The following is a 111,257-nucleotide window of genomic DNA, read 5'->3' on the forward strand; positions in this document are numbered from 1 at the left end:
ATACTTTGATTTCACAATTTTCATTTCAGTGCTTTCGTGTGTGTGTGTGTGTGTCTGTCTGTCAGAGAGATGAATAATTTTCAGCAAGCATTCAATGTGTGTGTGTGTGTGTGTGTGTGTGTGTGTGTGTGTACTTTCCTCTGAGCTGAAGCGAGAACGACAGGCAGTCAAGAGGAAAAGCTCCAACTGAGACGGAGAGAAAAGCAGAGGAAGTGCAATGACTTGAACCGCAAGAAGCTCCACTGGGCCAAACTCTACTAATAATGGACCAATATTAACACAACTTATATGTGGTGAGCAAACACAAACCTCCAGGGTAACGCTGCACAGCGGGGAAAATTCAACATCATCTTAAGCTACAGAAAATCAACCATAAGCAATGTATATTAGCTTTAAGCTTTAGCGTTGGAAGGGAATGCAGGAGCTTTTCTGTCTTATGTTCATATACAGTATCACCTCCCACTAATTGTTTTCTTCTCTCTTAAGTTATGTTCTGAGCCAATGCAGAGTGGAATTTAAATATAGCACACATGCATATAAAGTTAATGGAACAAACCGACACATATTTACTGCAGTGCAGTCTGTCTGACTGTTTCCAAAATCATTCACCTCTCACTTTGTAGTGCACTATATAGTGGACTGACTATAGAACTATTATGCCCTATATAGGGAACTGAAGGTATCCCACAATGCATCATGAAAAGTAGTGTACAACCAGGAGGCAACCTTAGGGCTGGGCGATATATTGATATAAAAGATATATCGATATTTTTAAATATGTGATATGGAATTAGCCCATATCGCATATATCTGTATTTATGTTCATTTAAATAAACGGTTTCAATAAAACTACTTGAGACATGTCATATTTGGCTTTGACTGCTCTCTTTGAGAGCTCTCTTTGCTCTCACTGTGCGATAAAAATATCGGGATATATATCGTATATCGATATTCAGCCTAAATATATCAGGATATGACTTTTGGTCCATTTCGCCCAGCCCTATGCAACCTATTGACCTCAACAGTGAAGTCAATGTAGAAGTGCCTTAAACCTGTTTTTTTGTTTGTTTTTTTTTAAGATAATTTTTTTGGGCATTTTTGCTTTTTTTATTGAAAGTGATAGATAGAAAGGAGGAGACAGTGGGGAGGACATGCGGCAAAGGGACCTCAGGCCGGATTCGAACCCGGGTCCGCCGCAGCAAGGACTCAGCCTTAATGGTACGCGCTCTACCAGTGTGAGCCACCGGGATGCCCCAAACCTGTTTTATTTTTAATGGCCAGCAGGGGGTGACACCACTGGTTGAAAAATTTGTTTGTATGGAAGTCAATTGAAAAATGACCCTACTTCTCATTTGATTTATTGCCTCAGAAACATTCTCAAGATGAATTTATAGTCTTGGTCGCTAGTTTCAAGTCTTCTACGCAACATTATGTTCTATGGGGTCTACAGTGGTAGCCCAACATTAGCTAGCTAAGCAGTGTTAACTTAGCTGATGTTGCTTGTTGTTTCACTATGTTAGGCTACTAAACATCTCCAAGACATCGTTTCATAAATAATGTTTCACATGAAGTAAAAGTAAAAGCAGGGAATTGTACACTTCTTGTTTACTACTATTGGGAGAGTGAGTCTAAGGCAATGTTAGCAGGACTGTAAGTCATGCTAATGTAAGCATGCTAGCATGCTCACAATGATAATGCTAACATGCTGATGGTAAGCAGTGTTTTTCACATTTATCATCTATAGCTTAGTATGCCACCATGCTAACATTTGCTAATTAGCATGTGACACAAAGTAGCTTACAGCTGAGGCTGATGGGAATTGTAGTTACACTGCAGCTGAATTCACGTTGATTGTCAAATAAAAATACCATTAACCACTAATTGATTTTTGTGTTTCAGCCAATACTTTATCAATACCCACTGCATCTTTGACGCTGGCGCTGAGCAGCTGTGAAGATTCAGAACTGTTTGGAAACTGCTGTCACAGAAAAACACTGATACAGCAAAAATGCTGAGTGGTCTCTTTAGAGTTTTTTTAAGGCTGTTTTTATCTGAACTTTTACTGAACCCTGAGCTGCAACTGCTCAATCATTTAAGTGTGGAGTCTGGAGTGTAAACCAAAGGAGACTGAACATACTCTTATATGGGGAAGTAACATCTGTAGACAATGTGTTTTAGTACTTTACCCCTAATAATGTATCCCATGTGCTGGTGGAGGCAACATGTGCCCCCTGTGTTTGCAACATCTGTCTTCTGTCTGCTAAACATCTGTTGTGCAGGATATACGTATATAGAGGCAATATGCCGGTCAAAGTGGTAAAGAGTGTCTGGTGTCTGCTTTAAATTCACATGGATCCTGGGGCTGGGAGTGTTGAAGTGGGTTTACATTTGTAGGAAATGTAGTCCTAATTCTAAAATAGTAAAACTAATAAGACAGCTCTGTTTTATTTTTTCAGACACAAACACACAACTAAAGAGGATTCATGTTACGATCATTCAGGATTTATTCGAGGAGAAAGACAAACGAAACACAATCAGTCGCTCTGGCCTGTGTCGTCATGGTAACTCTGATATGTGCACATGATTGTCGAAGGCATCTGATATACAAGCCCCATTAACAGAAAGTCATCATCATCATCACCACCACAGCACAATAAGTGCGGCAGGCGGCGCCCGCTCTGAGAAATGAGGGTGTCGTCAGTGAGACGACGGTGCACAGGATGGAGTTTGGTGGTCACATGCAGAGATTAAATACAATACAGCCAGCTAACTCAGCAGGCTCTGGACGAGGACACCCACAGGGAGACACCGGGTCACAAAAAGCAGCTTGTATGAAGTTTTAGTCCTACAAACAGTTCTCAGAGGCAGAGCCGCTCTCAATAGTCGAGTTAGATCTTTAGGGAAAACACTGTGAACAATAACTAGACTGAAGCTGCTAGCGTGGCAGCTTTGCACTAGATTTACTAATACTAGCAAACCCAGCCAGTCCATGAGAGACAGAGCCAATATTGAGGCTCCTAAAGTAGTTGGCAACAGTTTATACTGAAAAACGTATCAGTAAACTCATTCTAGTTCAAAGATGTTCATAGATCAGATGTAGAATTTAGCCAACATAGCAAATATATTCTGTGTAAAATTAGGTTTGACATCCACCGTTAACTGCGTAGCCTTAGTAAAGGACAAGGTCAATAGCTACTTGCACTTCCAACTAGCCTTTAAGGGCCATTGCTAACTAGGTAAGCTAATGTAAAACATTTTAAGGTCATGAATGGCTGAAAAACCAACATTTCTTTCCACTTGGTGCAATAAAAATGTACCAGATGGGGCGGGGCTTAGAATTTGGTACATTAACAGTTGTGGTCCAATAACAGTTGAGCAAGCCTTGGTACAGGCTGAACCTAGGTTAACTTTCCCCTTTCCTCTTATTCTTTAATGCTCAGCTCTTGTAGACCAACTTATTGTTTACCAACAATGATTGTTAAATTTATTTGTGCAAGTGCCAGTGACGTAGCCGCTACATCGACTCTAAATTGGTCTATATGTTGAAAAAGACATTTATAGAGGACTTAAAGGGGAACTTGAAACTCCATATCCTAACTGTGTGTCAATTGTCAAGAACACATTACATAGTATAAAGTCACATCTTACGGTGGCTAATGTTAGCTATATGCTAGCTAACTAGCTAGCTAACTTATAGTTACATCAAGGCAGGGTCACACATGCGTGCAATTAGCATCTATTTGCCTCTGGTTCACTTCCATTCTAGGCAATTGAAGCATCCCGTTGAGTTCAACTTTGGTACACGTGTACCCTGAGCAGAATGTCAGATTATCTTTAACCTATGATCACCTAGCTTCCTTCTTATTTTTTGTGGCAACGTAAAAGACATGAACTATGGTTAGCCAGAAAAGATCAAGGCTAACGTTCCTTTGTTTATATTATCTCAGTGAGGCTATGGTTACCACGAAGTAACTTTTGTTATTTATTTTGATATACATGTCTAGCATTCCAACGGGAAAAGTACCATAGTCCTTGCTAGCTTATTGAAGCTAAACGGAACCGGTGTCGCCAAGTTTCCTTGTGCAACAGTTACTAATGCAGACTTTGGAACGATTATTATTAATAAATTACTTTCAGAGCATGTCATTCACGTATGCAGGAAATCAGGTGGAAGTCATTCTCATGAGCAGCATTACAGCAACTAACACTGGAACAAGATCTTGATAAATGTTAGTTAGCTAGGTTTCACGAATTGATGAGATCATTTCTGCTTGTTGAAACTGTTTGTGGAAGCGAAACTCTACAACTTTTTGTGGACTCAGAAATCTCAACCTGTGTACGTCTTTACATAATACAGAGATACTAACATCATACAAGGGCATATAAGATTATGCAAACACTCATGGTGGAGTTGAATTCTTGAAGCACTTTTTTCAACATGCTTGTATTTTCATCTTTTGTGACGGCGTCTTCGTTAAAAAAAGGGGAGCGTGAGCTCAAAGGGGGAAGGGTGGACGAGGCCGTAGCCGCCCCTCGTCCTTAACAGTGTGTTTCTGAGTCGGTCACAGCTTTGGATTTCTTCCTTTAGAATGGCAAAAACGTAAGCCTGAGTTCAGTAAACGATGCTTTCTCTTTTTAGTTGGACTGACACTGATGTGATGGTGGAACACTGATGGCAATAAACTGCACCGTGTAGCTCTGCAGGTGGCAGTCACACGGTGCTCAACAGTATATATGACAGCAGTGGGGAGTAAAGGGGGTTTTAGCTTTTTCTTCTTTTTTTTTTTTTACATTAAACATTCCATAGAGAATACAATCAACTTCCCTCGACACACTCACTCGCTCACACATTCACTCTCACATGCCTGAACAGCAAAACATTTGTAAATATTATCTTGAAAATGATCATTCATATTCATAATCTATTTACAGAAACATCTTTAACATGGAAAGATTCATTCAGAAAACTTTTTTTTTTTTTTCAATAGCAGACATAAAACTACAGAGCAGCATGAACCTGAACCCTCTGCCTGCCTCACAATACATTCGTAAACCCAAACGTCCACACTGAAGTGGACGACATCACATTTAATGAAACGTATTCTTACAGTGTTGGCTGACGATTAATTAAAACCTGGTCATTTAACAATAATGATGGCTAATAGTTAACTGTTTGAAATTGTCTAAGATCTGGCAGGGATTCAGTGTTTTTTCCACAAAACTACGACTTATCTTTTTAACTATAGGTGTTGATGTTTCCTGATCCAACCTCCAAGAAAAGCATTAACAACCTTTAAAATGTTTAAAAAATGCATAGCAATCAATCATGGTTACAGTGAATAATCAGAATAAGGTGATCATTGGAAAAAAGCCCTTACATGGTTGAAAGTTCCCCTCAGTAACACATTGGTAATTCAGTGGTTTGGATAGTAGAGAATAATGCAACACAAGACCCCATTGTAAAAACCTCATAATTAATATATTTCTGAACTGTGTAGTCGAGCAGTAGACACTGTACGTTTTAAAATCAGTAAGAAACACTAAAAAAGGGTAGCTTTCTCTTTGACTTCACATTAAAATGAAAAAAATAAGGATAACTGCCCCTTTCTAACACAACTAACCCTACCAACTTGATTGAACTAAAACTATACTATGACTGGATTAGTTGCAAGGACAACATGCATAAAGTAGCTGCAAAAATTAGTCTAAAAGCATCAACCATGTTAGTGCTGTTACCACATCTGCTAGTTTGCACAATTTATGCCTAAATTCTTGATCAAATATGTAGTAAATCCGGTGCATGTTTGGAGCTCATACTGTAGACAGGAATGGGGTTGACAATTCCTGTGTGATTGAAGGTTTCTGCCCCTTAACGTGGATGAATGTTTGTCTTGCTTTTACATTCTCACAACCCCAGAGTTTAAACAACTTACAACCAGACGACTAATACAAAGGTGTAGATTTACACGTCTCATACCATAGACTGGATAAAAGAGGTGGATGGAGCCAACTGGTATCAAAGCCAGTGCAAAAGTGTCTTAGACATGCATTATTTCTCATGACCAGCAGGGGGCGACTTCACAGGTTGCAAAAGGAAGTCTGATTGTATAAAAGTCTATGAGAAAATGACCCTACTTCTCATTTGATTTCCTTGAGTTTATGGTCTTGCTTGCTAATTTCAAGTCTTCGATACAGCATGATGTTCACTGTGTAAATCATGGTTCCACTTAAAGTAAAATATACAACAAAGCAGGGTTTGCTTTAGGTGTGGCAGCCTAAATATGATGGAGACAGCTGTTTTTTTGTTTGTTTAAAGCCTGTTCTTCCTGTTATTTAGGAAATATGGACACATGTGACTAACCAAATGGTCACTTCTGGCTCCAAAAAAACGAGATGATGTCACCCAAGACTTTAGGCTTGAAAACTGTAGTCCATAAACCAATTGGTGTTGTCATGGTGGCTTCATCCATTTCTTTTATACAGTCTCCGTTTCATACTGATGTGCTCATTCAGGGACAGTGAGTGGGCACTGTATTTTTGCTTGGTAATAGAGCAAACATTTAAGTTTTCAAGTAAAACTTTCAACCAATAGCTCATAGTTGTTTTTGTTACATTAGGTTTTGTTTCATGTCATCTATAATTGTTGCTCATTTTAAAGATTTATGTCATTAGCAGGAGCGTGTGGGATTGGGGCTGAGAGCTACAGATTCAGGTTATAAAGTATTGAGAGGGCCTAACACATTGTTGGTTAGTGAACGGTGGAAAGAAGCAGAGCATCCAAACTCACTGGAATTGTCCTTGTAGAGCTTAATAAAGAAGGAGAACATAGTGAGACATATTTACACTGGATGGCATTCATAAATGTCTTGTTATAGTTGTTTTAGTCAACTGCAGTGCCACATAGGTGGAACTTAATACACCCAATGACACAGTGAGCCTAAAGGGAATTCCAGAGAACTTGGGTGAGTGTTGATTTACTGTCAAATTTACTGTAATTTGACTTTCATCCAGCTGTGGTCTCCCACCCTCCTGACATGCCATATGAATACATTTCCACAGCTAGCTCTGTGTAGTCATAAAAAAGCTAAGTGGTTACCGATTAGGAAGGGATCAGCTGTGGATAAATTTCTCTCCAGATTAGTTCAGCCCTTAGTTTTAGTCCACTTATGTCTCAAAACAGCTTCATATCTGACTAGTTCTGTTCTAACTAACTCATCAAGAAGAATGGACCTAATTGTCTTCATACCTAGCACTAGTCTTTGGCTAAAATTCACAATAAAGGGATCAGTAGAATTGCATCTAATAAAGACATGACAGTCTGATATGTGTGAGTGAGCACCCAACATTTAACAGTTCTGTTCTGAGTGATGTCTGAAAGGCAGATACAACCAGTGACACAGAGTCAGGAGAAGGTTCCATCAAGAACACATTAGAATTAAGTCAGTCTGTCATATATAACTCAATTAATTTAAAAAGGAACTCCAAGCTGTGGTTCAGTCATTACCTCCGCTAAGGAGGTCATGCTTTTGGCAGCGTTTGTCTGTTTGTCAGAAGGATTACAAACTACTGGCCTGATTTTCATGAAACTTGGTGGAAAGGTGCAACATGAGCCAAGGAGGAAAATTTTAAGGAGCAGATCCAAATCACGGGGAGGATGCATGAATTCTTTTTCACTTTCGTAAACAAGTGCTCTTCTAGCTCGATCTGTTTATAAGGAAAAACCTTAAAAGGCCTTGAAATTGACCAAAAAATTAGCTGTTGTCACGCTAATAGGGTTTCTGATTTTGGTCACAATAACTGTCTGCTGTTGGGTAATAAGGGCAGGGAACAGCTACTTGAAGAGTTGTAGCGGAAATCTTGTGATATCAAAAGATCACACAAGATTCATGCAAATCCGTCTTGTCAGGTTTCATGTAGGGCTGGGCGATATATCGGAAAAAAAAAAATATTACTATATATTGATATAGTTCAAATTTGCACTGTGATCATTGATCCAGGCAAGCTGCTTTATATATAAATGCTGCCCTTACTAGGGTTTGCCATATTTAGCTCTTTTGTAATCTTTGTTATTCTTTTCTCGTATGAATATATTTATTTCAGAAAAAGATTGGCCTATTTTATTTCATTGGCTATTTTAATTTAAGATATTTTTTATTTAAATGTGCACTTTATGAGCTTTGATTGACAGTACTCCTGTTGTTATACAGTATTTGTGTTCACTTAAATAAACGGTTTCAATAAAACTACTTGTGACATGTCATATTTGACTTTGACTAACATTTGCTCTCACATTGCGATTAAAATATCAGGATATCTATCGTATATCGATATTCAGCCTAAATATATCAGGATATAACTTTGGGTCCATATCGCCCAGCCCTAGTTTCAAGTAATGCATTTAAGTCTTAACAGCCAGTTGTCCTACCAGTCAAATTGTTTTCAGGGTTGGGGATTGCATGTACAAAACTGAATAGCCAAAAAAAGCAGAACAAGTTCTGCATTCTGCGAGCCCAAACACCTTGGAGTCCTTGGTTGAATACTCTTAGCACAAGTCTGAGTCTTCTGTATTCAAGTCACGAGTCACTACAACACTGTAAAAAGGACACAGCTAACATCTTAAGCGTTGGATCGTTGAGTGTGATGCCACAATATCTGGACCAAAAACACTGACGGAACAACCTAAAGCAAGAAATGGGTATTCACCAGCTCACAGTGCAGCTGCAGTTTTCCCTGAGCACTTCTGAACTGGGTGCAGGTTGATGATGCAAAAATATCAAATCATGGCTTCTTTAGAAGGGGAAGGAAGAGAAGCAGGCGACAGGTTCCAAATACTCTCGAGGACCAACATGGGAAGCAGTTAAATATCTCACAGATGGTTTGTAACATTTCTTGTATTCTCTAACCACCTTTGAACTGCACTGCGCTGCTTGTTAGTTTGGGAAATCAAATGGCAAACTATGATTTAGTCGCTAACATTCTCAACTGGAGGCAGTTTCCAGTAAATATCTCCATCCTATCCTATTCTAAACCTGCTGCATGTTTCATAGTAACCTGTATGTGTGTCCCTTAAAGGGTGATTGTTACAAAAGTCTTATAAAGTAAGAAAATAATAAACAGATCAGAATCGTTCAGACAATAAACAAGTTGTACAATGCTCTGACATTTTTTTTCTATTTATAAAGGTTTACAATCTCTACTCTGATAAACATAAGTGGATGGCGGCTAATCTGTGTCTGAGAACATATCTGGCCCTCTGTGCAAAATACATAAAGCGCTTACTCATGTTTCCACATCTCAACAGTCGTATGGTACTTTTAAAGCACTTCTTAAAGCACAAACAAAGACAAACAAGCCCGTAAGGACATATAAAATGTCTTAAAGGTGCTATATGTAGTGTTTTAACATGAATAAATCATTGTCACATCAGTTTGCTACATTAGTAAAATTAATGTAAACTAAGGGGGGGAAATCTGCTGGAGGTGTCTTGTTTATTTACAGTAATTATACCAATGTAGCACATTCAATTTGACAACGATGTTGCTTTAAAACTTACACATACCACCTTTAATATTAACAGTAATAATCAAAAACAAAACAATCCAGTTGTCAACAGTCGAACCTAATTTGGAAAAAAAGCTAAATAAAGCGGCGCAGGAAAGACCAGATTCAAGAGGGAAGTTGATGTTGACTGACATTGAATAATATGACACCACCGGCCCCACCATGAACCACCAATTACTGCTCAAGCTCGCAGCAGTCGACACCCATTTATCATTACACAGCAGCCAATCACAGCCAGCCGTACCAACATCCTCAGTGAGAGTCCGTGGCTGAGCTGTTGCTGTGGCAGGAGGAATCCTACACTGCGTCCTGGTGGTGGGTGTACAGTATGGTGCTGTGTGGCTTGAATCGGTGGGGTGGAGGTTAAGTCCTCTGCTCTCCCGGGAGCAGGGCGGGGAACTTGCTGGGGGGGCGCATCCAAGTGGAAATGCAGTGAGGAGAGGGAGGAACGAAGAAGAGGGGGGATCCTCTTCCTCTCCTGTCGTCCTCTTTCCGTCTCTGCGTCCTCACAGCGCTGTGGCCTCCCAGCTGGTTCCCCGCGGGACCTGGCGTCACTTGGTCTCCGTGAGCACCGGGGCGGGGACCACTGAGGGATGTGGCCGGTTCAGCTCTGCCCCTGCGGCGGGAGAAGAGGCTGCAGACGCCAGGCTGCAGGGTGTGACGGGTGCAGTGACACCTGAGAGAAAAGAGTCAGCAGATTGATCTTATATGTTTTATAACACTGTCACTAGTTGTGTTTCTATCAACAAATTTCTGTATGTGCATTTAGAAGATTTGTATGAGAAAAAGTTGATGGAAACACCAAAATTCCATAAAACTTTCGAAAATGTGTATGAAAGTTTTTATGGGGTGTTTTTAACGAACAGGTTTTGACGTAGCGAACATTTAACCCACATTACTAATCAGCTGTTTCCGCTATGCCAGGAAACCCAAAAGAACAATTATAAGCTGCCCAGTTGAATCTAATTCCTGAAGACTTCGCTCCATTTTCTCTCACGGGAGGCCAAAGTTATAAGTTAGTTATTGTCAACCTCTCTCTACTTCTTCTACTGTTTACTGACGGATTAGTCGACAGCAATACATTACACTGCAATCTTCTGACCAAAGGTCGTTTTTGGATCAACACAAAAAACATAATCCCCTTTTCATAGTGCCGTTTCAGGCCTGGACATTTATGGCTCTATAACGTCTCGCCTCCACTCTGAACACGCCTGAAGCGGGATGCTGGAATCAAATGATCCCACCAATTTTCCGCCTCAAGAGGTAGTCACAGAGGAGGAAAATTGGTGGGGCTGTTGGAAGCGGGACCACTATGAACGGGACATCAGGGGGAAGCGGGATATTTGACGTCACGCATGACGTCTAACACACCTCCCACTTGGTCCGACATTCATCCAATCACTGTTCACTGAGGCCACCGTCGCTAACTGTGCACAGCGCCCTCCACTTATTGTAAACAAACCGGCATCATAGCTGTGCACAGAGTGTTTGGTGCTTGTTGTAAACCAACGGAGGTCGCTAAGTGAACACTTCCTGCAGCAGCAGCACATACACACTGTACTGCTGCAGAGCTAACTGTTAGCCTATTAGCACTGTGCTACTGCGCAGCACTGCTGCGGCTTTGACTAACGTCTCCTCCCGCTATCTGCCCACCTCGTTCCGCGATGCCGGAATGAACTAATGAACTATGAAAGGGCAGGAATATCACGCCTTCGCAGGATCACTATGAACGCCCTAAGGCAAAAAGCCGGCACAGATCTTTCCGGCAATATAGCGGGACATTTGTGTGGAGGGCCTATGAAAGGGGCTATAGATAATTTGGATTTTCTTTACTGCTACATTTCAAAACTTTGCTTCAAAATTGGCTTTGACTTTAACACGGCTACTGACCCTTGCTAATCTACACCCATTCATTAGTGGGTGTCATTAGTATGACTGTGCCTTCCATTCTCACAAGGCACCTGTGCAATACACAATCACAGTGGCATTTGCTACTCCAAATTGTCGTCCAAGTGATAACTTGGACAGGCAAGAGGTTAGTTGAGTTGAGTAGAGTGGAGCTGTGCTGTACCATGCAGTGGAAAAGTGACATTTGATAATGAGTTTGGCTGGTGTTGCTGGAAAGTAAATCTCCCTAAATCCAATAGAGCAGCACAGAGCTGCTAAAGTTAGCCAACCCCGATTCCAAAAAGGCTGTGACGTCGTCTCAAACGTAAATAAAACAGAATGCGATAACTTGCTAATCCTTTGTGACATATATTCAATTGAAAACCGTACATAGACAATATATTTATTGTTGGAATTGGCACACTTTCTTGTTTTTCTAAATCAGGGGTGGAGAAGCATTCAGCAGCAACACGACAAACTAGTTTTGTTTGGCAGCACAAAAAGTGAAAAAGAAGGAAATCAGTGGTGCTGTCAGCAAAGTAGCGGACTATTAAACTCCCGGCGAGGTTTGAGTAATTACATCGTGATATATAAAGCCTAATAATCTATATCATATCCGACTATTGCTATTATTATGATGGAGATATATTATTCACCTCTTTACATTTACTAATAATCATGTCCTAGTCAGAGGAGCGTGTGACAGTGCTGATTGGAAATGTTTCTATTCGGGCACCTCCGCTGGTAAAAGAGACGCTGACGCTCCGGTGTCCGAGCTGGATAACAGTAAACAGCAGAAGACAACAACATTTAATATCCTCGGCTGGTATTCTGTTTAAAGAATTTCACGATCGCAGGGTGTATTTATTATTGGATTATGTTTTAATGATAAATTATGTAGTCTAAACAAGTGGTGCTTTGTCACTATTAAAAATCAAAACACCACAGAGTTTTATCAGCTCCAGGCATCGATACAATAGTCTAAGATCAATTCTCAGACTCAGACGTGTGGACTTCACGCTGACTCAAATTTGCGTACACGAGCTGATAGCAGACCTCACGTCTGATCAGATCTGATCGTACCGTCCGCTCACGTCCAAATTGATAAATGCCGAGGCTTGCGTAGAAATCATCTTACGCCCACTTTACGCTCACTTTCTGACGTACGCTCGTTTGATAAATGAGGGCCATTGTTTAATCTTTTTTCTACATTTCTGCTTCGTGTGGTTTCGAAATGAATAAAAAAGACACGACTCTCCAAATTCTCTATAAACATACAGAGTATCACTCTTCCCCTCTACAGGACTGCTGTGCCTAGCTGCTGTTGCTAAACTAGGATTGGACAATCACTGTTCAGTTGAGGAGTTTAGCGAATTATCATCATTAACTTTTTGTAATATGCATATGTTGTCTTGGCTTACTAGTACAACTGATACTATTGACTCATACTCACATTCCTTGCGGGGAGCTGCTATGTTGTTGTCTATGGAAGAGGTTTTGCTGGCGGCTGTGTTGGCGCTCTGGCTCTGCGCCGCCTGGCCGCTGTTTTGGCTCTGAGCTGGCTGGTTCTGGCCCGCCTGGCCCTGGCTCTGGCTGGCCTGGCTCTGGGCCGGCCTCTGCGTCTGGCTCTGCCTCGTCGGTGGGTTGGAGGCGTCCATGCTGCTCCCCATGCTGCTGCCAAGCTGCAGCCGCCTCATGTGCCGAACCACAGCGGTGGCATTAAACGCTTGCTGGAGAGAGGTAAGAAATGGGAAGATGAAAAATAAATGTAAAAACAGAGACCTCTCACTTTGCCTCAATCGCTGCGTATCATAAAAGATATTGGGGTTATAATGTTTATCAGCATCTTATTTATTCTATATCAGGGATGGGCAACTGGAGGCCCGGGGGCCGCATATGACCCGCACCCTCACTTGAAGTGGCCCTCAGACTTGAAAATGTCCCTACATTCATTTGAGCATGAAATCTTAAAAGTGCAGTTTAAAAATGCACAAAATTACTTCTTGCAATTAATGTTGGTCTGCTGAAGAAGAAATCACAGTAAGTGGTTATTTTTTATTTGCTTCAAACCTTTTATATTCCTATAACTGCAAATTATTTGGTTCTTAAGATAAAACAAACTTAGATTTAGAAGTGTTAGATCATTTATCTTGTTTTAAGAGTTAACTTCTTATTTTAAGCGTTCAACATGCTTATTTCTAGATTTAATAATCTTCATTTAAAAAATCTTGTCAAGTGAAATTATCTGTCCGTGCAACAAGATCATTTCCCTCAGATTTAGTGTTTTTATTTTGTTTTAGACACTTTTTTGCAGTGTACATGCATTTGAGCATGTAATATGTTAAGTTACTTCACTGTAAATATATTTAAAATTGCAGTTTCATCATATCTGGTTAAGTGCACGGTCCTATATGTGGCCCTGTGGTAGTGTCCATGAAAAACTTTGGCCCCCTCCAGCATTTAAGTTGCCCATCCCTGTTCTATATTATGTGCCTCTTAGATAGGATGTGGCTCAACAGCAGCAGGTTGATACAATGTGCAAACCAAAAGAGTATCAGTTGAGAGGCAGGACGCAGCAGATCTGTTCTGTGATGGTTTTATTCATTGAGGTTTTTATTTCAATCTATTGGTTCAGCATGAGGTCGTCATTGTTTTCAGACTTTTTTTATTATGTCATTGAAAAGATTAAAAAAAGTGATTTTTCATTTTAAAGAGGCTTTGAAGCTGCAGACCAGAACCTGCTTTCGAATAACTGGCACTAGTGCAAAAAGCACCCTGATGTGGTCTTCTGTTGCAGCTTATCTTCCATCAAAAACATCTGAGGATCAAAAATTACACATTCTGGATGTACTATTAACACCAAGAGCTGGAAATGATATTCTCTGTGAGGAGGAAAGTTCTTATTCTCTCTTCTTCTAAGAGCTACAGGGGGAAAAAAGTGGATGATGGAGGTTAACTCTGGACCACATGTCGGGCCAGGTTTTGGCTCCAGAGTGATTTATCTTCTGAAAACACAGACAATCGTCTGAGGAGTCATACTGGAGTAATATGCTGCAATAGAGCCAAACCCGCAAAGAATAAACTGAAGTAAACAGAATTTACCCTCCATTTGCTCTTGGCAAAGTTCTTTTTGATCTGTCGGCTGACTGACTCATGGATGTTCTTGCAGAGTGCAGTATCCCCAGCGATCCTGATACACACACACACACACATGCACAAATTCTCTGTTAACACTTCTGATGGGACATCGATATCTGTATTGATTTTATGACCTTTTGTTAGCCTGTGTATGACATTGTGTGTGTGTGCGTGTGTGTGTGTGTGTTTCTCACCAGGGGTGTCTGAGTGCCTGATCACAGGTGAAACGCTTGGCTGGATCCTTTTCCATGAGACTGCCGATGAAATCCTTGGCTGGGAGAAAAACAAACATTGAAAGGGCCATAAAATGTCAATAACTTTAGACACACAAACACCATTCTAACATTTTTGTTAAATCTGCTGAAAAAAAGGTATTTGTGACACAAATAACACTGCTAATCTTTGATATTTCAGTCAGTCTGAATTGCTTGTGCAAATGTTTTTTCTTGACATCAGCTGAAAATCTGTAATCTGTAAACATATTGTCCCCCCAAAGCACAGGACTAAAAATCTACAAGGTGATTACAGGGCTGTGGTGCAGATGTGCTGCGTTGTGCTAAATTCAATAATTTTATCATGCTAACATGCTCACAAAGACTATGCTAATGTTCGGCCTCTAGTGTTTTGTCCATGTAGCCCTCTAGCATCAGTTTTGAGCATGCAGGAGTGTCTTGAAGGGGAAAGCCATGTGACGTAGTATAAAGAGTAGTGATCTTCGATACCACCGATTTACTTTCCGATCCGATACTGAGTAAAATTCAGGCTGGTATTGGCAATACCGATCCAATACCAATACTTTGTGCAAACACCTAATGTGCCTGGTAAATCTAAAAAGAGTGTATTTCAAATGGCTTAAGAATGAATACAAGACATCAGAGTCACTTATTTAGCTATTTATTTTAAACTCAGAAGTATATGGACTCATTCACAATATAGCTTCTCTTCTGCTCCGCCATTGAATTACACACACACACACACACTGAGAGAGAGAAGAGTGAGCAGCAGCGTGCCACTGCCCTTACGTATTAGGCACTTACCCAGGCGGAAGAAAAAGTAGTTCCTACCAGCAGTGTGTCATTTAGACAAGATCGGAATAGTTTAGTTACTTTCCACCGTATTCCTCTTAATGATATACATTACCACAAATGACTGAAGTATCAAAAGTATCGATATTTTCATTTGAGAATCAATTTTAGAGCATACAGATCTGGTATCGGAAGTATCGATATTTCAGTATCGATCCGCACATCACTAATAAAGAGTGAAAAAGTCTGCGTAACTCTATGTTATATAACAAACATACATATTAAAACCCAAACCACCTAACCCTAATAAAGTTGTTTTGTTGCCTAAACCTGAGTGTCAAACTTCAACACAGCAGAGAATATTTGACTACCATCTCATGGCATCTGTTTCCAACGTTGCAAAAGTCTATCGAACAACCCGGTATGTTGAAAAATGAGGCTAAAGAGCCAAAGTGTCTGTATATGATAAGTTAGGAATGCATTGCTTTAGCAGAAAAAAAATATTATCACCATCTTATCTAAGCTCAAAATGAGCTTAGTAAAAATAATAACAATTCCTCCTGAATTGAATGTACAAAATTTAATAAAAGTTATCGACACATTTCACTCAAAACCACATATATCAACCCTCATAATAGTGCCAGAGGAAAAGTCAGAAAGTCACTTGAAGATTCCTCCTCTGGAAAACATAACTGTCTGCGGAAAATTTCATGTCAGTCCATCAATAGTTGTTGAGATATTCTGCTATCTGGACCAAAGTGGTGACGTCATTGTCATTCTCTAACAGGGCTAAACACAAAACTTGATATTAGTTTGACAACAGTGAGTTTGGGTTTCAAATGGTAACAATGATTGAAAAGTGTACCACAAAGCTGCAATTTCAGTTAGGATGAAAAATTAAACACCCCAAATTGGTTCTGAGCACCATCTGCTATATTTGCTTCAAAAGGAAACCTGACACTGCTGGAAGCCAGGCTTTACCTGACAGCACATAAAAGCTATTTTATCCCCCCACACACACTGTCTTAGAGTCTTAAACGGGTTTCAAACAAACACAAAGCTGGTTTTACTGCCAGGTTCTGCACATAGCTGTGGTGGTGACTGATGACCCCACACACACTCACACATTCCCACATACATTCATTCCAGGCAGATGATGTCAGAGGCTGTGATGGAGAGCTGTGTGGCCCATATGTGCCATGTGTGGTGGGAGAAGAGGAGGCAGGGAACAAGGTAGAGGAAGCAGAAGGAAGATGAAGGCTCACCTGAGTCCGATATGTCGTCCCAGTACGGGGCGTCAAACTCGTAGTCTGCTTTCAGGATCTGTTCAAACAGCTTGGAGTCGTTTTCATCGTAGAACGGAGGGTAACCACACAGCCTGCAGACAAGATGTTTATCCAGTTAACCATTCATTCTCTGATTCACTCACTCTTATTTAGTCTATCCCACATTCAGTCATTGAGTGGCTTTTAACTCACTTTATCATTTCACACTGTACACATATACAGTCATGGAAAAGATTATTAGACCATTGTTTGCTTCAATCTCTTGTTAATTTTAATGGCTGGTACAACTAAAGGTACATTTAATTGGACAAATATGATGATAACAACAGAAAGAGCTCATTAGAGTTTAATTTAAGAGCCATTTTTCATGGTTTTGGTTATTATCAAGAAAACCATAGAAAATGGCTAGACATCAGCTCTTAAATTAAACTCTTATGAGCTATTTTTGTTGTTATCATTATATTTGTCCAAACAAATGTACCTTTAGTTGTACCAGGCATTAAATGAAAGCAAGGAGAAAACAAAGGTGGGCTTATATTTTTTTCCATGACTGAAAGTTATCCACTGATTGAATGAATCTATTAACACAGTTAGAAAATTATTAATTCATTTACTTATTTAATATATCACTTATTTTGATATATCAATATATCATGTAGGGCTCAAATGATGAGTCGGAAAAAAACAAGCAATTTGAAGATGTAAGCTGTGTTGCTGATCATAATGAAGAAGAAATGCATAGAGGCAATAACAGAAACAAATACATTAGGGGAAATAAATGTGTGTGTGTGTGTGTGTGGGGGGGGGGATGATGGAAAAAAGAACAAGAAAATAAATACATTTTAAATTATGACAAATAAAGTAAATAAAAACAGATTATTAGAAAGTAGATGAATAGGGGGATTTTAAAAAAAGGAAATAAATAATAAAGCAAATAAAAATGTAATATTTTATCAATCATTAATGCCTACATTTTACTTTGAATATCATTTTTGGTATGTTTAATGTCTTATTAATCAATTTATCCTGTTAGTTTTGTAATTTTCCAGGTTCTGACCTCCAAAGGTGGGAAATTGTGATTTTAAAAAAACCCTTAAATATTACTATGTACTAGGGCTGGGCGATATACCGATATAAAAAAATATATCAATATATTTTTAAATGTGATATGATACACATATATCGATATAGTTAAATTTTTTTCTTTCTTTATATGTAAATGCTGCCCTTACTGAGGTTTTTCATATTTCGTTCTTTTTTAATGTTTGTTATTCTTTTCTCAATATATTTATTTCAGAAAAAAATTGTCCTATTTTTATTTCATAGTTTTTTTTACTGAAGACATTTTTTTATTTAAATGTTCACTTTATGGAGCTTTGATTTTTTTTAAAAAAAAAGGTACTCCTGTTGTTATACATTATTTATGTTCACTTAAATAAACGGTTTCAATAAAACTACTTGTGACATGTCATATTTGACTTTGACTGAACATTTGCTCTCACTTTGCCATAAAATATCAGGATATATATCATATATCAATATTTAGCCTAAATATATCGGGATATGACTTTTGGTTCATATTGCCCAGCCCTAATATGTACATTTATTTACTTATTCTAATGACTGGAGAGCTTGTTGAATAAGGTGTTTACAAAATATCATGAACACCAATATCCCTGGGTAATATTATATCATTTTATTCTGGTAGAATCTTAATATAACAAAACTATCATGGTGGTTATTTTATAAAATCTTGCTGTCTTGGTTGATGATTCCAGCCATATCTTTTGTCTCTCCATCTCTGAAAACAGTTAACTCTACTGTGTATCATATATCTGCCATAATGGGATTCTTATTATTCTAACATCAGTTATATCCACAATGCCTAGCCCTGTTCTGGATGCAACAGGTTTCTAACAATAGTCTACACATGTTAATAGTGTCTGGCTGTATTTGTAGCAGTGGTTAATGTGGCATCCCCTATATTCATAGTCTCAGCAGTAGTTGGCTGTATCACCTTAATCAAGTTAACATGAAATCACAAATTAACTGAAGCTCCAGTCTGATTCTCCATAATGAGCCAACTCAACCAACGGTGGAGCTCCTTCTCAACCAAAAACATCATCTGCACCTCATTACTAAAGTTCTGGATGCACCAAGAGATTTTGATAAAAACTCATTAAAATGCCGTTCTCCATCAATACACACCCCCATACACACACACACACACACACACACACACACACACACACAAACGGAATAAAAGAAAAACACACCGGGAAGAAAGGAAGAAAGACTCTGCCTGCCGTGAGGAAAGTAAGGCTTTCCGTTTGTTTTTCTGGTTTCTCATTTGGTTACGGACTCACCTGTCACTCAGCGAACCCTCCACTCCATCGCACACACACACATACACAGGTTCAAACACACACATCAGGAAGAAACTAAGTCTCTGCCTGGTGTGAAGAGATGCTTTGCTTTTTGTTTTTCTGCTTTCACGTGTGGCTGGAGACTCAGCCGCTGCTCACCATCACACACACACACACACACACACACATACACACACACACACACACACACACACACACACACACACACACACACACACACACACACACACACACACAGGATCCCAGGTGATTATCATGGCTGATTACCTGATCTGATCTTTCCACCTGAGCAGCAGCTAAGAGCTAACAAGGTCTGAATCCCAACGCTGATTGTGCTAATTGCCAGTAGGGAGCCGCTTTTTCTCTCTGTCCTTCACACACACACACACACACACGCGCATGCTTTCTCCACTGAGACTGCACCTGCACAAAAACCTAATTTTACTTGCTTTTATATAAAAAAAAGATTTAAAATGTTTTTTTATAGATGTATATAGACAATAGATATATTGTGTCATGAATGTATATAATAAAACAGGAAGTGGAGGGACAGAGGGTGTGAGACCTTCACTATCACTTTACACATCACAGACGCGTTAGACACACGATAGTCTGTGCGTGCCTTCCTCTCTGTCACCTCGCACGCTCTGCATCCCATTAACCTGCTGCTGATCTTTGACCTCTGACCTCTGGCCCGTGCTTTGACCTCACGCTCAGGATAATAATGTCTCTGTCAGGTGAAGCACACACACATACACACACACACACACAAACACACAGACATGACAATACTGATGGAGAAACACACACACATTCAAATAATCAAACTTTAGCTACGGGCATCAACAGACCCACATTAGTGGTCATGCACGCACACACACACACACACACACACGCACACGCACACGCACGCACACACACACACACACACACACACACACACACACACACACACACACACACACACACACACACTAAAAGCTAAGCACACAGATATTGCCTCTTTTATTTTTCACGTACACTAAAATGCACTCACACACTCACACAAACAAGTGAAAGTGTGTGTGTGGTGGGAAGAGGTGGGGGTGACGCGGCAGAAGAAAAACAAAAAACAGAGAAAAAGAAGTCTAGCCTGCAGCTCCATGTCCATACAAGGCCATTCTGCAGAGCTCCATCTGGCCCTGATGACGGCACACACAACATCATCAACACACACACACACACACACACACACACACACACACACACACACACTGGCAAGGAAAAATCAACAAATACACACACACACACACACACACACACACACACACACACACACACACACACGGGACCAGTGCAAGTGTTTCAAGTTTAGCTCCAGAGCAGAGTGGAGCTATATGACCTTTGAGGGCTCTGCACATATTAGCACACACTAGCATTGCTTAGTGTTATTGCAGATGCTAGTGTATGAAAAACCGATGCTAACAAGCTTAATGAAAATAATGTGACCATGGTTTTGAATATATAATACATCAAAGCTTAGCCAGTGGTTTTATGTGTGTACAAGCTGAGTGGGAGGTGAGTCAGTCTGTGTCATATGTGAGACCGACTCTTATTGCCAATAGATATTCTGTTACAAATTCCTACGTGAAAAAGAAGACAGATGTCTAAGCAAAACTGTTTTCAATTGATTTGATGGAGGTTCTAGTACTTACAACTCAAATATTATTTACAGATTTGACTTAGGATTGTATCTGTCTTTGACTAAATTCATGTTTGTACTTTTCTGATTCACACGGCTGGAAGTCTGAAGTACAAAACTGGAGTTTAAATCATCATTCACGCATTTGTGGATATTAATATGGGGGAACTTACACTAGAACAGAAAAGATTATCAGTAATGAAAAAAGTCTGTTCAATAGAATTAAGGCTAAATGAATGGATATTATTAATTTCTAATGGCCTACAGCAGCAAAATTGGTAAAAAACAAAACAAAACAAAACAAAACAACAACAACAACAACAACAACAAAAAACCCTCAAGAGTAATTTCTTATGGAATCATAAAAAGCAATATTTATAGGATAATAAATGTGGAAATATAATGAAAAATAAAAAAGAATAAATTAATTAATTAATACATGTGGAAATATAAAGAATCATAAATAAAATAAGAAAAATAAAGAAAAATACTTTATTATATATTTTTTAATTTCTTTATAGATTTATTTGTTTAGTTATTTCTCTATATATCAATTAATATTTCAGTATATTGTTTTTGTTTTTTATGTTTTGTTTTATATAATGCCATGTCATAGTTTTCTTTATAAATTTGTTTTCACTTATTCTGCTCCTATTGGCTTTCCCCCATTGATTCATTAGATCATGCCTTTTTATCCAAATTCCAAAGACATTAGTCATAACTTCTTTTTTCTCTTTTTGCTTTCAAGTCTTGGGAGTTTGCTTTCACAACTGTGATCTTTACAGGCCCTGAACAAGCACACAGGTGGTTCCACTTGTTCTGGCTAATTACACCTCTACTCAGGCTGAATTAGACCTTTAACAGAAAAGACATTGGATGTATCACAGTCAGTAAAATTACTTTAGTCTCGCAGCAAAATAAAGTCCAGACAGCACTCTGTGATGTGTTCAGCCAACATGATTATCTGACATAAGGTGTTAATGTGATTCCTGGTGAGAAACTCATGTAAACTGTGAATCTGACACCAACTGGAAGTGTGCTGATCAGTCAGGCTGCTTGGATGAAAACACTTGCTGTACAGTGTGACACAACAACAAAAAAGACTGATAGTGTCAGAGCTGCCAGGTTAGTATTACATTAGCTGTGTTTCCTTTAGGGGGAAGAGTGGCCACTGGGAAAGTCTCAGGCCACGCCCTCTCAAAAGTCCACTCACTCTGCGTGTCTCCATTACAAGTTAGCCCCCAGAGAGATTTATGAGACTCTGGAGGTGACGTATGGTTTTCGATCGTAGCGTAATCGCTTAGCGACACATACGCGATGGATTAAACACGGGAGTCTCAACTGTGCCCTCGCTAACTGTGCACAACGTCAGCAGCTGATCATAAACAAAGCAGCATGGCTAATTATGCACAGCGTCTTCGCTGATCATAAACATAGTGATTGTGAATTAACCGGCATCTCTAACTGTACAGAGTGTCCGGTGCTTGTTGTAAACAAACAGAGATCGCTAAGTGAACACCTCCTGCAGCAGCAGCACATACACACTGTACTGCTACAGAGCTAACTGTTAGCTGGCTCTGTGACTGCAGCTGGGAGAGACTGCTGCAGGACGACTGTGCCACTTCGACTTGTTCTTACTCTTCTTAACGAGCCCATGGCTGGTTAAGAAGAGTAAGAACGGGTCTCCAAAAGATACCAAAAACACCAGAAAAAGTCGCTGGATTTGGATTTTGGATTTGCTTTTTTGAAAAATAGTTGCTAAGGGGGTCTGAAAAGTAGCTAAGTTGGCAACACTGCTTCGCTGGCTTTTACAAATGGCGCGTGTTGTTGTGGCGTCGAGTACTACGTCACATCCTGCTTTGTGTTCTATCGAAATGTAAAGAGGCTTTTTTCAGGGGAGAAAAACAGTCCTGCTCTTCTACGAGTCTCCAAAAGTCTCCAATAACACCAGAAAAAGTCGCTGGATTTGTCACCAGTCGCTTTTTGAAAAATAGTCACAAAGGGGGTCTAAAAAGTCGCTAAATATAGCAACAAAGTCGCTTCGTTGGCAACACTGCTTCGCTGGCTTTTACAAATGGCGTGTGTTGTTGTCACGTCGAGTACTACGTCACATCCTGCTTAGTGTTCTATCCAATCAGTAACCAGGCTTTTCTCAGGGGAGAAAAATGGCCCTGCTCTTCTACAGGGACGAAAAAAGTCCGGACAAAAGACCGCTCAGGACGGCTCATATTCAAGTTAGGGGCGTTTTGGAGAGTGAGACCCGCCTCATTCTGGGTATTGGGCTGTAGTGGAAACAGCCTTATTGTCCCATAAGAACAAATACTATCAGTATGCACCGTCAACTTTCCTGCTTAACGGTAGAGAATAGTCTGGCTCTCAATACGACTACATTTTTCAGAAGCATTGTCTTTTCTTCTCAACCTGTTTTCTTATATAACCAAATTGTCAGATGTGATCAGGTTCATTCTTATTTGACGAGGTCAGCCGATGGTGGCCAGATGATGTTGCCATGTCCAAAATCAAATGCGTTAAAGAGGACAGTTATTTATCGTGCCATCAATCACCGGAATAATTGTCCACTGAATATACGTAAGCTGAATAGCAAAATATCTTTCAAGTACCTTTTAAGAATGCACTATTTGAATTTGTGAGTAGGGAATAGACTGTATGAATGTAATAATGAATGTAATAATGAATGTAATAACTTATTTGAATAATTTCTGATAATGGTTTAATGATGTCTGCAATGTTTCATTGTTTTTTTTTACATTATCATTAAGTGATTTGGGGTTTTTTTGGACCCCAGGAAGACCAGCTCGTCTCACTTTGGTGACAGCTAATGGGGATCCTTTTAACCATAGACATATATACATAGACTCCGCATTGAGTGCTGAAGCGTACGTCAACGTCGCCGCCATCTTGGATGTGGCAAAGTGCAGAAGCGGAGACAGCGAGAAGATGCCTCATTCATGTGCTGCATGGAAATGTACCAACAGATTTACAGTAAAAACCCGATCGCATGGCCTTACCTTTCACAGGTAAGAATCAAAAAATACTTTTGATTGTATCTGGCTATTATAACGTCATTTTACGAACAGAATTTGCTGATTTTGGCTAATACTATGAAGTCCCGCGCATAATACTAATAAGATTTATTCATCCCCGAAGGGAAATTCGGTTGTCACAGCAGTCCGGTATTCAAGTACAATAAAATACAATAGAATAAAATAAAATACTGAGGTAGCATAAATAAAAAACAACAATAGAAAAAACACTGGATAGAACAAGGACACTTAAGAAGTTAAAAAAGCAGATCAGTTGGTAGGTTGGCAAGATGATGGTAATTATAATTATACTGATATGATGGCAGCAATGCTATAGTGACTAGACGGTATATAATTATAATAATAGTACAGTATATAATATAAAATATATGTAATAATAAATAGTAAAAATATAAAATAAAATAATTATAAATAAAATAGTATGATATATAATATATAAATATATAATAATAGTAATAGTAATAATAATAAATAAGGCCGGTATAATAATAATAGTAGTATATTACAGTATATAGTAATAATAATAATAATAATAATAGTAATGTCAGCAACAGTACATATAATAATAATAATAATAAATAAAAATAATAATAATAATAGTAACTTAATAGTAACTTGCACACACACACACACACACACACACACACACACACACACACAGACTGCAATTGTATAGCTGTATAGATATGTATTCTCATCAATGCCCCCTGTGTAGATATACTGTATGTTCATCAATGTGAATATAAAAACGATTAATCAAATCAGTTAAATGTAAACGTTAGTGCTCTTTATTCAGAAAACCCTCATGTCACATCTACATTTCAGGATCTGGTTATTATAGACACAGATTAAATGTTAGATTTCAATATGTAATGTTGCTCCGCTGTTCGATCTGCCCTCTGTCTGCTCTGCCCTCTCTCTCTCTGTGTGTGCGCGGCGCTGACTCGCCCACTAGGCAGCCTCTTGGTAATTACGTCTCGCAAAGTTGTGTGCAAAGCGCCGGTCAATTTACGTGCACGTGTACTGGTCCTATGAAAAACAGTGAACACCGGACATTCTCGTGAATTTATAAAAAAGCCCCGGACAGGACGTAAAAAGTGGATATGTCCGGGCAAAAGAGGACGCTTGGTCACCCTAAATATAAGGAGTAAACATTTATAATCATCACTTTAAAAGTTACATACTTTGTTTTTGGTGCCTATTTGTTTCCCAGATATATTAGTGTGTGTGTGAATGGGTGAATAAGAGGCATTAACTTAAAGCACTTTGTAGAAAGGCGCTTTATGAAGTTCAGTCCGTTTACTTTCATTAGTTTACAGGCAGATCTGCCACATCCAATATGGCGGCCGCGCTGACGTATTGCAGCAACGGACCAACCGGCTCAATGCGGAGTCTATGTATATATGTCTATGCTTTTAACAATAAACAATAAAATAAACCTGTTGGTACTTACAGGATGTAGGCGATCACTCCAATGGACCAGCAGTCCACGGCCTTACTGTACGGCTTCTGGGCCAGAACCTCTGGAGCTGAAAGCAGGAGAAAACAACTGGTGAGCCTCGGTTACTTGTTTTTTCTTGCCTTTAATGCAACTCCATTTTTAGTAGCCTGGTGTTTGTTTAACTAAGCTTGAATCTGGACAGGGTTTTTAGTAGCATTTTTCCCTCTTGTCAGCTTGAGGTCCAGTTAAACCCCTATGAGTGTTTTACATGAAAATGTAGCTGTTTTATGAGCCTGAATAAAGAGAAAATGAGCAGACTCTCCATGTCTGTCCAAATTAAAATCACATGTCAGTGTATTTAATGGTGGGAAATTTACTGCGGGAGGTACACTTTCCCATGGCTGCAAACAGTTGAACCTGACATAAAAATAAGATGTGAAGCAAAAACCCAAACAAAGCAATAATGTTATGATTTGTGTATTTCAGCATAAAGCCTACAGCTGTTTGGTAATATCAGACATATTTCTGCTGTTATATCTCTGCTCGGGGTGTTTATAAGGCAGAGTGCCCTGGCCTGACCTTCCCCTGCAGCTCATTACCCAGCCCTGGACACAGCAAATTACTGATGACAGTGAGCTCACCATAACATCACCTCACACATACACACACACAAGGCTGGATTTGAAATAGATTTGGCACACGTACACACAAACGCACACACACAGACACAAAGCTAGATATGAGGAAAAACAACAGTCATATCTGGGGCAAAACACATGCTGAATCAGAGCTTTGTTTATCGGTCTACTCTTACTCATTGTGAAGGTGTGTGTGTTGTTTTGCTGGATCCAGAATTAGGACATTTTTACACACTGAGGTCACTGTGGCTGGTGCTCACTACTTCAAAAGGTGAGGTTAGGGTCAAATATGCTGAGATTTTTTTCTCTATGTAATGCAGTTTGTGTTGAATTCTCATTATTTTTGTATTTCTACACTGCATGCATGCTGGAACCTCATCATCTTCTGTTATCTCCAAACAAAGTGCTAAAGATTTTGTGGTATTTGTCTCCCTTTTTTGTGAAAGAAAACAAATCTAACTAAAATGAATGCCAATTAATTGCTTTTTAAATTTTAGATTGCTTTTTGGAATTTTGCCGAGATGAAGATAAACAGAGAGGTTTATTTTGGCAGGTTTTGTTTTGACTCATTCCACCACAGATTCAAAGTAAAAGCTGATGAAAATATGGCTTTTATGAGATACGTCGTATTCAGTGGTGGAATGTAACTAAGTACATTTACTCAAGTACTGCACTTTATATTTCTGCTTCACTTCAGTTTGAGGGAAATATTGTACTTTTTACTTTATATACTCTATTTACTATATTTTGCTGCCAACTTTAGTTACTTTTCATGTCAAGATTTAACATAAAAACATGAAAAATTTAGAGCGATCAAACCTCATAACAGTATATTAAGTAGTTTAAATGAGGCCTACCTTGACAACAGTAGAATGCTGACGACATAAATGCATCAATAATAATAATAATACAATAATATCTTCTAAATGTATAAAACAATCTGAGGGGGTCCATTCTGCATAATGAGTACTTTTACTTTTGATACTTTAAGTACATTTTGATACTGATACTTTCGTGCTTTTACTGAAGTAAGATTTGAATGCTTTTTCTTAAAGAAAATGCAGTAATTTTTCCACCACTGGTCGTATTTTACTTGAAAGTTGCCTTTCTAACATCTGTCCGAGGACAATGGATACAAAATTAGCTGTTTAGGCTAACACTGCTCCATTTACTGGTCAATTTACAAGTTTTTTTCCCTGTTGATCAACTGTTTCTGTAAAAATAAATGACTAGAAGGGCACTCAGACAGAGCAGACCCCCACCAAGGCCATGCCCTATCGTACAATGTTAAGAAAAGTTAAAATTAAGTTGCGTATCTGCCCCGTCATTAGGCCTGTCACCATAATTACTATATCGACTTATCGTTATATATATGTAAAAATGGACAAGATCGTTTTTTTCTGGACTCAATATATTGTCGTTTACATTCGTGACCTTTTGTGCTTTTTGTGTTGTTTACAGTAAAGCTGTAAATGTTTGACAGGCGGTGAGAATTTCTGAAAAAAACCCCAATGTATTTCCCAAGCAGCCATTCCAGCTGTTTATATGTAATTTTAATAATAAAATAATATAATACATAATGATTATCTCATTGCAATGTTTTGTTAACAGAGCCTGAAAGTCTATGTTATTTGTTTTGGTTGTAGTTCATTTTTGTTTTATTTATCTAGGATATTTTAATATTTATTTTCCACATTTCAATTCCAATGTTTAATATTCTTGAGATTAAAAAAGTCATTATTGTGAAAAAAAGGATGTATTTATCATGCTCTAATTTCATTATAAAACTAAAACATCGGTACAACGTCCCTATCGTTTATCGTGATAGTTTCTGGGAAAATATAATGTCCTAAAAAATTAATAAAAGTTATAGTGACAGGCCTACCAGTGATACAGATCAGCTCCAAAATGTAACGGGTTCCTTCTTACCCCATGCTACACCCTTCTACCAAATGTCATGAAATCAAGCCAGTAGTTTACTGGAATCCTGCTGAGAGACAAACAAACAAACCTAACCGAAAACAGAATCTCCTTGGTGGAAGTAATTATGCCATCAAATATAGTAAATTAAAGGAGAAGTCGTTTATAATAGTTGAGGTATGATAAGAACTACGCTGTACCTCAAATGCCTTTGCAGACAGTGAATCATTCATACAAGAGTAGCTCCACAGCCTTTGTGAGCATCCCAAATGTGATCTCTGTTGGAGAGCTCCATGGGTCCTGGGAGGAAACTTCGTCAATGGAAGTTCTCGAAGTATATGCACATGCACACACACACGCTCATTGTCCAGATCTGGTTTTAATTTGGTGCATTCCAGGGTTATTTATACCCCAGATATATTTAGACACACATTGTCTGGAGTGGAAATGCCCTGTGGCCAAGAAACGTCTGCAGGAGGGCGAGGAGGCGCGGTGTCGGGGGTGAAGCTTAAAGTGAGCTGGACGGGATAGATGGATGAGAGAATGACGCAACAATTTGACCATTTAAAGTCAAAACCTGGCTGGTGGGATTTGCGTATGTGTGTGTAGAACCTGATATTGTAATAAATTCCTGATAATGTAATAACCCGAACATGTAATAAAAATCTGCACTTGAGTCCATTGAAAATGTAATAAAACCTGATAATGTAATAACTTCCCGATAATGTAATAAAGTGCATCCTAATAATGTAATACACTTTTTACCAATAATGTAATTAAGTATAACACCAAGCACTTTTAGATTTCAAGAAGCTGTTGAATGCATTCGTGTGTCATGGATACCTCGTTTGTGAAAAACGGATGAACGGGTCAAAAGTTAATAAACATTCAACTTTGACCTGTTGGTGGCGCTAGAGCTCTTAAGCTTGTGTTGCCTGTGTTGTGTTGCCCACACAGTAGCACCACTGAAACTCAAGTAATGGGTGGTCTGCTGTTAAATTATTACAATATTGGGGAATTATTACATTATCAGGACTTGCGAAATGAAGGCTAACCTGATAATGTAATAACCTCCCATTAATGTTATACTACATTATTGGTAAAAAAAAGTTTATTACATTACTGGGAAATGCACTTTATTACATTATTGGGAAGTTATTACATTATCAGGTTTTATTACATTTTCAGTGGACTCAAGTGCAGATTTTTATTACATGTTCGGGGTTATTACATTATCGGGAATTTATTACATGATCAGGTTCTACATGTGTGTGTGTGTGTGTGTGTGTGTGTGTGTGTCCACATTATGATTTCCAGTTTTTAAAGTCAAATTCCCTAGGTATTAAAATAAAAACTGAGTTTTTGAGCAGCTGATTTAACTAAAACTACAGAAAATATTGAACTGTTACACAACATCAACTGCAGCAGGGTTTTGTGAAGCTGGCCTGATGGGGGAGCTACAAAATCAATTTCAAAAGTTCAACGTTAACATTAAATTCTGCATCTGTCTGTCTGTATTTCTGTGAAAGATTTGTTTATGTGAGAGTTTGTTCTCTGTTTGTCAGAACGACCGGCCTGTGTTCCAACATGGAAATGTGTGTGCTGTCAACACAGAACATCTGTCTCTTATAGCTACACACACACGCATGCACACACACACACACGCACACACACACACACACACACACACACACACACACACTAGTTCTGTTGGGCTCAATGTTAACTCTACAGGTGGGGGGGTCTGTCAGGGAGTGATAAGCACGATTGGTGAGTGTGTGTTTGTGAGGCGCACACAGATCAAGTATTTGAAACACACACACACACACACACACACACACACACACACACACGGTGTACCAGATCACAGCGAACCAACAAAGATGGTGCAGGAAGCATAAATGCTGTCAGATGGAAGCAACATGCGCTCTTTGAATTTTTCATGTGTTTGGTTGGATCAACGCCTGCAGAAATCTAAAGAGACAGCTCAGTTCATATTTAAACTAACATGTAGTGACATCATGAGTAATAAACCTGTAGTACCTGAGAACAACCTCCATCACCAAACCGTGACACTGATATTAACACAAAGTCAAATGCCCGTTCAACATTTGTGCCGTTATTAAGAAACTCCCTCAAGGTGTTCCTGAGATATTGTGTTTATGAGAATGGGGCAACATGAAAACATAATGTTTCCAGCCTCAGCTGTTGCAGATGTAGAGGTATAAAATGGATTGGAGTGTGTGCAGCAGGGATGGAATACTCGAGGCCTTGACTCGTACTCGTGTTGTACTCGAAGGCCAATATGTGTGACTCGACTTGGACTCGGACATATTTATAAATGACTTTGTCAACAATGCATATAAAGGATTTTGGAAGAACTAAATAAACTCCCTGAAATAGTGACAGTGTGTCATTATGTTTTATTTCTATATCAACTCTTTGAAGCTGCCACAGAGGAGAACTTGAGGCAATCTTTGAACTCGACTCAGACTTGTGACTCTGACTCAAACTCAGGTAATGACGACTTGACTTGGATTGTTCTCCATGACTCTGGCTTTGGACTGATCGACTCTACTCGGGCTCTTCTTTAGTGACTCGGACACGAACACTAGGGACTCGAGACTGACTCTGACTCGAGAATGGGTGATTTGACTACAACACTGACTTATGTTGATATTCTTTGTTAATGTAATGTTAAAATGTATAGTGTTAAAGTTTTTTCTCTTTTGATTTGACCATATGTATAGTGTTCATATGTTTTTCTCTTCTCTCGCCATTTCTGTCTGATTTGTTGTTTGGGAGCTGCTGAGACGAACACAATTTCCCTGCAGAGATTAATAAAGTATTTCTATTCTATTCTATTCTATTCTATTCTATTCTATTCTATTCTATAAATTCATACTTGCCTGCTTGAAATTAGTCACCTGCTTTTGTCTGCCTCTGTCTAAAATCAAGGACTAATTTTTTCAAAAATTACAGAGTTTCAAGTGTCTAATCTGCCACTTATCACATATGTGGCATGCAAGAATGAAAAGCTCACAAACAACACTTACTAAAGAGAGCGAGGCTAAGCAAACAGATTTTCATTTTTTCTCCAACACTAAAGTGTTCTGACTTTTTAAGTGGGGGACAGAAAAAGAAGAATGATTACATGGTGCTGGAGGCCAGGGAAGACTGACTGACTGACTTACCCACATATCCCGGCGTGCCGCAGGCAGTGGACATGACATCACCACTGCCCTCCATCTTGGAGAGACCGAAGTCGCTGATCATGATCTTTGACTCGTCTTGGGGATTAAAATACAGCAGATTCTCTGGCTGGAGGAAGGAGATGGAGGGAAGGAAAGAGAGAGAATCAAGTGTTTATATCTTATGGTCATTGTGTCTCATAAAAGATAAAAGTCTGAGCAGCTAACATAAATACAACTTTCAAAGACAGTGACAGACGGCACACTCTTTTACGGAGGTTGCTCCAACCAATCACCTCTCTTCTAACAGCCGGCATGTGCAGTGTTGACCCACAATGCACTGCATGTGTCAAGCTACCGCCCTTATTGCTGCAGTAAATCATTGGCTGTCATGTGAGCACAAATCTCTTGTGTGGTTTTTTGTGTGTGTGTGTGTGTGTGTGTGTGTGTGTATGTACCTTCAAGTCTCGGTGCACGATGCCCATCTTGTGCAGGTAGTTCACAGCATCCAGGACTTGGCGGATCAGCGTGCTCGCATCCTTCTCCGTGTAGAAACCTTTTTCCACGATTCGGTCGAACAGCTCGCCGCCAGACACTCTGCAGAAAAGAAGGAAGAGTGTGTGTGTCAGTGTGTGTGTTTGTTCAACACATTAGCATCATGCACACACTGTGCCAGGCATACAGCCACACATGGCAGTAACCGGTAAAAGTCTGGGGGGTTCTGCTGGGTCAAGGTTTCTGGTAATTTATGAGCTGTGGAGGTTTCCAGCCAAGAGTGTGTGGAAGCACACACACACACACACACACACACACACACACTGCAGCATTTACCATAATTTGTAACATGTTGATGATTTTTTTCAGTGTGATAAAAGTTGGAAAATACATCCTTATGTTCATGGAAAGAGTTTCCTTTTCTTCCATCCTACGTACTGATTCCCATCTGGATTTGATACATCTCATGACTTCTCTCATCGGTTCGTATACAGTTTAAAAAATTCCAGAATATTCCCCAATTATTCTAGCCTGGCTAATGCCAGACTAGTCAAGTCAAGTCAAGTCAAGTCAAATTTATTTATATAGCGCATTTACAGACGGCTGAGCCGCACCAAAGTGCTTCACATAAAAGTGCAAAAAGTGCAATAAAATACAGGATTGACAAAGGTAAAAAAGAGACTAAAACTAAACAAAACAAAACAAAACAAAACAAAACAGCAACCAAACAACTTTAATTGTAGGCAAGAGAAAAGAGGTGGGTTTTTAAGTGAGACTTAAAGACATTTAGGGACTGCGCTGCACGGATGTGGAGGGGGAGGCAGTTCCAGAGTCTGGGGGCTGCTACTGAGAAGGCCCTGTCGCCCCTTGTCTTTAGTCTGGACCTGGGCACCTCCAACAGCAGCTGGTCAGCTGACCGTAGAGCTCTGGAGGGGGTGTGGTGGTGCAGAAGGTCAGACAGGTATGTAGGGGCCAGACCATGGAGGGATTTGTAGACAGTTAGAAGTAGTTTATAGTTAATGCGGTGACGGATGGGGAGCCAGTGGAGTGATGCGAGGACCGGGGTGATGTGATCATGTTTTTTAGTGCAGGTGAGGAGTCTGGCGGCTGAGTTTTGGACCAACTGCAGGCGGCGAAGCTGCAATTGATCCATGCCGGTGTAGAGGGCGTTACAGTAGTCCAGTTGTGATGTGATGAAGGCATGGATAGTTTTCTCCAGGTCACTCTGAGGCAGGTAGGCTTTTGTCTTGGCTAGAGTTCTCAGGTGGAAAAAGCTTCTCCTTACCACTGCACTAACCTGCTGTTCAAACTTAAAAGCACTGTCAAAAATCACACCAAGATTTTTGACAGAAGGCCGGATGTTGGAGGCTAGAGGGCCTAGGGCATCAGTGGAGAAGGCCGGAGAGGTTTTTCCAAAAATAATGACCTCCGTCTTGCTCTCATTCAGGTTGAGGAAGTTTTCACCCATCCATGATCTGATGTCAGCCAGACAATCAAGCAGTGGCTGGAGTGCAGCCTGCCCATCAACCTTAAGAGGCAGATATAGCTGGACGTCGTCGGCAAAGCAGTGGAAGGAGATGTTGTGTTTGACCAGGATGTCCCCTAGGGGTAAAATATATAACAGGAAGAGGATGGGACCTAGTATAGAGCCCTGAGGGACCCCACAGGTGAGGGGGGCAACAGAGGAGAAGAAATCCCCAAGCAGGACAGAGAAGCTCCTGTCAGCCAGGTAGGACTGGAAGAACTTCAGGGCTGTGCCTTTGATGCCAACTTGGTGCTCAAGCCGAGACAGCAGGATCCTGTGATCCACCGTGTCAAAGGCTGCTGTGAGATCGAGGAGCACTAGGATCACAGGACTCCCTGAGTCAACGACTAAGAGCAGGTCGTTTAGCACTCTCAGCAGTGCAGTTTCTGTGCTGTGGGCTGTTCTGAAGCCAGACTGGAATTTTTCATAGATTTTGTTATTGGTGAGAAAGGCTTTCAGTTGGATGTAGACTTCTCGCTCGAGGAGTTTAGACAGGAAGGGTAGTTTGGAAATTGGTCTGAAGTTTGAGAGAATGGAGGGGTCGAGGTTGGGTTTTTTTAGTAGTGGCTGCACCACGGCGAACTTGAAGGCAGCCGGGACACAACCAGTGGAGAGGATGGAATTAAACAACAGTAGAAGGAAGGGGGCAACTGTGTTGAAGACTGTAGCATCCTTAAGTAGACGGGGGGGTAGACAGTCAGAGGGGCAGTTAGAAGGCTGCAGGTGTCTGACTGCATCGGAGAGGGAGGATAGGGTAGTGGGCTCAAACTGCTCGAAGACAGCCGGCTGGGGAAGGGGGGGAGGCGGGGGGAGGGGGCTGGCAGAGGTATCAGAGGGCCTGAGTGCTGCGACCTTGTCGATGAAGAATTTTTGAAAGTTTTCACAGAGGGCAGGTGAGGGCACAACAGGGGATTCATTACGGGGATTTATGAGAGAATTTAGAGTCTTGAAGAGAAACTGAGGTTTGTGACTGTTTCTGGAGACCAGGGTGGAAATGTACTGTGATTTGGCAGTTTTAACGGCTCGTTGGTAGTCCACTAGGCGACTTCGGAGGATTTGGAGGGACACGTGGAGGCGGTCCTTCTGCCACTTGCGCTCAGCCTGCCTACAGGAGCGTCTGAGGACACGCGTTGCATCATTGAGCCATGGTGTTAACTGGGCTTTAGCTTGTTTGGGTTTGAGAGGGGCAACAGAGTCCAGAATGTCAGTGCAAGCTGATGAGAATGCAGAATGAAGCTGATCAGCACTACACTCAGAGATAATGTCCAGTTGTGGCCCATACAGGGGTGAATCATTGAAAGCGGCTGAAAAATGCCCAGCAGTGGATGAGTTAATTGTGCGTGAGGTCCGTTTGGTGACACTAGGGTTACTACCTGGGTGTGGGACTGATACAGTGAACAGAATTGGGGAATGGTCAGAGAAAGACATGGCACAGATTTCAGTCACCGAGGCAGAAACACCATAAGACAGCACAAGATCAAGTGTGTGACCCTTTTCGTGTGTTGGACCGGTGACAGCTTGCTTAAGACTAAATGAATCTAGAAGGTTCAGAAAGTCCCGGGTCAGAGGTTGAGACTCGCAGCAAACATGGACATTAAAGTCACCACAAATTATTAAGTGGTCATACTTCACCAATAGCCCAGACAAAAAATCAGCAAAGTCATTGATGAAGTCTTTGTTGAATTTAGGAGGGCGATACACCACTGCACACAATATGGGAGAAGACATAATTAATTCAAAGAGCTGTAGTTCAAAGCTAGCAAAACCAGCGTGTGGAATCTGCCGACAGTGAAAAAACGACTTGTAAACAGAAGCAATGCCTCCGCCTCTCCCTGTCGCACGGGGAGAATTCAGGAAGTTACAGTCCGGTGGGAGAAGTTCAGAGAACGGCGTGTTATCACCGGTAGAGAGCCAGGTCTCACACAGAAATAGAAAGTCTAACTCCCGAGAGATAAAGAAGTCGTTCAGCATGAACGTTTTGCTCGCTAGTGACCGCACGTTAATCAACGCCAACCGGAGGGTTAGCTCGTCGCTAGCCGCTGGTCCGGTGCGCCTCAACAGGCGAAGGCTAGAGTGGTCAACACCACGACTGCACCTACCGGGGGATCGCCGGCCGGCCGAGCCAGGAGTGGAGATTTGAGTACGTCGCGGTCCGGTCGGCGCTGTCGGGACGGCTGGAGGGGCTGGAGACAACGATGGCCGAGGCAGTGGAGCAGCATCGCGGTCGAGGACGGCTTCAGCAGGAGTAGCAGGCGAGACACAGGCAACAGGACGGAGGCATCGCGCCAGACGCCGGGCGGCAGCTCGGTGTGAGGGCAGCTGGATCTTGATCTTCACCAGCAGACCTCCCCTCCTTCCTCGTCTCCTGGAACGCTTTTTGCGAGAAGGGACCGCAGAATGGCGGCGCAGGTAAGCTGGGATACCTGACAGCTCAGGAGGGGGAGAACTGGTCCAGTCTCCTTGATCGGTTCTGGTTGCCCGAGCCACAGGAAATTTTAGGTCGCGGATGTTAAGCAGGGCTTGGCGATCGTAGCACAGAATGGCAGAAACATCCAGATAGACACTTAGAAACAGGGCTATAACAAACAATAGACAGAGCGCCCGTGGAAGACGAATCGCCGAACAGACTGGCGCCATCTTGCCTTCACACACTGTGACTATATCACAAATGAGATTAGTCTGGCAACCAGCTATTCATTTTTCCGTAGAGGAGGCGTGGTTTACGATCGTCCAGAGCCGTTTATTGGGCGCTATGAATGTCTATCAAAAGCATCTGTACGTAGCTCTTAGCCAATCGTATCAGTTATACCAGATGACGTATGTAGAGCGACAGAAATTGATGTTTACATAGCCGGACTAGCCCATCTCTACTTTGAGACTAAAAACTACAATTGCTTCCGTCTGTCAAGTAGTACGCGCCATCGTCTTGTCGTCCCTCCCCGTTCTGTGATTGGATCCCTAAAACAGGGCTAAGAAACAACCATCGTTTCCAGACTGGCTGCAGGTTCGAAATGAAATCGAGCGCGCAAGGCAGTATGGGTATACCCAGGCTACAATTACTCCTTGGTCAATATGAAATCTGTTTTTCCAGTTAGAACAGCAGCAGAGAAAGCATTTAAAGGGATAGTTCTGATCTTTTAAACAAATCGTGAACAATTACTGTTTTAGTCAAATGAGTTTGGTGGATCTGAAGAAAGCGATATGCACTGCTGTGGACGAGGGCCACACCAAAACATATTTTAGCTACCTCAAAAAAGACCACCTAAAAACATCAAAATAAGATTATTTAGTAAAATATTTTCTCTGCTTTACCATGCCATCAGACAGCCTCCTCTGACAGGGAACTGAAGCCACCACACTCCTTTGAAAAATACAGGAATTTTACCTTGCGGAATTTGGATGTTGTTGGTACACAGCTAACTTGATCGTTTGCTTTGTTTGTGTGACTTTTGTGGATCTGATCCAACCTAAAGTTTACTTAAATTCAGGAAAAAGACATTATTAAAAAATATGTGTTGTCAGTCAATAACATGAATTAACTAATAAATCACACATTGTAGGGCTGGGCGATATATCGATATAAAAGATATATCGATATATCGATATACTTTTAAAAGTGATGTGGAATTAGACCATATCGGATATATTGATATAGTTCAATTTTTTTCTTTCTTTATATATAAATGCTGCCCTTACTAGGGTTTGTCATATTTAGTTATTTTGTAATGTTTAGTTATTTTGTAATGTTCGTTATTCTTTTCTTATATAAATATATTCGGAAAAAGATTGGGCTATTTTATTTCATAGGCTATTATTATTTAAGATATTTATTTAAATGTGCACTTTATGGAGCTTTGATTTGAGAAAAAAAAGGTACTCCTGTTCTACAGTATCTATGTTCATTTAAATAAACGGTTTCAATAAAACTACTTGTGACAAGTCATATTTGGCTTTGACTTTGACTGAACATTTGCGATAAAGATATCAGGATATATATCGTATATTGATATTAATTCTAAATATATCGAGATATGACTTTTGGTTCATATCGCCCAGCCCTAACACATTGCATTTGTTGTGATTCATCATGATTTATCGCTTTTCTTTTTCTTTTTAAGATAGTAGCTTGGATAATAATAGATATTTGCTTGTAAAGGGGAGACTTGTGGGTGCCCAGATTTCTTGAGGTGAGATGGACCTTGTTGAAAATGGCCTCGCCAGTTTTATCAAGTGAGAATTTTGCCTAACTTTGGAGTATTATTTAGAGATACCACTCTGGTACCAAGGATTCCTGAGGTCTTTCAGTTTTATATGATACACGTATCTTCACTGTATCTTTAAAAATACAGTAATGCAGCTCTCATTTCTTCCTGTCCTGATCAAAAACATGCTGATTGGATTTGAAAATGAATGAAATCCAATTATCACCATAGCCGCACAATTTTGAGAAAAAATCTTAAATCAAAGCTGTTTTGCAGTGTCTTTGACAGAAAAAAATATGAACCACACTGATAAAAAACCCATCAGAACTTATTACTTTTAGTCAATTTCAACTTTAAATCTGTTCTGTAAGGGAGTCAGAGCTCTTGCCAAGTTGGTAAAATATTCTGACATAGTTGCAGTGCAGCTCTGAGCAAGCAGACAGAATGAAACCCATGAACGCTGGGAGAAAAAAAATAGACACATTTGACCCAAGAAGTTAATCTATAATTTCTCCCCTCAGGCAGATTCTTTCAATATTTACTTTTATGTTTTATGACTCCAGATGATGACATGAAATAACTTGTTCAGGTGCACATACAGTATGTACAGCTGGGAACTGCCTCATCACCTGCTGTACAGACACATAGCTCCCCCTGCTGGAGGATAACATCTACCTTCACCTCACAATTTCACCTACTTGAAATGTTAAGATGTTTTTTTTACTGGATCTATTTGCAACACAAGTTGGGGCAAAAAGTGCCAACATAAAAAAGTAGCAGTAGCAGTAATTGTGATATACTAGGAGTCATAATAATAGTAGTAGTAATAAAAGTGATAGTACCCAATCAACCTTGTAGTTTTCTCTATATACTGCATTTTTATAGGCTGCTTTGTGCTTTGAGAGCTTACAGAGGGACACACACACACACACACACAAGCACACATGCACACAACCACGAATATACACTAGTGGCCACAAATGTGCACATACAACCCCACTGACACACAAGAATGCACAAAGGCAAACACATGCACGCACGCACACAGTTGCACGGCGCATCTGCGGGGCGTCGTCACGGCGACAGATCAGATTAGAGCCTGTGGAAGTTAAAGTCTAATGAAGTTTTCTGAAAAAAAGAGATCAGAATTAATTGCTAATCCTCTCTCTCTTCAAAGAGGGCAGCGACTTGTTCGGTTTCAGAGGCAGTCATGTCTGGGAATGACAAGAAAGGGCTAAACACACAGACTGAAACCCACACACACACACACACACACACTGAAACACACACACACACATGGTAAAAGGGAGATCAGCCACCAGGCTGCCTGGTTGCGTAATCGTTTGCGTAAGGAGACCATGGCAATCAGACAAGAGCACCCACACAAGAACACACGGACACATACGGACACACACATACACACACAAGCGCGAATTACAGATGCGAGGGCAGGACCACATACACACACAGACACAGAAATATTAAAGAGCAAGAGCGCACACACAAATGCGCAAAGATGAGCGTGTGAAACCCAAAGAAACACATACACATTTACACACACACACACGCACACACACAAACACACACATCAAAGGAAAACACATTCAGCACACACACACTTCACACATACACACAGTCACATAAGGCTGACAGATCCCCAAATCACCTCCGATAAGATTTTTTTCTCTTTTTTAAAGTCACAATAAAAAATCTCAGCCAGTAGTAAGAAGGTCAAAGGTCACAGCACCCTGACAATATATTCATGTCCCAGTCCGTGCCCAAAATCACTTCCTATTTATTATAGTGCACTTTAGAGCTGGGCGATATATCAATATAAAAGATATATCGATATATTTTTAAATGTGATATGGAATTAAACCATATCGCATATATCGATATAGTTGATTTTTTTTTTCTTTCTTTATAAATAAATGCTGACTTTACTAGGATTTGTCATATTTAGTTATATTGTAATGTACATTATTCTTTTGTCATATAAATATATTTATTCCAGAAAAATATTGGCCTATTTTATTTCATAGGCTATTTTTATTTAAGATTTTTTATTTATTTAAATGTGCACTTTATGGAGCTTTAATTTGAAAAAAGGGTACTTCTGTTGTTATACAATATTTATGTTCACTTAAATAAACAGTTTCAATAAAACTATATTGTGTCATATTTGGCTTTGACTTTGACTGAACATTTGCTCTCACTTTGCGATAAAAATATTGGGATATCTATCATATATCAATATTCAGCCTAAATATATTGGGATATGACTTTTGGTCCATATCGCCCAGCCCTACTATATATACAGTATATATATATATATATATATATATATATATATATATATATATATATATATATATATATATATATATAGTCTTACATCTTATTTGAGTTTAAAATTTTAACTCCATAGTGCCCCCACAATTTTTTCACAAAAAAAACAAGAAAGTAGAGTCTATGGCATGCAAATTCAGATTCTGATAACAATCTCATAAAACAGTGTGGGAAATGATGATGATTATAAGTTAGACCTGCAACGATTAATCCAATAATCAGCTGATAGACAGAAAAATAATTGCCATTGTGATAGCTGATTAGAACAAATGGCAGAAAATTGTGTTTTCAGCCTCTCAGATAGTGAGATTCCCTGCTTTTCTCTGTTTAACATTGTATAAAACTGAATATTAAGGGGTTATAAACTGATTATAAACAAGACATTTAAAGACATCACCTGAGACTCTGTAGAACTGGGATGGACATTTCACACTATTTTCAGCCATCTTATATAATAAAAACAATAATTTAGCTGCAGCCCTATTTTAATTGTCCAAAATCTCAATTTATTGCTCAGTATAGAGTAAACTACTGAGCGTATATTATAAAGGGAGTAGTGAATGAGTCTATATTCAATCAAAGATGAATGTGCAGTCAGGCTCCTGCTGTATGGTGTAGCTCTGGATTCTGCATTTAGAAAAAACTTCCACGAAAACAACAAAATCATGTTTTTAGGCCACGTTTATACATAGCAGGAGAAATGAATATCCCCCCCCTTCGTTTTCAAAAAAGTTGTCATTTACATCAACCATAAATATGCCGTCAAGTGCCATTATAACTATGCTAAACCTAAACCGGCAGTGTAGGGAGAAGGATAAAGCCATGCAAGCCAATCAGAATCCTCAGAATCAACAACAACGATAACATGAGCGACTTCCTGTTCCTTTCAAAACAACTAGATAGAATGAGCGTGAGAACCTAAAACCCTGTTTCTCCCAGTTGACACAACAACACATAACTGGAGTTTTCCAAATTCTCCACTTTGCCCGGAGTTTTTAGAAATAATCGTTTTCTGTGATAAACACTGGGTTTTTGTGTAAATGAGAGGCCAAATCGTATGGAAAAAATCTGCGTTTTCCCTTCGTGTAAACGGGGCCTTAGAGACATTTTTTTCAGCATCTTTCCTTGACCTTTAAAGGCCTTCACACCCACTGTCCATCCACACAGGTGTTTCCACTCATTTAAGCTGATTGAAGCTCTCCTGAGCCCTGTGTAGGCGTGGACAGACTGTGCCTTCAGTGGGTGGGCTCCAAATCTAATCAGCACAGCGCCGACTTTTCCTGGCTGGGTGTGGTTTGTGCTTATGGCAACCTGTGCAGACATCAACAGCGATGTGCAGAACATAAATAGAACTCAATGTGTTAAAAAAAAAATAGACTAAAGAACACATTTTTGGCATTGACATCTCCCTCGCTCTCCTGTGAGTGTGCTGCACCTGTCAGGGCAGGAAAGCTGTCTTTCTTATTGGTTCATGAAGTTTCCTGACCCAACATAATCGTCCATTTTCACAACATATATTTTGACTTGTCATAGCACAGGTCTTTGGAACAATAAGTCAGTTAGTTGAGTCAGGAAGTTGTTCTTCTGACTTCAATGTGACATGAGCTTTATGTGGAAAAAACATTAACATTGCTGATTGTTGATAGCTCTTTCTGATCTTTGCCTGACCACAAAGAGCAAAAGAAACAATCAAAAATCCGATCTGCAATCAAATCCGATAATTTTATCACAAAGTGAGAGCTGTTGTTTGTATGTTTAGTCAAAGTCAAAGCCAAATATGACATGTCACAAGTAGTTTTATTGAAAGCGTTTAAGTGAACACAAATAATGTATGACAACAGGAGAACCTTTATTTAAAATCAATCATAAAGTGCACATTTAAATAAAAAACATATCTTAAATAAAGAATGCCTATGAATTAAAATAGGCCAATCTTTTTCTGAAATAAATTTACATGAGAAAAGAATAACGAACATTACAAAATAACTAAATATGACAAACCCTAGTAAGGACAACATTTATATTTAAAGAAAAAAATATTTTTAAACTATATCAATATATGCGCTATGGTCTAATTCCATATCACATTTAAAAATATATCTATATAATTTTTATATCGATATATCGCCCAGCCCTACTGTAATGCCACAAACTGTTGTACAATAAGAGGTTATTAAAAGTCGGTAAATTAACAATGACTCCATTCTATTCAGGTGTCCCACTACGTCCTGGCAGTGTGACAGTGAGCCGGCATGAACAATACCAGGAGCCTGAAACTGGAGCAGCTAAATGAAATCAGCCATCATTAGTTTAATTATTTACACCTGTGATTTTCCTACCGCAACATGTCAAAATGTCTTATGTGAGAAAAAGGCGACACACTGTACCCTCTTCAACCTGACAGGAGCCCAATTAGCCAGAATCAGTGGAAACACCTGTGTGCACCATGTACACCATGAGATAAGAGTTTAAACTGGAAGTCATCTGTTTCTGAGGGTTGAGTCATCTCCAACTATTGACAGATTCATTGTAGGTATTAACAGGATAAATGCTGTAACCTTCCTCTCACCCTCCCTACATCTATCTCTCCTCCGTCAGCTCATCTGTTTACAGGCAGCCAGTCGTATCGCTCTCTCGAGGCACTGGTTGTGCATCATGTCTGACAGCAAGTCTTATTTTTGAAGTGTGTGTGTGTGTGTGTGTGTGTGTGTGTGTGTGTGTGTGAGACATGCTGTTCACGGTGGCAGAGATAAAGAGCCATTGGAGTCTTGGGACCTGACTAACTAATCACAGTGGCCCCCACTGTTTCAAAGGCTGCTCTTGAACCTCGAGTTTGCTTTCTTTGATCCAGTCAAATTTGTTTACATGAATGATGCAAAAAAATCTGTGCTGCATACAAATGAATAAAAAATATGAAGCCACATCCTCTTATTTCAATTGAAGATTTTAAAACAATGCACCCTTGTTAAATGTGAAAATGTGAAATGTGTCCCTGTGAATTTAATGTGCTTGTGTCAATGATTTAACCGCATGTTTCAGATTTTTTTTCTCCAAAGTCCGACTTGTAGGCCTGCACAATTAATCAAATTTTAATTGTAGTCACGATTTTGGCCGCCCAATTAAATTAACCTGACCGTCAACGATATTTCCATTTTAAAATTTGGCTTTTATATATATATATATATATATATATATATTTAATATAATTATGATATTTTCATTCACTACATGTAATATGGCAAATGTATAAAAAGTTGAATATAATTTTGTACACATTTAACCAAATTTACTGTTCAGTTTACTGCATTTTACATGACATACAGTATTATACTGTTATGAGGACTAAACAGAGTTCTGCACAAACGTATACACAAACTTTTTGAGAATAGTTTATAATTATAATTTGTTTGAAATCCTGAATTTGGACAAGATGATTTATACCAAAAAGCAGAAGCAGCAACAAATCACAAACACACTAAACACTATATTCTAAGACTGTCTATTTATTTGCTACATGTCCTGTATAAGGTTTGATGACAGCCTCATCATAGTCACATGCTGCATATTTCAAAACTCTTTCTTCTGGATTTGTTAGAAGTTTCTCTCTGCTTTTATCTTTCACTAATATGCAATCCACAATACATACAGCATCAATATAAAGCCCATGTTGCATTCGGTTGCATCGATTTTCATAGCAGCACGGACTGATTGCCTCCCCGCGGTGGAGGTTACGTAAGACAAGCTGTGATGAAGGAAACGCTGTCAGACTGCATTGATTTGCCACGCAGCAATTACACAGAAAATACTCCAAAATCCTGCTCCTAAATGAGATTCTGTCAACCTGACGTCTCAACAAATGCAGATAATTGTAACAAATGAGGTTACTTATTACATGATTCATTCACTTTCTGCTTCAAGTTTGTTGAAGTGCTGATGACAGATTGCTGCCACCATTTATGATGGACACAGATTCTTTGTGTTGCAGCAGATCAGTTGTATGGTGATGGAGCAGAGGGAAGAACAGCCTGCAGCACGGAGGCCAGATGAAAAAAAACACCACTCTCCCTTCTGATGCTTTTACACTAACGCTTCTATATTTTAACATATTTTTCACAGTAAAGCACGTCTTTCTCTGATTCTCCATCTGAATATAAGACCAAGAATCCTAAAACAGCACTGTGGAGGCAAACAGAATCAGAAGTGGCATATCATAAACACTAATTATAAGAAAGGTAGCCTGGATTACTGGGACTCAGGACTAGAGTTCAAACTTGAAACAGGGGACTCAGGACTTGGGCCCAGACTTGAACACTGGGGACTCAGGACTTGGGCCCAGACTTGAACACTGGGGACTCAAGACTTGGGCTCAGACTTAAACACTGGGGACTCAGGACTTGGGCCCAGACTTGAACACTGGGGACTCAAGACTTGGGCTCAGACTTGAACACTGGGGACTCAGGACTTGGGCTCAGACTTGAACACTGGGGACTCAGGAGTTGGGCTCAGACTTGAACACTGGGGACTCAGGACTTGGGCTCAGACTTGAACACTGGGGACTCAGGACTTGGGCTCAGACTTGAACACTGGGGACTCAGGACTTGGGCTCAGACTTGAACACTGGGGACTCAGGACTTGGGCTTAGACTTGAACACTGGGGACTCAGGACTTGGGCTCAGACTTGAGCACTGGGGACTCAGGACTTGGGCTCAGACTTGAGCACTGGGGAATCAGGACTTGGGCTCAGACTTGAGCACTTGGGACTCAGGACTTGGGCTCAGACTTGAACACTGGGGACTCAGGACTTGAACACTGGGGACTCAGGACTTGAACACTGGGGACTCAAGACTTGGGCTCAGACTTGAACACTGGGGACTCAGGACTTGGGTTCCAACTTGTACACTGGGGACTCAGGACTTGGGTTCCAACTTGTACACTGGGGACTAGGGACTTGAACACTTGGGACTTGGGCTTGGACTCAGACTCAGGTAATGATGAATTGACTAAGACTTGATTCTGAATCTTCTTATGTGACTCTGACATGGACTCGGACACTGGGACCTGGTACTTAAAAGGAGTAAAGTCAAGCTGAACCATGCAGTGGAAATGAGGCAATAAATCTGGTTGTAGAAGTGATTTCTCTCTAAATCACCAGCAGATCAGTTGTATGGTGATGGAGCAGAGGGAAGAACAGCCTGCAGCACGGAGGTCAGATGAAAAGAAACACCACTCTCCCTTCTGATGCTTTTACCCTAACGCTTCTATATTTTAACATATTTTTCACAGTAAAGCACGTCTTTCTCTTTGGTTCTCTATCTGAACATAAGATGAAGAATCTTAAAGCAGCACTGTGGAGACAAATAGAATCAGAAGTGGCATAGCAAAAACACTAATTATAAGAAAGGTAGCCTGGAAGACGCTCTTAGATGATCCAAAATCTCGTCTAAATAAGCAAAAAAAGACTTCTCATTACCCAGGTGTTACCTTTGACCCTGTAACCATGGCAACTGACCCTTATTCTATGATTGCATGTTAAAAAAACATGCAAGTGAGAGAGGCAAGAGGTGATGGCGATGGAAATAAGGTGCAAGAGGTGAGGAAAAAATGCAATGAAGTGTAAGATGAGCAGAGCAGATGGTGTGAGAGGGGAGAGAAAAAAGGAGGAGGGAGGTGTACAGAAGGATGAAGGAGCAGAGGTGAGGGGTCTCTCGTGTTACTGTTCCTGTCATGCTTTGTTAGAATAAAATCTGTCTTTTTGCTCTGGAAGAAATTCATTGATTCAAAAACAAATTTGCCAGGAGAAAGGACAGCAGTAAAAATTCCACTTAAAGTGACAGGATGCTATTCAAATTTGGATTAAAATGAAACAAATCAGCATTTATAACACTGTGGTAATCACCTTTATGTGTCAGTGGTGTTATCTCCCTTTGATAATAATCTACTTAGAGGATTTCAAGCTATAATTGGTAACCTAGCAAATAATTAACCACATTAAAAAGTATAAATGCCTGGAACATGAAATTATTTACCAGTTAAGACTGAATAAACTGAAAGTGATCATCACTTCCTTCTTGTGTTACCAACAATAGTAAACCTAACAAGCAGGTGGTGGCAGCCAGCCAAGGAACACAAAATACTGCTAATTGGTTTATTCCTGACAACAGGAAACTCCATTATAAAAGGTTAATATTGAAGGTAAACAGATTAATCAGAGTAAAACCTTGGAGTGCGGCATGGCCAGCAGAGGGATTTCAGGTGATGTAACACTTCACTTCTCAGAGTTGTCAGTGTTGGAGGAACTTTAGTTCTGTGAAAGGCTGAATGTGACTGTGAGCTCTTTATGGCTGGCGAGTGATAGTTAATTCACTCATTTACTGTCACTATGTCAACTTTTTAGCTAGCTTTACATGAAAAATAGCAATATCAGCAATCAGCAATCACCAATAAATTGCACCTTTGATCATTTAAATGCACAATATAGGGCGGCACAGGAAGTAGTTCTTAAAACCCAGAAGTAAGTTATCATTCTAGCGCCCTGGGATCTGTCCTCTCAAACTCAATGAGGATTTTAAATGGGTTTTTGGTCAGATGTCTGAAATCAGGTCTATATCAGCTCTTTTTTTTTTTTTTTTAAGATATTTTTTGGCCATTTTTGGGCTTTATTGAAAGAGACAGAGTGATGGGGGAGACAGAGGGGAAGACATGCGGGAAAGGGCTCCGAGCCGGATTCGAACCCGGGCCACCCGCTCACGAGGACAGTGCCTCCATGGTACCGCTCTACCAGGTGTGCCACCGGGAACGCTCCTATATCAGCTCCTATATCAGCTCCTATATGAGCTGCCACAATGGAGAACTCAACTCAGACCGAACCTTGATGACTCGAGCTGAGGTAATGACCTTGAACAGGACTCGGACTTGAACACTGGGGAATCAGGACATGGACTTGAACACTGGGGACTAAAGACTTGGGTTCGGACTTAAAAACTGGGGACTCAGGACTTGGACTCGGACTTGAACACTGGAGAATCAGGAGTTGGGCTCAGACTTGTACACTTGAAACTCAGGACATGGACTTGAACACTGGGGACTCAGGACATGGACTTGAACACTGGGGACTCAGGACTTGGGCTTGAACACTGGGGACTCAGGACTTGGGCTTGGACTTGAACACTGGGGACTCAGGACTTGGGCTTGGACTTAAATTTAGGTATTGATGACTTGACTGACTCAATTCTGGCTCTTCTTTGGTGACTTGAACTAAAACATTGGGGACTCAAGACTGAATCGGACTCGAGATTTGGTGATTGACTACAACACTGCGACCTGGTACTAAAAAGGAGTAAAGTCTAGCTGAGGACTGGGGACTCAGGACTTGGGCTCAGACTTGAACACTGGGGACTCAGGACTTGGGAATCGACCTGAACACTGGGGACTCAGGACTTGAACACTTTAGACTCAGGACTTGGGCTTGGACTCAAACTCAGGTAATGATGACTCGACTAAGACTTGATCCTGGCTCTTCTTATGTGACTCTGACATGGACTTGGACACTGGGACCTGGTACTAAAAAGGAGTTAAGTCAAGCTGAACCATGCAGTGGAAATGAGGCAATAAATCTGGTTGTAGAAGTGATTTAACACTTTCTTTAAAACACCACCTGTTGCCACAATAACTGCTGTTCAGCAAAACTGCCAATCTCCTGCTTTATAATTCACACAGTATATAAAAACAGCATTGTCCCTTAAGACTTCATCAACATAGAATAATTTTCCTAACGCCGGAAGCCTTCTCCAGCAGACACACTGTTGTTTTCTGTAGATGAATGCCCTGAGGCTAGATTGAAAATGTCACAGCTGCTGAACATAAATACCATTAAATATCAATGATGTCAGTGAAAACATCCATTATCAGATGAGGTCTGACATAACTATGTCACAGTAACCTCTGTAGGAGCACAATCTAATCAACCTATTTCTGAGATTATTACAACTGCACAGCCACACCACAGAAAACCTGTTTACAGTAGATCTGTTCCCAACACTCTGCCACTAACACTCACATGTTTGCCAGTTTTCCTCCTCAGTTGTTACTATTAAACACTGGAAGTCTTCAGAGCCCAAAGTTCCTTTGATTTATCTCTCTTTTAAAAGATATCATGCACTATTTGTTGTAAACCTTTGTTGGGCTTATAGCTTACTGCTCCATCATCATAAGAGTTCTGTCTTATACTGTAAAGAATAAGTAAATACTCATTCTGGCTAAAATCTGCAACTTCTAACAAACACAACTCCAAAACTAGATCACAGAGAATGTGGTTCACTGGATCAATCAAAGTAAGAAATAAAGTAATTAAGGTCAAAGAAGTTGGGACGCTGTGTAAAACAAATAAAAACAGAATATATATATATAAAAAAAAAAAAAATATATATATATATATATATATATATATACATATATATATATATATATACATATATATATATATATATATACATATATATATATATATATATATATATATATACATATATATATATATATATATATATATATATATATAAATAACACAAAGGTTTATAGTTTATCAGTTTGTTTTTGACAACATTCAAACTTTTTTGGAATCTGGGTTACGATCAATTGAGTATGGAGCTAAATCAGGGCCAAACGTTTTGATAATTTGAAAAAAATATAATATATATATTGATCGAACAATAATCAATTATTAAATTAATCGTCAACTATTTTGATAATCAAATAATTGGTTTGAGCTGTTTTTTTTAAAGACAATAAGTCCAAATTCTCTGATTTCAATGTGAATATTTCTGGTTTCTTTGTTCCTTTATGACAATAAACTGAATATCTCTTTGGTTTGTGGACAAAACAAGAGATTTGAGGACGTCATCTTGTGGTTTGGGAAACACTGATTGATATTTTTATACATTTTATTGACCAAACAACTAATCGATTAAATAATGGACAGATTAATCGATAATGAAAATAATCGTTAGTTGTAGTCCTATATATATGTATAAGTGTTCAAAATTTAAAAATAGGCGAGCGAAAAGTTTTTATTTGGTTAAATATAATTTCAATCAGTTTTTTTATTTTTATACATATTTTCATATTGCATATATATCATATTTCATATTGGATATTTATTTTTTTTCAGGTAAAGATTTTCTATTTTAAAATTCAGATCTTACTTTTAAACAGTTTCAAAAAAACTTTCATTTTCAAATTTTAGTTTAAAAAAAATATATATATATTTTCAAATTATCAAAACTCTTGGCTTTGATTAAGCTTCATATGCAAGTTGATAAATGGCTTGTCTGTTCGTAAACACAGCCACAGTTGCTTGACCTGCAGCCACAACTTCCACCTGAACTGGACTGAAATGTTTCCAGTACAAGTGCCAAACACCTAAAGCAACTCCTCCTCCTCTTATGTAAGCAGCAGCAACCTTGCACAGGAGGTTAGTGGGGCACCCACGGGTGAACCACGGGCCGTCCTGCTTCCCTCCAGCTGACCATCAAAGCAAAGATGCTGCTGATGTAATCAAAGCCTTGTAGCTGTGTGCTGTGTTTGTGTGTGTGGGAGGACGGGTGGGCTTTGTGTGTGTGTGTGTGTGTGTGTGTGTGTGTGTGTGTCAGTGTGTGTGTTATTGTCGTCTCAGTAGAGCTGTCATTGAAGTGAAAAATGAGCATGTGAAGGGAAATGAGTGTGTGGTGATGGGTGGGTGGGCAGAAGAATAAGATTAAAAGTGTGAAAACAAAAAGATGGAGTATTATGAATCTCTGGCTCTTGTTTAGTGTTTTATGAATAACTCTAAAACACTGTAAATGTAACAAATCCCAGAGCCTGACAGATATTCGGTTGACAGATATTCGGTTGACAGATATTATCGGCCCATATTGGCCTATCAAAGGCATATCAGTATCAGTGTATATGCTGTCCCATATTCACTGTTATTAGCTATCGATGTTTTTTTTTTTTAAAATAGTCTGAATTTACTGAAAATGAACAGAAATAATGTTTATTTTGCTATTTTTTCCCTATTTATTCTTTTAGGAATCTGGCTGACAATATAATACACTTTTTGTATAATGTTCAATAATATATAACAATCAGTGCGTTCAGATGGACAGTTTAATCGAGCTATGCTTAAAATCAATATTGGCGTCTAATAACTTCTAACTTCTGTCCTTGTCCCAGTTTACATGCAACTGAGAAAATCGAATAACTGACGGGAACGTGTCCTCCTCCTCAACACTGGGTGGCGATATGGGTCGTTTCGGCAGGTTGATATGGCCCCCTTTTTGGTTGACCTCAGTTCAACACTGTGCTGTCGCTACTGACCGGCGACCGGCTAATGTGACCGGCTAATGTGACCGGCTAATGCGACCAGCTAATGTGACCGGCTAATGCAACCGGCTAATGCGACCGGCTAATGTGACCGGCTAATGCGACCGGCTAATGTGACCGGCTAATGTGACAAGCTACTGCGACCGGCTTATGTGCAACCAGCTAATCTGCAACCAGCTAATGCGACCGGCTAAAGTGCAATCAGCTTATGCGACCGGCTTTCTTGGATGTTTTTGTTATACGCCAGCTCGGGGGGTGGAGCATGCGCACATACGTTGTCTTGTCATACATGCCGGCGAAAATCCAATTCCAATCGCATTATCTGGGTGTGGGCTACACGGTGGTGTAGTGGCTAGCACTCTGGCCTCACAGCAAAAGGGTCACCAGTTCAGTGGCTCTTCTGTGTGGAGTTTGCATGTTCTCCCCATGTCAGCATGGGTTCTCACCAGGTACTCCGGCTTCCTCCCACAGTCTAAAAACATACACTTAGGTTTAACTGGTGACTCTAAATTGCCCGTAGGTGTGAATGAGAGTGTGATTGTCTGTCTCTATGTGTCAGCCCTGCGATAGTCTGGCGACCTGTCCAGGATGAACACTTCCTCTCGCCCAATGTCAGCTGGGATCGGCTCCAGTGACCCGCGACCCGAATGTGGATAATCGGTTAATGGTAATGAATGAATGAATAACTGAATTATCTGGGTGTCCTAACAACTGACCAACACGTCTGCATGCACTTCAGTTATTATAGTCAGATTAAGGAAATAATTCGGGTTGTTTTTCAAGTGCTATGTAAACATACTGAATGTTAAATATTATTCAATAAAGTTCAATGTTTGAGAAAGTAGCTTTCTGGGTACATTTGCAGAGTGGTGAAAAATCGATGCACAATCCACATAATAAAAGGTCTATTTACATTCCAGCTAAAAAAAAACTTTTACCTCTCTAAAATCAGTAAAAGTATCAAGGTTAAAATAAATTCCATTTCATATCAGTAAAGCTCTACTGTCAACTATTAGGGTCAGTATTAAATAAGAAATTTTAACTCTGATTTTATCAGCTGACAAATTGCTCTTATGGTCTTAATATCCTCTGTAAAGATGAAAAAATTAAATATTACAATCTGGCAATCAGATTTATTAATAATCAATGTGCCAAAGCACTCATTCTTGCCCACTTTAACCCCTTCTTCTAGGGGTCAGGCTCCAACAACGCTGTGTCATACACTGCAAAAAAGGTGTGTCTAAAAACAAGATAAAAACACTAAATCTGAGGGAAATGATCTTGCTGCATGGACAGATAATTTCACTTGACAAGATTTCTTAAATTAAAATTACTAAATCTAGAAATAAGCACGTTGAACAATTAAAATAAGAAATTAACTCTTAAAACAAGATAAATTATCTAACACTTCTAAATCTAAAGTTTTTTTTATCTTGGTAAGAAACAAATAATTGTCAGTGCACTCTGCTTGGGCCAGTTCATCGCTGCTTGCAGCTTTAATTTATCTTGTTTTAAGAGTTAATTTCTTATTTTAAGCGTTCAACATGCTTATCTCTAGATTTAATAATCTTAATTTATGAAGGGAAATTATCTGTCCGTACAGCAAGATCATTTCCTCAGATTTAGTGTTTTTATCTTGTTTTTAGACACACCTATTTTGCAGTGTACACTGCCCATCATGCAGTAAGAAAGCAGCTTATCATCATCCACAGTGTCTCAAAGTCAACTAATCTGGGGGCCACAGGCCTGGCAGTGGGACCACTTGAACACTTTACAGCTGAGTCATGCTGCTCTGCGTGTTTAGTAGAAAAATGCCTGCAGACCCACAACTTTCTCCTGATAAATAAGTCAGGAAGCAGTCACTAAAACCTTCACATTCCACATGCACCTGCTTTCAGGTTCAGAAAGCCTTTTTTATGTGTTAGAAGCCCCACATTAAATCAAAGCTGCTGCTCATAGCATCAGCATGTTGACAAGTATGTGGATAAAAAGCACACAATGCAAAAAACATGAAGCTTACCAAGTATTTTCTTCTTATATCTAGCAATAGCATCTTAATTATATTATTTTAAGTATAATTTACCTACTGACCATAGTTTTATGTGCTTATTTAATTATTAGTTTTATTTTTATGTGCTTATTTAATTATCTTATTGTTGAAAGACTTGTTTTTAGGATTGGCATTGTGAGCTTTTTCATGCTTTTCAAGCTATTCAACTGTTGAATATGGTGAGTTTTTACCTAAAATATTTTCTCCAATTGAGAACATTTCTACCACCAAAACATGCCACTTTCAAGTATTTCTGGCTTATTTTAATGTTACTACAGTTGGGCTGTTCAAGCCACAATTGATCAAAATAAGTATATGGATTTATTTCAAGGTATCATTGGTTTTTCCAGTGCCTAGATATTTTTACTTATTTAATGAATTCTTACAAAGAAAACTTTACTTACTGCACTGGCAGATAATTTTACTTGTTTTGAGCATGTATTTGCCTAATCTATTGACTTATTTCTTATTTTTTGTCAGTTGGTTTTTGCAGTGCATTTTCAGGCTCCAGTGTTACAGCCTTCATAGGAAATGAATTTATAACTGTAAAATAAACGACTGGGGTAAAATCAAAAATGGTTAAAAAAATAAATAAAAAATGACAAAGTAGCTTGCTGGCCAGATTTAATATTAAATTCTTAACATGTGGAGGAGCTCATGAAATCCTTGAGGTGGATCTGGCCCCCTGGTTCTGTAGTTTGAGACCTTTGCAATAGACCATTCTCCTAATGCCCATTTATTCCAAACCCCATACCTCCAGGTTGTACCAAAGACTCTCTGTTCACCAAAACTGAAAATACAATTTTTTTTCCCTTTTGCCTGTAGTGCTATTTATCACTCTAGATTGTTTCGGTGTGACTTGCAGAGTGTTTGAGATATCGGCCTTCTCTCAAATATAATGGATGGATACGGATCATTTTGTGGGCTGTTTTTCCCCAGCTATATTGATCAACACTCCCAAAAACAAAACAACAAAAAGAGCATAAAAAGTTCAACTCACAGCTGCATGATCAGGTAGAGGTGGTCTGGGCTCTCGTAGATGTCCTCTAGCGCCACGATGTTCTCATGCTTGATCCTGCAAGGACAAAACATTTTCTATCAGAGCTGCAACATGTCTGACATCTCACAATAACACATTAAATCAACTAAATGACTTTTAATCCTGATGATTACTGTGAAACTGAAAGCATTTTTTAACCTCATATGGCATTATAATCCAGACTAAAATATCCAGACTCCTCCAGGTCCATTTAAGAGCTTTTCTGGAGCTTTTGATCACATAACATGATCTTCATCCGCAGTAAGCCCAGTTGTCATGGAAATGTCGGTGTTGAAATTTCAATGTTATTTATTATTTATTTTTTGCACAGTTTTTTGCCAAGATTATGTGATACGATTCAAAGCTTCAGCTACTAAAATTGACCTTCAGGTGAAATTGTTGTGTCTGGATGCATGTTGAAAAAAAAGATTCTTCTCATGATTTTCTAGCAAATTGCTAAATTTTGACTGGACTTTTTTCAAGTCAAGCCAAGTCAAATCAGACCAAATCAATGTGTGAATATTTTTACAAAAACAACTATTTACAAAGTTGAGAATGAAGCAGAAATTGTTGAGGGATTCAAACTAACAGCCCTCCATTCACAGGGGGACGTTTTCGCCTAAAACCCATTTCCATCTTCTGTTCATCTCTGTCAGATTTCTCCATGGTTACGGCTCTGTGATGAGGGTGTTTCCATCCTTGTGTGTGTGTGTGTGTGTGTGTGTGTGTGTGTGTGTGTGTACATTCGTTATCCTAACACTTCATACCTTGTAGAAACACGATTGATTTTTGTGTGTGGGTGTGTGGGTTAATCATCTTTTGCATTGTGAACAGAGGTAATTCCCCCTGGTCTCTCTCTCTCTCTCTCTCTTTCCTCTGTCTCTTTCTCTCTCACACACACATACACACGAATACACACACATGCAGGAATTCACAGCAGGTGAGCAGGTGAGCATCTAACACCTATTATGGAGCGTGCGGCTTGTGCGGCGGCAGGCGGGCGATGAGCCGCAGAGCTGAGACGTGACTCATACACACACACAAGCGCACAGACACAGGTGTGTTGGTTTAAAAGGGATAATGTGTGTGCATTGAAGCCCCGCCTGAGATAATGAAGAGAGGGTAATGGCAGAGGAGAGGCAGGGTGCATTCAGAAAAACCCTCTCTTACATTAATGGCTTCATGCTTCAGATGGCTGTTCTCATTCATGGATTTCTCTTGCATGTGTCATCTGTTACTGCTGCACAGATGGAGCTGTGTGGCCTTTTTATTTACTTATTATCTGATAAATTTAACAAATAAAATTAGATTTGACGTAGCTGAAATAATACAATGAAATAAATGAAAATAAAAACAAAATCAATTTATTATTTGGTCTTCATGAAGTAAAATCTTACAAAATGTTGCACTATGGGAAATGAGGAAGAAATGTCAACTGTGAGGGTTTTTATTCCTCCATAAAAAGGCTGTTTCCACTACCATCCAATACCTGGCATGAGGCGGGTCTCACTCGCTGAAACGCCCCTAATTTGAATATGAGCCTGCGTCCTGAGTGGTCTTTTGACGGGACTTTTTTTGCCCCTGTAGAAGAGCAGGGCCATTTTTCTCCCCTGAAGAGAGTCTGGTTACTGATTGGATAGAACGCTAAGCAGGATGTGACGTTGTACTCTACGTGACAACAACACAAGCCATTTGTAAAAGCAGTGTTAGCAACCTAGCGCCTTTGTTGCTAAATTTAGCAACTTTTCAGACCCACCTAGCAACTATTTTCCAAAAAAGAGACTGGCGACAAATCCAGTGACTTTTTCTGCTGTTATTGGAGACTTTTGGAGACTCGTTCTTACTCTTAATGAGCCGCGGGGACCGGGGGCTCGTTAAGAAGAGTAAGAACGAGTCAAAGCGGCACAGTCCTCCTGCAGCAGTCTCTCCCAGCTGCAGAGCCGGAGGGGTTGTTAACCCATTGAAGCCTGGAAAGCGTTTACGTCGTTTTGTAGTATTTGTATAAGCTCTCAAATCCTTTTTGAATTACATTTCTATCTGCTACAGAGGCTGAAAATTTATTATTTAGTAGAAGCGTTGACACTTCTGTTGAATTTCCAGAAAAACTTCAGGTTTTAGGGGCTGATTTTAAAATCGCCCAGAGGTTTTACACACGTTTCAGGCCTCAATGGGTTAAGCCCTGAGTGTCTAGTCTGCAAATTGCTAAAAGGCTAACAGTTAGCTTTGTAGCAGTACAGTGTGAATGTGCAGGAGGTGTTCATTTAACGATCTCTGTTTGTTTACAACAAGTACCGGACACTCTGTGCACAGTTAGCAATGCCGATTAATTTAACATCACGATGATCAGTGGAGACGCTGTGCATAATTAGCCATACTGCTTTGTTTATGATCAGCTGCTGACATTGTGCACAGTTAGCGGCAGCCACAGTTGCGTCTCCCGTGTTTAATCCGTTGTGTATGTGATCACGGATCACGGTCCCAACTGTCGTTAAGCCATTACGCGACAATCGAAAACCATACGTCACCTCCGGAGTCTCTAAATCCCTCTGGGGGCCTTTTTGTAATGGAGTGAGGGGACATTTGAGAGGGCGTGGCCTGAGACTTTACCGGTGGCCACTCTTCCCCTTAAAGGAAACACGGCTATTAAAACTACATTTCTCAAAATTTCTTCGTTATTTCTTTAATTTTTTCCACCTTGCTGAGAGGGAACATCATCCTCTTCCTGATTTGTAGTGGTGGTATGGAACGAAGTACATTTACTCAAGTACTGTACTTAAGTAAAATTTTGAGGTACTTGTACTTTACTTGGGCATTTCCACCCATGTGAATTTTTACTTTACTTCACTACATTTTAGAGGCAAATATTGTACTCTACTACAAACTAGGGATAGGAATAATTAATTGATGATCAATTAATGGTCGTTAAGAATTTGGTCAATCACATGGAATTTTTAATCGATCTGTGTATTTTTTTATTTTTATTTTCTCTATGACTGTGTATCAGTATCACTGGCAGCCATACGTCAATAAGCAAATGAGCTGAGAATTAAGTTTGATAAAGCTACAGTTTGCAAACTGAAACTTGCAATAACAATTATAAAACACACATAAATACAAGAGTATTCATTTGAGCAAAACTAGCTTACTGTATCAAACCTTGCTAGCATTAATTACTAGGTTTGATTTTATCCAAAACTTATTTAAACATAAAACATACTTAAATATGTAAGATTACTGTGAAAACTAACCTCATGCCTTTTTGGGGGCTAAAACATAAAACATTGAACTCCTCGGCGTTATCTTTACAGTTTAATCTCACTTGTTTTAGTTTTACAATTGACATGAAGTCTCTTTTCGTCCTTTCAAAATAAAAGCGTCCGTTACCAAAACAGGCTTAGCATAGTACTGTATAAATTTCTTTTATTTTGCCCATGTATGCATGCAGCAATTAATCGATTAATTGATCGTTAATGTTATAGATAATGGAGTTGGCAGGTTTCTTCCAAATGCCCATCTCTACTACAAACATTTACATTTAAGGTCAAGATTAAAAAAACAAAACAAGATCAATTTAATGATTATACATGTTTATAAATTAAACCACATAACAGTACATTAAGTAGTTAAAATTAGTCCCTGATGGACAAAATTAAAACGCTGCTTACATAAATTAACCGATAATAATGATCAAATAATATATTTAGAATGTATAAAACAATCTGAGTGGATTCATTCTGCATAACCAGTACTTTTACTTTTGATACCTAAACGTTTGATGCTGATACTTTTGTACTTTTACTGTAGTAAGTTTTCAATGCAGGACTTCTGCAGTGTGGTGTTAGTTCTTCAGTAAGGGATCTGAATCTGCTGCTGATTTGTGCCGTAAAGTAATCCGTCAGATTTCCCTCCAAAGCGGAGCTGGTGTCTCACAGGCTGATAGAGACTGCCAGTCTGCTCACTTATGCTCTCATTTGTTTACAGTAATGACACTCATTTGTCTGTATAAAAGTCTGTGTCTCTCCTTCATTACTGCAGGCAATTCTCATTTTCCCATATATTACACAGTGCAGCAGAACCAACAAATGTATCTGATAGAATAATACATCTGTATTGTCATAGCACACACACAGGATTAAATCATAGACTGTATGAAATAGATGGATAAATACTCACTTTACCTCCCTTGCATGTCAGTAGCTGTTTGTGCTGCCTAACCCTCTGGTTATTCCCATGGATCTGTGTTTAACACTGCATGATGTATACAAACATGGTTGCTAATTAACTCCAGTTAAAATCTGCTCACCTGCAGCAGCACAAGTGCAGGAAATCACTTCGAACAAACACAAACAAAGGGCTTCTGTGTTTTTGTGGTTCTGCTGGCACAAATTCATGCCAAAAAACTTATATGGTGAAATTACTTTTAGCTGCTGTTACATATAAAATATACTGGCAGGTTGAATCATGACTATCTAAATATGCTGTTTTGTGTGTGTGATGCTCAGATTTTGTTAAAGTTTCATAGTTACTTTTCAAAATGGACTTCTTTCAATCTTTCAATGCAGAGCGTGCTCTGACCTGAATGAAGTCAATAGCCGTGTTTCCTTTAGGGGGAAGAGTGGCGACTGGGAAAGTCTCAGGCCACACCCTCTCAAATGTCCCCTCACTCTGCATTTCTCCATTACAAGTTAGCCCCCAGAAGGATTTAGAGACTCCGGAGGTGACGTATGGTTTTCGATTGTCGCGTAATTGCATAGTGACAATTTCGACCATGATCCATGATCGCATACGTGACGGATTAAACACGGGAGACGCAACTGTGGCCGCCGTCGCTAACTGTGCACAACGTCAGCAGCTGATATAAACAAAGCAGCATGGCTAATTATGCACAGCATCTCCGCTGATCATAAACATAGTGATCGAAAATTAACCGGCATTGCTAACTGTGCACAGAGTGTCCAATGCTTGTTGTAAACAAACAGAGATCACTAAGTGAACACCTCCTGCAGCAGCAGCAGCAGCACATACACACTGTACTGCTACAGAGCTAACTGTTAGCCTATTAGCAATTTGCAGACTGGATGCTAAGGGGTTAACATCCCCTCCGGCTCTGCAGCTGGAAAAGACTGCTGCAGGAGGACTGTGCCGCTCCAAAAGTCTCTAATAACACCAGAAAAAGTCGCTGGATTTTTCATCAGTCGCTTTTTTGAAAAATAGTCACTAAGGGGGTCTGCAAAGTTGCTAAATATAGCAACAAAGTAGATAAGTTGGGGACACTGCTTCTCCGGCTTTTACAAATGGCGCATGTTGTTGTGGCGTCAAGTACTATGTCACATTTTGCTCAGCGTTCTATCCAATCAGTAACCAGGCTTTTTTCAGGGGAGAAAACGGCCCTGCTCTTCTACAGGGACAAAAAAAAGTCCTGTCAAAAGTCTGCTCCAGACGGTTCATATTCAAATTAGGGGTGTTTCGGCGAGTGAGACCCGCCTCATTCATACTTACTGACTTGTGCCTCACTTGGGACATTTTTATAATTTTTCCATCATATTGACTGTGTTGATGCACATGTCATACATTTCTGAAAGGTGAGTTTCTTTCCTCTTTTTTCCCCTAAAATTTGACCTCAGCTCCCATCATGGGTCTATAATATACAGCCTAGTCAAAATACAGGCACTCAAATACTTAAGGACAAAAAAGTCACATTGAAACTCATGGAAACTACTATTTCTGAAACCATTTTTGCACAAAATCATGCATTCTATTATATGAGGCTTTCAATAGTTTTTACTATTTTCCACCAGACTGAGCCATTTCCTCATGATTGCCCTATGGGGCAAATACAGTGCATACTATTTTTCTGGTATCCACTCAGGTTATTATGGAGCACTGCAGTGTTTGATGCAATGCGTTAAAATCAATGTTGTTGCTAATCACTGACATATCCCAGACTGTCAAAAATCTCCTACAATTTAGTATACAGAAGATAATTACATTTTTGTGCATTTTTAAAAAGAAACTGTGGGATTATTTAAACAAAATCAGAGATTACAAATAAATTGATATTAAGTTAGTTATTTTCAGGAGCAATCTGTCTTTAAAAAAAATAACTAAATTATTAGATGCAGTTTTAGGAAGGGAATGTTTTTTGTCCTCTAAGGGCAACAAGAGTTTTTTTTACACAAAAATAAAAATGCTGTTGCTAATCACTGAAAGAACCCAGACTGTGATCTCACAAAAAATCCCCCTCGCATTTAGTATACAGGAAAAAATTTTCATAAGAGCAATGGCATTATGTAAACAAACCGGCTTTTAACTGGTTAAAATTCTGAAGATAAATGAATATTTTATGGTAATGATCAGGACTGAAGTTGATTAAAAAAATTATCTCAGTGAAAGTGGAAAATAATATATAATAATATATCATTTAATAGCAGTTTTTGGTCTTTTTTGACTTTTTAAAAGAGATACAAGGGGTTTAAATTCCAAGAAAGAAACAGTATCCAGTTCACGACTGGAATCGTGTCGTTAATTTTGTGAAGCTGTTTTGTGTCAGACAGACAGAAGTTTCAGTCGTGATGTGTGTGTGTGTGTGTGTGTGTGTGTGTATGTGAGGTAGGTGGGCTGTGGATCGTGACCTGGGGGTGGGGGGGTTTTGGGGGGGAGGGTCGTGATATGTGGAAGAAAGAGGAGATGCACAGTTGCCCCGGTAACCAGGAATTAGGAGGCTTATGTGTGTGTGCATGTGTGTTTTTATAACAGCACTCACTTCCTCAGCACGGCGATCTCGTTCTCGATGCTGCTCTCCTTCCCCTTCAGAGCCTTCTTAGGGATGCACTTCACCGCAAACATCCGCCCCGTCAGCTTCTCCTGGGCCAGGACCACCTCGGAAAACGCTCCTCTGTCAACACATAAACAAAAAGTCATGTGAGGATGCTTTATTGGACAATGTAACCTTCCATCCTTGACTGGTGCCCCATTGGTTCTCACATAAAATAGGTTTTCACAAAACAGAGCTGAGAAATAAATTACATTCTGTCGACTGTGGGAGGGATCTGTGCAACCTGCAGGGTCTAGTCTGCAAGAAATTCATCTGAAATAAAGAAACTCATCCTTAAATCTACACCCTCACATAAACCGGTGTGACATAAACAAGGAGAAAATTGAGTGTTTATTTCGAAGATATTCTTGCAGCAGCATAGAGGCTGTTTGAGGCACTCACCATGGCCTCATTTTCAACTGCAATATACAAGACCTGTAGCTCTATGGAAACAGCAAAAATCATGGCTAGAAGCAGGGACAACTCAAAAAATGTCAATCACTGCGTTTACATGCACAGTTTAATCGAGCTATGTTTTAAATTAGATTTTTGCGTCTAATTGGACTTCTGTCCTTGTCCCAGTTTACATGCAACTGAGAAAATAGAATAACTGACGGGAACGTGTCCTCCTCCCCAACACTGGGTGGCGATATGCGTCGTTTCAGCAGGTTACCTTTACGGTTGACCTATTACGTCATAATAAACAAGTGGAGAAAGGCGGGAAACCAGCATTTTCAAACAACAAGAACAACAAGAAGGATGGTGATTTTGAGGGGCAGACAAGAACACTGGATGCTGTTGGAGGGCTACAACAGTCTTTGGTTCGACACTTTGTGCCGTCGCTGCTGACACGCTACTGCAACCGGCTTTCTTGAATGTTTTTGTTCTGGGGTCATACGCCAGCGCGGCGGTGGAGCATGTGCACATGCGTTGTCTTGTCATACATGCTGGCTAGAATCCTATTCCAATCGCATTTTCTGGGTGTCTTAATCGGAGTTGGAGAACTGCGACATTAGTCACACTAACACGTTTACATGCACTTCAGTTGTCCAGTTATAGTCAGATTGTCATTTAAATGATGATGTGATTGTGTCATGTAAACGTTTTACAAAGAATAAAGTGATTTTGATGAAACATTACGATTTTAAGCTTCCATATCGGGGCGGCTGTGGCTCAGTTGGTAGAGTGGGTTGCCCCCCAATCTCTGATCATGGCAGCCTACATGTCTACATCCTTGAGCAAGATACTGAACCCCAAATTGCTCCCGATGCTGCGTTCATCAGTCTGTGAATGATTTCCCAATAGTGGCAGGTGGCACCGTTTAGGGTAGCCTCTGCCACCAGTATGAATGTGTGTGTGAAAGGGTGAATGATCGCAGTCTCTAGTGTAAAGCGCTTTGAGTGGTCGCAAAGCGACTAGAAAAGCATTATATAAGTGCAGGTCCATTTTACCATATCGTTACTAAGATTTGTCATACATGATCCATTCAAGGACCGTCAGGAAGTTAAATATTTGACAATAATGCCAGGTTCTGTCTGAATGGGCATAATTTCAGTTGGTTCTTTACATTTAAATATTTTCCCCAAAATAAACCCTTTGCACAAACCAGATCCTGTAAAAAAAACATAATATTCTGAGCTCCTCAGCGCAACTATGGGCACTTTCATAACCCAAGGTTTAGTCTGTTTCAATCAACTCTGGTGGTTAAATCTTTGTTAAGGTTCATTTGAACGCTCCAATTGTACTCTGGTGCTGACCAAAACAACCGGTCCAGGACTACTTGCAAGAGGGGGTCTCAGTCCGTTTCCAAACGAGCCCTAGTGCGGTCCGATTGCACTGTGAATCCAACCCAATTACAGGAAATGAACTAGATTGTGGGCTACCTGTGCAGGCATTTTGTGAGATGTACACAGAGCAAAAACTGCAACATGACTGGGAGAGGACTGACTTGGACGATGTTTGCTTGACATCTGGGCCGCCGTTGACAGGAACACCAGAGCAGGGTTACGGCTGGTGAGTGGTATAATCAGAGATACTTTCCGTTCCACTCCATGTTGCTTTATTTTTTTCCGTGCTTACATTTTCCACTGGCAACCTTCTAACCAATAAGAAATAATACTTCAAGTATATTTCCAGGCTTCCGCCTTCATACACGCCCCTCTGCAAATCTTTTTTTTATTGCACATGTATGCACTGTGAAAGCAAACCAGACTAAATACAAAACATAAAAAAACATAAATAAGTTCTACCTCTGAGAGTCACATTTTCAATACCATCGCTTTTACTGGATCAAACATAGAAAATAAAAGGGGAAAAACAACCAATTTTATCCTAAATGAAAAACAGTCAGTGTAACTCCAGATTTAACACTATTTGAATTCAATTATTTTGCCTTGAATTCCCATTTACAAAAGTACAGGTGATCTTAATATGGAGAAAATTAAACTGCCAGGATAACGGGATTGGATCTTCCAAGTGTGACATTAGAACATTAGCAATCTTTTTTATTTATTCATTTAGAACGACAGTTATGGTGGAAAATAATTACAATTTTTTGTTTCTTGTATCATAAAAAGTGATGATCCTCAATAATAATCATGGCACCAATACCAGACAAAATGTCTTTCCGTTCTCATATGAGTGTGTGTGTATGTCTGTGTATGTGTGTGTGCGGGGAAGACGAGCAAGGCGATGAATAAAGATGAGCCCATTGCGAGTTAATTTGCCTGAACCGTGTTGACTCCTGTGTCGATCTGCCATCAGCTTCACTGATGTCGCATTAGGGTAAACATCTTTCTATCTCTTCTCTCTTTGTTTCTCTCCCCCCTGTCATCTCTTCCGCTACAACGTACAGGCAAACTGTAGCTGACACAAATCCAGATTTATAACCTTTAATATCCGCTAAACACACAATGATATTTAATCTAAGACCACAAGAAACCTTTTTTATGGCACGTTATGGCCTGGCTGCTGGCTATACTTCTAACCCTTTAGTTTTCAGATGAGATTGTATGTAGTTTGAGGTCTCTTTTTTGATCTGGAGTCCAGGTGTATAAAAATAAATCGCTAGAATGACCTGCCTAGAAATAAAGCTGGCTGAGTCAATAACATCTTTTAAATCTCTTCTTAAAACACACTTTTATAGTCGAGCTTATTGCACTTAATCTGGGGTTCTGAGATAACATTCGAGTCAGCCCTTTTCATAGTGCCATTTCATGCCGGGACATGTACTACGGTGGCCCTGAAGTGCAAATCACAACAACAAATCAGAAAACACAACAACAAATCAAAAAAACGAAATCGTTTTTTGATTTGTCGTTGTGTTTTCTGATGTGTTGTTGTATTTTTTGATTTGTTGTTGTGTTTTTTGATTTGTCATTGTGTTTTCTGTTTTGTTGTTGTGTTTCTTGATTTGTTGTTGTGTTTTCTGTTTTGTTGTTGTGTTTCTTGATTTGTTTTTGTGTTTTTTGATTTGTTGTTGTGTTTTCTGTTTTGTTGTTGTGCATTGCACTTCAGGGCCACCGTAATTTACGGCTCTGTAACGTCTCACCTCCACTACGAACACGCCAGAAGTGGGATTCTGGGATCAAATTATTCCACCAATTTCCCACCTCCAGAGGTAGTCACAGAGGCGGAAAATTGGTGTTGGAAGCGGGAGCATTAAGAACAGGACATCCTGGCAAGGCAGAATATTTGATGTTGCCCGTGACATCTAACATACACCTCCCACTTGGTCCGACAGTCATCAAAACACTGTTCAGCAGCGCAACAACTGAGGCTGCCGCTGATCGTAAACAAACTGGCATCGCTAACTGTGCACAGAGTGTCCGGTGCTTGTTTTAAACAAATGGATGTCGCTAAGTGAACACATACTGCTGCAGCACATACACACTGTACAGCTACATAGCTAACTGTTAGCCTATTACAACCGTGCTACTGTGTAGCACGTGTAGCACTACTGTGTAGCACTGCTGCTGCTCTGACTATGGTCTCCTCCCACTTCGTTCCGTGACACCTTCGCGGGACCACTATGAACGCCCTAAGACGAAAAGCCGGCACAGATTTTTCTCACAACATAGCAGGACATTTGCGGAACCGCACTATGAAATCTATTTTTCCATTTTCCATGGTTTTCTGAAAATAACCAAAATCATTATCAAGAAAATCATGGAAAATGTCTAGATATCAGCTCTTAAATTAAACTCTAATGAGCTATTTTTGTTGTTATCATTATACTTGTCCAAACAAGTGTACCTTTAGTTGTACCAGGCATTAAAATGAACAACAAATTGAAGAAAGGGTGGTCTAATCATTTTTTTCCTAACCGTACATCTCTTGTGCTGAAGTACAGCCTCAAACTGCTGCAGAATGGCTGAATAATCCCGTTGAGCTGCTCCCTTTTGTGAAGCTATTTAAAAAAATGAAAGAAGCAAAAGCAGTCAGGTTTTTAGATAGGAGTATGAAACCGCACTATACCAATGGGAATAATAAAAAGAAAGAAAGTATTGGTAGAGGAGAATCCCACTCTGCTTTAAGGTTGCTCTACTAACCTTGTTCTGTTGATTAAACATTCCATTGTCAGGGTATCATATCTGTCAGGCTCCTATATTTACATCACTTAATTCAAAAATGAATCCCATCTTTCCATCTTACACTCCTGCCTGCTTGGAAAATGAGTCTTGCATCAGGTTGCCTTTTACACAGTCGTCCACCGCACTTCATCACACTTCCCTCCTCCTTATCTATGCTGAGGTTTTCATTCATTCATTGTTGCATTAGTGTGTATTTTGGTGTGTGTATTTGTGCTACAGTGTTTTAAGCTCCCCACTGAAGTGGAAAGACGCTGTTGTGAATGAGCTCTCTATCACATCAATATGTGCTGTTGTGCAGAAAGCCCTCGAGCCCTTTAGAGCGAAGCACATTTGACAAGCTGCCCATCTGCCAATAGGGCCACTGGCCTTAAGAACACCAGCGTGCCATCACAGCGGTTAGCGGTTTGTTGCCGAGTCACTGACGAGCTCGCTCTTGGTGTTTTCTCACGCCTATCAGCGCGAATCTCGCTCCCACCTTCACTTCCTCCTTCGCCCCCTCCCTGTCATCCTCTTTTTGTCTATCACCACACACTCAACACATCTTTTGCAGTGACAAGTGATCATACTGCCGGTTGCCCCTGGTGATCAAGGTGGACTGTCCGGCAACCAATCAGATCACGTCAGTTGCTTCACACACACACACACACACACACACACACACACACACGCACGCACACACGCACAGACACACAACAAACACCTGCTAGCACTGATAATGACTGTTGTTGGCTTTGGTGACGTCAAAGCCAGACAAAACAAGTGGGTTGTGTGGCATGTGCTGTTACACACACACACACACACACACACACACACACACATTACCCTCAGAGAAAGCGAGAGAGACTGGTACATACATGAATGAACATTCATTGAGAAAACCACAGGGATACATACAGTCATGGAAAAAATTATTAGACCACCCTTGTTTTCTTCAATTTCTTGTTCATTTTAATGCCTGGTACACCTAAAATCTAGACATTTTCCATGGTTTCCTTGATAATAACCAAAATCATTATCAAGAAAACCCTTTGAAAATGACTAGATATCTCTTATGAGTTATTTTTGTTGTTATCATTATATTTGTCCAAACAAATGTACCTTTAGTTGTACCAGGCATTAAAATGAACAAGAAATTGAAGAAAACAAGGGTGGTCTCATCAATTTTTTCCATGACTGTGGGAACAGACAACCATTGAAATTTCTCATCCACTCCTATGGGCAATTTTGAGTCACCAATAAACCTAAGATGCATGTTTTTGGACTGTGGGAGGAAGAAAGTACTAACCACTATACATTAAGCCCTGTTAGTGTGTTTTTTCTTTGTAAACTGAATATGACACCCATATGACACCCAGTCAACTAAAGATACTTTTGTTTGAACAAATAAACAACAATATAAAAACAAAAAATAGTGCATTAGAGTTTAATTTGAGAGCTTATATCTAGCCATTTTCCATGGTTTTCTTGATAATGATTTTGGTTATAAATATTTTTTTCCATGACTGTATGCTCACAACCTCTCAATCTCTCCCTCAAACTACAGGACTGTTGGCTTGCATATGGGTGGGTGTATTCTATCCAATTGACAGATCTCAGCCTTAATCTGCACTTAACTCCCCTAACCCATAATCCATAAAATCCCGCAATTATAACTGCAGATAACAAACACATTATGTCTGGTTGAAACAAAACAAAAACAGGCACATGACAATGTGAGTTAATCCAAATAGAGGGTTCCCATTGCCTTAGAGACAACTGGCTAGCTTTAACTCTATCTCCCACCAGTGTTATTGATAATTATGACAAACAGTGAGTGTTACATTTTCACAGCTGCAGTTGTTATTAATCATCACAGGTGGGCAGATTGCAGCTGCAGTTGCTTTTGTGGTACGTGTTATGATTCTGTCAGTAAAATCAGGATTTTAATTGGAGGTGTAAAATAATTCAGTGATGTATTCAGTAATACATAATGAGTCTGAGGAACAAAGCCGCTATTATCCTTATCTTTATGATAACACTGGATCAAATAATCATAAAAGGGTGCCTTTATTTTCCCCACAACCTTTAAAGACATTTAGGAATCTCCTAACTCATTTTTGGCCACAGCATGCAGCTGTTTTCAGTCATAAAAAGGCACAGTGAACAATAGAGACACACGCTGACTATGGGTGTAACGTGCATGCTGTGTGAACCAATCATGTGAGGATTGACAAGGATCATACCATCTAGCAGGGAGGGGCGGAGGTGGCAGCGCTGAGACACCTAAAACTGTTGGACGCTGCTGTTTTGCACATTTTATTATATTTCTTTTTATGTTGTTTATTTATTATTATTTTTACTTTATACCAAAAACATATATATATTTTTTGTCCAGATGTCAGTAGTTGGCATTAACAAAGCACATTTACTTGATTGCTGTATTTAATTTCAATTTTTTCAGTAATTTACTTGTTTTCTTAGGTGTGTGTGTGTGTGTGTGTGTGTGTTTGAATAAATTTCTATGCTTAGGTTTTTATAGGTATTTTCTATCTGCTTTGTGTAGCAGAGTGGTTCTTCAAGCCAGTTACGAGGGATTTTACAACTGTAAATGCAATTGGCTACAGCAATTTATTGAAACTTAAGTGATATATGTGTTCAGATACAAATCACAAGTCAAAACAGCGCTAAATTTGGGTGAATTATAAAAGGTAAAAGTGGTAAAATGAAGAGCCATTTGGGAGCCGAAAGAGCTCTTTTTGGTGAGCTGAGACAAATGATCCGGATCACTAAAAAGAGCCGGAATTCCCATCACTGTAGTGGAGCATATAGCAGCTAGACAGCCAGATATTTTCGTCAGGAGTTGGTGGAGATCAAAAACAGAGTTAAAAGAAAGTGACAATGAGAGTTACTTTCACAAGGTGACCCCAAACACGATTCCAAATGCATGCTGATGTTGCTCCGTATGTGCTGAAATAAAATAAGAATCCTACTCTAAATCTCATTAATGCTTACAATGAGCTGTGGTAAAGTGAGTTTTGACCGACCTTGCTGCTATTAGAGTAATATGATTTAATCAATTTCACCTGCAGCAATTTGTTATAATAACGTTTTATGCTAAAATGGCTATTAGTTCAACTGTGAGGCAATTTTTTTAATTAAGTGAATGAAACAGAGTGTGATATCACAAAGACCCTGAGGAAAGCCATTAAAAAAAAATCAATGCTGTGATTTTGTATCAAAAACTTTTGATATTTGGAATATTTTTTATCGACAAATTGCATTTTTTGTTGATTTGATGGCAAACACTTCTGTTCTGTAAACTGCTGACAAAGCCTCTTATTTTCAATATACCTACTGTACAAAAGCTACACATCCTCTGAATGATCTAGGTCTCTAGTTTGTGGTTGTAATTTCATGAGGCTGTGATTATCCTGGAGGTCACAACAGGTCATTTAATACAGTCAGGTCGAGTTTCAAAAAATCGTTGAGCTACAAACATCATCACTCATCATTCAAATTGAGATCACAGAGTCCACAAGAGTCTCAGCTTTCAATTTATGCAATTCTAAGACTGTTTAGAGTATGCAAAATATTCAAATACACCATTTGAGAAAAATAACACATTTATATTGCATGCAAGAAGCTGCACGGTTTTAGCATTAGGTGCAGTGTCTGTAGAGGGGAGACTTGTGCCTACCCATTGAACCGATTTTCATTCAGACATATTGAGGTCAGAGGTCAAGTGACCTGACTTCGTGACAAGATATGATGACGTGAGTGGTACCAATGGATGTCTTAAAGTGTTCACTCCAGCTTTAAAACTGAGCCCGCAACAGCCTCTAACAGACAGGAACAAAGCCGCTGTTATCTAGCCTGGCTAACGCCAGACTATATCACAAATGAGATATAGTCTGGAGACCACCTATTCATTTTTCAGTAGAGGAGGCGTGGCTTACGATCCTCCAGACCGTTTATTGGGCGCTACGAATGTCTATCATAAGCGTCTGTACGTAGCTCTTAGCTAATCGTTGGGGTCTCGCTACACCCCATTAGCTTAGCCACTTACGGGGCTAGTGAGGTAGATCAGGCTTTTGTCAAATCCTGTTGGAAGCAAGGCTAAATATCCTTTTTGGTGGTGATAAAGGAGTGTAAAGCCAAACGTTGTTCTTCTTTTGAAATAAACTTTGGCTCTAAACTATCGAGAACACTGTCTACAGCTAGATCTAAAGAGAGCTTTGCGTCTGCTGCAGCCATGTTGGATCTGTTAGCAAACTACAAGCTCCCGTCTGTCCAATAGTACGCTTCATTGTCTTGCCGTCCCTCCACGTTCTGTGATTGGATACCAAAAGCAGGGCTAAGAATCGGCCATGGACACCATGCCGCCTTGCAGTTCAAACTAAATTGAGCATGCAAGGCAGCATGGGTATACCCAGGCTAGCTATTATTCATATCTAATGTCGAATTCCTCCTGTAGGAAAACCATTTTTTTCTTTAAAAAAGCTTTAATACAAAGCTTAAAATTGTGATATTTCTGTCAAAATCACTTTCTCAATCTACAGGTCTCATTTAAAATGTCATCCCCAAAAAATTAAAACCAAATTCGGCACTTGTTGGTGCAAATAGGAAGCAATGATTGATTCTGCTGAGGCGAACGGTCATGTGAGAAATATTCACTGAAAATCAGACAGAATTGCAGGCTGTTTACACAGAGCTGAGAGGAGAGGACCGGAGAGGTTGTAAGCAGAGATTTTAAAATACAACAGTTCAATATGTACTGCATGTGGAGACCCATTTTTTTCCAATATTGATGACAATTGTGTGCACTTGTGAAAGTGTTGGAAATATAAATTCCATTTTGTTCCAATTTTGAACAAATAATAATTTATCAGAGGAATTAAATGTGCATTTCTTCTTATTATATGATGTATGTCATTATAACTGTGGTTATTCTGCACAAAAGACATTTTTGAGTGATTCACACTTATAGGCATGCTTTTGCTGATTCCATATAGGGGCAGGACTTTTATAGTGCAGTGAAATACAAAAAACATCCTGAAACAACTTGGGGATAAGTTGTTATGGTTAAGTTGTTGACCTTGTAGAAGAGCTCCTCATAAACTGTTGCTCTGATTAAATCTGTCCTGCTTTCAGAAGCTTAATCACAACAGGTTATAGTAAAAACAATGTTGATGCACAGACGATCAACACTGATGTGACTGTCATCAAAATATAGACAGCTGAGCTCTAATCTGCAGTTAGCAATTATAATAATGCAACCAGAAGCAACAAAAATTGATTTCTACATCAGTGAAGAAAAGATTTTTACACCATTTGCATGTACACACAAGCACACTGTTCATTCATGCCGAATATTATTTGTGAATGGTGGGAAGGAGTGAAAGGAAAATGAAACTGAGCTGTACTGAAAAGAGGAAAAAGGTCAAGAGAGAGATAGTGTGTGTGTTTGTGTGAGCTATAAATGTGAATGGAGGCAGGATGGTTAAGGTACTTGCAGATTCACAAACACACACACACACACACACACACACACACACATTAAAGGACCAGTAGGATTAATTTTATTGGAGAAAGAGAGCTTGTATGACATCTGGAGTTCACAAACTGGGCTGGCAGTCCCTGCTTGCCGGTACCCGCGGCAACAGTGATTGCATCTCCTCCTGTATGAACCTGTGTAATTGTGTCAGTCGAGCTTCACTGCCTCTGTCAGTGCGTTGTGCAGAAAATGTATTGGCTGCAATGGTGTGTGCATGTGTGCGTTTCTCCATCAAGTGCATATTCAACAGGGAAACAGTCGGTCACACACACACACACACACACACACACACACACACACACACACACACACACACACACACACACACACACGGTGATAGACAGAGATAGGAACAGAGAGACTAGAATAGGCTGACAAGGTGACAGTGACACATTTAACAAGGAGACTGACAGAAGCCATCATTTTTTCTCAATGTCAAGGTGAAAATACATCAACTATAAAAAAGTTGTTCAGTCATCAGATTCTTGTGTTTTACCGAAGGCAAAAATCCATGCTTTTTTTCCTCTAAATGGCTTGGCGAGTATTTCCAGCTGCTGCGGTAAAGTGTGGCTGGGGAAATGTCTCAGCAAGCTTAACGGTGGTCAACAGAAGCTTTTGGTATCAAAGAGCAAGAGCTTGTTTCTGAGGGCCACCATGAAACAATCATGCGCTGAGAAATCCATTATAGAAGAGGTTAAGGGGTCAGAGTAGGAAAACAGAGCAGGATGCAGCAGCAAGAGGAGCTGGGGTGTGATTAAAACCAAGACTGACACTAACTGTATGTATCCAACAAGAAAACATGTTCCAGTCCGTGATTAGTTAAGTAGCAGGTATGAATAGCTTACTGGCTAATTAGCTACTGGCTATAATGAGCCTAAAAGTCTACAACCATGCCAGCAGCTCTGTGAGACTGTACAGTACTTTCAGACAGTGGTGCTTTGAACTTAATGCTAAACTCAGCTAAAAGCAGTAACATGCTGAAAATAGAGACAGAGCACCATGCGTCATGCCCTGAAGACCACGCCCCCCACACGGGAAAAACTACTAGTGCCGCAATATACATCTATGGGCAGAAACGCAAACAAAAAGTCTGTTTCTAGCTAAAACTATTAGATTTATCATATGATATCATATGGCATATCATATGATTATTATGGCACTCTATGTCTACCAGAGAGGACAAGTCAGTTTTGTCCAGGCCGTCAGTATTTTCGCTGTTTTTCTTCAGAGGTCGTTGCGGGCTCATTTTTTAGGAATATACTGGAGATACTCGTTAAGAAGAGTAAGAACGAGTCGAATCGGCACAGTCCTCCCACAGCAGTCTCTCCCAGTCACAATGCCGGAGGGGATGTTAACCCCTTAGCTTCCAGTTTGCAGACTGGACGCATGCGCAAAGTCGCCGCTTGTTGGTTTACTGTCAGTGTTCTTTTGGGTCACTTTAGCCGGTCCCGAAGACGGATTAAGGAGGAGGGCTGAAATTGTGACAGAAGACAATGCACTTCTACGTTTTAAACATATTTAGGGCGTTTTTTTACTCACTTTTTGTCTTCCCCACAATGTTATTCCTCTCTCCTACAGTGTCTATTACAAGTACATGCACATGCTCAATTATGCAAATTAGGTGACAATGTCATTTAGCAACTTCTTGGACAGCCAATAGCTACTTTTCTTACTGAGGAGTTGGCAACACTGCTTGTGGCCACGGACATAGCAGCACTGCTGCTGAAAAAACTTCTAGGGGAGACACTGTATTTGTTTAACAAAGCAGCCTTCTGACTACCAATGGTTTCGCATATCAGTGCAAAATCTGTGCGTGATCTGGCTCTGTATAAAGGAAGTTAACACATTGTGTTTTCCAGAGCTGATGATGGAAGTAACTAATGAGTTCACATGTTCTGAGTCATTTACTTTAATACAGATTAAACATGACAATGAACATTTGCTGATATCCGATAACTGCTTATAAATAAAACAATTTGTGTAGGGGCAGATAAAAAACTGGCAAGTAGACTTCTGGCTGCAAGTGAATAAAATATTAAAGTTGAACTCTGCTTGAGATGTCCTCAGAGCACCAGAGAGAGGGCAGGAGGGAAAAACAGCTTGGCAAACTCTGGGCAATTTTTGGGAACACCTTCCATCTTCCACCTCGTACATAAAACCCAGAGTGTTCTGGGCAGTTCCCTCAGTGACAGCCTGCTCCATTCAGTGTGAGAAGGAAAGCCACCGCAGGCCTTTAGTGCCCGCTGCTGTCAGACTCTTCTATCACATCTGATCTCAATGGACCAAAACAACTGCAGGAGTCTAAGTTCACTGAATTACTGAAGTTGTTGCTACTAGAGCAATAGCTCAATTTTTTATGATGCAAACACTTCCATCTGAAGATATTTTACCCAGCACCTGTTCCATCTACTTGCAATTTTTGGAATTCATTATTTATTGCAATGACTCATTTCATTTAGGATCAGATGTGTCTCAGTACACTTTGTATTTACTGTTTATGTATAGAGTATATATTACTTTTAAGTAGTATTTACTATATATGTAAATAAGAAAAGATACCCAAGATAAGTTAGATAAAACATAAAGTGCTGGATCTACTTAAAACAGTAACATTTTGCATCAAATTTTGTAGATAGAGCAAGATAAACATATATGAATTTTTTTGTGCACAAGAAATACATTTGGCAAATGAAGTCAAACTAATTTTGTCAGTAAAGTTCAAATTGACTACATACAAAGAATGATGGAGTTAATACAAAGAATATTCTTGTTTGATTTACATAAGAATTGATGCACTGGTAGAGTGCAGACCTCTAAGACTTAGTCCTCGCCTCGCAGCAGGCTCAGAAATGTTTCCCCCTCTGTCTCCCCTTTTACTTCTATATCTCTACCACTATATAACCTATACCTTCAGCTCAACCTCTCAAAGACAGAGCCCGTCATCCCACCCAGTCCCACCTTATATCAGCCTATCAATCTTCAACTTGGATTCATGCAACTTGTACCCACAAGCTCTGCACAAAACTTGTGTCATGATTGATGACCAATTGACCTTCAAAGTTCATGTGTCCTCAATTGCCCGATTGTGTCTATTTACACAGAGCGCCTCTTCGGCCAATCAGCACTTCCGTTCCGTTCCACCCTCTCATTGGTCAAGCCAGTCTAACTTCTTCCTCCGTTTCGTGGCGAGTGGCAACCAGGTGGCAATAAATGTTACAAAATACAATGGAGGTGCTGATTGGCTGAAGAGGCGCTAAGGTTACCGGGTGGCAACAAATGTTTACCAAAAAAAGGTCAGAGATGCTGACTGGCCAATTGCTCTGCCTCAATTACCCGCAGAAAATTGTATTGAATTTTGTGAACTGACTGTTCAGTTCCAAACTAATAAATTCAATTTCAAATTACAATTCAGATTCAGTTTTTCAATGCAATGATTCAAATTGAACAATACAAATTCAAATTATGTGATTCAAATTAATTTTTTTATGCAATTATTCAAGTTAAGCAATTCAAATTCAAGTATAAATAATTCAAATTCAGTTTCTGGTGGCACATATTTCAGCCCATACTCATCTCTCTCTCTCTAGCTCCTGGTCACAGCCCGCATCAAATTCAAAGCCTTGTCTCTTCCCTACAAAATAGCAACGGGCACAGCCCCTTCTTATCTGAACTCCTTTGTTCAGGTCCACAAACCCTCCCATCCACTACACTCCTCCAGTGAAAGACGTCTGGCTCCTCCACCGCTGAAGGCCTCTACGTCTCAAACCAGACTCTTCTCTTCTGTAGAGCCCCGGTGATGGAACAACCTTTGAAACTCTATTCGATCTGCTGAGTCCTTCTCAATCTTTAAGAAGAGACTGAAGACCAACTCTTTACTGAACACCTTCACTCTTCATCTACACAGATGACAATGATAAATATCTCACTGAACACTCACAAACCTAAAAGCACTTGTGTCCTAATGGACTCAAACTGAACCCAGGCCACTTACTCTGCTATGTTTCTTGACTTCATCCTTGCTTGCGTTGTATTAACTCTCATTTGTTTGTATGGATAAAGTACAAAAATATATAGGGTACCAAACTGCAAGTTAAATAGATACAAACTGTCCTTTACACCTATCTCCATTAAATTATTAAATAGTTCAAGATAGTGTGTGTGAGTGTGTGTATGTGAGTGAGAGATTCATAAAGGGATTGTGCAATAAAAACAATGGTCTTGGGAAGCACAATAGAATAATCAGTGTAATAGAATTAATGATGTTGTATGGGTATATGTGCAATAGGAAGAGTGTGTGCAATAGTGCAAATGAAGAGTGTGTGTGTTCTGTGCTGATATGAATTTATGTGATGTGTAAACAGACTTCCTTTTGTGTGTGTCTGTGTTTTGTGATGTGTTATATGTGAACATGTGACATTCTCTTGTGTCCAAAACAAATTTCTCCTAAGGGCTACAATAAAGCAATTAACTAACTACTAACTTATCTGTGTGTAAAACCATTAAAAAATCATTGTCAAGTGCGTTGCTGACTGGTTAACTTCATTTATCATGGGATGAAAATGGCTCAAGCTTTTGTGTAAATGGTGTGATTTCACACCTGCATTAACAAACATGAACAGGGTCATTAAACAAGACTCATTGATGCTAACAGGTATTCTAGACACAACCAGAAAGTCCACAGAGTCTTCCAGTTGGCTCACAAAGTGGTCAGGTAGAGTGGAACCGACTTATATTGAGACTCTGAAATGGCATTAATGGCGCACAGTAATTGTATTAATTCACTAAGTGCATAATGTTAACACATCTCTCATAAGATCAGGCTCCACCGCAAGCATTTCCACTGCACAATCTAATCTGTAGCCCTGCATTAACTCCCCGTTAATCAGTGCTTAGAGAACATTGCTTCTGCATAAACTTCACGCAGCAATTTTATCAGCTTCTTAACGATGTCCCAATGTTTCCTAAGCTTTTCTTTCCTGCTCCTACACGGTGAAAAGCTTTTGACTTTAGTATTTTTTAAAATTAAATCAAGTCAAGCCTCAAAAAACAGTGCTTTAAATGACAAAAAGTGGGGAGGGAAAAACGGCCCGGACGTTTCTGAATGCATGAGGCTAACACACACACACACACACACACACACGCAGAGAGGGATAATGTCAGCTCTGTAGGTCTGCTCCTGCCCGATCAATAATTAGCAGTTTAATCAAAGCAGAAGCGGTTGCCTCTGAATAGACACACACACTCACACACACACACACACACACACACACACACAGATCCAGAGAGCAGAAGGCCTGATAATGACAGAGCATGGACAAGGACAATTATACAGCGCCAAACTACTGTCATCACTGAGCAGACCACGTACACACACATTAATACACATGCCCCATTATATTCATGTGCTTTGAATATAAAGTAATCTGCTTGAATTGCGTGTCATTGTCTTTATGCCAGTGAAAAGATAGGTCAGTTTCTGTGACACACACGCGCGCACACGCTGACGTAGTTGATAGGCTGTAAAAAGATACAAAGAAAACCCAAAGCAGAGAATAAAAGTGAAGTGATGGAGGGTGTGTGTGCAGCGAAGGAAGAAGGATATTGACGAAGACAGAGAGATGAAATGTAGTTGGCAGGTAGGTGGTGTTGTTTGGGAAAAGACCTGGCTCAACCCCACTTCAGTTTTGGGAACAAGCCATTTTGCTCTCAGACAAACATTAAATCTGAAGCATCTTTCACTACCCAGCAGGCCGAGTTGTTTTGGCGCACTGGGAGTCCAACGCGTCACCTCACGTTACATTTAATGATTTAGGTTTATTTAAGCCCAAAGTGCAAAGTATTGCTTGCTTGTCCATATGATAAATATTACTGGGACCACTACAGATCAGCATTTCATAACCTGGAATTCACCGCTGCCTATCCTTTAAACAGGCATTTGTAGGTTTTGACTAGGGCTTCTTCGATTCAAAATCAATATAAATAAAATGTTCTGATATTGATTGTGTATAAATAATTAAAAATCTAAAATGTAGTTTGAAGTGCAAATCTCAACAGTTGCCAAATACAAAAAAATGTACTCTTGACTCTTGAGTATGAGAAAATAATAAAAATAACCATTTAGGGGTTCTGGGGGGCATATTTTAATGAAATTTTGTAAAGGAGAATAAAGGTTCTTGTATGTTTTATTTAAGGCATCTTATTTTGACAGTCTTCTTGTAAATTCTGTGGTGGATTCTCTTAACACACCATGCTTTTATTTTGAAAGCTGCATGTGTTTAGCGACAGGGAGTAATAGTAGCTTTTTGTGATTAAAACAACTTTAACCACTACATCAAGAAGTAGGAACGTTGCCAATATCATGATATGCATTTTTTTTAACCATAAAAAAAATATACCGATATTATCGTGAACGATACGATATGGCACACCCCCACTCACAACCCCTGTAATATGATCTGTTTTGACCCACAGTGAATCACTATGGATACAGGGGGCAAGATGTGTTGGGCAAGGATTTTATTACAGCTCCTGTGTAAATGCAATGGAGCAGGAAAACAGGACAGGTGGAATAAACCTTGTTGTCATACACATAAGAGCACACACAGAGTCTCCAGCAGAACTCCACTACCACACCATTTATAAAAAGCTATAAACTGTTGGAGTGAAATGAGGGAAAGAGAGCTAAGAGCCTCCCTCCATGTGTATCTTCCTTCCTTTTTTTGTGATTGTGTGTGTGTGTGTGTGTGCGCTATATGTCTTAGTTGCAGAGCGCGTAGGCTTAAATAGCACTGTTGCCACGGCAGCAATTAAGTGCCAATTATAGTCTGTATTCTCACTGTGACTCCGACAGCAGAAGATGAAGATGAGAGAGAGAAAATTCCTGTACAGTCTTCTATGCAATTAAGACAAAAATCCACAAAACAGACACGTCAAGACGCTGTTATCCAAGACATTGTCCATATGGGTGTGAAGAATGGGCTCCACTGCAACAATACAACAACAGATGGGACAGGCATGCAGAGCTCTGTAGGACCAAATTAAACATTAACAGAAAAGATGAATCAATGCCTGCAGGGCAGGATGACTTCAGGTCACTGTCGAATTATAATATACAGGCAAGATAGATGATCAGTGCACTGGATATCTGTCAGAGAATCTCAGGTGTGTCTTCTGAGATACAGAAATTCCAAGAAACTAAAAATAGAGTTCCAACAAAAAACAGATGCTAATCTGATCCCTGGATTTCTCAAAGCTGCAGACAAAACAAACCAATATCTGGATCTGAACTGTAAGGTATCAGATGCCACTCTTCCACAGAAAAATGCCAATGCTGTGGCCGGTAAAGAAAACAACTCTTGAAAGTCAAGTGTCTACAGCTATGCTGGCTATGATGGCTCTGTAAGGATCTATTTATTATGCTGACAATAACAATGGTACAATGCTCATTTATCATGTACAACGTCTTAGTTCAATATGCTTACATTTGCAAAGTAGCATGAAACACAAGTCAAACTGAGGCTGATGAGAACGGCCTTAAAGGGACAGTTCAGATTTTTTTGAAGTGGGTTCATATGAGGTACTGAATGCTCTCTTCAAAGCCACCAGACTCCATTGACAAAAACAGCAATTTTACCTTGCAGAACATGGGAGTTGCTGGTATATCGCTGCCTCAACCAGTTAGTTTGTTTGTGTAGTTGTTTGACTTTGGAAATTTAAATGGTTAGCTTGGATGCACGAAAAGTCATGCAATGACAAAAACAAAATACCAGTTTGAGGCAGCGGTCGACTAGGAACTCCTGTGTTCTGGCTGAGAAAATTATAAGAGTGTCAGTGCTGCGAAAGAATTTTATGTCAAGACAACAAAGACAACAGAGTTAACCCAAATTAATCTTGCTATTTGACTCAATATTTTAAGTTAAAATTACTTTTTGCACAAATCTTTGTTGTATTGAAAAGGAAAAAAATAGTTATATATATATATATATATATATATATATATATATATTAGAAATATAAAAAAATAAAAAAAAATAAAAAAATAGTTATATATATATATATATATATATATATATATATATTAGAAATAGTTATATAGATTGGAAACAAAGCAGTGAAATTGTTCTAAATATATCGTACACTTATATTGAATTTTTTTTTTTAGATGGGCCTTCTTTCGTTGTTGCTAGTACCTCTGCACAACCCAAAAATCCGAACTATCGCTTTAAGTTACCACCAATGATGTATAAGATAGGTAATGTTATATTCTCTCATTAGAATCATGTTTATAATACCTTCTTTGGCAGCATCAGCATCTTTCTTTCTCCCAAAGTTTGTTTTTTTAAAACATTTATTAAATTACTTTTTTTTTTCTTTCGGCTCTGTCTTATTCTAAGACATCTTGTTAAAATTGTTTCCTAACACACATGCTACAAAGCCTGATGAGGTGGACTCCCCTGAGACAACAGGAACTCAAATCAGGAGTGGCAAGAGGTTTGTGTGTGTGTGTGTGTGTGTGTGTGTGTGTGTGTGTGTGTAATTAACTAGAGAAAAAAGGGATCGACAACACAGGAAAGACAGAAAGATAATGCTTCCTGTCTGCTTTGTGTGTTCACATCACATGGACACACACGCACGGGTACACACACACACACACACACACACACACACACACACACACACACACACACACAGCCTCTGAGGTATGGATTTGCCATGGCAACAGCCCTGACCACTACTGTGATGTCAGGAGACTTCCCTTCTGTTTACATGAATCACCATGGAAACAGCTTCAGCTTGGAGATGAGGACGTGCTTGGACTCCGGGTAATCCCATGTTGTGTGTTCATGGTCATTCATGCATGAGGCATGCTGCTGAAGCGATGCGTGTATGACGTGTGTTCGATCTGAAAGTCAATCAGTTTGTGAGTGCATGTAAGGAGTGGGTTATGACTGCAGTGGATGTTTTAAGGCAAAAATGATGAACAATGGATGTCATCATTTATTTCTATAGCCTACATTATATTCATGTAATAAATATACTGTTAGTCGGTTAGATAATCTAATCTGCATGAGAGATAAAGAAAAACAAAAAGATTGGTTAAAATAATCATCTGCTCTGTGATTATCTAATGTTATACACTCACTGGTGTTAGAATAATTTGAATATTCTACGTTGTTTGAAATGAAATGTTACTGTCTTCCTCTCTTTTTTTGTCTTTGTGATTTTTCTCCAACAGTCATCACAGGTCACTATGCATGCGTAATTCACTAAACCTTGATAATGTCTATCTCTATGCATTTATATTAATCAGGCAATATGATTTTGATACAATGATTATGTTTGTGTGTTAATGTTGATTTAGAAACTGTGATTACTTTAATTACATATATTCCATTTGCTTAAACTAATTAAGATTCTATAATCACAAAGAATAGTATTGTCTGTCTTATGTTTTTTAAACTTTAAAAGAACAAGTAGACATTGAAAAATAGTTGGGCTCTTGTTATATCTCTGTAGGACATAACAAGGCAGTATGTTCGTCATAACAAGTTTGTTAGCAGGTCACATGGCCTTGTCCTGGGCAGCATTGATTGTATGCCCAGGTGGCCTGACGTGTGACGGTATGAAAGAAGACTGGCGAATCAGCGGATGAAGAAGGCGGCACTTCCTGGAAGAAATCTACCTTCATAATATAAATAAACATTGTTAGTGTTGAACTGGGGGTTTTTGCAGGGGGAGAGACGATGTTTTCAGACTTCATGACCTGAAACCTGTCTGTGTGTATCAGGGACAGTTAAACTGATTTCTAAAGTGAATCCCAGAGCTATTGTAATAAACTTTTGTTAAAACTGAGAAATTGGACGTCTCCTGCTCATCATTCCCAATCAAAGACTGCGCAGAAATAATTGGTGAGCTTTTTTTTCCTGTTGGTGTCAGATTATTCAATTTTCAAGGTTTATTCATGCAATTTTTGCATGGCCACTGGCCACTTCATTAGGTACACCTGTTCAACTGCTCATTAACACAAATAGCTAATGAGCCAATCACATGGCAGTAACTCAATGCATGTAGAAAAGGCATGTTTCCACTGAGTACTTTTTAGAAAGCAGCTTTTTTGAGAGTGTTTTGGCTCCGCCCACTAGTTAGTTCCCCTCGGCCTCTATTCCCATTAGGGCTGGGCGATATATCGGTATAAAAGATATATCGATATATTTTTAAATGTGATATTTATTAGACCATATCGCATATATTGATATAGTTCAAATTTGCACTGTGATCCTTGCTCCTGGTAAGCTGCGGCTTTTGTTTAAGATATTTTTTTATTTAAATGTGCACTTTATGGAGCTTTGTAATGAATAAATATTACACAAATTTGATGTTACATATAGTGTTAATTTTTTACCTTTTCACACATGACAACATATGATAAAATCATTAAAAACTCACATGACTCACTTTGCCACATAATCTGTCTGCTTTCTGGCTAGCTGCCTCAGGTTGCTGCTTGTGCACACTGAATTTATGACAGGATCTGAATCATTTTCTTACAATGAAAAATGCAGTCACCTCGAAACTTATGAGAAATTGCCAAAACAAGCCAACAAGATGCAGCAGCCGCCCTGTCAAGTGGATTAATATTGCCTCGCTCAACCGCTGGCGGGTCAACGAGGAGCTCCTGGGGCTGCAGGGACACAGAGCCGGGCCCTTGGTGAGGGAAAAGGGAAGAAGAATTGACAGCGAGACAGATAAGCTGTCTGTTTCTATAGCCAAGATTATAGTCATGTCATAAATTCCAACCCCTATACTTTTTGGGCTGGATTTTACATAACCTTTCTGACCTACATTCAATTTACAGTTTTTCTCAATTGCTAAAAAACATTTTTCAAATCCTCCTGTCCTTTTCTCAGAATTCTAAACATAAAATCACACTACATTCACAAAACCTCTCATTCTTTTAGCAAAACCATCCCATCCCCTCAAAATAGTTTGACCTGTTCTCAAAACCAAACAATGTTGTCAGATCTTGAACAAAATGGTCAAAATAGAAAAACTGCTGAGCAATCAGATTTGAATTGTTGTGTTCAATGTGTTTCATTTGTGTTCATGTTTTGTCACTTGTTGTTACCATGATGTATCACAAGTGCATCACAGTGACAACTGTGTCTTATTGCATGAGAATTGTGTTTTGCAAAAGGATTGACTGAGATCTGCAAATAGTGTTTTACCAGATGAAGACAGTTTATGGTTTTGTCAAAAGGATGTTCAATTCGGGGAGTTTAGACAACTGAGCAATTGTTTCACACAACAGGAATTAGTGTTTTAGCAATTGAGAAAAACTGTAAGAGAATACATTATTTTTTTGTCAATACAAACACTAATTCCGAATTTGCTGCATTCTATTTTTATATATGTTTTACACAGTGTCCCAACTTTTTTGGAATCAAGGTTGTATAAAACTAGTATTTAATAATATTCTAAACAGACAATGAAAACATTACGTTAATAACCTGGCCCAGCTAGAAAGCAGTTTTGATGACGGAGCAGTAGGTGACTCAGCAGTTTGTCTCCTGTGACCTTGGAGATTCCCCAAACCACACACACACACACACACACACGTATGCTCACACTCAATGGATCGCTGCAATAGCATCAAATGGGGCAAAAGGTACAAGGCTGACTGCAGTGACAGCAACATGAACAGTGCCAGCACAGCACCGCAGACTCACAGTCAGTATAACAAGAAGCATGCTGGGTGAGGGAGGCATACAGAGAGACAGACGGAGGGAGGAGGGAGGAGGGGTGTGACAGAATTGGTATGGAAGATGGGGTTGGCAGGGAGAAACAGCATATCAAAGGCTGGAGATAAAAGACATGACCTGACATGTTGAAGGCCATGTTAGAGGTCTTCAGCTCTAATAACTGTTGTGGAAGTAATGACGAGGAGAGCAAATGGAGACTCTTTGATTTGTTCCAGCCTGAGAGGAGAGGTCACATGTATGGAGCTTATGGAGGTCAGTTAGTTGACCATTAGTGTAGGATTTTATAATTCAAAATGTTGCATTTTTATGTCATTTGGACAAAGCTCTACGTTTTGATCCTTGCATGTGGGAGCAAAGCTGCAGCAAACTAGAGATGCTGTTTTGCTAACATAGAGAAATGAATGTTACAAAAATATGCTTGGGCATGTGGTCATTTCACATAGAATATCCATTTATCCATTATCTGGGGCCGAACCCAGCTGACATTGTGACCCTGGACAGGTCACCAGACTATCACAGGGCTGACACATAGACAGATAACCATTTGTGCTCTCATTCACTCCTACGAGCAATTTAGAGTCACCAGTACAACCTAAGCTGAATGTCTTTGGACTGTGGGAAGAAATACCAGAAAATATGCTATAGATGTGTTTCCTTTAGGGGCCACCGGGAAAGTCTCAGGCCACGCACTCTCAAATGTCCCCTCACTCTGCATGTCTCCATTACAAAAAGGCCCCAGAGGAATTTAGAGACTCTGGAGGTGACGTATGGTTTTTGACAATTGTTTCTCTCCCTCTACACTCTGGCGATGATGTCACACACTGTGACACCAACATTCCGTGCAATACACGCCCATTATAATCTCAGAATTTCTCCATAAATGATCATGGTCATTGAACAGGGATTGATAAAAAAACTATATGACCTATCGAAACGTGGATTAATACACCGATACACAAGACTTGTGTCTACTGTTTAAAGTTTAAATGGAGTCTCTAGGTGAAATTATGCCGGAGAAGTAGACGTTTAAAAATCTCCAATTATTGTTCTTTTTTGCTCATTTTTTTTCGGCCGTCCCATTCATTTCAATACAAAATTGAACTTACGTCGCGAAAAATTCATATTCTGTAGAGAAAAGTAATAGCACACCGATCCCGATCAAACCGCACATTTTGATATATAATTTGTCCTGCAACTCTTCAAATTGTAGGACTAGTAATTGCGTCCGGAAGAGGAAGAAGAAAAAATCCACAGTATAGCAGTAGTGCTAAATATAGCAACAAAGTCGCTAAGTTGGCAACAGTGCTTTGCCGGGTTTTAACAAATGGCGTGCGTTGTTGTGGCGTAGTACACAGTACTACGTCACATCCTGCTTAGCGTTCTATCCAATCAGCGTCCAGGCTTTTTTTAAGTGGAGAAAAACGGCCCTGCTCTTCTACAGGGACGAAAAAAGTCCACTCCGGACGGCTCATATTCAAATTAGGGGCATTTCGGTGAGTGAGACCCACCTTATTCCGGGTATTGGGCTGTAGTGGAAACACCCTTAAATCACGATATGTATCGTTACCAAGACCTGTGCTGGGATAGAAGAATTTGGCACATTATGGTTTGGTACGCTTATGTTTACTAATCCTTGTTAAACCAATATTTTTGATGTTAGGCCAAGTAAAACTGGAGATAAGATCAAACATATTTAGTATAGAGAAAAAAAAATATTTAGATGTTAACCTCACTTTACCTCTTATATGTTGTATTTGCAACCTGTGTCAACATTTGCAACATTTAAAATTCTTCATTGAGCTCGACTGTGTTAATAATTTTCAAAGTCAGTTTTAATGTTGGGTTTCTTTTGGGTTCAAAATGTTGATTCAGTAAGTCAAAGTGAAAAATATTTAACAGGTCATAAAGTTGAGGGTGTGCTGAAAAAAAATGATACCAACACGACATGGTAAACATTTGTAACTGGCAAAAACTGACAAAATAGTCTGCAAAAGACTGCAAAAAGTTAAGCATTTTTGAAGTGCTTTATTCAGTGTTTCACTGAAATTATCACCTAGTCCGTTTGTTTAGGAAAGGAGGAGACCTCTGCTGATAATTCAGTTCCTGTTAAAATCCTAACCCAATTATCACAGAAGGAACTCTGACCGTGAGAACCTGACTGCAATGACGACATTGCTCCTTCGTCTGTTATCGTTTTGACGGAGAGACTTCTAGCAGCAGAAGATTACATATTACACATCTTAACCCCGCCATAGTTACTGTACTGTAACTGTGGTAATAACCTACATCCAGCCAGGCCTTAAGAGACCAGGACCCGAGTGCAAAGACACCTAATGAAAACATATTTATATTTTGAGCTGTAAAGGAGGGACAAACTGTATTGCCACTTTATATTACCTGTTTGGTCGTTGGGGATTTTATCTACATGTACTGTATCACAGGCTGTGAGTAAACATCCCTGTGTTTGCCCGAGATGCAGCCCTTTCATTATGTTTCCATTCCTGCTATCTTAACAGAGTGGAGTCTGGTTCAGGGACAGGCATGTGACACAGCCACCTGCTCCTTTAATAGTATAATGTACCTCAAAAGTGCACATTCCAAAAGACTCATATAAACTCAACAACAAGACTCAACAAAACATATTGCTTAAGTCGATAGACTGTAAACCCCCCCACAATAGCTGGATGGCATAAAGTTATTTTTGATATGTTACCCATGGAATACTACACTTATAGGTCCAGATGAACAGTATGACTGATGCTTTCTATAGAATCTGCTCCCCATTCCTGACTTATATTGGTACGAGACTAACTGTTTTGAAGGGCCTGTTGGACCATAAGTGAGATAATACAGTACGGATTGACACATATTGGGTTACATGAGTTATTATGCACTTGATGATGCTGCTGTGGTGGTAAGAAAATCTGGATGCTGTCGATAGGGGGACTCCCCCCACTCTTATCTCTATGTAACATATATGATTTCTTTTTTTTAATTTCTTTTTATTTATTTATGTATGATATGGTCTACCCCCTGTGGTTCTTGTTGTTATGGTATTTTTTGTCTAAGACAGCTCTGTTTGTTTGTTTTTGTGGCTGTCTATGCTGGTTTGTGTAATGTACGTATATTTGGCTACTCATAATGACATGCTGTATATATGTGAAGAAAACAGAAACTGTACGGCTTAATTTTTTGTAACACGACATAAGCTTCCATCCATGTTTCTCCAGCCGATTGCTTTATATTTGTATTTATATTTATTTTATTTTTGTTCTTGTTATATGAAGAACTCATCCAGATCAAATACTCAATAGAAAAAAAAGTATAATGTACCTCAATACCCAAATCCAAACCCAAAAGGTACAAAACGGAGATGCAAATCCTTTAATTGGTAAAGCTGAGGTCACTCGTGGCATCAGCTCGGTCTAACTGAAGCACCAGCATCTCTTCAAAGGATTATAATATGATATTGCCTTACAAAACCTTCCCAGACTCCTCAATGAGAACATGAATGAGAGTGTTAGTGAAGGGCTCTAAAGCTTCACCACAACAAGCTGTTAGAAGGGGCTCTTTGTTTCCATTCTGGCTGTCAGACTTGGGAATTACTAATTAACAAGCAGATCTTCCTCCATTATGGACACCTACATGTTTGCTTTACAGATTAATGATAAAACAGCCTTGATTCTAAAGGTTATATCAGTATAAACAAGCCTAATGCAAATATTTAAAGATGATCTGGTCGCTGTTTTTCGTAGCCAAGTATTGGCACACAAAGATACACAAACATGCTCACTCTTGTTTTTCCCTCTGATGAAACTATGTATTCACCTTCCCAGCAGCTGTACTGCAAGCCTTTTACACACATAAAAAACCTAATCACATATACCTCCGTCACACCCAGACACAGTCACACACAAGAGAACAGGTGTTGTGGGAAACGGCAACAGGCATTTAGTCAGCTTTATCTGACCCCATTCAATAGATTACAAATTCATTTAATCACTGCTAACGTCACGATATCAGAAGTTACACATACACAAACATAACAAGGGAGCTGTGTAAACACGAGCAGAAGGGTGGGTGCGGCCGTCCTTGGGACTACAGAGAATGAAAGGCATCCACTAAAGCTGCTTATTAAGAATAACTGTGGGTAGGAGTGTCAGCTTTATGAATGAAATGTGAATGTAATGTTAATGTAAGTTGAGCTGGAGGATATGACCTAATAATGATGTCATCCTCTGAATGATGCCAACTCCATGAGTCAATCATGAGCAGGTAACTACCATCTGTTTTGATACGTGCAAAAATTCTTTAACAGTGTTGAGGGATTCATCCAATGTATCCAGCAGTACAAAGTGTTTCCCTTTAGGGCTGGGCGATATATCGATATAAGAAATATATCGATATATTTTTAAATGTGATATGGAATTAGACTAAATTTACTCGTGGGTTTGGGGGCGACCTCCCTCTGCCAAGTGGTTAGCATTCATACCACGTGGGCTCAGATGCCCTGAACAGCGAGTTCCCACTGATTTCTTTTACCAAACAAACGCTTCTGATAGCTGCTGATCAGACCTGAACAACGTTCAGGAGGAATTTTGGACCATTCTTGCTTTCAGAACTGCCTCAGTTCAGTCATGTTCTTAGGATGTCTGGTGTGATCAGCTCTCTTGAGGTCATTTCACAGCATCTCTATTGGATCGAGGTCCACTGGTCCGCTCCAAAAGGCAGATTTACTTTTTTGAAGTCATTCTGTAGTAGATTCAGTTTGATATTTAAGGCAATTGTCCTGCTGCATCACCCGACTTCTGCTGAGAGCTTCAGTTGGCAGACAGACACCCTGACATTAACCTGTAGAATACCTTGATAAAATTGGGAATACATTTTCCCGTCAATGATAGTAAGTGGTCCAAGCCCTGAGGCAGTAAAACAGCCCAAAGTCATGATGCTCCCTCCATCATACTTCACTGTTGGGATGATGGTCTCATGTTGGTATTCAGGGCCGTATTCACACCATTCCTATTGCTGCGTGTTTTTCATGAACAATTCCACCATAGTTTCATCAGTCCATCAAATATTTTCCCAGTAGTGTTGTGGAGTGTCAAGGTGCTCTTGGGCAAACTTCAGGCATGCGGTGATGTTTCTTTGGAAAGCAATGGCCTCCTCCATGGTGTCCTGCCATGGATGCCCTGCCTGTTCAATCTTGTGTGTGTGGTAGACTAGAGATGACCAGAGATGTTAACTAGTTCCAATGAATCCTTCAAGCCTTTACTTGTTACTCTGGAGTTCTTTTTTTTACCTCACTGAGCTTTCTGCTTTGGGCCTTTGCTTCTTGTGGATAGTAATCTCAAAAAGTTTGAGTGTTATTTACAGGTCAAAATACATCTACACCTCACTCAAATCTCATTTCAATTGTTAGGACTCCAAGTTTGCTAATTCCTGACTCAAATTAGCTCTTAAAGGAGTCATTAGCCAAAGGGTTCACTTACTATTTCCACCATCACTTTGAAAGTTTGATGGATGTGTTCTATAAAGACATGAAATATTATAATTGTTTGTGTGGTATGAGGTTAAACACGTTGTGTTTGTCTATACTTGAGACTTAGATGCAAATAAGATCACATTTTATGACAAATTGATGCAGAAAACTTGGTTATTTCAAGGGGTTCACATACTTTTTACATGCATTACATGCATTCATATAGCAGGTACAGTTCCCATGATTCCCATGTTCCTGTTTGGTGTCAATTGTCCGTTGCAAGATCCCATTTGTTAATCCATCTCAGTGCAAACTATTTTCAACTGTCCTAACTTGGGAGCTGACTTACGTTTAGTACAAAACATAAACCCATCTTCTTAACTCTACTACTGTGTGTGGAAAATAAATCAGTTAAAAGAGGCTACTGATTGTTACATACAGAAATCCGTAAGTACTAGTGCTCCCCATTGGCCAATCAGTGTAGTTTTATGACCAGGAGGGAGAGCTGATATGCATCATTCCCAAGACTTCTGCCAAAATCTAACCAGTGATGTCTGATGAGCTGAAAATACAGATCTGAGCTCAACTATAAACGCTGATCAGGTTTTCTCCCCTTTCAGAAAAAATGTAGACGATCGACGTTTATGTTGCAATGATGTCATCACACCAACATGCCAATTATATGATGAAACACACATCTGCTATGCAGCTTTGATTACATACACTGTGCGTGAGTTTAAGTGGCATTCACACAATGACTGAAAGCTAGACGGTGCTGCTCTGACTAGACTGATGACGCATTTTCTCACACACATACCAACACACACAGTGGGGTGTGACCAAACGGTAAAGCAGTCTTTGCATACAAATGACATTTCAACTGTAACACAACCTCTCTCTCCCCTTAAAGCTGACTACAAAGTCTGCGACATCTTAAAAGTTTGGCACTGTTGTTTGTGTGCAGCATTGTGTTCTGCTCAAGGACGACTTGAGTATAACTGGGCCAAGCTGATAAACAGCCACACAGGCATACACACACTGATCTAAGTACAGTAGTGGGACCCTGTGAAAGTAGGTCTGCTATAATACAGGAAAAAAGCCTCCAAGGTGTAGATGAGTGTGTGAGTGTGTGTGTGTGTGTGTGTGTGTGTGTGTGTGTGTGTGTGTGTGTGACTTTGTGAAATGCAATGCCTACTAGTGCAAAAACGGTGTGTGTCATTGTGTGATTGTACATATATATATATATATATATAAATATTGTTTTTACGCTACTTTTTATACTTGACTACCTTACTACTTTTTTTTATCTTTGTGTGTATAAATATTTATTTCATTTAATTAATTTTATTTTTTATATTATTTTAATGTAATATATTAAATATTTTAATATAATACTATTCTGAGTATATTATTTATATTTATTTGTATTATTTAAAATATGAATAGCTTTTTTTGCTTTTATTTAATTTAGGCTTTAAAAAATCTATTTATTTTTATTAATCAATATATATATTTTCTTCCTTTGATAAGGAATTTGCTTTATTGGGAGGGGTTGGTTTTTGGATGTTAATAAATATTTGTTTTGTCTGTTAAAATAGCTACATTTCAATAAATACACGCTTGACAATAAAAAAAAAACATTATTTATGTGTGTTAGTTTTGGTATGCTTTAAATAAAAAATGGATTTAAATAAATATGCTATGCTTCAGCGTGTGGGTGAATTATGGTGTTTATGTGTGTGTGTCTGCCTCTTTATAAGTTTCATTTCTAAGTGTGTGCTTGTGTGTGACTTCTGTGTGTGTGTGTGTGTGTGTGTATGTGTGTGTGTGTGTGTGTGTTGTTTGTGCGTGTTCATTCTGCCCTAAATTACCTGTCCAGAAGACAGAGTGTGTGCTTGCCAGCAGTGGAGCTGCTGCGGCGCTGCTTCCATTAACGGCAGCAATCATTCACAATCTGATGGGCAACAGCTAGCTGTTACCACAGCAACCCGCTGTATGCCTGCCAAATATTATTTGGGGACACGTTGTTACACTGGAATTAATCTCAACAATCAGATTGCTATAGGATAAGGCACAGGAAAGGTTATTATGGTGAATTAAATGTTAAAGGACGACAAGAAGCAGGCCAGTTATTGGCAAATAAAATAAAATGACTTTACATGATAAAACTAATTAAATAAATTGTCAATTGGTCACAACTAATCACTAGCTCACACAGATCACACATCAAGGCTAGACAGTCTAAAGTTGTGTCTTGATGATAAGGTGATGGTGGCAGAGGTTTGGGGACTTTTTGTAGGGTTGAACTGAACCAGATCCTGCAGATTCTTGCTGCATAACATCAGAAGAATCCGCCCATTTCTCACTCAGAAGGCAGCTCAGGTCCTGGTCCAGGCGCTGGTCATCTCACGCCTGGACTACTGCAACTCCCTCATGGCAGGTCTTCCTGCCAAAGCCATCCGACCTCTGCAACTCATCCAGAATGCAGCTGCTCGATTGGTCTTCAATCTTCCCAAATTTTCACACACAACACCCCTCCTCCCTCCCTCCACTGGCTACCAGTGGCTGCACGGATACGCTTCAGGACTCTAGCTCTGGCGTACTCTGCTGCTAATGGTTCAGGTCCTACTTACATCCAGGAACTTGTCAAACCCTACACCCCTGCTCGCCCTCTCCCCTCTGCATCAGCCAAACAGCTGGCAACCCCCACCCTGCGTGGGTCAACTCGCCTCAAACCATCTCCAGACTTTTCTCTGTCCTGGCTCCCAAATGGTGGAACGAGCTCCCCACCGACACAACTAAGCATGTGGAACGCTTAAAAAAAACTCCTTAAGACCCAGCTCTTCAGAGAGCATCTTCTCTCCTAGCACCACATGATAATTCTACTCGACTAGAATTGTCACTAGCACTTATTGATGCACTTATAGCTCTTACTGCACTATACCTTGATTGTTTGCTTTTATTCTTCCTGTAAGTCACTTTGGATAAAAGAGTCTGCTTAATGACTAAATGTAAATGTTAAAATAAGAAATTAACTCTTAAAACAAGATCAATTATCTAACACTCCTAAATCGAAATGGGTTTTTTTGGTAAGAAACAAATAATTTGCATTGCACTCTGCTCGGGCCAGTTCATCGATGTTAATTTCTTATTTTAAACGTTCAACATGCTTATTTCTAGATTTAATAATCTTAATTTAATAAATCTTGTCAAGTGAAATCATCTGTCCATGCAGCAAGATCATTTCCCTCAGATTTAGTGTTTTTATCTTGTTTTCAGACACACCTTTTTTGCAGTGTAGACATCTTCCGCTGCAGGCTGAAGACCGAAGACCTACCTCTTCCAACAATACCTTGGTAAAGTCATGGTCATGGTCTAAAAAAAAATGCTCTTCTTCTTTAACATATAGAACTCCTGTAGTGATTACAGTTGGCTCTTAAAGTTCCGTACTTATTTGATTCCTGTGGTCTAAGGCTAGTACCTCCAGATTGAATGCACTTATTGTAAGTCGCTTTGGACAAAAGTGTCAGCTAAATGACATGTAATGTAATAATGTAATGTAGAGAGTCTAAAGTGGTGTTTTGATGATAAGGTGATGGTGGCAGAGGTTTGGGGACTTTAATGGAGATGAACTGCACCAAATGTTAATTGTGTTAGATTCACTGCGGCTGTAAATGTTCTGTTAATTCATCATTCTGTTGTAGCAGGGTTGGAAATTAGCACCTGCCTTGAGTGATGGGTACATTTTCTTAATTCACCAGCTGCTGTGGTAGGAAGTACAAACAGGTAATGCAATTGCAACAGCGATTTGTGATGTGCCACAATGCTGACTGAGCCTGAAGTCTGCTTATTTCACTCAGATACTTTAACAGGGACACACAGGGGACAAGGTTTCAGAACTCAATCTATCGGGTGTTGGTAGCTAACTTTTTAGCAAACAAACAAGATTCACGCTTCATCCCAGGGGTGAAGATGCTGGTAGAGAAACCTACCAAAGGAGACTCAGACCACAGAGTCTAAAGGAAAGAAATTATTTTTTAATGAAAAATGGAGAAGAGACTAGAGGGTAGAGTGTCAGGAGTTGCTCATTTTTGATGAGCCAAGCCAGATAATGTTGTGAACAGAATAACAGCTTCATTGTGGGGACTAAAAACCCTTTAATGGCTTCTGAAAGTTAGAAGCCATAAAAGATTCAAGAGTCGTAAAAATGTCACATCCAGGTTAAAAACTAATTCTTGTTGGGTATGTGCATTATGCGATTTGTTTTAGAAAGAGACATAAAACAAGACGAACAACATTTGATTCTACAATAAATGATAATAAAACTAATCAAAGTTTGCAAGAACCAGCATGCAAATGTTGCCATTGAACGTTTTTAGACAAAGGGAGGCACCTCAAAAGCACACACTTATTTAATTAATTAATTAATCATTTAATGAATCATCATCATTCATTCAATTACTGAATGAGCATAATGTTTCTGTTTTTTTTTCCTCCTGATGATTTGCTAGGAAGCACGCTAACGTGCACCACTTGCCTTCCACCAAGGTGACTTTGATTTTTCAAAATGCTTTAGTTATGGAAATGATTCAGGTCCCTGTAATAGCAATTTATGACTTTGATGTATTGTATGCAGATCAGATTAGAGCTAAGATAATACACACAGTGTTCTTTACTAATGCTAAGCTATGTGCAAAAACAACTGAATGCTACTTATCTGGTTACTTTTGAAAGGTTGGATAACATTTTCCACACAGACAATAAAAAAAACAAAATAATAGGTCTTTTGGGTAATATTGTAGTAGGTGCATTGTCATTTTTAGGAGTTTTGGGTTGGTTTTTTTGTCTTGGGACTGATTCAGGAGAATACATTGTATTCATATGAACACAACATCTACATGGTGAGTACATTTTCTATTTAAATCAACAGAATCGCCAGAGACTATGCATTTGTCACAGTCACATACATGCAATCAAACATGTACACACATGCCAGTTACTGACAGCAATCTGCATCTCATTCCAGTCTACCAGTGAACCCTCACACACATCACGGTCAGCTAAATCTGATACCCCTTTTCAGCCAGGCAGTTCCAGGGCCAGTTTGGATCTGGTGCCTAATCTCAAACGAGTTCTTCGCGTTTTGACAGCCGAAGAACCAGCTGGTTCCAGAACGGCACCAACTCTTTGCTGGTCTTAAACATCAGGGGCTGGGGGCAACAAGACCAACTAAAACGTGTATCATTCATTTGATCTGATTTGTTTAAATGCAATGTGATCGACACAGGCTAGCGTTAGCATACAACAAAGGCTAACACCAACATCTTACATTAAGTTTTAATAAGAACATAATTGCCGTCCATAGCATTCAAGACGAGCAGCACAAATGTGTTGTACATGTCCCATTCTGATGCCAATGTAGGCTCACAAAGCCAGGAGCAACATTTGTAAAGAGACGATGTAGCCTGCCATTGTTGGTATAATACTTGTGGAGAGCAGAGATGTAAACTGTGACGTAATAATGTCGCTATCGAAGAGCAAGAGAAGGTTGAACCAACTGCAAACCAGCACCAGCACAGCAAAAGAACTAGGTTTGCATTAGGGCTGGGCAATATATATCGATACAAAAAATATATCGATATATTTTTAAATGTGATATGGAATCAGACCATATCGCATATATTGATATAGTTAAAAAAAAAGATTTTATATATAAATGCTGCCCTTAATAGGGTTTGTCATATTTAGTTATTTTGTAATGTTCGTTATTCTTTTCTCATATAAATATATTTCAGAAAAAGATTGGCCTATTTAATTTCATAGGTTATTTTTATTTAATATATTTTTTTTATTTAAATGTGCACTTTATGGAGCTTTGTTTTTAAAAATGCTACTCCTGTTGTTATACAGTATTTATATTCACTTAAATAAAGAGTTTCAATAGAACTACTTGTAACATGTCATATTTGGTTTTGATTTTGACTAAACATTTGCTCTCACTTTGTGATAAAAATATCGGGATATATATCGTATATCTATATTCAGCCTAAATACATCAGGATATGACTTTTGGTCCATATCACCCAGCCCTAGTTTGCATTGGTTTAAAAAGGGTAGAACTGATATCAGGTTCCTGGACGGAATTACCTCACATTTGTACATCTCTTTTTGCAAAGTTTTCTCATCTCCCTCTGAAATCCAGTCACAGCAGTGCAACCTGTTCTGTTGCTCACTGCAGTCTCACCAGGAGCCGAGCAGAAAGAAAGAAAATATCAGATCTTTGTGTTCCTGCAGAGGACACAGCCTTACAGAGAGACAGTGGAGACAGACCCAGACTGAGACAGTCTGCCTGATGATTCATTCTGGATTCTGAACGGTGCCCCCTATCCTCTCTCAACTGGGCAGCCGTTTCTCAGGTGAGAAATCCTTGTTTTTTTAGATCATAAGAATCTATCAGCATCTTTAATCTCTCCATTTTACATGATGAGCCTCCAGGTTGTATTAGGAGGAAAAAGGGCGGAAAACAGGAAGAGTGTTGTTCTTTCAGAGCAAAAGCTTTATAAGTTTCTGGTGACAGCAGATGGTGGGAAGAAAGAAAGAAAGGCTGATTGAAAAATCACTTCCAACATATTTATCCTTTAGCAGTGGAACAGGACGACCCCAGGGGGCCCTGAGGCCACCCCCTTAGGCTTAAATGTGCTTCTATTCCCCATCCTCATTGCCTTTCATTACAATTCTCCATTTATCTCCTCTTCTTCTTCTTCCTCCTCTGCTCTGGTATTTTGTTAGATTTTGCACTGCCACTGTCAGAAGCAGCAGAGCCTCAAGGGAAAATATGCTAAGCTGCTTTCTGACTTGCCTTTCTATTCAGGTAGAGGCTGAAAACCTGTCAGCCGTCCGCTGTCATCACAGTCATTGAGTTTACTGTTGAAGTTCTTTTTTTTAAAGTATAAAAAATATTGACCTTACACATTTTCACAGAAATAAACACCTTCCCTTTCTCTCTGTGGGTATCCAGGACACGGAAACATTTCCATTTAGTGCCTCAAACATGTTGTGTGCTTGGAATATGGAGCTGTGCGTCTGCTGTGATGAAATGAATTATGGGATATGGGAGAATGAATTAAGCATCGACCCGAAACCCAGATTTCCTGGCTGCTGTAGGAGTGCTGGCTATACGTGAGTGATTCTAACATGATAGGAAGCTTGAAGGAAAACTAAGAGCAATGTAATTCCAACACACAATGCAGTCTGAAAGCATTCCCCCGAGGGTAACCACAACACTTACTGACAGATATTTAATCAGGGCCTGCTCTGTTTCAGCCACATCCTGCCTCACAGTCATAACTCAAATCTGACCACTGGCTGAGCAGTCATTGTTTTAATGCCTTGCTCAAAAGACAGGCCCCTTTCTCTTTCTCTTTCACTTTCAGGTTTATGAAGCTGTTTTTACTGCTTTTATTTTCTATTTCAAAATAAATGATCATGGTTTCCCAGCAAGCATGGTTATCAGGGCTGTAGCCAGGATTTAGCATAGGCTGAGATCATGAGTCGAACTTCCCAACAACACAGTCTGCCAAAGGCATATTTGACTAGCCAGCAAGTATTAAAAAACATCCTTTTTTAATTTATTCAGTCAACAATTCAGTTATATTTCTGCCAATTCACTCACACACAATAGTCTAAATGCTGTTTCAAAGCCTTCTTCACACCTCCAGGGTACAGTCAGGCCACTGAATCTCTCCAGCTCCCAGAAACAACACAGAGGACACGATCTTAGTGTCAATCCTTATTTCCTCTTGGGTAATAATACGCCTCAAAAGCAACTCATACAGAGTTAAAAGTTGTGCATGAATTTAAAACCATGTTTCCCCCTTTTAGCTGTAACTGGACAACTGACTAAAAACAATTGCCTGGGTTATTTCACATGTCTGTGTTGTGTTGTCTGTGCTCTTTTATCAGTTCTGAAGCGGGCGGGTCCAGTTGGGAAAAGAAGATCATGTATTTCCTCGCAGCATCAAGCAGAACTTGATGAAAGTTGCTCATCAGCATTAAAGTCTCAGTAATTGATATCTAGGGATGTTTTCTCTCAACTTTAAAGTGGTAATTATGCATACTTGTACTTTGGGCTTCTACTGCAACATGTTTGGAGGCTTCAATGTTCAAAAACACATGATATTTCTTATACTATATTCATCGTCTGTCTGAAACTCTCCGTTTTAGCGCCTGTCTCTTTAAGCCACCCTCTGGGAAAAGCCCAGTCTGCTGTGATTGGTCAGTGTTTTCCAAGTCTTCAACTCTGCACTCTTGATGTCTCTGCACCATCATTGCAGCCAGGAAATGATTGTAACAGCAATGCAGCAGCACTTTCAACCTATATAGTTGTGGCAACCGAATCTTACAGAAATGTGCTGCATTTGTCATGAAGCTGGAATAACATAATAATAATAATTATTATTATTATCATTATTATTAATAATTGATTTTATTTATGGGCGCCTTTCTGAACACTCAAGGTCACCTTACAAAATCAACAATAAAACGCTCAGTCCAAAAATAAAGCTGATACAGATGCAAACAGATATATCAATGATAGGCTGATATCAGGCGATAATATCAGCCAACCAATAGCACCAGACCTGCTCAATAATCAAAAAAGATGTGGAAATGACACTTGTTATAATATGGGACTTTTGAAAATGTCATGCTCGAGTGAGAAATACCATTTGAAATAAGATTTGTAAACTAAGTTTAATGGGGCTTCATTTATTAATTTGGCTTCTTAAGGGACAGTGCATCAACACTTATTAATAAACTGCAGCTCCTCTCTGCTGAGAGCAAAGTTGAAGAAATGTACCATATAATAACCTCTGTTGACTTCGAAAAATGTTTAGAGAGGCAAATATCCCACGGGAAGCAACACAGTTAGCAACACCGCTCACGTCTCTGCAACTCCACTGACCCCCAGCACCCTGTCGTCCTTGATCACCAAAAATATGATCACCCCACCAACTCCTAATTTCATCATAACAAGCATCATTTGTCCCGCAGCAGGCTGCGGCCCCGATTTCCCTCTCGAACAGCAGATGTTGTTGTCGAGACCCTTTAGGATTGCAAAACAGGCCTGAAACCAAATCCTCCAGTCAGGAGAAACAAACTGAAGCAGAGCCACTGTCCCTTTTCCCACAGATCATATAAAAGGAAGAATGGAAAATGTCTTTTGTGGGATGTGCACTCAGCACAACATCTCTATCTTCACCTATGTTTTTTTGAAAGAGTTGTCATTTAATAGTTCACGACAAAACAGCATTGTATCTAGCTTCCATAACTGACAAAAATGGAGTCACAGTGGGATATCAGGACAAGTTGCTCCAGACAAGAAAAAGTGTTTTTGATGCATAATGTCATGCTTCACAAATATCTGTCTCTTTTATAAAACTAATGGCACAGCATGAGGTAACTCAGATTTTTTTTTTCTCCATGTGTCAATTTCTTGTCAATTCATAACAAATCTGTGTTTTTCCCTATCTCCATAATTCTTTAAAGATGGTGACTGTGTTTACATACATGAAGAGCAACACACCGGTGTTCATACAGCTGTCGGACAGAGCAGCACAGAGACAACAGGCTTTTAGCTTGGGGCATTATAAGCTGGATGTGGATGCAGAGAGGCTTAAAATAGAGCGCTGATCCGATAATGGACTAAAGTTTATGATCATTAATACTCAGAGGTCTGGATACACGTGTCAATCTGTGCAGAGAGATGGCTGCTCCCCCTCCCCCTTCACACACACACACACACACACACACACACGCATAATTTCACATTAAATGCATTTAGTGATGAGGAAAGACCTGACAGTTGGCAGAAGCAAGTGTTTCATATGCTGCATGTACCAGGAGGAAAAAGTGACTTTTCCCCTCTGCTGCTTTTAAATGTCCTGCTAAGTATATTTTTGTGTGTGGCTGGGGGGGTATGGGGTGTTTGACTTGACTATAGCTCAAATTTAGTAGCACTGAAATGCCAAACAGAGATCAGCATATTCATGTTGAAATCATCCACTTGTCTATAACTAGAAGACAGACTAAAGTATCAATGTCAACAATGATGAATAACAACAGCATCATCATTACCATTAAAGGGAAAGTTCAGGATTTTGGACAAGTTGTATGAAATTCTTGCCAGTAGTGTAGTGGATACAAAACTATTAGCTTACTTTCTAAGCTCCGGTTTCAATCGTAGAATAGATAGTTCTGGCAAGCTGACAGAGTCACAGTTTTTTACTCCACAAAACTACAGTGGCAAGAAAAAGTATGTGAACCCTTTTAAATTACCTAGTTTTCTGCATTAATTTGTCATAAAATGTGATCCTATTTGCATATAAGTCCCAAGTATAGACAAACACAACATGCTTAACCTAATACCACACACACAATTATAATATTTTATGTCTTTATAGAAAACATCCATTAAACATTCAACGTGATGGTGGAAAAAGTAAGTGAACCCTTTGGCTAATGACTCCATTAAGAGCTAATTGGAGTCAGGAATTAGCAAACTTGGAGTCCTAACAATGAAATGAGATGCGAGTGAGGCCTAGAGATACTTTGACCTGTAAAAAATACTCAAACTTTTTGAGATTACTATTCACAAGAAGCATCTGCTCATGTGAACCATGCCTTGCAAAAAAGAGATCTCCGAAGACCTGCAATCAAGAATTGTTCATTTGCATCAGACTGGAAGGGGTTATAAAGTAATCTTAAAGACTTTAGATATTCACCAGTCCACATTTAGACAAATGGTTCACAAATGGAGACGATTTAGTATTGTATGTACTCTCACTAGAAGTGGATGCCCAGCCAAGTTCACTCCAAAGGCCCAACGCAGAAAGCTCAGTGAGGTAAAAAGAACTCCAGAGTAACAAGTAAAGACTTGAAGGAGTCATAGAAACTGGTTAACATCTCTAGTCATCAGTCTACCACACACACAAGATTGAATAAGCGTGTCGCCATGGCAGGACACCACGGAGGAAGCTGCTGCTTTCCAAAGAAACATCATCATCATCATCATCATCATCATCATCATCATCATCATCATCATCAGGCAGCCTCAGGTAGCTAATTAAAGGAGGTTTAAAGCTGCTAGAAGAAAAAATAGTAAGTGGACCTTGAGTTAGGAGTTGTAAAAAACCTTTAATGTTGCCTTAATATCAACATTAAAAACCACATCAAAAGCATCAATAACATAAACAATACTTTGACATGTTTATAAATAGCAAAACTATAAAAACTTGAATGGCATTATCAATATATCTATATTAAACAAAGAATAGCAGCATAAGTCAGTGTTGTAGTCAATCACCCATTCTCGAGTCCCTAGTGTTCCTGTCCGAGTGACCAAAGAAGAGCCTGAGTAGAGTTCATCCATCAATGCGAGTTTGAGTCATAAGCCAGAGTCACCGAGAAGAGTCCAAGTCAAGTCGTCATTATCAGAGCTCAAGTCTGAGTCCTCAAACTTTAGTCGTAGCAGCTTCAAAGAGTTGATATAGAAATAAAACATAATGACACGCTGTCGCCATTTCAGGGAGTTTATTTAGTTCTTCCATAATGTGGTTGTTCCATTTCTTTATATGCGTTGTTGACAGAGTGATTTGTTTGATATACTTAATCTGAGTCATCAATATGCAAGTGCGAGTCCTGAAAATCGGGCTTCGAGTCCGACTCAAGTTGGGAGTCCAGGACTCGAGTATCAACAAGATCAATGTCAAAATATTAGTAGCCCCCAAAACAACACAATACAACATCCATCAAAACGAGGACATCAGCACCTTGCTGACATCATGTTATTGTCAACAACAGGAACCAAGATGAACAATGTGGTTGTTGACGTACATGAGCACAATAAACAAAGCCAACACATTATCTTCAGTGAATCATCACAGTGACAAACAACACATCAGCAATCTTCACCGACATAATGACTGATGACATTACCAATGCCATCAACATAACCGCATCATTACGCCAACAAAATCATCATCAACAACATTCAGCAAGGGAAAACATCAACCAATCACAGCCTGGCAGAACAACTCAACAGAAGAAAAACTGGCAGGAAAAAAGAAGAGGATAGAACAGATGGATCGCTCAAAAGAGGACAAGCCTGCTGACATACTGTAAGCATTCAAATTTCTCTCCAATGTGGTAAAACGTGTGATTCTGGATGTGTGTGCACAAACTTAGACACACACATACACACATGCACATGCAACTAACAGTACTTCACATTTAGACAAACAAATGTGGGCTAGCAGTCCACTGATGAAGTTGGTTTTGTCACATCGCAAACAATGATCTTTTGTTCTATTTATAAGATGCTATTTATAACAGGAATACAAAAAAATGGAAACTGCACCATGTCATTACAATAACAAGAAAGAAATCTGAAAGTTTAACACAGGGACACACGGGGAAGTGTATGACAGAGCTTCAGACATAAAGAGGGAGATATAGAGAGACATAAAGAGAGAGGGGGGGCTTTGCAGTCCCAGAAACAGTGGAGAGAACAGTGCCAGCAGCAGGGAAGTGGAGCATCAATTAAGGGCAGCGTGCCCTAGATGGCACAGTGACGTTCCCACAATGCACCACCATCACGGCCACCACTTTACTTTATGTCTCGGTCTCTATCCTACACACACACACACACACACACACACACACACACACTGTTTGTCTTTCTCTTGAGCTACTTGGAAAGACCTTCCACTGTGTCCACTAAGTCCCTGACCTCTAGTCTTAAAGGGATAGTTTGGATTATTCAAGTGGGCTTCAAAGAGGTACTTATCCATAGTCACACTTGAAAAAAAGGAATTATTGCCTTAATCCGACTATAACTGGACAACTGAAGTGCATGTAAACGTGTTAGTCCGACTGATGTCGGCGTTCTCCAACTCCGATTAGGACACCAAGATAATGTGATTGGAATAGGATTTTCGCTGGTATGTATGACAAGACAACGCATATGCGCATGTTCCACATGCTCCACCCCCGCGCTGGTGTATGACCCCGGAACAAAAACATCCAAGAAAGCCAGTAGCATTAGCCGGTCGCATTAGCTGGTTGCACATTAGCCGGTCGCTCATTAGCCAGTTGCATTAGCCGGTAGCACACTAGCCAGTCGCATTAGCTGGTTGCACATTAGCCAGTCGCACATTAGCCGGTTGCATTAACCAGTAGCACCATAGCCGGTTGCATTAGACGGTCAGTAGCGACAGCACAAAGTGTCGAAGTGAGGTCAACAGAAAGGGCGGCATATTAACCCGCTGAAACGGGGCAGGAAGACATATATTAGGCACCTAAAAATATATCTGTAAAGTCATGGAAAAAATGATTAGACCACCCTTGTTTTCTTCAATGTCTTGTTCATTTTAATGCCTGGTAGAACTAAAGGTACATTTGTTTGGACAAATATAATAATAACAAAATAGCTGATAAGAGTTTAATTTTAGAGCTGATATCTAGACATTTAATATGGTTTTCTTGATAATAACCAAAATCATTATTTTGTTGTTATTATATTTGTCCAAACAAATGTACCTTTAGTTGTACCAGGCAATAAAATGAACAAGAAATTGAAGAAACCAAGGGTGGTCTAATCATTTTTTTCCATGACTGTGTACATATCAATATCGTTGTATAGTATATACGTTATATTTAGAATATTTTCACCGCTTTACCTTTCCATCAGAGTCATGTTTGAGTTTACAAGGGAGTTGATGGTCTACAGCTGTTTGTTTGTATTATTGTGTGAATCCAAACTTAATCATTAATACAACAAACATATTTGTTCTATTTCTGTGGTACAAAAACATTTTTGGAACTAAACACTGGACCCGATGGTATACCGGATTTTACCACTATGTGTTGCACTTGACTCAGCAGCCGTTCTTAAACAGAAGAAGAAGAAGAATAGAAAAAAAGAAGGAGGAAGAGCAAGGCTCACCTTTTCTACAAAATGTTTTCATATTGGTCAGTATTGACTGCTGAGCATGTGAGACAATCAGTTGCACATGATGCCAACAGATAAAACAAATAACAAAAATGCTAATACGTATCGCAATTGTATGTCCCTCTGCGGCCAGTCAAGGTATGGACTGGATTCATGGAAAAAAAATATTAGACCACCCTTGTTTTCTTCAATTTCTTGTACAATTTGATGCCTGGTACAACTAAAGGTACATTTGTTTGGACAAATATAATGACAACAACAAAAATAGCTCATAAGAGTTTAATTTAAGAGCTGATATCTAGACATTTCTATGGTTTTCTTGATTATGATTTTGGTTATTATCAAGAAAATGAACAATAAACTGAAGAAAACAACGGTGGTCTAATAATCTTTTCCATGACTGAATGTGTGGAAAACACTGAAAATACAAGCTGTTGCGCCTTGACGCCAATGCTGTCTGTACAATTTGATTTTGCTGAGGCATGCCATAATGCCATTTCAGCCGGTTGGCATAAAATCAAATCAGTTTATGCTCGTACACCATACTGGATCGGCAAAACTGGAAATCGACCTGACTCTAGTACACGCCCATGGTTCTCTGTAGCCTCTCTCTTTTTTCCGTTCCTTTTTTGTCTGCCTCTTGCACTTGTTCTTACTGTGATCCCTCCTGCTGAGAGCCATGGCCTACCTGAGACTCACACACACACACACACACACACACACACACACACACACACACACACACACACAAAGAACACACTGCTGTTGGTATTGAATTATTGAATAGTGAGCGACAGGGAGACACACAGCATACACACCAGGGGAGGGTAACAAGACACCAAGGAGAACCTCATGTACATGCCTGCAAACACACACACACACACACACACACACTCTTCTGTCTCTGTGAGGGCCCTTACTGGAATAGTAAATCCTAATTGTAACCTTAACCTTAAAACAGAGTCTGAACTCTCAAACAAGCCTTTAAAGAAGTGAGGACCTGCCAGAATGTCCTCACTTCACAAAAATGTCCTCACTCTGTTGGTGTTCCGGTCCTCACTATGTAGGAAGTACAAGAACACACACACACACACACACACACATACTAGCAAGTGCATGAAAGGATGATTCAGTGTGAAGAGACAAAATATGATGGGTCAGTGTCAGATCTGTGACATCACATCCTGTCAGCACAGATGCAACTCAGAAATGCTGAAACAGAAAACATTCAACACTGCAGAAAAACGCAAACCTAACCTTAAGCTTCAATATTCCCTCATGTGCTGCTGCACCTGAATACATGCAAACATCAAACAAAAAAATACGTATCTCTGTTAGTTCCACTGTAATTGCTGATAATTTCTCTTTGACTGGACTTCCAATCAGCTGGTACACAACCCATTTTTGATTGGTTTCCGGCTGCTGCTTTCATCCCTACTCTGTCTGCTTCATCACGCCAATAAAGTCTCATCTGTTTCCGACTGAGTCACTGCTGCCATCTCTTCTCTTCTTCCTTCATCCTGCTTTTCCATGCTAATCACAAATCACTTCCCAATCACACACACACACACACACACACACACACACACACACACACACACATGCATGCTCCCGCTATACTCTTTTCTGCTGATGCATCAGGTTCAAAGATCCGTCAGCAGCTCTGGTTAATGTGTGGCTGCACCATGGCTCACTCGGATCATTAAATCCCAGTCTGCATCCTAAATGTGTGTGTGTGTGTGTGCGCGTGCGTGTGTGTGTTTTTCCCCCCATCCGGTCCAAATTTCAGCTAATTTAGAGTAACAAACTGCAGCCAGCCAGACGTCCATCCTCATTCAGTCATTACACAACTTGATTGAACTTCTATTCAGGGAAAGTTTTCCTAATCCGTGCGTAGCTAATCCCAATCTGCTTCCGCCCTATGTGTCTCCCTCCAGGCTGCCGTCCAAACAGACGCAGCTCATTCCTCGCAGCAGGAAAAACAGAGCTGGCAGACAGGGACTAGCTGTCAGAGATTTTTTTTTTTTTTTTTTGGGGGGGGGGGGGTCATCCTCTATTCTGTTAAATGGGAAGGAGCGGGAAGAGGATGAGGAAAGAGAAAAGATGGAACAAGGAAGAAGAAGAGAAGGAGAAGAAATTTCCTAACATGGAGCTGGAGATTAATCTCCTTTATGACCCAGGTGAAGGAGAAAGGTTGCGAGTGTAATCATGAAACTGTTACTGCTGCTGAGATACTGAAAATTCCTGCGGTCTGTTAAAGCCTTGCTGTCATCACCAAGAACATCCCCTCAGGCAATATTACAGAATGTGCCAAAACGATAAATCACTGTATCTCTATAAGCACCACTGTCATCCTAAACCATTTTACAAGCCCCTATACAAACACCTCATGCAGCACAACAGACTACATTAAAGTCAAAGAGATCCAAACAAAGTTACTATGAAATACTGAACATAATAGCCGCCAACATGAATTCTACGGCATGGAGTTTGTAGGCCAACTGAACTCACTTTATACAAATATGACCATCAGGAAATTAATATTTAAATAGGAAATACATATCTGCAAATTAAGTCTGTTTGAGTGTGTGAAAAGTAATTAGGATATAGGGTAAAAATAACAATTTAAAAAAATGACTATACCGTAGTAAGCTAAAAGTAACCGATAAACTGAAGAAATATATAGTCTAGCCATAATTGATAATAGGAAGGGTTGGGCGATATGGATCAAAAGTCATATCCCGATATATTTAGGCTGGCTATCGATATGCGATATATATCCTGATATTTTTATCGCAAAGTGACAGCAAATGTTCAGTCAAAGTTAAATATGACATGTCACAAGTAGTTTTATTGAAACTGTTTATTTAAGTAAAATATAAATACTGTATAACAACAGGAGTACCTTTTTTTTTTTTTAATCAAAGCTCCATAAAGTGCACATTTAAATAAAAATAAGATAGGCCAATTTTTTCCTGAAATAAATATATTTATATGAGAAAAGAATAACGAACGTTACAAAATAACTAAATATGACAAACCCTACTAAGGACAGCATTTATATAAAAGACATTTTTTTTAACTATATCAATATAGGTGATATGGTCCAATTCCATATCACTTTTAAAAATATATTGATAAATCTTTTATATCGATATATCACCCAGCCCTAATAAAAGGTCAAATAACTTTCGCTATAAAGTTTTGCTAACGTTAAAATAAAAAAATATCAAAAGTATTGTTAGTTAACATGCTATCGCTAGCTAAAAGTAATGGACAACCAGTTAGAATAGTTGGGTAAATGTAACAGATAAATGCCAAATAAATGCAATTAATAAATGGTTGTCATTTAGTTTGAAGTAATAAAATAAATAAAAAACTGCTGAAATACATAAGATATATAAAGGGTTAAATAACGTGAGCTAAAAGTAATGTTAGCTAGGTAAAAAAAGACGAGCAGTTGACATGCTAGCTAGAAGTAATATTTACGCATAACTATGTTAAATTGTTGGGTAAATTTAATTGATAAATGCCAAATACCTTCAGCTAATAAATGGTTCTCATTAAGTTTAAAGTAATCAAATAAATATAAAACTGCTGAAATACATGGTTTAATAACGTGAGCTGAAAGTAACGTTAATGTTGACATGCTAGCTAGAAGTAATATTTACGCATAACGAGTTCAAATACTTGAGTAAATATGATTTATAAATGCTAAATAAAGAAACTTAACGTTTAATAAATGGTTGACAGTTCGTTTAAAGTATTGAATAAAATACTTCAATACATGTCCAAACTGAAAAATGGTGGTGAAAAGAAATTAATATGTACAGCTGATTGTATTGGTTGAAGTAACTAAGTAACACACACTAGTTTCCAGTCACGTTACCGGATAAGGTAACGAGTTGATAAGTAAATGCTAAATATATGCTAAATATGGTTAGATAAAAGTTAGATGAATGAACTGCTGAAACAGATATCTAAAACAAATCGATAACAATAACGTTGTTATGAAGGCACAATTGCTATAGAGAACCATTAGGAGACTGGGTTTTCCCTCAGCACCACAGACCCATTCAGGAATATCACATTATACACAAAAAGCCTCTTATAGACAGCACCGAATTTGGGAAAAACCCGTAGTAGGCATTTTGGGGTAAAAGTGTTTTCTGAGTTGTTCCTATAGTATTGTTTTTTGTGCTGAATCCATTTCTGCCAAACTTTAAACGAACTGCCAGCCATTTATTACACGTTAGGTTTGTTTATTTATCATTTGTCAATTATATTTAAATATAAAAATGAAAAGCCATGGATCCCCCCTTTACAATGATACCTTAACTTTTACAGCTTGACATCCGGTAGAAAAGGATTCAGCACAAAAAATACTACAGGAACAACCAAGAAAACACTTTTACCCCAAAATGCCTACAGGGTTCCAGTATTCTGAAGTTAAAGCCCTGTCTGTCTATTATACAGTGATTCAACAGCAAAACAGAAACATGTTGTGATGAAACCCCCTGCATGCAACAAGCCTCTGTAGGAATACTACAGGGACTATAGATATGCACATGTGTAAATCAGCCCCAGTGTGTAAGGTCACTATTGGGGCACATTTTGGTGATATCAGTGGAATACTGGAACATTGCACAAGTGCAGTAAGGTCACTGTCAGCTCACTACGGAGCCCCACATGGACACTGAGCACCGGTGGGAATATCACAGGAATGTCAAAGAGGTGAAGTTAGACAACTTACGTGCCGAGGACCTCTTTAAAATCAAAAATCTTCTTGATGTCGTCGACTTGTTTTTTCCACGTCTCTCCTCTGCCGGTGTCTCCGTTCTCCCGAGCCATGGCGCTGCTTTACCGGCGCAAGTCCGACCGACACTGGGCTGCGGGAGGAGGGATGAGAGGGAGAGAAAGAAAATAAAACCGGAAGAGTGTCTGAAAAGAGGAGTGAAGACGAGCTGGATGTAAGAGGTTTGGAGAGTCCCGGTGGTCTGTGTTCCTCTGCTGCAGGACCATGTGAGTCCTCCTGCAGGTTACCGTGTCCCTGCTGCTCACTGCCTCCCTCCTCCTCTCTCTCTCTCTCTCTCTCTCTCTCTCTCTCTCTCTCTCTCTCTCTCTCTCTCTCTCTCTCTCTCTCTCTCTCTCTCTCTCTCTCTCTCTCTCTCCTCCTCCTCCTCCTCCTCTCCGGCCGTCTGGACAGCAGCTGTCAACGTCACGGGGAGATAACAACACTTCTCGTTGAGCCTTTCAAAATAAAAGCCTGTGCGTTTACATTACGTAGGAGCATGAACACATTGGGTATTATTTCTGTTAGTTGTTAAGATGTTCCATCGTAAATAATAATAATAATTATAACGTGTATATACGACTACCGCCATATTTTGTACTACTAACATGACTAAAACTAATACATATAAATAAAAAATAAAACCAATCAAATAATTTTACAGAAAAAATCTTTGTATAAAATAAGTTTGTAGGCAAAAACCCCAACAGAATCCACGCCGGGGTCGAGGAGGTCAGGTGACGATTCTCATTTACATATTAACATTGATTTGGTCGACGTACAACCTAGTTTTATATATATGAAAAAAAAGTTCAACCCAATTAAAACATTTAAAAGCAGCACAAACAGTGCGCGAGAAAACCCTAAAAGTAGGATCACTAATTATGTGACACGCAGTGAATATGTGTAAATGTATGTAGGCTACATTTTCCCCCAAAATAACAAAAACATAATACAAACGTTATAGCACAGTAAAACACTAAAATGTATCCGAGCATAGTTCAGTTTTAGGTTTGTGAACCAGTTTGTACTTATTCATGAAATGTTATAAGGATGTTTCTAATACTTCTAGTGGTCTTATAATTAAGTGCTGATTGTCATTACAGTCAAATCACACTCAATTGCACCAAACTGAACAATTATCCTTTAAGACCTATTTTTTGTTAATCTAACATATTAATTCACACATGGGCCAATGTAATACATTACGCCAATTTCTAAAAAAAAAAAAATATGTATTTAAAAAATAAATATGTTGTGCATTTATTTTGAAAGCAATATCCCCTTGTTTCCTGTATTACGCTGGTTACGTTCGTCTAACTTGATCTCAGACCTGCTGCCACCTGCAATTGTCTAAACGTCATTAATTGCTGCGCTGCTGGTACTTTCTTCGGGATTTCCACTTCTCCACTAACGACTTGATGCGATAAAACCCCTCGTTAACTCCTAATTGCATGATTCTATACAGTGTAATTATCCTAAACCGAGCCTTATTGTGACAGTGCAGGTTGTTATGGTAATAAAAAGAGCTGACGGGATGCTGCTCATGCATCCTGTCCGACAGAGGGAGAGATGTGCGTATGTGTGTCTGGCCAGGACGTGGCAGCAGTAAATTCGCAATGCACCAACTTACTGACAACAACCATCATGCACCCATCACTGTTTGGGATCCCCAGCGGCGTCGGCATGGCTCAGCACAACCGCACAGGGATCAGCAGTTACCCGGCTGCAGCTACACGTTCACCTGGCTTGAACCGGCCCCACATAACACCTGGATTACAAAGTTTCAGTTGGCAAAGGGGCACTGATCCCCCCGGACTCTGACAGCTGCTGGCTCCGGGGTCAGCTCAGGCCAGGTTACAACACACACAAGTCCAAAATTCTGGCCTTGTTACTTGTGTGTAATACTGTAGGGAGACACTGAGAGGGAGGGGAGAGGACAATGTGTTGCAGCCTCAGCTGCTCATGAGTATTCCGGCTGCAAACTACTGCAGCTCTTCCTCAGCTGCAACCAAGGAAAACTCCTCTCCCTCCTCCCCCTCTACTCCCTCCCACCCTTCCTGCCTCCTCCACCTCCTCATCCTTTACTCCAAGTCAGCAAATCTGACCTCCCCCCTGATGAAAGATGATTACCCAGCTGCAAAGGAAGGAGGAGGAGAGGCGAGCAGGCCATCAGAGAGATGGTTTAAAAGAGGATGAAGGTCGAGGAATATGAAGGCACTGACTCCCTGTTTGCAGCTTAAACACTGCCATACATTACAGCTGTGCACACGTACAGAAATAACCTCAGTGTGGAACCAGTGAAGCATTACATTATGTCAACACCTACCTAGTTATTTTTTAAATACCTGGGGCATTCTCAATTTGACAGATCAGATATGCAAACTGAGCTAATTTTATCACATAAGCTTGTGGATGCAGCTCAGGTCACTGACATCAACCGCAGGTCTTTTTTTCAGAAGACATTTTGACACACAGTAGCACAGGTGTAAATAATAAATAGATGATGGCTGAATTACTGGTATTATACATGCTGGCTCAGTGTCACTGTCAAGGCTTGCTAGGAAGCTTGAATAGAACAGACCCATCGTTAATGTTATTTCTGCTATGACACGTCAAAATGTCTGCTGTGAAAAAGGCTTCCAGTGTTGTACAGAGGAATAAATAATCCAGCTGGTTAAATTAAACATCAGTGGGAGGTGCAGAAGAAGCTTTTTTAGCTTTTATTTTCACTTAATTTGGCTAACAGAGAAGCTTGTTCGACCAAGAGAGGGTTGGTTAATCAGCTATTTCTATGTTGTGTTCATTTTTCAGCTGCCTCAGGTTAACATATTTTTGCTTCGGAGATTGTGGTTCTTTTGCTCCGCCTTCAGATTTTGCTCAACCAATGAGATCACTTTTTACTTCTGAGAAAAAAATTCATGTTTTGACCTATAATCAAAGAATGTTTTCAAGATCTAATTTTAACCCATTGACAGTATATTAGATGGACAACCTGGCAGTTCCCCAAAAGGGAAGCTAAACCAGTTTGATCGCCCCCTGGTGGAGGGCTGCAGTATGTCATAAACCCCACCCCCCTCCATGTTAGCAGATGGGACATGGGCCAAACTAAAAAATCCAAATATAGGTAAAATAAATTGTTCACATGAATGGTTTCTGTCATATAAGTTAGCTCTTATAACTTTGTAATTATTTAACCAGGACTAACTACACTTTCAAATTACGTGCAATGCATACCCCAAAATCCAATTTTATGTGCAAAAGTAGCACAATAGTGTTTCCAAAAATAGCAACCCTAATGTAATGTAATGTCTGCTGCTGTAAAAAAAAAAAATGCTGCAGTTTGAATTTAGGCTACAAACCACTTCTCTAAGATTAGGACAAAAAACCTCCTGGTTAAGTCTTATCAAAGATTAAATAAATGCATGGTGACATAGACATAGTGATGCAAAGTTAAGTGATATTTGAATCACATCGGTTACTTTTGTTTTCACATGAACGCCGTTGTGCTGGGTGAAAGTCCTGGGTTTGTTTGACCCGCCCACCCTAACTGCAACTTTTATGCTTTATACTGCCCCTAAGCATAGTTTATAATGACTACTAGTGATGGGAATTTCAGCTCTTTTCAGTGAGCTGTATCATCTGTCTCAGCTCACCGAGAAGAGTCGGCTCTTCCGGCTTCCACTTATACCTTTTATAATTCAGCCAAATTTAGCGCTGTTTTGACTATTATTTGTATTTAAACACATATATCACTTGGATTTTAATAATTTGCTGTAGCCAATTGCATTTACAGTTGTAGAATCCCTTGTAACTCTCTAACTGGCTTGATGAACCACTCTGCTACACAAAGCAGATAGAAAATGCCTATAAAAACCTTAGCAAATAAATTTAAAAACAGGTGGACAGGTGGAGTAATGGCAGAAGCAGACACACCAGCCTGCCTTTTTTCTTCAAACTGAACAGTTGGATGTACAAAAAATGCCTGTGCAAGTTATTAGTGGACTCTGCTCGATAGGAGAGCCTCACTTTACAAATCCTACACTGTGCATCCAAGTGTCAAAATGCATGCAAATGCTACTTCTTTTTAGACTTTCCCTCATCTTTGCACCACACTCCCATCTCATCTTCACCCCTTTCTCTCCTTCTCTCCTCTCTCTGATCCTTGTCAATCCTCACATGATTGGTTCACACAGGATGCACGTGACACCCGTAGTCAGCGTCCACAGCGCCCGCAGCTACTTTTCCTAACGAGAAAAGTAAAAAAAAAAAGAAAAGAAAGAAGAGCGGCTCACTGAAAGACGTGAACCGGCTCCCATCGTTCACTTAAAAGAGCCGCCTCTTTGAACCAGCTAGATCGCGACTGACACATCACTAATGACTACGGCAGCTAGAGGGCACCCCTAACTCCAAACATAAATATGGGGGAAGGATTTGTGTATCATATGCACGCAACATTGGATTTTGGCGTATGCATTGCACATATTTTCAAAGTCTAAAGCCAGGTTTTTGTACGCAGATTGAAGAGGTTGGATTGGATTGGTACATGACATACAGTTGGTTAACAATAACTTTCAATGAAAATAACTACGGTCTGAAAAAAAAAAAGAAAGAAAGAAAAAGAAATGGCGGTGATGAGAGCCCTAAACCCGAACCAAAACATTAAAACTGTGGGCCAGTAAACCAAAACTGAAAGCTTAAAAATACTACTTTCAATCACCAGACACTGCAGAATCTGGTGATTATTCTCTGTCTTTGACACTATGAACTACTAGTGAACTCAGCATGTTTGAGGGGCAGGGGCAGAAATAATAAAAAGGGCACCAAGTGGTGGGGCACCAAGACGGCACCCTGGGGTGTACTTTAATATGTTTTGTCCACTTAAAGCGCAACCTGGAGGTCACTTCATAAATGTTTTATCTATCACATGAGCATTCAAGAGGGAGTCCCCCCGAGTCCGCCAGTGCTATGAGCTCATGGATTAAAGTAAAAAAAAATCTTCTGACTGAAATTTTATTCGCGCTACAGCCAAGTCACGTGC

The 111,257-nt window shown here is 39.5% G+C and overlaps 1 protein-coding gene across 1 annotated transcript; it reads right to left on the reverse strand.

The window, feature by feature from the left end:
- Window positions 1–2,480: 2,480 nt before the first annotated feature.
- camk1da (calcium/calmodulin-dependent protein kinase 1Da) lies at window positions 2,481–106,478 on the reverse strand. The gene is made up of 11 exons (XM_059325496.1): window positions 106,178–106,478; window positions 60,003–60,134; window positions 53,201–53,275; window positions 31,679–31,817; window positions 31,224–31,350; window positions 25,484–25,559; window positions 16,877–16,989; window positions 14,781–14,859; window positions 14,551–14,638; window positions 12,902–13,178; window positions 2,481–10,237 (listed from the first exon to the last, which is right to left on the reverse strand). Exons 1-11 carry the CDS (start codon window positions 106,273–106,275, stop codon window positions 10,113–10,115), a joined length of 1,329 nt encoding a protein of 442 aa, XP_059181479.1. The 5' UTR covers window positions 106,276–106,478; the 3' UTR covers window positions 2,481–10,112.
- Between the last annotated feature and the right edge of the window lie 4,779 nt (window positions 106,479–111,257).

This window comes from Centropristis striata, chromosome 22, assembly GCF_030273125.1.
Source record: "Centropristis striata isolate RG_2023a ecotype Rhode Island chromosome 22, C.striata_1.0, whole genome shotgun sequence".
Classification (NCBI taxonomy): Eukaryota; Metazoa; Chordata; class Actinopteri; order Perciformes; family Serranidae; genus Centropristis; species Centropristis striata.

What these genes read in the sequence shown, in the direction of transcription:
- camk1da (XM_059325496.1), bottom strand. Translation starts at nt 106,275, where the DNA reads ATGGCTCGGGAGAACGGAGACACCGGCAGAGGAGAGACGTGGAAAAAA. An exon ending in GAGATCGCCGTGCTGAGGAA is followed by an intron (nt 53,276 to 60,002) that starts GTGAGTGCTGTT and finishes TTGTCCTTGCAG; the next exon opens with GATCAAGCATGAGAACATCG. An exon ending in CAGGCACTCAGACACCCCTG is followed by an intron (nt 14,639 to 14,780) that starts GTGAGAAACACA and finishes TGTGTGTATCAG; the next exon opens with GATCGCTGGGGATACTGCAC.